General features: G+C 38.6%; 12 protein-coding genes across 21 annotated transcripts; 10 read left to right on the top strand and 2 right to left on the bottom strand.

Annotated features, from left to right (window-relative positions):
* Window positions 1-12,008: 12,008 nt before the first annotated feature.
* Window positions 12,009-32,437, top strand: Scr (Sex combs reduced). Of its 2 annotated transcripts, XM_065481642.1 has the most exons (3): window positions 12,009-12,739; window positions 29,733-29,945; window positions 31,179-32,437. In XM_065481642.1, the coding sequence occupies exons 1-3, from the start codon at window positions 12,085-12,087 to the stop codon at window positions 31,274-31,276; spliced, it is 966 nt and encodes a 321-aa protein (XP_065337714.1). In that variant the 5' UTR covers window positions 12,009-12,084; the 3' UTR covers window positions 31,277-32,437. The 2 variants fall into 2 exon arrangements, with proteins under 2 accessions (XP_065337714.1, XP_065337713.1); XM_065481641.1 differs by having other exon boundaries at window positions 29,733-32,437.
* A 6,750-nt stretch (window positions 32,438-39,187) lies between these two features.
* Window positions 39,188-49,529, top strand: mei-41 (meiotic 41). Its single transcript, XM_065481640.1, has 29 exons — window positions 39,188-39,381; window positions 39,637-39,857; window positions 39,923-40,093; window positions 40,144-40,304; window positions 40,368-40,526; window positions 40,581-40,785; window positions 40,836-40,948; window positions 41,009-41,118; window positions 41,176-41,711; window positions 42,241-44,204; window positions 44,258-45,308; window positions 45,361-45,500; window positions 45,554-45,670; window positions 45,727-45,875; window positions 45,935-46,207; window positions 46,260-46,553; window positions 46,610-46,826; window positions 46,953-47,137; window positions 47,189-47,400; window positions 47,455-47,627; window positions 47,679-47,819; window positions 47,873-48,033; window positions 48,093-48,216; window positions 48,267-48,374; window positions 48,430-48,556; window positions 48,609-48,723; window positions 48,774-48,927; window positions 48,979-49,221; window positions 49,273-49,529. Exons 2-29 carry the CDS (start codon window positions 39,638-39,640, stop codon window positions 49,450-49,452), a joined length of 7,803 nt encoding a protein of 2,600 aa, XP_065337712.1. The 5' UTR covers window positions 39,188-39,381; window position 39,637; the 3' UTR covers window positions 49,453-49,529.
* Window positions 49,530-49,757: 228 nt separating this feature from the next.
* Window positions 49,758-51,740, bottom strand: eIF2Bbeta (eukaryotic translation initiation factor 2B subunit beta). Its single transcript, XM_065478319.1, has 3 exons — window positions 51,585-51,740; window positions 50,798-51,408; window positions 49,758-50,734 (listed from the first exon to the last, which is right to left on the bottom strand). The coding sequence occupies exons 2-3, from the start codon at window positions 51,389-51,391 to the stop codon at window positions 50,240-50,242; spliced, it is 1,089 nt and encodes a 362-aa protein (XP_065334391.1). The 5' UTR covers window positions 51,392-51,408; window positions 51,585-51,740; the 3' UTR covers window positions 49,758-50,239.
* Window positions 51,741-51,790: 50 nt separating this feature from the next.
* On the top strand, window positions 51,791-55,269 carry LOC135935768 (ras-related protein Rab-11A-like). Of its 3 annotated transcripts, XM_065478323.1 has the most exons (6): window positions 51,791-51,948; window positions 52,134-52,178; window positions 52,243-52,364; window positions 52,555-52,903; window positions 53,205-53,362; window positions 54,544-54,717. In XM_065478323.1, the coding sequence occupies exons 2-5, from the start codon at window positions 52,139-52,141 to the stop codon at window positions 53,342-53,344; spliced, it is 651 nt and encodes a 216-aa protein (XP_065334395.1). In that variant the 5' UTR covers window positions 51,791-51,948; window positions 52,134-52,138; the 3' UTR covers window positions 53,345-53,362; window positions 54,544-54,717. The 3 variants fall into 3 exon arrangements, with proteins under 3 accessions (XP_065334395.1, XP_065334393.1, XP_065334394.1); XM_065478321.1 differs by lacking the exon at window positions 53,205-53,362 and having other exon boundaries at window positions 54,544-55,269; XM_065478322.1 differs by lacking the exons at window positions 51,791-51,948; window positions 53,205-53,362 and adding an exon at window positions 51,998-52,081 and having other exon boundaries at window positions 54,544-55,269.
* Window positions 55,270-55,873: 604 nt separating this feature from the next.
* On the top strand, window positions 55,874-62,154 carry LOC135935858 (uncharacterized). Of its 3 annotated transcripts, none has more exons than XM_065478426.1 (8): window positions 55,874-56,014; window positions 56,315-56,851; window positions 56,911-57,010; window positions 57,063-57,161; window positions 57,214-57,328; window positions 58,253-58,840; window positions 58,891-59,293; window positions 60,421-62,154. In XM_065478426.1, the coding sequence occupies exons 2-8, from the start codon at window positions 56,342-56,344 to the stop codon at window positions 61,003-61,005; spliced, it is 2,400 nt and encodes a 799-aa protein (XP_065334498.1). In that variant the 5' UTR covers window positions 55,874-56,014; window positions 56,315-56,341; the 3' UTR covers window positions 61,006-62,154. The 3 variants fall into 3 exon arrangements, with proteins under 3 accessions (XP_065334498.1, XP_065334497.1, XP_065334499.1); XM_065478425.1 differs by having other exon boundaries at window positions 55,962-56,014; window positions 56,302-56,851; XM_065478427.1 differs by having other exon boundaries at window positions 56,014-56,126.
* Window positions 62,155-62,528: 374 nt separating this feature from the next.
* On the top strand, window positions 62,529-64,824 carry LOC135935460 (zinc finger protein 99-like). Its single transcript, XM_065477791.1, has 5 exons — window positions 62,529-62,689; window positions 62,753-63,111; window positions 63,169-63,702; window positions 63,760-64,102; window positions 64,163-64,824. Exons 2-5 carry the CDS (start codon window positions 62,820-62,822, stop codon window positions 64,695-64,697), a joined length of 1,704 nt encoding a protein of 567 aa, XP_065333863.1. The 5' UTR covers window positions 62,529-62,689; window positions 62,753-62,819; the 3' UTR covers window positions 64,698-64,824.
* An 897-nt stretch (window positions 64,825-65,721) lies between these two features.
* LOC135935459 (uncharacterized) lies at window positions 65,722-69,301 on the top strand. The gene is made up of 2 exons (XM_065477790.1): window positions 65,722-65,833; window positions 66,379-69,301. The coding sequence occupies exon 2, from the start codon at window positions 66,396-66,398 to the stop codon at window positions 68,997-68,999; it is 2,604 nt and encodes an 867-aa protein (XP_065333862.1). The 5' UTR covers window positions 65,722-65,833; window positions 66,379-66,395; the 3' UTR covers window positions 69,000-69,301.
* An 882-nt stretch (window positions 69,302-70,183) lies between these two features.
* LOC135937046 (uncharacterized) lies at window positions 70,184-75,206 on the top strand. 2 transcript variants are annotated; one of them, XM_065480114.1, is made up of 11 exons: window positions 70,184-70,335; window positions 70,405-70,526; window positions 70,857-70,980; window positions 71,215-71,391; window positions 71,782-72,392; window positions 72,449-72,562; window positions 72,626-72,753; window positions 72,816-73,017; window positions 73,074-73,453; window positions 73,507-73,654; window positions 73,720-75,206. In XM_065480114.1, the coding sequence occupies exons 3-11, from the start codon at window positions 70,911-70,913 to the stop codon at window positions 74,077-74,079; spliced, it is 2,190 nt and encodes a 729-aa protein (XP_065336186.1). In that variant the 5' UTR covers window positions 70,184-70,335; window positions 70,405-70,526; window positions 70,857-70,910; the 3' UTR covers window positions 74,080-75,206. The 2 variants fall into 2 exon arrangements, with proteins under 2 accessions (XP_065336186.1, XP_065336187.1); XM_065480115.1 differs by lacking the exon at window positions 70,184-70,335 and having other exon boundaries at window positions 70,383-70,526.
* Window positions 75,207-77,743: 2,537 nt separating this feature from the next.
* LOC135937054 (uncharacterized) lies at window positions 77,744-80,064 on the top strand. Of its 2 annotated transcripts, none has more exons than XM_065480136.1 (3): window positions 77,744-78,004; window positions 78,701-79,038; window positions 79,567-80,064. In XM_065480136.1, the coding sequence occupies exons 1-3, from the start codon at window positions 77,994-77,996 to the stop codon at window positions 79,785-79,787; spliced, it is 570 nt and encodes a 189-aa protein (XP_065336208.1). In that variant the 5' UTR covers window positions 77,744-77,993; the 3' UTR covers window positions 79,788-80,064. The 2 variants fall into 2 exon arrangements, with proteins under 2 accessions (XP_065336208.1, XP_065336207.1); XM_065480135.1 differs by having other exon boundaries at window positions 77,763-78,004; window positions 78,701-79,043; window positions 79,569-80,064.
* A 1,900-nt stretch (window positions 80,065-81,964) lies between these two features.
* Window positions 81,965-92,704, top strand: LOC135937045 (uncharacterized). Of its 2 annotated transcripts, none has more exons than XM_065480113.1 (13): window positions 81,965-82,272; window positions 87,016-87,170; window positions 87,447-87,551; window positions 87,611-87,729; window positions 87,792-87,996; window positions 88,056-88,412; window positions 88,468-88,575; window positions 90,019-90,276; window positions 90,336-90,473; window positions 90,537-90,706; window positions 90,765-90,966; window positions 91,021-91,445; window positions 91,505-92,704. In XM_065480113.1, exons 2-13 carry the CDS (start codon window positions 87,033-87,035, stop codon window positions 92,034-92,036), a joined length of 2,757 nt encoding a protein of 918 aa, XP_065336185.1. In that variant the 5' UTR covers window positions 81,965-82,272; window positions 87,016-87,032; the 3' UTR covers window positions 92,037-92,704. The 2 variants fall into 2 exon arrangements, with proteins under 2 accessions (XP_065336185.1, XP_065336183.1); XM_065480111.1 differs by lacking the exon at window positions 81,965-82,272 and adding an exon at window positions 86,029-86,157.
* Window positions 92,705-93,009: 305 nt separating this feature from the next.
* Window positions 93,010-101,008, top strand: LOC135936443 (proton channel OtopLc-like). 2 transcript variants are annotated; one of them, XM_065479251.1, is made up of 11 exons: window positions 93,010-93,187; window positions 96,006-96,148; window positions 97,467-97,665; window positions 97,720-97,828; window positions 97,886-98,003; window positions 98,059-98,154; window positions 98,559-98,734; window positions 98,787-99,009; window positions 99,192-99,335; window positions 99,442-99,929; window positions 100,380-101,008. In XM_065479251.1, the coding sequence occupies exons 2-11, from the start codon at window positions 96,076-96,078 to the stop codon at window positions 100,710-100,712; spliced, it is 1,959 nt and encodes a 652-aa protein (XP_065335323.1). In that variant the 5' UTR covers window positions 93,010-93,187; window positions 96,006-96,075; the 3' UTR covers window positions 100,713-101,008. The 2 variants fall into 2 exon arrangements, with proteins under 2 accessions (XP_065335323.1, XP_065335322.1); XM_065479250.1 differs by having other exon boundaries at window positions 93,011-93,187; window positions 98,053-98,154.
* On the bottom strand, window positions 101,004-103,946 carry LOC135936444 (uncharacterized). Its single transcript, XM_065479253.1, has 9 exons — window positions 103,762-103,946; window positions 102,979-103,067; window positions 102,801-102,918; window positions 102,606-102,742; window positions 102,423-102,555; window positions 102,115-102,360; window positions 101,885-102,060; window positions 101,645-101,819; window positions 101,004-101,594 (listed from the first exon to the last, which is right to left on the bottom strand). Exons 1-9 carry the CDS (start codon window positions 103,906-103,908, stop codon window positions 101,133-101,135), a joined length of 1,683 nt encoding a protein of 560 aa, XP_065335325.1. The 5' UTR covers window positions 103,909-103,946; the 3' UTR covers window positions 101,004-101,132.
* Between the last annotated feature and the right edge of the window lie 32,732 nt (window positions 103,947-136,678).

Raw genomic sequence — 136,678 nt, forward strand, 5'->3', positions numbered from 1 at the left:
TGATACAATGAATGTAATAATAACGAAACAAATCACATACAAAATAATAAGTGCATTTCAGAACCTCTAGAAATCATTAAGCAAAAAAATCACTCGAGGTTTTCTACATCCTTGAGGACCTTTTCAAATGCTTCAATGAAAAGACTATATCATTAACCATTTCTAAGGTCCCTGTGGACTCACTGTATTGACTGTCTGGATGTTTGCCCTTGTATTTTAAGTGATATCTAGATATTTGTTTTTTTTTCGGAGAAATATAAGAAATTTTTAGAAAAACCGTCACAAATGGATGTGCTCGCCACTCAGGGGGTGTTTTTGGTGGATCAAAGGGGGTGAGTATTGGCGTGAAGAGCGGCGCGATGCTTTTATACTCATGCTAAAAAATCTATCAATCTTTTTTCGGTTGCATACGCGCTCGCTTGTTCGTGGTGCGTGCATGCACTGCGCGTCGTCTTCTCTTTTCTCGTTCATCCCCAGCTTTCTTATTGTCCTTTGCACCACACCAACCATCCATCTATCGTGGCGCACTCAACAGGGGATGAAAGAGACCAAGCGCGCATAATGTCATGCAAAGATTAATTAATTCGACGACCTCCGCACGCATGGATTAGAACGGAATATTTTCATTTTGGAAAAATTAAAAACAAATTGTGTAGCATAAAACTATGTTAGTAAAAATCACACTGCTACTTAGTGCAATAATTGAAATGACGGCAAATCGGCAAAATACGATAACGCGAAAAAATAATTATTTTATTTTTATAATGCATACTTTTCAAGAGTGCTGGGCAAAAATGAGAAGTGGAAACAGAAAATCAACAGAACAACGGAAGTCGAGAAGAGCGAGGACTAATATAATAGTAATATATGGTTAAAAAATATTTATTTACCGTATTTTTTTACGTTGTTTTGGAAGTGGATATTGGATTAGCGGTTCCCCCGCCTTTCACTGGGGTAAATATAGTTAAGTCACCCAGGTGGCAGGGTGCGGAGCTTCAGGGCGACCAAACAAAGGTGGTAGGCCGAGGCAGGGCAACAAAATTAAATTAAATTATTTTACACGTAATTTCGAGTGAAATTTAGTTAATCGTAACGTGGGCACAGTTACTATTTAAATTTTACACCGCAGTGTATATCACAAAGATGCTCCCCAGGAAGTACTTGTAGGTAATTGGCAATTTAAGGATTCCAGAAAATGCAAGCTTTAAGATTTTTTATTCCTGCACTCTCTGTAATTGAGTCTTTTGGTCGGTCGAGTGCGTTGATCTTACTTAGGCTCAATTGGGGTGCACGCTGTGGCGATCTCTGCCTCAACAATTCATTAATCTCTTGCAATAGCAACCAGACAAGCTGAGCAAAAAAATCTCTCGCTCGCACGCAGTCGTCCTGTCGCTCCCCAGCGCACATCCATTATTTAATTTTCATTGCATTGTAGACGCGCCGAGCGCCATTATCGGCTGCATTGTTCGCTGTGCAGTGCCTGGGCGACGCCGCGTGCACAATCAAACCTTAATTATGAGATTTGGTTCGATCAGAGCGATCAAGCGAGAAATATTTCCCGTAATCAGCAATCCATGCGAATTAATATTTACATCCCTGCTCGTAATAAGAAAACAAAAAGTGCTTTTGTAGCTGCATTCTATGAGTTTAATTCAGTTTTAAACTGCTTAAAATGCAAATGAAATTCACAGAGTGCATCAGATTTAGGCAGATTAAATCGATCTACGGGGAGGGATTTCAATATTTGAGGTTTGTGTGTCTGTCTGTGATGCTCATCTCTTTTTCTTTATAACTCACTCGCTCGCTCGCTCTTTTCTTTCCTTCTTAAGCTCTCTTCTGGTCCTCCCCGCTGCGAAGTGCACGACATTTGATTGACGCAATGAGAAATGATTGTGCCCTATTCGGCCGTGATGTAAACACAAACCTGCCAATCGATGATACCACATGATATCATACGCCACCGCCGCTCAGGAACCTTACTTTTCCAGCACTGCAGCACACAGCCCTCCAGCTAGCTCAAAGAAGCGCACTTTGCTTAAAGTTCAACTTCAAGGAACAAATCTACAAAAATTTAATCGGCAAATTTATGTAATTTGCAATTATAATTAAAATCTCTCAACTTAATTCCAATAGAGTGATTTAACTTAAGAATTCTACTCCTAAATATTTAAAAGAATTCGTTAAAATAAAAATCCACCCATTGCTGTAGTTCAGTGAGTTAAAGGGAAAATGTAAGATGGCTCTCTTGCGGCCTTCTTATAATCTATATCAACAGAATCTTCATTTTCGCGATGCTCTGAAATAATTTCAAAAGTGTGCTTTCAGAGGAGAAAAAATAGCTTCTTTGCCGACAAAAAGGAACGCTCCTTCCTATGAAGACATTTTTCTGAAATCGGGACAAAGAGTGCAGAGCTGTCAGAACTGCACATATTATTTGAAGAATTAAATAAATGATTGTCTCGCTTAGAATCTCGCATATGCGAACGTCCAGAGTGCATTCACAGCTTGAGCTGGGCCGCGGCTACGAGTGAAAAATGATGTGAATTCCACGCAACAGACCGAAAACCGGCATTATCAGCAACCGAATACCTGGTCATTAAATGTATAACAAGATTGATGAAACATCACAAAAATTGCGTCCCGTCCACATCGCCGCCTTGAATTTTATTCCTATTCGTATAGATGCATAGACACGCGCTGCTTGCCTATATAAAAGTATGAAAGCGGTGTGAAAAACTTGTTTGAATTGAGATTCGTTCTTGCTTTGTGACCCAACCATGTCATGCCAGATTTTTTAGCCTTTCTTAAACAAGAAAAGGCGATTCGCCTGGGAAAATTTGGGTACCTTTAGCTTTAAATGTAGAATGATACATTTTCTTGGAGACGTGAATTCTTCTCAGCGTGGCTTATGATACCAATTAAATAGAAAAATTAGAACATATTATATGAAACTGACATGCCCAATCAGTGGCTGCCCGGTAAATACGACACATTTTCTCTTCAATCAAGAACAATCCATGCTACACACATTTCCCAATATTTTTATGCTCTATCTACTTTATCAACATTCAAGAATGGGGCTTCATTACACAGTGTTCCGAAAAAGCCGGCTTTGTCTAAAACGAGGTGGTTTTATCCGGATTTTATCCGGCTTAATCCGATATTTTTTCTTATTTTGGCTGCAACAAAAAAATATTTTTTAAAATAACTTGTGGATTTTTGATAAGCTGTGAAAAATTCAAAAAAGCCAGAACAAAGCCGGCTAAAATAGGGTGGTTTAAACCACCATGGATTAAACCGGCTGGATAAAACTCGGAACACAGCACTACAAATTTGTAGAAATTTTATTTTGCCTGTATCAAGTTACAAGTATGAACCGATTGTTTGATTGGCCTAGAACCACGTTTTTCTTCTGGGCTGGGGATTTCAAAACAGCTTTAGCTTTGAATTCTCTGTAAACAGATGGAAAGCTGCAGTCAATAGCACAAAAAGCATTCAAAAGGAGAGGTATAGATGAATAGTCACGGGGTTGTCGGTGGGGGTGTAATGTGCTCAGTACTAGGTTGACTGCACGACTGCTCACACGTTTGAGCTGCATCCTGTAACGCAGGCATGGTCCCACCACAACTGCCATACCCTGATAGTGGCTCACAGGGAACAAATTTTACCAACCACCAATGGAGCAATGTGCCACTCGTGGGCACGGAGTCCAGCATCCAGTATCAACCAGCTCAGCCCATCAGCTACCAAGAACCGAAAGGGCAATACCAGGTCAACGCCCAAGTGCAAATGAAAATCTTTCCAACATATAACTTGGAACGAACAGAGTTAGCACCGCCTAACTATTTCTCCGATGATAGCAATTTGGAGCTGAAGGAGTACCTAAGTTTTCTAACCTCACCACAGCACAACACATCCCAGCAAAGGGTGTTCACTTCTACAACGGATAACATTTCTCTTGGGACTGAGTCTACAAGTGACAACAGTGAGGGCAGGCAACAATACCCCTGGATGAAATCATGCGATGGTAAGTCAATATCTTTCTTATCAAAGGCGATACAATTTTTTTATTTATCCCATTATCACCTTTTAATATTTTTCCTAAATGGTAAAAGATCGTAGAAAAAAATCATGGCTAAAAAGGCGAGTTTTTAAGTATGAAATTGAATTGTATAATTGAATAACTAAATCCACGCGCAAAGCTCAAAACTGGGAATCTGCGCTTATTAAACTGATTTCCATTATGCACAACAGCTTTAAACTAATTTCTTACTTTAAAAAAATGTATCAAACTAACAAAAAATGAACTCTTTTTTAAGGGATAGAGGGGGCAGTCAGAATTCATTTCTAGTTTTTTTTAATGCACTTGTTGATTTAGATGTTTCAATGCGTGTTGGCAGGTAGCGAAGCATCAAAGAGGACGCGCCAGACATACACAAGACAGCAGACACTGGAGCTAGAAAAAGAATTCCATTTTAATCGCTACGTCACCAGAAACCGAAGATTTGAAATCGCTCGAATACTACAGCTGACGGAACGACAGATTAAAATATGGTTTCAAAACCGTCGCATGAAGGCCAAAAAGGAAAAAGGCATATACGCCGCTGAACTCAATTATGGTATTCCCTATCCTCAGGTAAATCGAACGCTTCCTTCCCAGTTATGTTCATCTTCAATGATGCCAAGGGCGCCTTCTTTCGACTTTAAAAATGCTACCGATGCTACAAGCTTTCAACCGTCTTGGCCGCAGTAAAATTGCGAATAGATCAAGCGTGATTTTGCTTGTTGCAAGAAAAGGGCAACAGCCAATTCGACAATGAATGACAGTGAATTAGGATAACCCATATTTGTATCAGGAACATATCCTAATTGGCCAAAGTTACGCGATTCCATGCCTTAGCTTGAAAATAAATATTTTTATATCTATACTCAAGACTGCCTTGGATTTCAATCTGTTTCTTGACTCAAAACAAATATATCATATTATTACAAATTATAGCAATTGATTTGCTCACACTCAAATTAAATGCTTCAGCCCATGCATATTTTAAAATTTAACTCTTTCAGGATAAGACTTAATTGGCGCTAGTCAACCAAACGTCCTTGACAAATTATTCTTAGTATTTGTGGAAATTAAGGTATCAAAACATACTCTCGTTACCAATCATACTCATATTTAAATATTTTGTATTATATAATGTGGGCAAGGCTTTCAAAACAAATTGGAAACTTCAGGTAAAGAATGTTCCTGACATAAATACTCCTTTTCTGTAGATATATTGTGTATGACATCCTTTTATCTGTAGAAACTATTGTATATTGTGCCTATTGTTCAAGTTATACACCAAATCTATTTTAGTTTCCTGCTCACAACAATTTCGAACTTTTTCTCAGGGATATTTTCCTGGAAAAAAATGCTGTATAATACACGGTATTGAATTCGACTCTTTGGTTCCAAAACAATGCCATATTGGTTTCCTCTTCTCGGCTCAAATAGACCACTGCTGCTTTTTTCGTAAACGCGAGAAGGGTATAGAACGCACGGCAGGGGGTTATTAACTGCAACGCTGTTTTGTGTGTTATTGAAATTGAGACCTTGTGCTGCGCCAGACGCGACAAAGCTTCGCGGTTTCATTGCAAATTTTATCACCCCCTAAAATATTTATTCTGTCTAACAGATTCTGGGTCGGGGGAAGGACGCACGCATTTATTGAGTTTATTTCCGCGTCTAATTTCATTAACCAATAATAATTATCAAGTTACCACAGTAAAAATTTTTCTTTTGGAAATTTAGATTATTCATCTCACCAGTACAAGAATTACTTATTTAACCGCGCGTATAAAGTGCATTAATTACAGTACAAAGAGCGGATTAAGGAGGAGGAAAATATTTAAAGAAGATGTGGCAATAGTTTTGAAAAGTGGTTTGGTAGCTGCCGCACATAAATCAATGAGCCGCAACTGTAAGAGCTACAGATTTATGGCCAAAATGATCCGTTTACAGCGGACCTGCTTGCTCACAAACTCATTCTCAATGGCACTCCTTTTCATGTGTTTCCCTTTTTAGATTTCTGGTAAACAACTCGAGTTTCGCTTTTTCGGTTTCCTTTCTAAAAACACGGCTTTTGAATCAGCCCGTTGGCTCGCATTATTAAGGTATGGGTAAATGGAAGATAAATCCCTCAAATTGTCGAAATACCTGATATATTTAAATTTAACTCTTGCTTCAGATTAAAAAATCCAGCTCGTTGGCTCGCATTTTAACGCATTCTCAGGGGTGTCAAAGCAATGGGAGATATTAGAGCAGTTCGGGGATCTAATGTCAGATATGGTGAAAGGTGGTTAGTTTAGTGACTCGGAATGCTCAAATATAGCTCAAAAGGCTTGGAGGCATACCAATGCCGACTTGCCACTTGCTGGTTTTCGCACCTTTCCAGTGGCTTTAGGACAAATAAATGTCTGGCGTTTCAATCAAAGACCTCGGTGCGTGGAGATGAAAAGATGGCCACATTGTGCCACATTATGCGGCCACTCGGGCGGTGTTATTGGAACATGGTGATCTCATAGCCCACGGGATGTGCTGAGCAGATGAGGTTCTAAAAAATACCTAAAAATAACAATAGATTGAACTTATTTTTTGATCAACATTTTGTCATTACAAAATCAACTTCGATATTTTTTTTTCAAAACAGTTCCTATTCGTGTATCATATGCTAAGAATCGTAAGCATCTAGGTAATTATAATAATAGCAATATCAAATAAATATTTATTATAGCGTATAGATATATTGTCGGTGCAAAGTTCCTTAGATTGATATATTTTAATTTTTACGACCTAATTTTACACGGATACTAAATATACATTGTGCCTTTGCTTGACAGCATCAAACACTTTTAACGCTATATATGTGTCCTCATGTAAAATAAAACAAAATTGAAATGTTTAATTTATTTTCATCCATTTTTGGTGCGTTTGAAGAGAGCTCAAATTTTTCAATTCCAGGCTGGTCTGAAATTTGTGTAAAATTGATGAATGTAAGTAATCATTAATAATGTGTGTTATTTTATAATAAAATGGGTTTAATATACACAATTAAAAAGGTTGTTTGAATCACATCATGTGCAATAAATCTCAATAGTTTTGAGTCTAATTTGAAATAAAAGGTCTATAAATTAACATTGTTTAAAATTCGATTTATTAGCAGAAATATATTTTGATGTATCTAACGCATCGGTTTCCACGTTCAAGAGCAGACAGCTATGGGCTATGGGAGTAGCACAGTTTTCCCGGCCGCCTTGTGCTAGGCTATTTGTATGAAAAGAAGAAGTATTGCGCATCTCATCAGGCAGCGTGATGAGGCTTAATTGTTTATTGAACTTGGCCCGGCGCGCAGTCAAAATGTTGACGCCGCTCTATCTGCACCTCGGAGACAGGCCGTGGTCCAGCTGGGCCGGAGACGCAAAGCAGAGGACCCGACCCCTCGTTCAAATCACCAAATGCACGTGGAGAGCAAATTTCTTCCTCCCCTCGCGGCGGCCGTCGGCAGTTCTCTTGGAGGCAGAAGCGAGTTTTCTTCGCCCGCTCATCTGCCTGGTGCTTGTCCATATTGGCGATAAGTAGTGAAACATTTGTGTGTTTTCCAATCAGGCGTGATGAGAGCAGCTGTTTATTGTCTCAGCGGAGAAAACGCTTCCCAGGCGCTGGATTTTTTTCCGTTGAGAGAAATCTCTCGCGTCACTCTCCGGGATATGTCAGCGGAGTCAGGTATACGCGCTGCGCTTTAAAATGACGAGATTGCTCCTCCATGTTATTTCCAGGGGTGTTTATGCAAGTCATCGCATCCCCCATCAGTCAATCTGGCGTTGCAGCCGTCAATGTGACGGTCTGGTGTGGTTGGCCGAGCCACGCAGTTATTGGCTGAATGGGTGCAAAGCGCCGAATAAATGCCTCCATTATTGCACTCAACCCCACGAATGAACGAAGCAGCGACAAAATAGAACCGACACTTTTGACGAATAATGCATGATACGTATATTCCTCACATGCGGTTGCCCATGAGTTTCGGGTCTTTGAATATAGCCTCAGGAAGGACTTTAAATAATAACGTCCATTTTGCCATATATAGTTAATTTAAAACTTTTAAAAAAATACTTTTTGATAGATTTTAATTTTTAAGAATATAGGCTCTTAGGATATCAATTTTTCTCCCGTTTGAGAAAGGAAATAATTTTTATTTGCTCTCTATAAGTCCCGCATAAAATTCCATCTAAGCCAAAAGTTCAACCGACAGATGCGTATGATCATCAGTCTTCTCTCTACAGCTTCTCTGGTGGTTTGTATACTTTAAAGACGCAAAATGTATACACACGCACGTATATTATACAAGAGTTCGCACCAGCAGCGGCGTCGGCAGTCAGTCAGCTGTGTGGATCCATAAATTTAGCTGCAGGCCGTACAACCATACCTGCTAACCTATTTATTATATATATATAATATTATTGCTTCGGCCTCACCTTTGGGTATGTCTAATCGTTATTCCGACGCGAGCAGGCGCGCACTCATCTGTTTCTTCGGTTATTGACTGATTATGCCGCCCTTTTCTGCTCAATTTCTGCACACCGCTGGAGGCAGTTTTTTTACGGACAGTTTATGCGCTGAATAGTTCTCTAACAACAGCCAAAAAAAAACTGACATTATAAATTTGAAGATTTAATTGCTATATGTGTGCTTCTTTATTTATTTTTTCTGATTAAACTTGTGTTCATAACTTGAATTGCAGATTTTTGTAACCAAATTCAAAGTTTACTTCATCAAATGGCTTAGTGATCTGAGCCTACATTTGCATTATATTGAAATCCAGCACACGCGCAATCATTTTTCAATTTTCACACGGGTGATCCACACCACACACTCTATAGGAAACCAAATATACATGTGCAAAGCCAAACGCAAACATTTTGTGCTATGAATTTATAATGCCTTCTGTGCATAATGAGGCAGGGCACCCATCCTCTCGCTGCTGATCCCACACACAGTTTTGTGCGCGCAAAATCCATCAAGCGGCCGTCAAACTGTTCCCTTCCCAAATGATGCTGAAGGCGCAAAAACACGCGCGCGCTGCTCTCTGTGATGCCGATGCCAGCCAGCCAGCCTGCAACCCCGAAATAATCATAAATGACTGCAAGCGCCGCTATACAGTCAATCATTAAATATATCGGACAACAATGCACGCGCAGCCTCCAATGAATGATTAATGAAAGTGACCGCGCCAAGGTTAGATGCGTCATCCCTTTTTCATATCATCCCTGCGCGACGTGCTTTCGCGTCGAAACGCGCAGCGAAGTCTTTTCATTTCAATGACCACTGGAACCCCTCTGGCCCCTTTTTTTCACGCCTATCGAAAAATCATTTGAAAACAAGCAAGGATTTCTTTTTTCCTTAAAAAAATATTATTACAAAAATAGATATATAGAATCCTTTGAACACACCGTTTAGCAGCAGGAATCCTCGAAAATTAAATGTTTTGTATATAGAGTTTCTAACCTTGAGGAAATTTTTTACAAGGACAGGAACATACGCTTCAAAATCATGTGATCCAGTATATGATGTGATTCCTTTTGATTTCACATTTAAATAAAAATAGAATATTTGAGTGGGGGAAAAATAAGGTTTGCTAATAGCGTTGTACTGTGTTAAAAAAATCTACTAATCTTAATATGATCTAAAATGTGGTTTTAACTTTTGCATATTAAAAAAAACTGATTGTGAGTGACGGTCATTAAATCAAACTTTTACTTTGGTTTGAAATTTTCAAAATTTTAGTGAATTAATCCATGTTGCGAGCATTATTTTTTTCTGCTAGCGCAATTGATTAAACTAGCAATTTAAGTGTATGGCAAAGGAGAAATTATTTCCCTCAATTTCCTGATTAATGAATTTCCTGCACGGCGTTATGAGCGTTTTCGACGGAAGGTGTCTATTCCCAAGGCTCGTTACACTGTTATTTCTTCAATAAAGTACGTATATACACCCATAACGCGCTGTGTCACAGCTAATCAGAATCACCGTCAATCTATCGCGCAATAGTAAGTTTGCGGGCCGCCGGGCGCGTTCAATTGCTTATGACACTCCGACACCTTTGTGAACGCACGCGTGTCTTTTGTACAGTCCCACCGAAATCTAGAGACGCTCGCCCCAAATCTGCATAATTAGAGAACTAAAATTTCTCGCGATTTCCTATTTTCATTTCAATTTAACAGCAAACAGAGCGAGCGAATTTGGGACTGAATGCGGCTATGTAGGGGAGGCAATATTGCATGATGTGCGTTGTGTGATGGGCCTTGCCTGGCTGACTGTAATTAATTATCCGCGCTGACATAATGATGATGGTGAGAGAGACAAGAGAGCAGTATTCTTATGAATAGCAACGCGATCATTTCGTGTTTTACTCTGGGTGCTGATAACCCTGCGAAGATGTCCTGCTGTCTTGTTTGTTCAACACTCTCAACAATCATTAAAGGATGATGCAATTAAAATGCTACATACTGATAATATTTGCAAAAACAATTCAATAAAAAGCGAGAAAATAAATTTGCTTTATAATTTTCTCTTTGCAGTATTGAATTCATATTTAAGCTAAAATATTGTAGCTAGAAAATTTGGGAAAAAATTAAATTAAAAATTTGCTAGATCATATATAGATCACAAATAAAAATGAGAATACTCACACTCACTGAAATATGTTTATTTTTTAAAAAAATACAAATCACGATTAATAGTTAAATTTTATTCAAGAAAAGAAAGTCTAGGGAATACAAATTATTTTGGGAAAATAATATCTTAAATCTCAAAAGCGTCAAAAAGTTGTACAAATATTTTTTCATATTCTTGAATTGCGAGGTAGGAGATAATTTCCAATCAAATTTTATTGACCATGCAGAGCATCAAGAATTATTTTCAAGAATGAAATTTAAATAATTAAGATTTGAAAATATTTTTTCAAGAAATCTGGAAAAAATTTCAAAGAATATCAAGCGCGGTTTGAGATGGCTAGTTCAATAGTTTGAGTTTTTCCCCTGTATTTCTTTACTTGAAATCCTTGATCAAGTTTTTGTCAATACAAAGGGTGCTCACCCTTGAAGAGGGAAGTGAAAGCTTAACGCGGCTCGTGCAGCAGCAGCGCAGCACACCCGCTTTACTCATGTTTACACACAAACGATGCGCCTCTCTTGTATACGATACTGGTGGCATCTAACTCAGAGATCGCGCACTTTGGCGTTTTATTTATGTCTTCCATGCATGCCGCACATAATAATACACAACATTTTTATGGCCCTGTTTAATATATGACATCCATAATGAGGCTCGTAAAGTAACTCTCGCACTGAATGAACCTTCCTCAATGGCGCGTGCCTCACATAAATTCACACACAGACACTGCTTGCATTATGCTCCCGCTGCACAGTGTTACGGGGCTAATTTCCGATGCTAGTTGGTCCTGTTTAATAACCGTTTAATTGACTTTTATTTAGAGAGGAAGCAATGGGTGTGAACCAGTGATAATTTTCTCGCCATATAAACAAGGCAATGCGTACCATCAAAGCACCGATTAAAGATGCTTTGAATAATTTGGTACTTCTGGCGAGAATTTAAAATTTAAATAGGTAGTGTTTCACGTCAAAATGAAATCCGCAAAAAAATGTGTAGGGTTTCGAACAGATGTATACAAAAAATTGCCACCACAAGAGCGGTGAACACGCTAAGCCTCCAGAATAATATAGCGCGAATTAAAAATAAAAATTCGTGTATGTTTACGGACGCGTCTGATTTCTGCAAACAAGCTCTGAAGACGCCGGGTCGGGTCTTCCGTGGGATTAACCCTTGAACGGCTGCCGCGGCGGCGGCGGCAGCGCCTCCCCTACGCGCCCCTCCCGGCCCCCTCCACCCTGCGGCTGCGACCGCCCGACTGCCGGCCCGGCCCCCAGCCCTCTCTCTCAGTCAAAAACTTAGTCCTCAATCACTCGCTGCATGCTCTCCGTGGTGTGTGCAGCAGCAGCGCGGGGTCCACGTGGATCCGCAGCACCATGAGTTCCTACCAGTTCGTCAACTCGCTGGCCAACTGCTACGTGGGCGGCCAGCAGCAGCGAGGGGCCGGCACCGCGGGCCCCGCGGCCCCCGGCCAGCAGGACCAGACGGCCCTGGCGGCCGTGGCCGCCGTGCACGCGGCCGCCAACCAGGACTACTACGGCGGCGGGTACCCGGGGGCGGCCAACTGCTACTCGCCCCAGGTGTCGCCGCACTACGGTCCGTACGCCCCCGCGGCCGCCTCCACGCCACAGACGCACCCTGCCATGACGCAGGGTGGAAACGCCGCAGACTACAACCCCCAGCTGGCCGCCGCGGCCGCACACCAGCGCCTCACGGCCGCCACCAGTCTGCAAAGCAACACGTCACCGGGGGCACCGACGCCCCCGTCGGCCACCCCTGTCAGCTCGTGCAAATACGCTGACTCGACGGCCTCGTCGCCGCAGGACCTCAGCACCAGCTCGGGCACCACCCCCAATCCGCAGACCAGCAGGAGTCCCACCGACCCGGCGGCGGCCGCCTCCGCAGCGGCCGCTGGCCAGCAGAGCTCGGCCTCGTCCACTGGTTCCAACAACAACTCTGGATCCGGTGGCAAAAGTAGCGGCAACCCGCCCCACATCTACCCTTGGATGAAGCGGGTGCATCTTGGCCAAAGTAAGTACTGCGTTTCTTGTCCACTCAAAGACTCTTACTGAGGGATTTCGTAGTTACTTAACAGAGTTTTTTAATGGTAATTTAAAATCAAAGTTTAATTTTCTTTTTGTTAGTAATTTGGCAAGCTTTCTGAAAAGAGGAAAGTTGAATGCGCGAAATAGAAAATTCTGGGAAATTGGTTTAAATGTTTGACAAGACCGCGAAATTATTTTGTTGCCTTATCTGTGATTTACAAACTACAGCAAAAGTGCCCGATTCCCTATTAGAATATTTTATTATTACCTATTCGCATATAAGAGAATTTTTTTCTAGTTTAAAATCTTTTAAAAGTACAAAACCATCATTATTTTATTTTTAATTATCATTCCTTCATGACGATTAAGAAATTATATTTTGATAGCTACCATAGGTAGCGTATTTTACAACTTTTGATTTTTTCATATTTCTCTGGACACATCAGGAAATGTATTTGAATATAGCTCCAATTTTAACAAAAATATCTCCGAAATCTATAAAATTTCATTGCTATATCAAATAATTACAAATAAAGTACATTTTTTTGTTCTTATGTGTATTTTTCTTGACTTGATCTTCAATCTTTTTATTGAATGTATTTTATTGTATTTGACTATAGAGCACGAATAAGCAAGAATAATCATAAAAAATACAACCTTACATGTTCAATTTATTCATCTGTTCACACCCAAAATGGGTGTGAAGAGGATTTAGCATAATTAATATATAAAGGAAAGTATAAATATCTTTTTTCAATAATTGCAGGTTTCTGTTAAAAAAATAATTCCATTATATTATAATTATTTACGATGAAAAGTACTAAAAAAGTAAAATTACAAACTAATTTTTCATTTAAAATGAGAATTTGTTCTGTTTCTATGAAATTTGGCAAGTACAAAATTTTCTCATGCCCTTTTACCTCAAATTATATTTACAGTGAAATATTAAAACAAAAATCTCGGATATTCCAGTAGCACTCAATAACTTTTAATAAAAGGCACTGAGAAAAAAGATGTTGTTGCTGAAGTGATTACTAAATAAAAATATGCAAATCAGAGCTATTACCCGCTCGTCGAGTGCGTTCACAGATTAATCGGGAGGCCGGTTTAGTGAGCCATAAAACAAATGGGCCATTAAAGAACACTTACAGGCCGCGCGCGCACTAGTTTGTATCAATTACAGCAATTATCGCGCCAATAAAATAAAAACAGGTGTGTGCTTGGCGTGCCGAAAATAAAACAGGCGGCGAGATGCTTTGCTCTCAATAAAGAGGGCCACGGATTTCGTCTGTTCTGTTAGGGGGATGAAAAGAAAAGTGGTTGCGAGATTCGCCCCGCGACCATAAATCAAACTCGGCAGTCTTTTTTACTGCGGAGCTAGACAGAGCTGCTTTGGCGCTCAATGCATTCACCATCGCCCAGTCGCTCAAGCCTCACCACGCCGGGATCGGAGCTGCCTGCCTTTTATCCAGTCTCCCTCGATTGGCCAATTTTTGCCACTTTGCGTCCTTGCGAGATTGAGAAAGGTGAACTGTTTTGTTTGTTTTTTTCTATGAATCAGAGAGTTAGAAGTAAAACCCCCAAATATATTCAGAATTTGTAGCAAAAAAAAATCAAACTGGCACCGGTATATGAATCGTGAACGCTTAATATGTTACACGCATGGAATGGTAGGTTTCTTTACAGGCCTCAATCGAGAATCCAGCGGAAATAACACAAAAGCTGCAAGTGATAAATTTATAAATTGTCAGCCAAAACAGTAAATTTTCCATGAAAATGGCATTTTGCTATCGCCTCACCTCTATACTTGTTAAATAAAATTACTTTTGACATGATTATCGCTGAGGAAATGAAAAACACAACCGTTTTACCATTTATCCTTTACAATCGCGTGCTCTTTCAATGAGCACTTTCTGATGGGGAAAAATAAACAAAATAATTGTTAGTTTACATTGTAACCCTAAAAGATCAGCCCTAATATTACTTGTTTGCAATCTTTTGTTGACAAACTATTTTATTTTTAATGCAATATTATTAACTTAATTAATTTCAAACGCATAACATGCAGAAACTGCATCGGTAAATCTTGAATGTTTTTCTTCAAATTAATGTATTAAAATTGAATTTTTGTTCTTATAATGTTATTTAAGTTTTAATATATGGTTTTGAAGCACTATCCTTTTGATCCTAGCACAATCAAAAATGTCATCCAGACAGCAGAGGTAAAAACTACTGCCTCTTGGTCACGACAAAAATTGTTCGTTTAATTAAGCGACCAATTAAAATCACATCAAGCAGTCGCGCAAAATTGCGTTGCCGCCGGTGTAAGGCAATTAAACCGGGAGAGCAAATAGGAAGCAGTCAATTTTTCCACTTGGCGGGCCAAGAATAATAATATTTGGTTTGCCGCAGAGCAAAAACGGCTGCCTCGCGCGAAGGAGTAGCAGAAAGAGATTGTCCCTAGCTACTCGAAATCCCTTCTTCTCAGCTGCTTTCATTTTTAATTTATTATAAGCGCTCGCCTGATGTAGGTAAACTTTAAAAATAAACGAACGGACGCCCAGCGGGGCTTTAAGAAATTGGGAAGACATGCAAAAGAAAACAGCAGCAGGAAAATACAAATATATAAGACGACAAGAGAGAGAGAGAGAGCGCGCGTATAGCCAGTTTCTCTTCTTTTTTCAGCACCACCACCTCTGCCACCCTTCCTTTCTTTCTCATCCTCTTTGTTTTTCCTCGGCGAAAAACAAAAGTGAAATTCCCGGCATTGTTTCGTGTGCGATGAGAATTTATTTTGTTTATTTGCGACCGTGCCTCAATTTCCGAGACGTGCCGCCAAACACGAAGCGCCTCAATTTTATGCACGAGCATTCCACGCGGCTCGCGGCCGCGGCTCCTTGCTGATTGCCGCGAGATTTATTGGCAGGTGTGATCTACTCAATTTAAAACAAAAGACCCTAAATTACCACGCCAACTTTGTAGCCTAGCCGAAAAGAAACAGGAGCGCTGCATCAAATAAACGCCCAATTGCTCTCGCAGCTTGATTTGTGGCGTCAAAGATTCGAAAGGGAAAACACCTAATCTTTTTAGATTTTCACTCTTGAAAAATTAATTTGATCCTTTTTTGATGACAACATTTAACTCATTTATCAAATTTGAAAGCTCTTCCTATTCAAAAAAAATTGTTGAGTTATATTTCAATCCCGTTAAATTCTCTAGAATTACAAAGAAATTTTAAGATTCGGTCCAAAGTAATCTATTACCTTGCACACCTCATGATGAAGACTCGTGTGCCAATATAAACAAAGTTTAATTAAGTTGTTAAAGCAAATCGTACGTAGTTTATATAGAGACTACAAGATTTGAATGTCAAATGGAAGGCGCAGAGTATAATATTCACACAGGCGGTTACATAATTATGATGATTATCTCTCATCCCATTTCATTAAATGCTTTTCTTCACAGCAGCAGTGTTACGTACGCCTTTAAGTGTGTACCATTGGCTGAACCTCGATGAAAAAAATAACAGGAAGATAATCGGCTTAACAAACGCAGGCAGGCTCTTGTAAAGTTGTGCAGGTTTTCGAATTCCGCGTGCTGCACAGCCTTAAATCATTATCATTATCATAAAGAATCATTTAATTATAATATGACAGCGGCGGTCTCCTGACTCGGCTTCCTGCAGAAGCAATAAATACTTCTCGAAGTGTACCATCCCATAAATTATATCAAAGTGATGGCAACGCCGTTCGCTGCTCGCTTCGCAGGCCGCATAGGCATATACGCACGCAGGTAATTCAGGAGTTCCAGGCAGTGACTTAAACGAATGGTCCGCAATCAGACCCTGCGTGCGCGACTGCCCTTTTGCATCAAGTGCATTTTCACGCGGGCGAGAAAATATGAATATCCATCAACAAAGCAGCTGATTATTGACAATTATTCACGCTTCATTGACCACCTGAATGCAAAGAGCACACGCCTTTGGAAATGAAATCAAATATATTGTGCCCTCGTGTTTGCGCTTGAAACAAGTTCAGTTTAAAATTAGCAGTTGCGTCATTTTTCAATCTTGCTCTGAGTTAACAAATCCAAACTGCCCTGTATAAAGTTGAATAAGTGCTAGCCGACAATTCTCTAGAATTGGCTGGACTTATCTAGTTGAAAATAGATCTTAATTTACATTATTTAAAAAATCTGTGTAGCAAATATAAATTGCAATCTTTTTGTACGTTTTTCAACCCATTTCCTATCAAACATACCTTATTCCATTCCTGGTTGGGATATATTTTAATCAATGATTTTATGTGATCTCTAACAAGCATATTTGTTTTATAAAAAACTTTTATAATTAGCATTTGATTTTCCAAACAGTTTAACGGTTTTAGAATGCCATGAAAGCCTCAACGAAAAAATAAACATGTGCGGCAATACAGTTGGAATGCGGTAAAACACCTGCCGGAGACAACAAAGTAAATAGGATAAGGAAAAGATACTAGGCTCTTTTTATCGATGTTTCATTGAGATTGGCCTTCAAGAATTAAGTAATTAGTTTTGTAGCGTGGATTTGAAAAAATTAGCACAGCATTAGCTTCTTGTCTATTAAAAGCCTTCTAATTTAACAGTTGACTACGTTTGAGCAAACAATCAAATCCGTGAGAATCCTTGGTTTTTATTCAGCACCAGGAAACACTATATATTAATCGAGTTTGTGCAGTTACAACTATTTTTGTTTTTACCAAATACAAATAATTCATGCGCAGGCAGATGATAACCAAAACTTATCTCTAAGGTTTTACTTTAATTGTTTCAAACGCGGCTGAGGTCAAAAACTCTTCAAACTCATTGCCCCATAAATCCTGTACTGCGTGCAATAATTTTTTCAATTTCCCTTTAGTAAGCTGAGCGCTCGTAAATATTTTAAACGCCACGGGGAGGGGGTCTCTCTCTCTCTCTCTCTCTCTCTCTCTCTCTCTCTCTCTCTCTCGTCCTCCTACTTCACTCACTTGATACGCAATTTTATATAACTCTCGTTCTCGCGCGCAGTGTCTTATATAAAACTGGCTCTTCTGCTTATAAGCGCGGGGTGTGTTATATATATTTTTTGTTCGTTTATTTTCAAAATAGACTCTCACTGCTAGAGATGATGAGGCTCATCTTGTAACCTTTGATGCCATAAATAACCACGCGCGCGCGGCAAGATGGAGTGCGTCTAAATCGTGAGTGAGCCACCCCTGAATTACACATGGCCATTGTTTTTACTACACTCAACTCGCAAGACAATGACGACTCAATCAGCGGCCGCCAAAAAAAACGCGCTCTCAGTCAGTTGCTTTTTGTTATTGTCTTCAAAAATGGCAAAGAGAGAATCAGCACACAATGGGAATTGAGAGCAGGTTTATTTTCTGTCTTGCGTATCTCTGCTGTTTCTCTTGTGTGCACTTTGAGCGAACCAATCATTTCTGGTCTCTTCGCGATGATATGCAGTTGTTATTTTCCAGTTCATTCAGGACCAATTTCGTCACACAGGGGAACAATTCGTTTTCAGTAATTATTTATGAGGCAATGAAAAGAAGGAAGTGAATTTGATACCCTCACAGGTGACACAAATTAACGTCTAATTAACTTGATGATAGCCCCTTGCAACTGCTGCGGTGTGAAAAGATAAAAACGATGCGTGGGAATTCAAAATTATTTATATTTCGGCAACTTAATTTTTTTGCTAATGTATACGTTGCTTTTTTACTATAGAAATTAAAATTTTTTTAACTCATTGCTGACATTCTAAAATTTTAAGTAGTGTGTTTTTTAATGATATAATTATTTTTAAATTTGTAAAAGCTCTGACAACTCTTGATAATTTTGTTTTTCAATATTTAATGGCTTATTGTTATGGAGAATAAAATTAAATTTAAATGAATTTCCAAATTGGCCCGGGTAAAATGGGCCAATTTCCTCGTAACCCTTATGCAGCAAATTAATTAAGGGCAGCAGCAATGGCAATTCAATTCAAAGCACGATTCTTTCGCAGTCAGTGGGTATACAAACTTACGCAGCCAGATCGTGGAGTAGACGGATAAATTGTGAATGGAAGCGTGCACTGCACTGCTGACGCGTTTCGTTTAAAATGTGTGTGAATTGTGTGGCCCGTTCAGGCGTATTTGATTAATGTAAAATCAGCGCGACGGCTGCCACCCCATCGCATTTTAAATGAAAAGCAGAGCCACCTCATGCACGCAGCACACTCTCACATACGCCATCAAGTTCTCAACGCACCCTTTCTACCACTGAAAAAGAGCACGAGCAAAAACACACAAATGCCAATCCGCACAGCAACACAAATATCTCTCTCTGCCTTTTATTTTTTTTTTTGCCTTTACGCGCACGTTTCCTTTCTTTCATTTGTGAAAATTCGCTGTTCAGGTCAATAAATTTTGATGAATGCTCTTTTCTCGCTAAAATTAACTCCAGCAGCCGGAAACTCTTTAGGTGGTCAATTTGATACAGATCACGCGCATGCTGGCTGTTTGACCACCTACATAGGCGCTCACGCTTTCCAGGCACACTCATTGCGCACAAGAAACTTTTAATGGAATATTAGTACATTTTACAAAATCGAATCTGCTAGGTAATATACACAAATCGAATGCATACGCTCTTTGAAACCGTGTCTTATACACGCAGACGTTTCTCTCTTCTGGTGCTCCAAAGGGAAGAACAAAAGGAAATTAGCATGACCACAATGGGAATCGAATTCCTGCTATCCATTATGACAAGTCTGAGGAATGCAGCAGCAGCAGCAGCAATAAAAATTATGTCAGCAACTCGTTGACGTCTGCTGTGCAAAAAACGCGCATTCCGTGAGCACAACGCTAGCTCACACGCACACGGAATTTCATAAGCCCCCTTTCCCTATACTGGAATCTGACCGTCGCATTTCGTGAAATCAATCAATTTATCTGTTCACGTTCATATTTAATTTTGTCTAACGATATGTGGTGCCGAGAAACAAATATTCGAAACAAAGAAATTAAAAACTTTAGAAATAAAATGAAATAATAAAATTAGGATTTATAATTGGTGCTTGCGGTCACAATCATTCAAAATTTATTTCTCGAGTATATATTTAATAGTTAAAAAGCGTAAGGCTACCGCAATTGTGCAAATTTAAAATCGCCACGTATAGGTCTCCTGGAAATTCTCAAAGGGTAGACCCTCCAACATGGCATTTTTCTAAATTTGAGAGTAAAAATCGCACTGAACTTGTCATTTCCAACCGCATGGCACGTATCTCAACTTCTTAAGGTGCGGGCGTTCATTGAAGTGCCAAGTTCACACACCGTGCTGTAATTAGCACCGCACCAAGCATTTAACTAAACGTTCAATAAATCCACGGCGCGCGTGCTTTTGGATAGGCTTCAAAGAGAAGTAGAGTGACAATGGTGCTAATGACCGCGCATAATATGGTGGCGGCATGTCTGCGTGAGGATTGGCCCAATCAGGACGAAAACGCACAGTCATGCAAAGGGCCAAAATGGAAAACAACTTCAAAAGCGTCGCTTTGTGAGCAACTTTTACGCTCACCCACCTCATGAAAGAGGCCGCATTCACCTTGTTTGATGCGTTTTGTTAAATCAGTTTGACAATGAGAACAATCTTATAAAAACTACATGAAAGTGATTAAGATATATGTATTTGAAAGATAACAGGACTATTGGCACTAAATGAAGCCGTTTGCTCTGGCTTTTATACCTGAGTTTAAAATAGCAAAAATTTCAAAGCTTCCTAAATTTGTTTTGAATTTCAACGGTATATGGAACTTCGTAAGGTATATAGTTAATCAGGGTTAATAATTTTTTAATTAGATCCTGAATATGTAAATAAATTTCCATTCCTAAACATACTACTGATTAGGATTTGCACTGAATTTAAAAGTTATTTTGACCGTGTCAAATCGAAATTTTTGAAATTAACAAAACCACTAATTTAATTTTTGTATTTGTATTATTACTTTTATACAATTATTATTTTCCAAGTTTGGGCGTAAAATCATTTAATTTCTTTGCTCTAAACCGTTTGAGATGGTTCAAATTCAATAAATAATCTCCATTGGGATGTGTTTAAAAAATATGGGCCACTAGTTTATGAGGCGATGCAGCCATATTGCTCGGCATTGTTACCAGAAATATTTGCCAAGTCATTTGTCAGAAGTACGTATAAGGATGACTGATCGAACAGACTTTTTGACACCAAGATGTGGCCGACAGATAAAAGTGCAATAAAAACGAGAGACTCATCCCGGCATCATCAATTTGTCACCAAACACAAAACAGAAAATTTCACGTGCTGTGTGGCTATGGCCGATGTTGCACCGCGTCCGCAAACATAACGTTCCATCACCTGGTGAGCGCGCTAATTTATTGGGCGTACTTTTGATTCTGGTCACAAAGTGAACGTTTCTCACACAATAAATTTTCAGCAGCAGAATGTGTCATTTCGAGCGCGACTTGTGAATATAGACGAGCCAATTATCCGCGCGTTTTGATGCGATTTGGGTGCCACCCAATGAGAAATTACTCGTCAACCTCACCTGACGTAACCTGACTTGAATCGTAAATGCAGGCCCTCTCTTTTTGCTGCGAATTTTCTGCAAACGGCTTATTTTTGCAGTCGCTAGGCGTCTTGTCGAAGGAATTTCGACTTATTGCAAAAGCAGACAAGACGCTATGCATATTTATTTTGACATCCAAGTGAAACTACGCATGTCGCGACCTGAGAGAAATAAATTACTGACCAATTTAAATAATCAAATTCACACTATGCAGCCTGGAGGAAATCAGATATAAGGAACTTATGGAATAATGAGTTCTCAAATAAAAATAACACGCGCTCTCACCGAAAATGAGTCTATTGATTGGAATGCTTTGTTGAATTCAATTAATAATGAGTTTTCTGTGTGGAATGAAAATGTGCCAGAATGGCGTGTGTTTGGCCGTGATATTCTTTTGTGTGCATCTCACAGTTACGTTGGTGTAGGTTCCTGAGGATCATTAATCAAAGATGTGAATATATTTATCCATGAACCCAACGCTCTCCAACATGCTGCTCTGCGTCAGTTACTTTATGAGTGCCTCAGATGCCTATCTAGTTTAATAAATAACAATAAAAGAGCTTGCCTCTTATTTTACCCAGAGCGTACTCAGCAAACATTTGATCTGTGCCAATTCTTCTTTCCAAATTCATTTATCACTCGATTTCTTTTAAGTTGTCTCACTTTTTGCACTTGTTTACTGCGGTCTATGGGTCCTAAGTAAATAAATATGCGGGGATCGTTAAGTCAAACTGCGTGTAAATAAAAAAAAATGCTGGATTGACAAATGATCTTTCGTTTAAGTTATTATTTAAAACTACACAACCTCAAGAAGAATTGAGGATGCATTTAGAATTAAAATTTATTTCCAAGATTCAAGTCATGAGTCAATTCAGTTATTGATTTTAGCAGCTCAATGTGTCGAAACGGCACAAGAGGCCACACCTCCTCCGCGAAAAGCTCCTCTGCAGCTAATCCTTAATAAATTGATGCTTTGAGAGGATAACGAGTGTTGTTTGTAAGGAGGGTAAGGTTATATTTGACAGCTATGGTGTAGCTGGTGAGCTGCCTTCCTCTGACAGCGTCTTCTTGAATGACTGTAGAATGCCAGCCAGTGAGTGCATGAATACTGGCTGATCCTAACTAACGCTCAATATTCACCACGCACGCACAAGCTGCCATGTATATGTATATTTTTACCGTCAGGTCCACGTCCATGAGTGAAGGATGTGGATACGATGGCGTGGCTAATTGAAAGCACTCTCGTGTCAGAAATGTTCCACAATTCCTAGCTCATGGCGCACCGAGAGCCATGTGCGGCTGCTTAAATTTCGGGAAGCGGGGTATCAAAACCGATTGGGTAATTAAAATCAAAGGGGGTTCAAAGTAAAAATGTGCAAGATATTAATTTCATGCGCATTCTATCAGGTAATTGCCTAAAATATATCAAGGAGCGGTGGATATCTTGACCCTTTTCACTTTTTGTGCAAACGAGACGGATATTTTGGATTCACAACCTCCTTGGGTGTGACGGTTTGCAAATCTATATTGATCTCGGGCTTCTCTTATCTAAAAACAAAAACAATATATATTGAGCAGATTACTAAGTGGTTTTGACTACTCTTGAATTCAACGCAGAAACCCATGTGATGCTCTCAGAATTCACCAAAGGCCACACGCACATTAATGTGTAAAACTCGCATTCAGCAACGAACTGCTTGTGAGTGAAAGATATGCGATCTAAAATTTAAAAATTGGCCGCGATGACGAGACATACATAATGTGTGGTGAATATTTAAGGCTTGGTGTGACGCCATAAAACAATCGCAGCGCAGCATTTCAGAGCCCATCACAACGGGCAGATATCACACGAGCGCGGCAGCAGCACACTCACCAAAAGTTTGGGAGAGAGCGAGCGAGCGCGAGATTGTGTCGCATGTCTTTCAAATTGTTGACAGCTTCCTCTACAGCTATGATCTCTTCTCGCTGTATCTTATTATCAGCACTCGAGAGACAACGCGAGCAGACACATTCATGAAAGCAGCCAGTCCACGGGCCCAACAATTGAATCAAACGACAAGCGAGCGGCGAAGCCAAATTCAATTAATCAGCCTAAAGGGCACACTTGTTTCAAATGCTGCTGCGTCGAGCAAAGAGTGCGGGGATTGACTGATGATTGGCAGACAACACCTTCTTTCATGCCAAAGAATGTAGCACATACATTCAATGAGTGAGGAAAATCGGCATTAAAAATTTACAGTTGACTTAAGTTGCTAAAATTGATTAATGTTGGTTGAAATTTGTTTGACTAAAAGAATATTTAAAAAAAAAACTCAATTTTCTTATATCTTGGGACTCTGCGTTTTAAGTGTTCTTGCACTTTATTTACTACTTTCAATTTGTCAACGACTTGAACAAAACTGCAATCATATATTTTTTGAAATCTTAATAAATGTGGAAATGGAGTATTCATATTTTAAAAATCGCATTATGCGCTATGAAGCCTATTAAACAGTTGTTATTTATCTACAATAAAAAATAGATAAAAACATGTGGGCGTTGAATTTTGTTTTAAAGGTTAAGTACTATGCTATTATAAAGCCAAGAGAAGCCGGAACGGTGGCTGCGTTCATTACGAAAAATGCGCAACAAGATATAATATTATTCTAAAAAACCTTTATTTTTTCATGTTCAAAATTTTTAATATCAAAATTGTTTCAGCACAAAAGCGAACTTTTTAACAGTTTTATAAGCTTAAAGAAGCTTTTACGACAATCTCAAGATACAAACTCAAAATCCGCATAGAGTTGCAGTGAGTGTTGAAGTCGCTACAGATGAAACGATCGTGCACTAAGCTAAATTAAAATGTTGCAACTACTCTAATTCAGCTTTTAGCTGGTTGTGCGACGGTGGCTCGCTGCTTTGAGGGACAGTGACATTTGCATGTCGCCAACGCCGCTTCGCAAGCTCGTTCGTTTTTATTTAATAAAATGTTGTCTGAACGCGGCTCTGGCGTAAACTGCACGCGCGCAGAGAGCAGTTTTATTTCATTCGTGTTGTGGGCAAAAATTTATTAAAAAGAGATTCCAAGTGAGTGCTCTCTGGCTGCTCTTTCGTCGTCGCCCAGTTTCGGAGATGCGTGTCACCACACAAAGTCGGCAGGCAGCCTCTCTAGCCTTCCTGTCTGTCACTCTGCCATATCAAAGGCAGCTCCGCTCTCTGCTGCGGCTGCTTTAAAAATAAAAATTCAAAATACCATTAGAGCAGCGGACCTCTTACACGAAGCTTTTGTATTTAAGCAGCCTTGGCTTTTTTTCTTAGAGTATTATCATTATATATGCTATTAAGCATTTATAAAAGTTTAGGTGACACACGAGTCGCTGGCAGCGCGCGCGAGATTTTGTTTTGTTTTCTACGCTGCGGCGGCTTGGAATAGCATTAGCATTTATTGACCCATTGAAAATCAATGCAGATTTTAACAAGTTAACCTGGCCCGTGTGGGGAGATAAATATTTTTGAACTTGAAATCAAATCGGATATGAAAGTGGGAACGCACTGCCAGATCTTTAAAAGCAGGGCCACGTTTGAATAAACTTACCAGCATGGATTTAAAGCTTGACGATAGCTCTTTATACAACATGCTCATGAGTCAGGAAAAATGTAATCCAGATCAAGATTCGTAGGCTGGATTTTAAATGAATTGATCATTTGAATTAAGTTATAAAAAACCCATTTGGTTCCCCACAAGCAAAATAGGAATTTGCGTGTCAAATTTCCCAAAAATATTCTGTACTGAAAATCGACTTTCATCCATTTATTCACGAGGGAGATAAATTACAGTGCGAGTATTTGAAACAACTTTATCAGTCGAGCGGCGTCATAAAAAAGCACTTAAATCAGAATCATGTATATTAAATAGTTCATAATGGGCACCTCGGACGAATCGGATCTAATGAAATGCATGCGACCGCCCACTAGACTGAGAGCCAGTTTAGAAAGCGATAGGGTGCGATTGTGTCCGAAATTACGGCAGCATTATGAAAAATGGGCGTCCAGCATGCAGCATACAATCACACGTCCAAAGGATTGCTGCCACCGCCGTCGCTCGCTTGCGTGGAGATGGGCGGTCCATTTATTATATTAAAGCGACGCGATAAGACTGCATGACTGACTGGTCTATGTGAGTGACGGGGTGTCAACCGACAAAACAGCCCAACAGCCGGCCTAATGACTTTCCGATGCTGGAGCAGCTAGCAGGCCGCGTCACCAAATGTATGCAACGCCGCCGTGCGTTGCGTGAATTATTCGTACACACACGCTGCCTCTTGTTTTTTGTCCGGCGAGGCCGCAGATCACGCATGAGAAAGACCCTGGGCTACTCGTGCCTGTATTTTTGGTATAATTAACACGAAAATGTCAACTCGCGTGCACGATGAAGCGAAATTAGGCCGCAATTAAAAGACAATATTTTGCTCGTTAAAACACCTGGAAATTTCATATTTCCTCATTTAATATTCATTTACTAGATCAAGATGAAAACTTGAATACATATCCTCATTAATCTCGTTTTCTTCTTGATTGTTTGAATTTTCAAAATCACAATTTTAATAGTAAATTAGCTGCTGCAAAGTAAAAATTTTTAAAAAAAGGAACAAATATATCTTTAAATTAGAATGAGAAATTTTTCATATATAATTTTAGATAATTTGTGCAGAGATAATAATAATCAAATTGATCCAACACTAGTTTTTACTGCAATTTTGGACAATCCCGGGTTTTATTCGCCAAATTGGCTCTGAAAATTACCTACCCTATGACAAGGGCGGCTGAATGATTTTCAAAGGGGGACTCAAACTTAAGAATGTATTCTTTAGTGGCTTTTTAAATCATTAAAAATTATCATTTCAAGTCGAGATTAATTTTCCTATTTCTTATTAATAAAATAATTTTAATACCAGTCTATGCCTAATTCCATATTATATTCCCTTGCGGAATAAAATGAAAAGTTAAGAGTCGTTTTCACATGTTCTAAAAAATTATATTAAATTGATCTCTGAGAGCAACCTTAAATGTTTTTCATTAATTCAGGAGCTAAACAAACTCAAGTGTTGGTTCAAGGTTAACAAATGCCCACGTGTGGAAAACTCGGGCGGCGTACAATAAAAAGTCAGAGGTCAGCAAGCACAAAAACGCTCCTCAGCCAGCACAAAGAAAAATATTATTGTATGCAAATGAAGCGTCGGCGGGCAAACTTGAACAAATTAGCGGGTAATTAATTAGTCAAGAGTGGACAATGTGCGAGAAAAGAATTTATGAAGTGCCGTCGGCTATACGCGGCAGGGCCCGCGGCGGCTGTTGCGTGGATATTCGTCTTGCGGTCGCGGCAGAATGCGCACGCGGCGCTTTCTGATCTCCATTTATTTTCGACGCCCATTAATAACCGGCCTAATCTTTCCTTCATTTTAAATAAACAATGCAAACTCTCTTTACAATACGTATTGGCTGCTTTTCAAAACGTGCTGGTTGCCTCCGTGCTGGTTGCATAAAAGTGATGCCGCTTGTCAAATGGGTGGGGTGAAATTGGATATTCTGACTGAGTGACACACACGCTGAGTGAACGAGCCCCACCTCCGTGATCACAATCCCTGGCATCCATCACGCTCGCCTTTATCACCTATAGTGTTCACCTTTTCCAGTAGACCTGCCCCTAAAAATTGTTTTAATTTAATTTTTTTATTTATATGCCAGCAATATTTGCTGAGGGCATGAAGATGGAGGTCAACACTTCGTGTTAATTTAAGTTCCGTCTTGAACCAGAAAACTGGAATGTTAAAAGTTTTTAGTTAAGTAAACTCGGATGACGCGAGAGTTGAATATAGCTTTTATTCTTCGCTATCAAATTGAGAATACTGACAATGAGCCTACGAATAAGGAAAAATTTATCTCAAATTCCCATAATACGTTGGCATCCTTAAAATTGTATTATCCGAATAGTCTCTGGTTTAGAGCCATGTAAGAAAAAAATCTTAAAAAAATCCAACAGCCTCAATGGGCTTTATAGCCACAGGGAAAGTCGGAGCAGATCACACACACGTTAAGGAATGCTTTTGCGCGTCGCAAAAACGCTATTCATGTCTTACTAGTGACTGAAATAATATCAATTTCAAAGTGGCAATGTGCATGCTGTCTTGAAAAGCGTTGGCGGTCCCCTTGACAGTGCCACTCCGAATTGTCCTCCAGGCATACTCGCCATACAAAAGTGGCATTTCCTGTGAATTTAGCCGCCCTGTCCAACGCGCAGCGCAGAGCTACTTTTCACACAGCATGTTTGCTCTTCCCTTGAAATTTGAAATGCGAAACTGCTAACCTCTCACAACAGCTGATTTACAAAGTTTCCAAGAGCGTGTGTTATCAAATTTCTAAGATAATATTTCAATTTAAAAATATTGCTTGTATAAAGAGCATGAGAAAATCTGAAAAATCTAGTTCTGATGAACCAACCCAATAAAAATGATCTTAATTTTCGCGTGATTTTCGAGATACGCAAAATTGCGTCGTTTCTGAAAGAGAACTATGGTATATTTTGAACAATGCAAAAGAGAAATGATTCTTGGCAGCTTATATATGACCCCGTGACCTCGTGGGTGGAATTTGTTCTCGAGCTGGCGCTCCCGAGAGCTTTGCTGGCAGTGCTGGTGTAAAAAAGGCCGCAGCAGCTGTTGCCCGATGTCTGCGCCATGCTTGAGGAGGTGCTCTGCAGGCCGTCCGCACGCCCACCTGTCCATCACGCGAGACACGCCAGCAGCCACTGGACCACATCATAGCAAACCCTCCGAAAGACAAACACCCGCGCATTTGCCCCAAACTTAGCTCAGCTGAGATGAGAAGTCGGAAACACTCCCGGGCATAACTGCTGCAACATTAGACTTACTTTTTCTCAACTATAAATGAACAGCTGTTGAAATGTGTGCTGTTGGGTGGTCCAGCTCTAACTTTTTTTGCAACATTTTGCAAAATATAACAGGATGCAAATTTAATAGTGTTTTAAATTAATGTTGTATAATCGCGTTTCCAAGAATATATAACTGTGCACGAATGTTAGAATCATTAATAACGAAAATGGTGAAAAATACTCAAAGAGAAAATTTAAAAATTGCACTCAGGGAGTTTGAATAATTATACCTGGAGGTAATTACAAAGTGATTGATTGAGCAAATATAAACTGAAGAACGCGTCTGGCTCACATGTGTTGAATACACTTGGGGTATCAATCAAAAGTCTCAGGAAACTATTGCTTCCATAGACATTCAGCTGCTAATCGAGCCCATCAATCAAAAGACTGGCCATCACTGACGTCATGGACCGTTGGCCGTGGTCAGGTCTACGACCGCTGTCTCATAATTCTTAATTAAGTCGCCAAATAATAACTTGGCTCTCTACAGACACGTGCTCAACGAGCAAAAGCTGCAAAACACACACAGCTGACTTTTGTGATAAGGGTCATATTTTTTACTTGCTATAATACCTATTTCTTTTAATACATTGATATTTTCCAGAGCATTTTGTGAGAGAGGAAAATGTTTTGTTCATTTCAATTGGACTTCAGGTGAGGTATTTTCCCCGATTAGAGCAAAGATTCTCACACTCCTGCTGCCAGGAAAAAAAGTATGAAAAGGGTTTTCTCCTTCCCGCTGACTGCTTTTACAATTATTGTAGGCTGCAGAACTAATGGTTCAACTATTTTTCACTTCTGACACATCACAAACAACAATTCGTCCAAATATTAGAGGCTTTTGCTGATATATTTTGCTTTGTAGCTGCAAAACACAATACGTGAGATAAAGAACCGACAGGGCTCGAGTTTTTCCTAATCGTTATTGTTGACCAATTGTCGTTTCTTACCCTTATACATCTTGTACTCTTGTTATTTTCGTGGGAGTTTTATTTCTTGTTGAAAACTTCCATTCAAAATTGTGTTGTTTTGACTTTCTCTGCACCTTCATCCTGAACAAATTGTTTGTTTAGATTATAGACCACCCCGGCTGTAGAAATGAAACTGAGTCCTATTGTTGCCAAACCAATTTGTCAAATTAAAAAATCGCTTTACAAAAATAAAGCTGCTCTGATATACTTGAAGATCATTTTAACGGTATGTGTCCATTCATCGTTTTTTCTGACTGTACCATATTGTAGTATTATTTCTTTCAGTTCCTGCAGATATAGATACCAAAAAGAAAAACAGATTTTCGTGGGAATAACGTCTCTATTTGGTGCAATACAATAGTTTTAAGGCCTAGTTAAAATAATACTACTGCCACGAGTTTGAACTATATATTTATGCATTTTACTCTTCTTAAATTAGTTATTAACAAAAAAAACATTGTTGTTGCAGGCACTGTAAATGCAAACGGCGAGACGAAACGACAGCGGACATCATACACGCGTTACCAGACGCTGGAGTTGGAAAAAGAGTTCCATTTCAACCGCTACCTGACGCGGCGGCGACGCATCGAAATCGCACACGCACTCTGCTTGACGGAGCGTCAGATCAAGATTTGGTTCCAGAACAGGCGGATGAAATGGAAAAAGGAGCACAAGATGGCCAGTATGAATATCGTTCCGTATCAAATGCCGGCCCACTTCCTGCCCCCTTCCCACCATCACCTGGCGCACTTTGCACACTTCCAGGGCGACACGCGGTGCTGACAGCAGGACTATAGCCAGTACTAGGCCCTGGTGCGTGCGGTGCGCCTGTAAATAGACAGCCTGTACAGTTAGCTGACTAATTAACCAAGCTTAGTTTTTCAATACACACTCCCTCTCATTCACGAGTTTTGAGCTGAACTTCGCCGCTAAGTAATGTAGCAAGAAAAAAAATTGCTGTTTTCATTATGCAAACTGCTCCAACTGCATCGATTAGAATTTGGTTAGCAAATTAGAGAAAATTTTCCCCTCAGCTCTGGGTACAATTTTCGCACTTGGAGCATTTTGTTGATGTCAATCTGAATTTTATTACTGTGCCATTATCGATACTGATTTTTTCAGCTCTACCCCCCTCAAATTGTAAGCTTAACTAAATTAAATGCCCTGATGACAACTTTTTTATAAAATAAATATTTATAGAGCATCAGACTTAATTCAGAAGTTCTTTAAATTATTCATCAATATCATAGTTGAAAAGCGTTTAATATGTGTGCTAAGTGAGCAAAGCAAATTCGGATTCACACAGGGAAAATATTTTCTGAAATTAACACAAATTAACCACCAATGTTAACATTTAGCGAGCATCGTTGTCAAGTAGAGCAATGAAATGCAATACCTGTAGTGGCTGCAAGTGACTCTGTACTGCCCGAGACAGTTTTTGAGCATGAATTAATTTTATAACTTGTAGTTGTTCCTGCCCAAAACGAAATCCGCATGAAATTTTCACTGTACAATAGTGCGCCGAGTAAAAATTGCAGATCATCAAAACAGAAATCACACACGTGTTGTAATAAACCGATTTTCCCTCGCGATATTAAATACATACTTAATATTTCGTAAATTAAAAGCATGATGTGAATACCATATATATTATTTTAACTTGTATACGAAAGCGACATCATGTAAATGTGCGTGCATGACGCATGGTGCATTATGTAAAATCCGCTATATATTAATTAGGCAAACGAAACCAAAAATTGTATGAGGATTTCAGAACAATATGCAAATGCTTTGTGATCTCATCGAATTGACTACTCTTACTTAATATGACGCATAGAAGTATTTTCCTCTCTGATTTTGAGTGTGAGTGTGCTTGGAAATGGCGGAGGTGCAGAGCTTTTGGTGTGTGTTACAGACATGCATCTCGCCTCGCTGCAGGACGAGGCCATGTGCTACCAAATGGGTCCCTCCATGCACCGGGGCCTCTACGCCTGCGGCGGCCCCTACGGCTAGCACGGGGCTTCCGGGGCCCCGATGGCTTACTCGGGGTACCTGCACCACCAGACAAGGGACTTTAACAGTTGGGCCTGAGCAGCCCAGCGACTCTCAATTCCACGTTCTCGGGACTCTCATTCGAATACTTGTGCGGTTGTGATGATTTTAGTGCGTAAAGTTCGATAATTATAGTCCGTTGTTGTTGATTGATTTTTATTTTTCAAGTGATATTTCGTACACACATACACGAGTATATATGAGTTAAAGTTCAAAGGTAGACGTGCGTAAGAACGAGAATGTATTATTTGTAAACGAACAGGCAAGGCACGAGTGTGCGAAACAACATGAAAAAATATGGATGACCTTTGAGCCGCTTTTTTTCTTTGTACATTTTTGTTACAATTTTCGTCGTGCGTTCTGTGTGCATGTATGGAAACGATTTGAATTGTTAATAGATGAAACACAATATTATTATTATCGTGATATGTAGTTGGTAATATTGATTATTGACAAAAAGACGCGCAATGTAATATGTCCCTTGTTATAAAATACCTTCTGGAGCACTCACGCGGGTGCTTCTTTTGAATATTTTGGCGAAATCAGGATTTTGGAGCAGAAATTTTCACAAACTAAAATCTTAAATTAGACTTAATATTTTTGAACTCTAAAGAAAAAATTCTGGTTTCATGAACAGACTTGACACACTATATATACGTAAAACCAAAAGTATTAGATAAGTTTTTTGAAATTTTCTACTAGCTGATGTATGTACAGACTACATAGAGAGGGACATAATTTTAACTATTCCAACTGCAGCAGCTGTATACGGAAATTATTATAATTGATCTGAGGATTTTGTAAAATACAAAACGTCTCAAGATCGAGTGCCATGGTTTTCATTGCGATTAACAAAGGAAAAGCAAATGTAAACGTGACGATGTTGATGTGTGTGTTTGCGTTGTTGTCTAGTGGAATGCATTGGGTAATTTAAAAACTGCATTGAAAGTATAAACCAGTATGCGCAAAAACGGTATATTTAAAAAAGAAACATGTATTAAATTATGATCAAGCAGGATATTCTCAAAAAATATTTACATTGCATATAAGGTCTCTATTAAGTGTAATTCTGTGTTGATGATAAAGATAAAATGGAAAATATATGAAAAAGATAATAATAACTCCCACGTTGTTTTAATTGACAGAACTCTTTCCCGTTTTACAGAGCAAAAATAATATTTAATCACTTATTTACGCAATCGTATTTTTAATTTATTAAAAAAATCACCTTGAGGATTTTATTGTTCCTGAAACCACACAGAATGTCCAGGTTTACAACAGGGTATGAGGGGAAGCGTACTTGTATGGATTGAATAGAAGAAAAAGAGAAATCGGTTTGCTGCTGGGCCTCTGTGTGCGTATTAGCCGACGCCTGACGTTTTCGTTCTCTCTTGCTGCGCTTTTTCAGCGCACAGACATTGATACTCACAAAAGAGAGGCCAAGATTAATGATGTCTAGCATGCTCAAAACAATGCACTTTCTGCATTTAGGGAGAGAAAATTCGCTTATAGTGGTTCGACGATCAATTTTTAACGCATCCCACAACACCAACAAAAATCATCGATAGGAAAATTGAAAAATAAAATATTTAGTTTTATTTATTAACTCGAATTTTGAGATAATTGTGTATATAATTAGCATCTTTAAAATTGTGCCATTCAATATGAAATATTATTTATAGTTATGATAGTAATTTGAAAGTCAGTTAAAAATAAAGCAAAAAATAATTAGGCAAACCTTTAATATAAAAATAAAATTGTTTTACAATACAATCATTTCTGTTTTGTGGGCATTGAATGGCCCCACCGCATGAATATTGTGTATGCTGGGGGCACAGCTAATTGTGGATTCAAGGCACGCTTGACGAACCAGTAAGTATATGTAACACACAGAAGCAGCGCAGCACACATGCACGACTCCTTATGGTATTGTGAAATGTGTCTATTTAGCATGCAGAAAAACTCAAACGCAGATGAAAGAGCACATTATATATAATGCGTGTAATGTGTGTTTAAGTATACACACACTTACGTTTTGTTGTGAGTGGATACTGCATTCTGGACAAAAGGTAACCTGCGTGGTTACCCTTAATTTATTGCCGCTACTGATTGTAAGCTCATGTATACAATCTCAAGCGGTGCTGGACATCGGTCGGCAAGCAAAAACGCTTGAAATCTGGAACAGAGGTATTAAAAAGTGGCCACACTCTCTTATTGGCGGTGCTCGCTTTGTCTCTCGAATTAATTTATCGAACGACAACTGGTTTTAATTTAATTTGACTTTGATGACTTCATTATGGTATGTACGTGATATTCATGAATGTGGAACTACTGCTGGAGAAAACAACGACAGTGAGTCTTTCTTAAAATGGGTGCATACAATACCTGACAATGAGCTAATTGTTCTAATAGTTTTGATAGCATATAAATTATTAATAATATAGTAATTCGGGGACTTAATTTTATCAATATTTGCTCTAATATGTCTGCAACAGATGAAATTCATTTCAATCCAAAATATTACTTATATTTATAAATTTTCTCCTTTCAATAAAATATCTCATTGATGCCATAAATTTTAAAATTTTGTGTAAAAACTGTGAATCTGAATTTAGCATTTCAGACTTCGCTTTTGCAGAGGTCAATGTGAAGAGACTGATTGTAAGCCAAGAGCGTCAATCGCCGATCTTCAAAATCGTCTCCTCTATTATCAAGAAGTCAATGAACTCTCGAATCTAGATAGCTCTGATTTGGGCTTATTTTTATTGGAATGGAAGAAAATAATCTAGATAGGGCAATTTTATTAATAATATTATTAATTTACTTTCGTTCTTAGTATTTTCATTGTGCAACACGCAATACCTTTTAATTTTCCACTCACTAATCGAAGTAACGCCTTTAGCACGATTGCAAGCAAATAAAGCAATAAATCAAAGAGCAATAATACACGCTATAAATTAAGATGTGGAGTCAATTATCTTGAGCGTACGAGCGATTCGACGGTTAAAGGACGTGCAATTAAAATATGCATCTCGCTTCGAAAAATTGCACCAAGTGTTTGCATAATTGTCAGCTATAAATCACTCCGCCATAACTCGCTGTCATCACGACGCTGGAATACTTTTCCTCAGTGCAGCAAGAAGTGGTATTGCAGTGAAAAATCACAAATTGATGGCTGGCTCCTTAGTGGAAATGAAACATCCTCAATCATTGCAATTCTCTTCCGTGTTCTTCGCTCCTTGCGCTTGCCGGGAACGATGACGGCAATAATATTTCAAAAAAAAAAAAAACAATTTACACTCTGAAGGGCAATAAAAGTCAAAATTTCGGGTGTCCAAATAAACACAAACAGGGCTCGTTGACTTTTCATAAGTGCAGCTGTCCAGGCGCAATATTTCACGAGTGCAAAACCCCGAAATGCGCGACACTTACCTGAATTAATTTCCCATTAAGGCCATTAGTTTGTCTGGACTGTGAAATGGTCACCATCAATAATAGTTATAAATGAGCCGAATTCGAGAGTAACGCGACACGTATTTGCATGTCCAGTACATTCTCCTCTGTAGGACATGTCATGTCTACTCTAATTGCAGCAATTGACACCTCATGGTATGTAGGCTGCCGCCGAACCAGCAAAGTGACAGGGAGACGACACTGATTATCATATAAAAATCATATTGTTTACTGCAGCGTTGGCATACTTTGGATTCAGCATTGCGCTGCTTCAATTTCGTATGCAGCGGGAAATGAAAGCCACAGATATTTAGGTGAATCGTGGAACTTAAGGAACAAGCAGTGTAATTGAATGAAAAAATATATACCTAAAGCTTTCTTTCATTATTGATACTCTCGATAATTTTTTTACCAATTAAGTACAGTCAAAGTGCAGATTTTTTGCAAATATCAGAAATTACTTTCAAGGTTAAATAGCGCCTTAACAATTGTTAAAAGTGTTTCCTGTGTCTTTTTATCAAATAAAATTTTAGACTAATACCTGCCCTTACATTAAAATTTTAGTATTGGGTAGAACAGACAGCTTGTTTGTATCATATTAAATATAAGCAAATTTTGCTTATATTTTAAACTACGACTCCTTTCTTTAAATCTCTTATTTTTTTAAAATAGAGGTCTCAGCCAGCCGCACAGCACCGCGCCAGCTGCAAATTTTGGGTCACGTGGTGAGCTACCAGTAAGACTAATCAAAAAGTGAGATGGAAAAAATGGTTTTCGTCCCTTCAGACAGTTAAGCACCATCGTGCTTAACTTTTAAAATTAAGTCAGTCGCGCCAGCCGCTGGCAAAAATGTTTAGCCGCCGGCGCCTAATATTACGAGGCTGAGAACTTTAATTAAGAAGGATTTTTGTTAAGTAAAAGCTTTTTAATTTTTGAATAAAGATAAAAGTTGACGTCCTTTTAACACATCTACACTGTCTCTGAAAAGTGCCGCGCATTGCCAAACCAAAAAGAAAGTTTTTTGTAGCACTCATACAAGCGGCAAATGAATAATTGTGACAGAGAGAGGCCGTTCACGGAGATGGAAGTAAAAACACCTGAAGCTGCGCCAGGAGCAGCGGTGGCACCGAGGGCTGCTGGCAAGTATTTATCACGGCGCGGCGAATGTGACTTACGAACCAGCAGCAACAGCAGCAAATTATGATTTGTGGTCCAAATTCCCACCTGTTGAGTTGGTGGCATTATCAGCACCATTTGAGCGGCGCTTTTTGCTTTTGCACCGAAGAGTGGTCCCCATAAATAAAATATGCCCCTTAACACTATACTTATTGCCGCACAAAGGCAGCCATAAATCAGCGGCCCCGCGACTTATTCTGCACATCGCCGCTTAAAAAGCAATTCAAATTAATTGCAAACCAGCTTTAAATAAATGAAATGCTCGCGTGCTGCCCAGCAATTAATAAGAGACGCAATCAGGTGAGATGCAATTTGTGCGAGCGCGCGCGTGTGTTTTATTTGGATGTTAATTTCCGGTTCAGTCGCATGCAGTGCTGGGCCACAGCCGCCTACTAATGCATGATGCAACCTCTATACGCGTATTATAATGCCAAACCGATACTTGACACAAGAAATAAAGCTCTTTCTCAACAAGCGTTCAATAGTATCCATACCAATGCAGTCATCGCATTAATCGTTTTTCGTAATTTATTAAAATAAACAAACGATTAAAATAAAAAAGCTGCAAATATTTACTAGCGAGGAGTAGAACAGAGTATAGGAAATGCGGGTGTCACGTCTGCTGTTAACTGGTATTAAAGTAAGAAAATATAAGTAAAAAATAACTCATCGAACAGCGTTGCAAGCTCAAACGCATTTTTCAATAATTTTATTTGTTCGCTTGCCAATGAACTTCAAAAACGCGTTGTGCATGAAAATTAATCAATAGCACTTGATTGAAACTATGCCAGTCTGGAGTCAAAATTTTGTCAGGGACTACCATAGTGGCTTGTGGGGTGGGCGCCCGACTGAAGGGGCGCCATATATTATGACCTATGTAATATAGTTAAGGATGGGTGCACCTTGAGTAAACCCGATTCTCCCAATTAGCCTGCCTGGAGTCCGGCGTTGATTGAGAAACTTTCAAATTCTGAGCAAAACTCGCAAAATCCAACGCGAAGGACAATTAACTCGCTTAAAAAATACAATGAAAATTCTTTGCTTTGCTATATTTGCCGTCTAAAATTCTAAAAAACGGCTTGATTGGCATCACAATTTTTTAGCTGTTCTGCTATAGTTTTTTCCGTGAAAATTAAAGAGCACCAACTCTAGAAACAGAAACTAGAAAGAAAAAGCTAATTAATTAGCAGCACGTGGCACAAATTGCAATAATGCGTTTTAGATCAATCAAGAGTATTGGAAATTTGCTAAAAATATAAAGAATAAGCATCCAGCTAATTTTACCGAAATAATAGTACAGATTATTACTTTCACTGACATCTTTAATATTAAATTATTTTTAAAGGAAATTAGACAAATTCAAAATTTGTGATATTTTGCCAACCAATAGAGGTTTTCTCCGCTGGCCACCAATATGGTGCCAGCACAACAAATTTTCTTGGAATGGGAGCCAAAGGGGCGTTCGCATTTCCTTGAGCGGGCCGGAGAGCATTCATATTCTAATGTCTTGTGTTGGGAGGCTGTCAGGAACTCGTCAAGTGTTAGTGGAGTCGGTCGGGCCAATGATGGATTATCCCCGGCCCGCTCGCGCTACCCCTTATCATCTCTCTCCGCAATAACAACATCATAGACAGAAAAGAAGATGAAATAATATAAAAATGCGTGCTCGCCGACGCTCTTATGAGCAAGATGGATTGCGTTTCTATTTTCACTTACATTTCAATAAATTATATCTTCTGCCTGCCCCCTCTCTGCATCTACAACTTTTTCCGCCACTCTCTTACCAAAATGCTGTTTTTGTTTGTTCCTCTAGCGAAAGAGATTTCATCCACCGACTCTTTTCTACACAACTGTATATAGGCAAGAGGAGAAGCTTGTCTGAGCACATTTTGGCCCATTGGGAAAAGGAAATGTTATTGTGAATCAAGTGCACTAAAACCAAAAGTCAAATAAAATCAATAGTTCCAAAATATTACCTTTTTATAGTATGAACAATTATTTATATTGATATTTTTATGATTTTTATAATACAGTATGTTAATGCTGCATTTTTTGCTCTTTTTTATCCCTGTGCGAGGACCGGGAAGGGCGCGCACTGCACTAGCACGAATGCTGAAACCCGGGTCCCAATAACACCGCGAACGGATAACATGGGCGCACCAGGCCGCACAGGGACCCAGCCCACTGAATAATTTTATTATAACGTAGAATATGTCTTCTTCATTGCGGTAAAAACAAAGAAATAACGCTTCCCAAGAGAAGTGTGATTTAGAAAATTACTCAATTATACCATAACCTTGTCGTATTATAATAAGCTGGCCTTCAATTTAGAGAAATTTTATATTTGATTAAATCAGCTATGGAGTTCAAGTTTAGCTGAAGTTTTGAAGAGATTAGAAATGAAACACGTCAATTAGCCATAGGCAACTACGACATTTTAAATAAATTGTTATTGGTCAAATTCTTTAACAAATATTTTCGCTTATTTCGTAATATGTACCTATAGCACATTATTGTTGGCTGCTTCAATTTTTTACCATCCGTACAGAATAAAGAATAACGTACAATAGCACCATCAATTCACATACAGGAAGTTTTAGATATAGAAAATTTTTAAAAAGATTTGTAGTGGATGCGGAGATCCTTTTACATTTTTTGGTTTTGGGTATTGTTTGTAATTTTTGTTAGGCGATATTTTTTAGAAATTCGTTGCAACAGAAAAATAATTTTTTTAATGATATAATCAGATTTTGCCGGAATCGCGAGCAGTTAAGTTGCACTTCTAAAAGAGTATGTGTGATACCTAGCGTTTAAGTTCGAAGGACCCTGATCAATCGGGTAAATTCTTTCTTCTATTTTAAGTTGTTCGTAATTTAATTCAGAATGATTTATCAAACTTAATTATTCTCTTAAAACGGTAATTTATTTACGTTTAAAATTGGTTACCTGTTGTCTAAGAATTTTATTCTAAAATCGATTTTAAATCCTGTTTAAGCAGGTCCTTGTGTTCTGTTAGTCATAAACGACTGATTAAAGAAGAATAATAATAATTATTATTAACAATTATTGTTCAAGACTCCTAGAGATATTTATCACCCCCTTCCTAAAAGATTCAATAACAACAGGGAAAAAGAACTTTAAATCATTTCTTTTGGACGATTTGGCGCTAGGCTACCTTCAAAATAAATCTCCTACCAATCGGAGCGTTGCTCACCAGCGAGTGGCCAATCACAGTTCTTCGCGGCAAGCAACAACAAATACATACACACATGATCGCCAAAATAATGTCAGCGATCCAGCGATCCCCCGGCAGCAGATTAAGAGGATGAAGATCTTGCGCGAAATGATTTGCTCTAATGTCAGATAGTTTGCGTTATGCAATGATCTAGCAACATTTCAAGTGCCTTAGACTCTACCTTCAATAACTGGAATAGCAGGTTTATTAATGTTAATGTCTCCAATTTAATTTGTGAACTAAATGAATTTAACATTTTTATTCAATGTGCATTACTGGAAATTTTTTCGTGTGTTTGTTAATTCCATGCAGAGCTATAACATGACAACGTACACGTTTTATTTTGTATTTAGTTCACAATTTATTTTCATTGTTTTCTTTTCTTTGATGTCCTGTTTCCCCCCGTTATTTAGTATGCTATCTATGTATCTACAATTTTTTTTACAAATAATTTCAGCATGGCCGAGGAAAACCGAAGTTCATCTCCTTCAGATGAGGTGTCTTCTTACTGGAAGGCGATTGTTGAGATGATGCGGATCTTTATCCAGCATCCGAAGCGGATCAAATCCAAATTCAGGGTTTCGTTCAACCAGATCTTTGTGAACCTAGAAGAAAAATCAAACCTCTTTTGCCCAACACCTTCATGCAACACTGAATATGCAGTCCAAGATTACCAAAGTATTTTAATTTATCTAGAATGATTGATTAAAGTGTTTGTGTTAAATTAATTCATGTGATTTTAGATTTCTTGGATACCATGACCAATTGTTTTTTGATCTTACTCACCAAAGACCTGGACTATACAAAAGTGCCTGATATTTCTCATTTTTATGAGAAACTTTTAAAGCTTGTCTACTTCAACTGTGGAGATTTATTCAAAAGTCTAATGGACAACCTCATGTCAACTCTGATGAGTAAGCCTGTTTTTTTGTTCAAACGAAACCTGAAAAAATTATTTTTGCAGTGATCTTGGATGTCTACGTCAATCCAGTTGGCTTCTATCCACAAATCACTGTTGGTGCCTTCTGTGCTAATAGTGCCAGTGAATTTCCTTCAGACTGCAGAACAGCAGTAAGAATTGGCAGCCTAGAAAGCGCAAATCCCATTGTTTCCTTCCTCACAGATGTAATAATAATATACCTATTTTACTTTTATTTTAACTTCGTGAAATTTTATATCCAATTGCAGGTGATCTTTAGCTCTTATCAACTGGCTCTTCAATCCCCTCTCGGAGAACAAACTTGGCGACTTCTTCTCAAAAGACTGGAGGCGTGGAGCATTTTCAAATACAGCGATCTATTTTCAAAAGATCTTTTAGCTTCATTCCCATTCCATGAAAACTTAACTGTGAGTACTAAATTAAATATTCATGCAAAGGTATTATAGTACTGTTGAATTCAGTGTATACCTCTGCTCACCGCATCTTGCTCTGAAATAGTTCAGGCAAGCAAGTCAGGCAAGGATGATGATGATTTAATGAAACTGCAAAATCAAGTTGCTCGAATCTTCTTGAGGCCCAATTTCCCCATTCAAGAGCTTGCTAACTTGCCATTTCCTGGCAAACTGAAAGGCGCTGTTATGAAGAATTGCTGTGTGCAACAAAATAGTAATCTTTTTTTGCTGACAATTCATATGAACTAAAATTCTGTTTCCCAGCTAATCAGAGCAGCCTTGTAAAGTTGGTGTGTACTCTCCTGAGTAACCATGTCATTGGCTTGAGTGATCTAGAAATCAAATGGCTTGCACACAAGTTCAATGCAACTTCCATGGTTAGTACTTTCCAACCCCTTTTTAATTTTTATCGAAGATATTAATTTCATCCTTTACAGGTACCAGGCCTCCTACTTTTGGCATACATGGAGGCTGAGCTTAGGAAAGGGTCATCTAACTTCCAAGCTAACAACTTTGAGCAGTCTCCTGTCAAATCCAGTGCCAAGAAGTATGCCGGAATTATTTTTCTGTTATGATCTTAACTAATTAATTCTCTTATCCTCAGCTTCAAACATGCTGAAGACTTGAGCAAAGTGTGGCAAATTCTGCAAAGCATTTTCTTAAAAATCTTGGATAAAATAGCTCAAATGGAGGATCAAGATCTCACAGACACTTTCAATGGAATTGAAAAGCTGCACATGGTGCTCAATGGCCTTCAAGTATCAATTTGCAGCTTTGATGAGAAGCAGAAAAGAGTAACTGCCTACGCATCATTTTCCTTCTTTCCTTTGCACTTGGGAAAAATTGTTGCCCAAATGGGAGTCTTGCCAAGGCACTGCATTGAAAATACTGCGCTTGATAGCAAAACACCACCCAAAGTGACCTCTCAGAGGATATTGACTGCTTGGAGCCAGATTTTGGACATGCTGAATGTACTTCGCCATTTACCGGAGTCGTCAAAACTAGAACCCGCAGATTTGAGTTCCATTGAAATCCTTTGTGGCTTGCCCTGGCTGAGGAATGAAACAGACCTTAATGTTACTCAAAACAAACTCGAATGGTACCATATCATCGCCGATTCTGTGCAGAAACAATTGAAAGGTATGTTCAGCCCAACTTAATAATTTTAAGAGCTTGTTAACATTGTAATCGGTTATCAAAATTAATATATTAGCTAATATGGCACAAACTTATGAACAAAATAAATAATTCAGCTCTTATCACATTTGTTTGAAATGCAGTTGCCTTTTTTATAAAATTTTGCTGTTTAATAAAGACATTTTTTACTTAACAACTATTTAAGGCAGCAAACCATTACTAGTTAAGTACAAAGTGTCCTGTAAATTTATGTACACATCAATTCTTATTTAAATTTTAACATAAATTAAGTTTTAATACAATCTATATTTGATTTTAAGTAAATCAGATTCATTTGGACACCTGTAAATAGTATATGTAAATTTTGTGATGAAATTTGTGTTGATATGTACCATATATTAAATTGCAAGCTGCAAAATACACGTTAAAAAATAATTATCTCACCTCTTGCTGCTTTATGTATAATGTGTGTGGTAATACACCGAATGGTGTTCAATAAATTTTCTAATATAATCTAAAATTTATTTTTCAGTTGGCAAAGACAATGATTTCAGGCATGAATTGCTGGCACTGTTTGTAAAGGTCTTTAACAACACAAAATTTCGGCCAAGTACCTGGAGAGTGCAGGTGGTTTTAAACAACCTGTCAACTTTGCGTGGAGACCACATGGTGATTATGCTCCAAGCAATTCCGGTCCTGATCTCCACTTGCCAAAGGGACGACATTGAGCCCTTGTATGCAGCCTTCAAGAAAATAAAAAGCGTGCATGATGTTCGAGTATCAAGAGCTGCCGCAGGAATTCTCCCAAGCGTAGTTTGTGCCCTGTCAGGTGGATGTGAGGTGCAAGAAAGCATCATAGAAGGGGAATTCATCTCAACAACCAAGATCTTAGTGAGAATTTGTTGTCCAGAATGTACAAAAAGCATTATCTCATCCAGGCCACGAGGGTGGAACTTTCTCAATGGTAAATTCACTGAAGATTGGAAACAGATGATTGAACACAAAGATGATGACGTTCGGAGAGCACTCTGTTCAGGATTCCCTCAAATAGTGCAGCATTTAGGAAAGACATTCAGCTTGCAAGACATAGAAACCTGGCTACAGCTCCTCACAGATGATGATTCTCTTATTGCCACTGACTTTGCCTTGAATTTGCCAACATTGCTGAATTTGAAGAACAACTCTGTGACCAAAGAGGAAATTGCCACCATGATCATTACTTCACTGCATTCTTTGATTGAAACTACCTGGAAGAAAAAGAAAGACTGGAACACAGTTCTCTGCGCTGTTGATCCGCTTTTGAGAATTGAGTTGGATTCGTTGGTCAAGCCGATTATGATGATAGTCGTGAAGCTGGTTGCTTTGAGGAAAGAAGATGTTTGTGGACTAAATCAAGCTGTGTTACTAGAGTATGTCAGCATCAATCTGGTCAACCCAATGGTTCTATTCTTCCAGTCTCAGGATGATATCTGGTCGGTTGTCATAGACACATTGGCAGAACAGGATCCAAGTGAAAGAAGTGCTGTATACTGCTTCCAACGAATCAGCAACATTTTCAACATCAGACCAGATGTCTTAAAGAAGCACCTTTTCCATTTCCTGCAAATTCTGATCCCCAGGTGCTTTGTTGACTCAAATTTCCTGTACATCTTAACTGAAACTGCTGTGTACCTGAATGTCTCTCAACAAACAATGCTCAAAAAGTGGCACACCATGCTGTACCCCATGCTTCTGGTCAAACATCCTGACTGCCTGGACTTTTATCTCAAACTGGCTGACTGCAACGATAACATTGACCGATATCTCACCTTGATAGTGATTCAGGTTATCATCAACTGCTCTTCTAGTTCAAAACAAATCGTTGACAAGCTGTCTAACATTTTAAAAGACAGTGAAGATAATCCTGGACTGAGTCCTGAAGAAGTTTCACAGCACCTTCAGAACCACATGCTAGGAATCCTGGATACAATACAGAGCAATGTGTTGAACAAATACGCAAGTGCTGACCTGAAATTGCGGTCTTTGTTGGGCTTTACAAACATGATCAGCTTCATGAGCAAAGAAGCGGTGACCCAATTTTACAGCAAGATACTGGATGTCATTTGCACCTTCAAAGCCCTTGAAGAGCAGAGTTTGGTGAAGGCTTATTGCTCGCTCATCCTGACCTTCTTACACCGATTGGAGAATGACAAAATTGGACCAGTGATGTTCACAGTGTTGACAAATGTGACTTTCCTAAACTTGCAGCAGTTCAGATCTGAAGCCAAGGCGATTGTTGGCTTCTTTGTCATCACCAACAAGGAACAGATAAGACAGAACGCACCAGACCTTTTCAACTTCACTGAACTTCTGGAAGAGCTCAATTTCAACAGAATTTTAAAAAGCTGCCAAGAAGCTTTTGAAGCTATGGACTATGAGGACATTCTGGAAGGAAAACTGCTAGCAATTTCAAATAATTATGTGGAAAGTCGGATTCTGGCCCTGAAAGTTTTGAAGGTAATTTTTCTCAATAGTAAAATGTCGTTTTATAAATTATTGCAAAATTACAGAATTTTTTGGTGGAAACTCAGCCTAAAGTGCAGGAATTCCTCTTCAGCCACAGACGAGAAAGCACAAACTTGAACTCCGTTATCGGCAAACTGATCGCTGGAGCCTCATCATCAAACTCTGGTCTTAGAGTTCCCAGCATTGAATGCCTGAGCGAATTGGGAGCCATTGATCCAAGCCACTGGATTGTGGCATTTGGTTTCAAAGACTCTGCCAATTTTTTCATTGACTCCTCGTGTGCCAGTTTTGTCTGCAAAGCTCTTGAAACTTTGTTGGATGGATTCCAGTCAAGCACGAAGAAAGCAGACATGGATGTTATTGGCTATGTGTGCCAAGAGTTCATGAAAGCCAATGACTTTCAAGATGAACCAGCAAAGGCTCCTGTGCAGATATGGAACCGATTTTCGGATCAAACCAAGTCGATGTTAATGCCATTCTTCACATCCACTTACATCTGCAAAAAGGCAATTGAAGCAAGCGAACTTCCTCATCCTCTTGCCAACTCTCATTATGCTGGAACTTTTGAAGATTGGATTTTCCACTGGGTCGTGCGATTGATATCCTTCATCAAGAACAAGTGCATCCGTGACACCTTTGACGCCCTCAAGTTGGTTTTTCGAATCGACCTGAAAAACATTCATTTCTTTCTGCCTCACATATTCACTCATGCTGTGTGGGCCGCTAGTGCTGAAGAAATTGATATGATCGTTGAGGAAATGCTTGCTGCAGCACACATGCATGAACCAGTAGGCAATCTGAAAGAAGAGGAATCGTTTGAGATCATATTTAGAGCACTTGAGCAAAATTTTGATATGCAGAGTTTTGTGGAACTGGAATCAGTTGCTTCAAACCTGACTCAAAATGAGATGAGCTTGAAGTGTTCAAAATTGATATTCTTTCTGATCGATTACATCATCCACTGGAATTTGGAATTTGAGCAAGCTCCACAAGGTTCAAGCTCTGGAAAGTCACGATCATCACGCGCTTCCAATTGCAGCGAAGCTTCGTTCTTGTCAAATTCAACTCTTGCCTACAAGTACAGAATAAACAAAAGTATCATAAGATTTAAATTGCAACAGCTCTTGTTAATCATAAATATTTTCAGAGTTCATCGCTCGGTTCAACATGAAAGTGTCAGCAGAGCAAAATCATGCTTGCAATGAAAATTTCCGAGCCTTGCGTCACTTGGACATGCACTGCTTGAACAGGAGAGAAAACGTGGAAGATTGCTTGAGTCTCTTTTTGGTTTGAACTTCTATGAAATAAGAAAGGGGAGAAATAAATTCTTAATCTTTCAGAGAGTCCATTCTCAGCTACAAAACTCTGACTTTGTGAATGGAGTTTCCTCCCTCAGGACGGGGGCCACAGCCAAGTCTGAACAACTTCTCCTGAATGAAATGAGCGGACAGTTTCAGGTGAGTTTAATCAGAATATTTTTCAATGTCAATCATTGCCTGCAATCCTGCCTTAGGAGTCAATTATTTGGTACGAAAAGATGCTGCACAGTCGGCAAGGGGACCCTCATGATATCGTGTGCTACATGATCAAGGCTTATCTCCAGCTTGAGCAGTACCAATCTGTCCTTGGGATCTATCAAAAACATCACTCTGAAACCAACTGGTATTTTTTTATAATTTTTGTTGTTGTAATCAATATTAATTTTTCCTTGTTAAAATTAGTTCCAAATTCAATGGAAGCCTCACTGCAAATAAGCTAGAGGCACACTGGCGAACTGGAGAGTGGGAAAAACTTCATCTAACACTTGAAGATGCTGGGGAGTGTGACTTAACCTGGGCCTTCTACTTTGCTAAAATACTTGACAGCATTTTCCATTGTGCCTTTGGTGAGGCCAAAAGGAACATTGTTGTCATGAGAGATGCGTTAGGCAGCTGGCTGAATCAGTGTGGAGCAAATAGCAGTCCATATGCTGCCAATTATCCTGCATTTTTATTGTAATGATCTACATTGAATACATGGAAATTCTTAATTGAGCTTTAATAACAGGATGCATCTGCTGACTGACGTTGAAATAGTTGTGAAGCTACTTCATCCAAACGAACAGCTGGGAAGTTTGAGCAGTATGAACCAAGTGACCAAGATTAAAGCTGCATTGGAAATTATGGAACTAAGGCAAAAAAGGATCAGTTTCTCGTGGAAAGGACTCCAGCTGGTTTTGTCTGTGAGACGAACACTGCTGTCTTTACTACAACACACTTTTGCTGGCTTTGCTGAAACTGATTCTTTTATCAAAAAGCAATTAGGTCAACTCTGGATTGAGAGTGCAAGAGTGTCCATGAAGTCTGTTTTCACAATTATAACTCTAGCATATGATACTCAACCAACATAAATTGCAGCCACAGACAGTTCCCTCAAGCACTAGGCTACTTAATCAGCAGTGAGCAGTGTGGACTGAAGGAAACGTTTGTGCTACAAGCTCAGCTAGAATGGGAAAGAGGAGCAAAGGAGTTGGCCCTGATTTATTTGCAAAGGGGAATCAACAAGCATTTTCCTGATAGGAAAAACTTGAGGCCAGGCATGGAGAGCGACGAACAGCAAGCTATTTGTGGGAAGGTTAGCATTAAAAAATCAACCATTGTACATCCAATATAATGGCATTGTTAAATTTTAGCGTAATTTTCAGTACAAAAACAGACTATGCCTAGGCTCGCCAGTTATTAAATTTATCTTCTATTCTAGGCCATGCTGCTCATTGCTGAATACAGCTACAAGATGAAAATTGTTGATGCTCGTCAATCATTAGTCCTGTACAGAGCTGCAGTTAACTGCTATTCTCAAAGCGAAGAAGCATGGATCCACTATGCGCGGATGTGGGATGTAATCAAGACAAGCAAAGACTTGATTTCAGGAGAGGAAAAAAGCTTGTAAGTAATTATCACTATAATATCTTTTGTATTTTAAAAAGTTGATTGTAGAAATGCCCTGAAGGAAATTATTCGGTGCTACAGCAGTGCGTTGACATATGGTGTCAAACATGTGTACGAATCGCTGCCGAGAGTGATCACCATCTGGGCAAACACTGGTACCAAACTTCATGAGCTCATTTCAAATGGCAAAAATGACAAACAAACTGCCGCCAGAAAAGCACTATTGCTGAACGCATTCAATGTCTTCCAAGATCACTTGAGTGAGTTTCTGGTGTTGTTTCTCAAAACTGTTTTACCAACTTAATTCATTGCAGGAACTCTGAAAAAGAAACTGCCTCCGTATGCTTTTTACGTGTGCTTCAATAGCCTCAGCTCTAGACTGTGCAACCCATACAAACCAGTATACACCTTCATTCAAGAAATATTTGTGGGTCTTCTTCAAGCTCACCCATACCAGATGCTCTGGAAGCTGATTCCAATGATAAAGGTTAATTAATATCTAAAAAAATGAAAAGTTTTGGAATTCAAATTTGTTTAGGTGTCGCATACTGTCAGGGTTAACAGAATCCAGGAGACTTTGCTCAAGTTTGGTGAAAAGAACAACGAAATGAACAAACTGATGGACAACTACGTCAATTTGAACAGCTTTCTATACGACTTGGGGCATCTTCAAATCAAAGTATATACTTGTAAAATACACTATTGTGTAGATGTTGACTTTTTTCCCTCTAGAGTGCCAGTTCCAGAGCTAGGATGTCTACCATTGCACCAAAACTGGTCGAGTTCTTCAGAGCTCCAAAAGGTATCAAGATTTTAATGCCCACAGATGAATTGATGAGTGTTGTGCTTCCTGACGAGTCTGCAGATTTCAAAAACTACAATGCGTTCCCAAGGCAAGGAATATTGCTTATATTTTGGCTCTTGATGAAAAATTGTATAAAATTTTCTATAGAGAACCTGTGTTCATAACTGGTGTCTTGGAGCCTGTAACGATCATTACATCCTTGCAAAAACCAAAGAAGTTCACATTTTCTGGCTCTGATGGTTTGGAATACTCCTGGCTCCTGAAGAACAAAGTAAGGTGTTTGGTTGTTAGTTGAAGAAAAACTGATCGTAATGTCCTCAGGATGATTTAAGGATTGATTCCACTGTGATGCACTTTATGCAGGCTTTGAATGCATTATTAGATCAATGCACAGAATGCAAAGAGAGAAGACTAAGCTGCAGGACCTATGTGAGTAATTTAACAAAATGTTACTTCTATCAGTTTTCAAAATATATTTTTTCAGAGTGTTGTCCCATTAGGAGAAGACTGTGGACTCATTGAATTTGTGCCCAATTTGACCACAATGCGCCAAGTGATCATGACTCTCTACCAAGGCAAAGGAGAAAAATGTGATGCAAAAGAAGAATTGAGTAAACCCGTTAAATAATATTATTATTATTCCTTTTAACCATTCTGTTATAGAGAAAAATGATACCATTGAGACAAAGCGGAGGATTTTTGAAAATGCGCTCATCCCAGCTAATCCTCCTGTCTTGAGTGACTGGTTCCATTGGAAATTCCCAGACCATTCTGCATGGTAAACTTTATCTGATTTAAAGTACACCAAGATTTTCAATTGTTGTATAGGAACGAAGCCAGGAAAAGATTTATTTATTCCTCAGCTGTGATGTCAGTGGTTGGGTACATTCTTGGTCTGGGAGATAGGCATGGTGGAAACATCACATTGGACATCGCCACTGGAGAATCGATCCATGTAGATTACAACTGCATTTTCAACAAGGTAGTCTATCCTGTGCTTGTGGTTATATGCCAACAATCTTATTTAATTTAGGGAGAGACGTTACCTTGGCCAGAAAAGGTGCCCTTCCGGTTGACCCACAACATGATCAAAGCTATGGGAATATCTGGCATGGAAGGGCCGTTTCGGAAAGCTGTTGAGCTCACTCTAAGTGTCATGAGGAACAACGTTTTAACACTTCTCGGCGTTTTGAGGCCTATCGTGTATGACGCAACCACTATTGACAGGATGAGTGACGCTGAAAACAGTGTCAAGCAAGAATTCATGAACAAATCAGTAAGAAATAAAATAATGGGTCTATTCACCTTATTCACTTATTCTCATTAGGTTATTGCCTCATTGAAACGAGTGCACATGAGACTCGCCGGCATGCTGAATGATAAAGTTGCTGATGCGTCAGCTGAAATGAGCCTGTCTCCTGAAGGACACGCTAAAGCAATCATTGCTCAGGCAACAGATGTGAATAATTTGTGTCAGATGTATCCTGGATGGGGTGCTTTCCTTTAAGTTTAATGCCTTATGTTGATAATAGTTTAATAAATCAAGCTGATGCTTTGGTTATATTAACCGCATTTAATAATAAACTGTCTCTTTAGCACTTCTTCCATTTAACTATAGCGCAAATTATAGGGCATTAATGTGTAATATTCCTAGTTATTTAATTGATCTCTTTAGGTTTTTTAATTTTCTATGCCTGACCATAAAAAATAAACGAAGGATTTTTTGGCGTTTAACTATAGTTTAAAATCATGTGATAGTGCACAATTTATTATTGAATAATAATAATTATTCTGAAGTTGAAATAACAGAAGTTATTCAGAAATCAACACATTTATTTCATGAAACCAAATTATGACAAAACCAGTCCTCAATCATATAATATCCCTCTAGTCTACATCTATAACCAGAGGATTAACTAGGTAAGTGTCAATTCAGAATAATTAAAGATGCATTTAAGTGTGAGTTATTACTAAGCAACATAGTGAATGTCATCATCACAAAGTAGAACTAAACTTTGTTGATAGCAATTTAAAAAATCAAGCGGTTTCTCCAAATTTTAACAAAATTGCCTAGTGTATTTCTTGCAGGGTTCAATAAGTAATTGAATTAGTGAAATAAATTTCAGATTTGCAATAAAATGCGAGTTCAAATTTAATTTAGTAAAATGTGTATAACATCCATATCAAAAGCTTGCAGGATTTATTAGATCTCACTGTCAGTTTGAACATTTCCCCGCATTTGAATATAGCTTAGTCATTTAACCTGTTCAAACTCATTGTCAGCAAACAACACATCAGACTACAGCCATTTTTAAGTCTTTGGCACTCTCTTCAACAGCACCATACAATTCATTAATAGCTGTGAACATGTGCGAAACTCCATAGGTCCCAATATTAGAGACCACTTGGCTGACATAATCAGGCGGGACGAAATCATACATTGGATTTAGCACTTTAACATTTGATGCAATTATACCGTCTTTGAACTTGGCCACGCCTTGAGGGTTGGCGAGCAAATTGAAAGTCTCGTTGTCAGATCGGTGACTTTCGCTTAGCATGCTGCTGAACTTGTAAGTTGGCGCGACGACAATCACAGGCACTTTGTGCTCGTGGGCCACAAGCCCAACCATGTGAGCTCCTGGCAAGGCTCTTAGGCCACCACTCCGGAGAACCAAGTTGGTTCCCAAGATGACTTTGGTCACTCTTGACATGAACGAGTAAATATTTGTGTCTGATATAAGCGTGGTTTGTATTTTGCTCTTTGCCAAAAGCTCTGCCATCTTGACCCCCTAGAGGAATGAAACAATAATAATTATTATATTTCGAGCATGATGTGATTGTTAAATTTTTACCTCGCACTGAGGGGCACCTTCAGCAACAACAACCTGGAAGTCTGAAAAATGTTCTGAGGCTTTTTTTGCTTGCAAGAATGCTGCAACAATAGACGACCTCCCGATCGTCATTATGACTTCTCCTGGTTGAATCTGCTCGGCTGCCTGCTCAGTTATGTTGTCAACAGATAGATCCAGTTCTGTTTTATACTCCGCAATGTGGTCCAAAATGGCATCCTTCAAGCCTGGGCATTGGGCTGAGAATTTCTTCTCCTGAATTTCCTCACAATTCATGCAGCTCTCCACGAATCTCTGCACCGCTTGAGTCGACTGGTTGACCGCATAATAATATTCGGCCCTGATTATGTGCATGAGCTGGAGGAGCACATTGGCGACGGTTGCGTGCAAGGGCAGGGCTGTTGTTAGCTTCTTTCCTTCGTCGTTTACAATCTTTAAAAGATCAGAAGCCACGGTCCATCCATCACTGGACGCTATGAGGTCGACAAAATTGGCGGTGGCTTTCGCAACTTCCAGAGAGCCCTGAATGTTGCCGTGTTTGATGTTAAACGCCAATTTGTTGCGAATCTCAGTGAATTGACTCATCCTGGATTTCATACGCCCAAAAAATTCCACTGAAAACAAATTATAGTCTTAAATTAAATTGTGTAATTTTTTACTCAACCTACATGTATTATTACAACATAATCTAAAACCTTCCCAGTCCCAACCAGTCCCCAGCTGGATGTGCTAATATCTATGATAAATAAAAAAAATTCATAATTTGTATCCATGATAAACTTGTGCTTACAATGACAATGGTGTTGAATTAAATCAGCTATTCCACTACATATCCAGTCTCTTGTCACAGGAAAGGATACATTTTGTTGAAAAAATCGCTGTATTCGTGCTCGTGCTCAATCAGTGTTCAATTCAATTCAACCAATTGCACTAGCATCTCTAAACACCATGCATGTATGTTGCGCAGCGCGACTGTCATTTGTCTGTTTCCTTCAGCACACGCCCACTTCAGCCAGTCAGCTACTCCAGTTCAGTGTTTCAGCTGGGGGTGTTGATCTGTGCACCGGTGACGTTTGCCGTCAAAGTTTCGCAACAAATTTGCACTTTTTGCGATCCCTTCCAGCTCCTTTCGTTAATGCAGTTAATATCCAATTGTAAGTAAAATCAATAATCTTCTTGGTTTCGGTAGTTTAACTCGCTCAGCTTGTGTAAATCATACGCCTTAAGTGACAATAATATTTTTAGAGTAAAGTCAGCTATCAATGTTATTTCTCTGTGATGAGTCATGTACCTTTAATATAATGCAATATTTTTCCATATTTGACGTATTTCTGTGCAGGAAAAATGAGTAGCAGAGACGACGAATACGACTACTTGTTCAAAGGTATAATCTGAGGCCTAGAAAGCCAATTTTGAAGAAGTGTTCCTATTAAGGAAATCTTTTGCAGTGGTGCTCATCGGAGACTCAGGCGTGGGAAAAAGCAACTTGCTATCAAGATTCACAAGGAACGAATTCAATGTTTCGTCGAAATCCACAATTGGTGTTGAATTTGCCACCAAGAGCATTCAGGTGACTATCAGTTTAAAACACTAAAGACTTAATGCAAATGTTGCGCACACCCAAGGTCAACGGCCACTTCAAAAAATGTAAAAGGCAATCATTTAAATATGCAATTTCTTTTACATATTTTCCTCTTTGCTTGCACATGATAATACAAGATCATGTTCTACTTTATTGTTAATTGCGCATTTATAATCAGGTCGATGGGAAGACAATAAAAGCCCAAATTTGGGACACAGCTGGCCAAGAAAGATACCGAGCCATCACTTCTGCCTACTACAGAGGGGCAGTCGGTGCCCTCCTGGTGTATGATATTGCCAAACACCTCACTTACGAAAATGTGGAGCGATGGCTGAGAGAACTGAGAGACCACGCAGACCAGAACATTGTCATCATGTTGGTGGGCAACAAATCAGACTTGAGACATCTGAGAGCTGTGCCCACTGATGAGGCCAAAGTGTTTGCTGAGAAGAATGGCCTTTCCATCATCGAAACTTCAGCTTTGGATTCCACCAATGTTGAGACTGCTTTCCAAAACATTCTCACCGGTAAGACCTGTGTGCATTTTGGCGCAAATCTCTCTTATTTTATCTTTATCCTACCAGACTAACTGTTTATTTGGTTCAGAAGTCTGTAACTCTTCTAAATCAATAACTTTTTTAGTTATCTTACTCCTTGTCCTCGTGAATACATAATCTTAGATCACCTATCTTCAATTTTTCTTCTTTTGTCACTATTATAAGCTAATAATTATAATGTGGTATTCACGCACGCTTAATTACCAATCGGATAATATCTATGCTACTATATCTGGGTCATTGTTAATCTCTCTTTCTTCTTTGGGAGTAGAAATCTTCAGGATTGTGTCCCAGAAGCAAATCAGGGAGCAGCCAGATGGAGATACAATCCGTCCGCACAATGTTGAAACAATTGACGTTAAGCCCACAGTCAATAATGAAGGCAGTCGCAGGCAATGCTGCCAAACATAAGTCACTGCGTTAGCTCAGGTGCAAACTCTGCTCTGATCAGCTCAATTGTTAATGTGGCAATTTTTAATTTTGCATGGCTTATTGTATCATCATTTGTTCATGTTTTTTTCTAAAATAAAACTACCGTACCACTTGCCCCGTTTTTTGTGTGTTTCAAAGTCAATTTTGTACTCTCATGGCTGAAAATGAAAATCGCTTTCATTGCTCCAGAAACGTTTTTTTTTTATCAAGGTCCGTGGTATCATCTAAACTGAAGTGATCTTCCAGACAACTAAAAATTTAAATTTTTAATGAAATGCCTTCAGCGTTAAGCCAAGTTATAAAATGCCCTGTAGTGTCTTAGGTTTCAGCAGCTCCCTTATATTGGGTCATCAAATCAACAAAACAAAATCGTCAAAATTAAACAAGTAATTTTGAGAGAGGACGCCTTAATTGTATTTTCCACAGTGAATTCTTCTTTAAATTTCCCTTCATAAAAGCTCAATTATCAGTTTGAAGCAACTTGTGAAAAGTAATGCTAGGTTCTCTCAAACTGCTATCCTAAAAACAATATTAATGTTGTATTGTTGATACTTTCATAGGCCTATTATCATTAAAGAGGTTGTTGATATTCAATTTGGGTTGGATTTTATGAATTCTTAACTGCGGCCATCATTAAGAAAGTAAAAACTAGGAAATAAAATTCTCATGGTCTTCAAAATTTGTGTGATTTTGCACGTCTAGATATGAAGAGCAAATTTTAAATAAAATTACAATAAAGCAAATATTATAAGTAAAGTTAACATTTAATTCGATTTTTTTTTTGCTGAAATGCTATTGAAACAATTGAATTCAATGAAGTAGCAATATTTTGAGGCACTCACTAGCAGATATGGTATTAAACACACAAAACTATTTTTTTGAAATTTTTGAAATTAAACGAAAGCATGGAATGCAAATGCATGAAATAAAAAAATCTGGAGTTGCAGAAATTAACTTAGAAAATATTATGTTTGTTCGTCTGCACACGCGTATCCAAATCCAAATAACAGTCAGTAATAATATTATATAATAATTATATTATACAGCCTGTAGTTTGCATGGACGCTAAAAACATATTGGCGATGAATTGTTCTTTCTATTTTTTGTTAATGTGACGGTTTTATCCGTGTGTTATTGTATTTTAAAATGCCTAAATGCTAATGCATTCAATTTTCCAGAGATCTACCGGATTGTGTCCATGAGACAAGTTGATTCTGGCATGGACCGGAGAGGACGCAATCCACACGACATGAGACCAATCCATGTTGAGGCCACAACACAAGAGGAATCTGGTTTCAAAATGTCATCCTGCTGTTCATCGCAATAAATCACACATTCAAACTTTCCTTTCATAGCGATTTTTGCAAGTCAGCATTATCTTCAAAGATACTTATAATATTATAATTACTATTTTACTCATATTTTGCATCCCATCTTGTATTATTATAGATTGGCATCATTGTACACTTTTTACATTGTTCTGGGCCTCTAATTGCGAACTTTTCTGATTTTCATATAGGCGTTGGCTTATCACATCTATAGAAAATTATTTTCATGTATTTTTTTATAGTTTACCGTCTAGTTTTAGATGCTGCATACATGCTGTAATTTTGCATTAATGGAAGCTTTTATAAATTGTAATTATGTTAAACTGTAAGATGATGCTAGAGACGTGGATCGCAAGAAAAAAACAAAGGTTATTTTAAACGTTCACAGGCGCTAAATTCAAAGCACACGAAAATTGTATTTTCGCACAATTGTTGAGATGGTTTAATTGGTTTTGGAACAGCTCTGCGCATGCATGTACACACTCTGGGTGATAGCTGCTGAATAATATTTGCATTCAATTCTATTTCAAAATATGTTTATATTGCGTAATTGTAATAAAACTAATTGAATCTATATATTATTTATTTTGATTTCAGAAAAATGAAAAAATCTTCTACATTTAATTGTGTTAATTGTTATCGTTTGTGCTATAAATGTACATCGTTTTTTGGAAATAGAACAAGCCTCATAAATTTTCAACAGTCATTTGGTTGAGGAAAATTAAGAGAACTTCGAACATGAGGAGTTTCTGCTTTCGCAATATTGATGTAACTAAAAAGTGAGAAAAAGCATTAATTATTTAATAATTTTAATATTTTGTAGACCAGATTATAGGATACTTAAAGGCATAAAACATATTTAAGTATTTTTAAGTAGTATCCATGGGCAACAAACAAAATTGTTTATTATTATTTAAGCTGGAAAAATGCAATTAAGGGTAATTATCCTCTTATAAATCAATTTTGAAGAGAAACATCATCATTAACAAAAGCAGTATGTACAACATACCTAAATAATTTAAATTATAAATGTATGCTTTCCGCCAAAACATTTGAACGGTTCATTTTGTCAACTTAACAGGTTTCAATCGTCTTTCACATTATCATTTTTTAATCATTTAAAATGCTAAAGTTATTTATTTAGGTATATTGATATTTTTCTTGTAATGATTCACGTTTAATATCATTCAGAGTAAATTTCAAGAGTAATAATTGTTGTCGCAAATTTCATAAAACATGTTGGCTTCACTGCGTTGCGAGATGTGTATGAAGGAAGTGAGAAGATGTATTATTTAGAAGGGAGTAGGGATGCAACAAAGAGGTGTGTTGTGTGTAAACAATGTGTCTTTATTTTGCAAAAATTGTGTAGGTTTCTAACACAAGAAAATAATCGGTGGCATAAAAGCACGTTCAATAACGCATATATCTACAATGTGAGTTAAATTTTTAACCACAACTCTTGGAAAGTTTAAAAATCATTCATTTAAATTCGTGCACATTTCCACCTCGTTTTTCATAGAGACACAGGCTGCAGGAATTTTGATCAGTTATTGCACCTAACAATTTAGATATAATATCACATTTTTATTTCACTCGTGGATATCATAGTTTTTATTTGCAGGCTTTAAAGCTGCAACCCTCAAGTGAGATGAGTTCTTTGCAAGGACTTCTTCTTTCACCGCCATTCTTGGCTGTACCGAGTTGCGGCAAGAAATCGAAGAAAAAGAAAAATGGGACTTTAAATGGATATCCTGGGACTTCAAAGATCGCCGGCAAGAATCCGGACATTCAGTTTAGCTGTAAAAGCAAGCCAGAGTTCTACCAATTCACAGCAGTGGCCGAGTCAGACAACCCCCCAGAATTATTCTTGGATGAGATTTCTGCCGACGACCCGCAGTTCATGGAGCTGTTAGGAATCATGCTTGAGGGAAAAAGTTTAAGAGAAGACCAAGAAATCGCTTTTGAAGCATTTGTGTCATCACTATCCCAATATCCTCCTGAACAGCACAAGTGCAAAAGCAAACAGCTTGTCCACATGATTGTGAAAAAACTTATAGAAATTGATTACGAAGGTGATCGTGATTTAGCTAGCTCCCTAGTCTCTACGAATTCTGCAGGCTGTCAGATGTTGTCAACTGAAGGGCTTTTGAAAGACAAGGTAAGCTTTCCTTTTTACATATTCATATAATATGAAAGATGAATAAAATATATTTTTAGTATGAATGTGATACAAAATCAAAAAGTGGTGCTGAAACTGGTGGATCAGCAAGCTGTAGCAACGGTGTCAGTAAAAGAAGCTGCTACCAGTCATCAAAAAGTAAGAACTTAAAAATATAGTTTCTTTTTTCTAATAACTTGGCAAATGGCAGGTGGAACTGACGGCTCTGATGTGATACCAAAACATTGCAATTGCACAAAGCAGTCAAATCCAGAAATGAAGAGGGTCCGTAGGAAAAGGGACCACAATAGTAATGATACAGTTTTCTTCAAGGATTACCCACTCACTGAATTCTATTCCAGAAAATCCTGTTGCCAAAGGTCACTTTGACGATATCATTCAAATTCTCAAAGATGACCAGTTGCGAAGCGTGGTATGGTTCCAAAACCTTCTTGGGGTTGTAGAGCAGCTGAAAGAGTAAGGATGATCTCCACCTTATCCTCAATACCTCGTGTTTGATTTATTACTAAAAGACAGTTCAATACTGTTAGCTTCAAATTAAATCGTTTTATTTGTTCATGTGATGGCAATATGCGTAGTTAAAATTAATTTTATACAACATGGTCTGATTTTTTATATCGTCCTGGTCTTGGTAAAATTGCGCAACTTTCAACAAACACCCAAATTTTCATTGTCGAATTGATTGTTGCCCTTTTCTTGCAACAAGGAAATTCGTGTTTGGTTGTTGAAAGTTGCACAATTTTACCGGGACCAGTATGATATATAAAATTGTTAAAATATTGATTCATTACCCTAATGTTTACATATATTTATTTTATTTATTTTTTAAACCTCTGCTCAGCGCATCCTGTGAACTATAAGCTCACTGGGTGCGAATAATGCTGCTGTGCTGATAACATGGGGCCCAAGTGGCCGCCGAGGAGCTTGGGCCCAATGTGGTCATTTCGCCTCCCCGCACAGAGGTCTTTTCTTGAAACGCCAGTCATTTGTCCCTAAAGCTGCCGGAATGGTGCGGAAACCAGCAATTGGCGATTCAGCGCCGGTGCACCTCCCAGTCCATTGAGCTATTTAAGCATATCTAGTCACTTAACTAACCACCTTTTGCCATTTCTGACATAGGGCAGCCACTTTTAGACACTAGAATTGCTCAAATATCTCCCCATTGCTTTACACTCCTGAGAATGCCTGAACATTGCTGATCATTCCTATTTTAATTATATTTTTCTTTCACTCTTCCTTTGAATGCCTCAAATTAATTAAACTAGATCATGACTTTGTCTATGTAACCCTTCACCCTTGAGTTAGGATGATGCAAATTCAATTCAATTTTTGAGTTATAAAGCCCATCGGACTGTAAATTTATTTTGAAATTATTTTCAGTGCCTTCTTGAACTGCAGCACTGATCATAAGGCGTTGCCACAATTAGCTGCTCCCAATGGTCGGATCAAACAACCCTCATATAAAATAAGGTATGGTCCTAAGAGAAGGAGAAGGAAACCATCAAAGCTGAGAACGCATCGTCGCTGCGGGAAACTCCGGGATGCTGACTGCAACTTTCTGGAGGAATATTACAAGTACTTTACCTTCACCCAACACGTCCCATCTGGCGTGGATGAAAACTATGAAGAATTGTTGCACCTGCTACTTATGTGCACTGAAAATGACGAAGAAGTTGCGTCTCAGCTGGGGAAACATGGCTCTGCCATCCACAACCTCATCATGTGCAGACTTCTGGGAGAACTTTCTGGAGATTTTGAGCCAGCTGGCGATTCTTTGTTTAATTTTGTGGAAAAAATCACCACACCAGAAACAGCTAGAAGGCTGAACATTTTCATGTGCCAGTATCAGGTGGTGACGCTTGTGCATCTCAGCATATATCTCATCACTACTGTGTACCAGATCGACAGGCAAAACAATCTAAAGGTCACTGACCCTGACTGTACCCATAACAAATACCTTTTCTTCAGGTAACTCATTTCATTGACTCATCAACAAATTTTAAAACTTTGCATTGCAGTGAATTCGTGAGGAAAATCATTTACTGGTATCACAACACACTGATGGACCAGCGTAAGAAGTTGCATCTTCCTATCTACAGCACTTACAGCCGCCAAAGGAAAAAGCTGCTGAGGGAACAAGCCAAAATTTCTGCTGCCAGAAATCACCAAAACATGCGAAACAACGCTGTCACTCTTGGACATTTTAAGCATTTGGTGGAGACGTATAAACTTGCTGACCAGGTGCGTGCCAGCATTGCTGCTGACCGCAAGCTGAAGACGGCGGCTGCTGCTGTCAAGGGTCACACGTGCCGCAATGTTCACCCTGATGGAAGTGTATGCAGTCACAGCAAAGCAACTAAGGATTTTCCTGTCCTCTCTGACTCAGACAGCTGCAGTGAGTCAGATGACGAATTCGAATCGGTAAGCATCCTGATAGAAGGGCATTTGAATAAGGGCTCTAGTAACTAGGAACTTAATTATCATTCTTAATTTGGGGATTTGTTAAACATGGATTGAGAGATACATTCATACAAAATTTAGATCCTCACAAGGATTTAGGAGTTTGTTCATTGCATTTCGAGGGGTTTCACGTAGAGGGTTCTCAGGAAGGGTGTTTTTTTCTTGTACCGGCAAAACAAATTTAACTTTAGATTTTTCTGTTCCTGAAACCTTTTTTAGTTTTTGATCTGTTCTTCTAGTATCTAAATTTTCGGAATTTCCCAGATTTAATCTTTTTATCTCGTTTGCATGTTCTTGGAAAAAAATTTGCTATTTTATACAGTTACTCCGCATCTAGGACTTACATGAAATTCAAATTGAATTATTAATCAAGCTGTTCCCTTGCAAAAACATTTTTTGAGTTTATTTATGCGTATGACATTGAACATATATTTTCACATTTCAATATTTAAATTCCACGTGAGATTAAGGTGCGAAGACTGGACAAGATAGAAATTATTACTAAAACTTATTTTTTTCTGGATGTACAAAATGATAGGCATAAGAGTTTGATGCCGGTGGTCCAAAAAAGTGGGTGCAGGTGGCCTTGATTTCAAAATTATAACACTGGCATGGTATAATCTGAAAAAAAAAAATCATCTGCAACTTTGGTCCGAGCTGCGATAAAAACGTGAAACTCCTAATTCAGACCTCGACTCAGAAAATTGCTTAATTGCTCCACCATCTCCTGTGGAATTTCTGTCAATTTTGAAGAAATTGCAACACAATAATAATTCCTATCCTGTCCTGTTCCAGTAAAATTTCCTACTCTTGTTGGAATTTCAGGAACAATATGGAATTAGTTTCCATTCCCTATCCTGGAATGCTCTCTAGTTTCTTGTTTGAGTGATACTACAACTTTCCGGGTATAATTTAGTTTTGAGGTATGGCTTCTGGTTGTTTTTGAATATTTTCAGCCAGTCAAGCTCTATAATTCTCTGATAAACATGAACAGTCCTGTGATCACACAGGGTGCAACGCAAACTCATAGAAGGCATTATTTCTAAAGAAATATGTTGAAAATGATAATATGTCATCCATTTACGCAGGTCATGCGCAGGATTGAAACCCCACCGCCTCAGCAGGCAAGAGGCCCAAGCACTCCACCTCCAGCTCAGCCTAAACCAGTAAGCAAGAAGCCACCTAAGAAAAATAGGAAGCAAGAGAGGAAGAACAAGCGGGCTGCTGAGAAACTGGAGAAGGCTCGCCAAAAAGCCACTGTCGTTAAGGATATTCCTCAACCAAAAGGGAAACCATTGTTGCCTCGCAAGAAGAGAATTGCTACTCAACTTTGCGATTCGCTAATGAAAACCTCAGCGTGCACTTCAACCACTGAGGATGATTTCCTAGAACAGCTTGATGAGCTCCCTATAGAGGATAATGTATTCAGGCTTGTTTGGCAGGATGGTAAGGTATATTTTGACTATAGAGTGGAAAGCTTCACCGGGGAACAGCTGGAGCTTAGTCCAGAGTTTCTCAAGCAGTACAAGATTCCAGAGAATGTGATGTTAGACTCGGCCACCTCTGTTCTTGATTGTGATTCTTGTGCTGTCATGGAGAAGGCAGCTATTCTTGAAAATCCATGCCTGGCGGATTTCAGAGAGTTCATCAGGTCTCTTGGAGTGGAAATTTAAAGAAGCCATGTCGATGACTTGTTGAGCAGGATGGTTACCAATTAAGGAACTAGTGTGGCAAAAGCTAACTTCTACCTGTGGTGAATATTTAATGTTGCGTTAGTACAGCTATGATAAGCAATTTGGAAATTTATGCCAAGGTGTTTCTTTAGTCTGAATTAATAGTTATAAATAATAGGGACCACAAATTTAAAGCCATCTCTATTTTGCCGCGAGTTGATCTATGTTGTGAAAGCTAAACCAAAATTATTTGGTTTCTATATGCTTACTATTTATTATGAAAATGTAGAATCGCGTTTTGTTAGGTCCCAAAATCTACAAATACTGGTAACAGCAGCCTAGTTAAGTTCAAAATAACAATTCTCAACATAATTTTAATTATCTCACAATTGTTAATGATCTCAGCTCTTTAATTTGCATTCAGCAACCTTGGCCAAAATTTTCTTCTAGCACATATTTTTCGCAAAATGTCTCTGTGCACATGAATTTATCAAAAATTAAAATGTTGAGTTTTGGCTCATTTTCCAAAATAAATTTCTCTTTTTATTACCATTGCAAATTTCTTAAATCACACTCAGGTTTAACACCTGACCGATTTTGTGGAGCTGGTATCTGAAGGTGTATATATAAAATTCTTGCAACGGTCATGTGCGTGAAAAATGAATAACGAGGAGCTCAAATTTGTAGTGTTCACCTAAAATATTTCAACTATAATTGCTGTCATAACAGAAGCGACATGTGCCAACATTTCCGAAATTAGCCCATTTAGATTATTAATAATTATTACGCCTGATATTATAGCAACAAAAAAATTGTAACACTGCCAACAAGCTGTTTTGCAGTGCACAAATATCATCAGACTTTTTGTTATTATAATTTATACTTGTTTTTTATGTTGATTTCTGAAAATTTCGATCCACCTAAAAAATTTTATTCAAAGTTAGTCAGCTCCTGGATATTATGTATTTTATTTGGTTTTCTAATTGCTTAAGGTGAGAAATTACATTAATTACTCCAATTTGAGTAGGCATTAAAAAGAATGATGTTCTTATAGCAAGTGAGATACAGTTTAACATTTTGTGTGTTTCTTTAACTTGTGGTATGTGGCATGAACATGAAGTGTGATTAAAAATAACCTTTAATTTAAAATATTTCGTCTTTCATTTCAATCTGAATTACTTTTTCTTGGTATTTATATATATTGTATGATAAAAAATACGATAACAAGGTATAATTTACGCGTAGGAAATTTGAATATACTTGTAGCTGCCAATTCAAATTTTTGTCTCTGGTGATTCATATTAGCTCTGGGGGTTGGGGTTAGGAATATCTAAAATTCGAAAAATTACCTAGGTAAAATTTTTACCGCAATGATGGAATGTTATTCGAACAACTAAATCTATACCCTTCCTTGATTCTGAACTTAATAAGACATAACTCAGTATAATTAGTGCGCGCGGGTTCTTGTTCTTAAAAATAGTTATGTATTCCAGTAGTAGATGGTACCACCACTGCAGTTTGAAAACTAAAGGATAAGCAAATACCAGCTGCTCCAGATAAACTAAAGTTGCAGACCGGGATAGCCAAAACATGCTTTATCCACATCCACTTGATATTTTGTTTGCTTCCTAAAATCTTCTGATTTGTGAAATTTAAAAAATACTATCGTCTTCAAGGCCTCACTGTTAGTATACACTTACAACTATTATAATAGAATATGTTAATATATATATTAATTTTTTTGCAGCTCAAATAATATCTGATAATGAACTCATACTCGTAGCAGCAAAGGAACGAAGGAAATTGAGTGAGTCATGGAGATCGCTAACCACCAAGGAAATCCAAAAGTGAAGCTCGAACATGATGAAAATGAATTTGAAGAGCAAGAAATGTCAAGATTTAATGGTTCACTTTGGTGTCAAGAAGGTTTACTTATTCCCCAATTATTGCACAATGAAAGAAACCAAATCTACGTGGAAGAGGAGCCTTCGCTCGCGTCAACCAGTGTGGATCCTTTTGAGGACGAGAACACCTCTATTATAGAAAAGCAGGCAAAAATTTGCCATTCACCCGCTGAAGAAGGCATTGCAAATGACATTTTGCCAGGTAATTTAAATTATTTTTTTGCAAAATGTTTCCAATTTCTTATAATTTTGCTCGCAGTTTCCCTGCAAGATAAAAACTGTGATGATTCTCAGCCTAGACCTTCTGCTCCAAAGAAAACAAAAAAATCGAGCCTTAAGAGTCGGGAAAAATTCCTAGAAATCCAAAGAGAGGTTGCTGAAAAAATGGATCGTTCAATGCAAGTGTGTCTTTACTGCAATAGCTTGTTCCGATCGACAATGCTATACGTTCATATTGTGCGCCACCACAAATCCATTTACATCAAGTGCAACCTGAAAAAATGCGCCGGGTATTTTTTTGCAACAAGCCAGAATTTGGAAGAGCATGTAAAGGGGAACCACATTGAAGATGGAAACATCTATAAAGTGAAATACCTTCCACGTGGCGATCCTCTCTTAAAAGACCCTTACAGTGTGGCAAACAATTGCAGCCGGGTGGCCAAAAATCAGGTTATTAAAGAAAAAAATAATGAGACGTCAACAGCAAAAGCAAGCTTTCCAGATGAATCTATGGTCAGAGAGTATCAAAATATTACCGTAGAGGAAGATGACTGTGGCGAGGATGAATCCAAAAGTAATCTATATAATGCAAAAAGGTCATTATGAAAAATTGTATTAAATTTGATTCCAGTAATGTTGCAAACGCCAGCAATACCCGTCCAAGAATTGTCTCTGCCAGCAACGGATTCGATGGTGACCTGCAACTTCTGCCTAAATAAATTCAGCCAATTTGGAATAGCCCTTCACATCAGATATCACCATAAAGGAGTAGCATTTCCCTGCAATCCCTGCAAAGCGTTTTTTAAGAGCCAGTTAGACTTGAAATCGCATTGTAAGATAAAGCATGGGCCAAATGCTCCTTTGAAGGCATCCAAGTGTGTCTACTGCTACAAAAATTTCAACAGCAGGAACACCATGTACCGACATGTGCGGAAGATTCATTTGGATGTGATGATCAAGTGTTCCATTAAAGGGTAAGAAAAAATTAATACTTTGATTTGATTTTGCCTTGATCGTATCTTTGTGCCTAACAGATGCGGGGAGCTGTTCAGGTTAAAGCCAGAGATGGACACTCATTACAAAATTCTGCACGCTTCTGACTTGCTGAAAAAAACATTGCAGTGCGAGCATTGTCCTTACAGAGCGAGCACTAAGAAGCTTATCAAGAAACACGTGATTCTCAATCACTTGCCCAAGAACTTTGCTTGTAGTCAGTGCCCCAAGAAATTTGCCACTAAATCGAAGGTAACGTTTCACAAAAGCACCTCACATGTGTCTAGGAGAGAGTGTGGGCATTGCAGGGAATGGTATTCTTACTATGGCTACAGTATGCATTTGGTAGAGGCGCCTTGCAAGTTTTGCAGGTCTAGCTTGCCATGTTCAAAAGCCCTGAGGAAACATGAAGTTTCTTGTAAAAATACTTTGAAAATGAGCTGTGGAAAATGCAGCATTGTTTTCAAAAACATGTTTGATTTGAGAGAACACAAGTTTAGCTGTTCTTTTGACGTTGAGAGATATTCAAATTGCATGAAAATCAAAGTAAAATCTATCGAAAGCTTGAAAAAATGATACGCACATAGTCCTCTACTTGTTTAATATTGTCGCTTATCTAAAAAATCGCAAAAGAATAAAAATAGCTTACATTAGCATTCACCACACTTACGCTGCAAACTTTAATAAAAGGAAATCTGATAAATTTTAAGTATATTATTTTCAAGCACCACCTTTACCTGACCTGGATTGGGTCTCCACCCCCATCTAAAATAATTACGATGAACAAAAGTTCACCATCACTCTCATTGTCAGGGGCCAAATATTTCCCGTTTTACCAACTTCCGTGCAAATAATAAAAGCTTACCACTATTTTTTATATGTCATTCTATAATAAATTAGGTACGTTTTGGCAATTTTAAATTTGAATAAAAATTGTCTCCTTTAATATGTGGGATTTTTTAAAATATAACGTAACTCAAAATTTCTTTGACCTACAAAAAAGGTCATAATGGTAAATTTGTTGGGCATAATCAGTATAAAATTTTGAACACTAATTTCTCAATTTATTTCAACACACACAATAGTTACAGTCTCTTGACCTTTAAGCTCTTATAAAATAGGTATTTCTTGGGATACAAAAAATTTCATCAAAATCTAATAAGTTTGGCATGATAAGAATTCCTAAAAGGACATCGGTCTAAACTAAACATAGAATTAATAGATCGTTTGATGAGGAAAACGTCTTGTATTATTCTTGTAACAAATAGATCACGTGACTCTTTTCCTCTAGATTTCCATGAATTGAAATGGTGCGTATGATACACTTTGACCTGCACTCTGCTCTTGGCAAGAAAGGTGACTTTACTTTGACCTTTACAAAGCAATTAAAAATCGACTTCAAAATTTAAATGACAAACCCTTTTTAACGATAAATGTGAATTCAAATGCGCATAATTTATGCAAACCGCTAAACCTCAAAGTTGGTGCTTCTCCCTTTAACTTTTTCACAATTTATTTCCTCCTCAAGCCTTACATTATTGTTACAAAGCGCAAGTCATGGTAGAAGATTAAAACTTGATACATAACCCACACCATGAGAGACGCAGTTCAAGACACGCCCCATGTATATAAGGAAGAGAGCACTGCAAATTTCAATTAATGCGCTACAGAGCGCACATCTCAACAGAAGGAGCCTCTTTGCATTCAGAAGGGTGAGTTATATACATTTCAATAGTATTATTTGGTACAAAAACATTAGATTTTTGGCCCGAAAAAAGAAGGTCATTCTCCTATTAATTATGAAATTCTTGTTTTTTAATTCAAGAAAATGAATTTTTTCGGTGGTTAGTTTTATAACAGATTTTCATGTGCGGCACAGCTACAGATAGTAAAAAATGAGCTTATTTTTTTAAATATATGACCTTTTTGGCCGTCTTTGCAATCTGTTTCAGTTTTTCGATAGAATAAAAATTGAAGCAAGTAAAATTAAATGTAGAGATGTCCATTGAAGAAACACAAAAATTCCTATATCAATGAACGCAAATATTGGCTGATTAGCTTATACTTCATTAATTTTTATTAGATCGTGCATTAAGGAATTTTTAACTACAAAAAATATTAATTGAATATTGCTTGGGAAGGCTGTCAATAAATACTAAAATGGGAGAAATATACAAGTATCACAAATATATCTATTTTTTTGTAATTATGTGATCCCATTTGTAATTATTTCCTGATTTTCGTGATACCGTTTCAGAGCACGCTTAGGGCACAATGAGGAGTCTGCTTTGCTTTGTTGTGTTTTGCGCCGCAACTGCACTGTCGCAAGGCGAAAAAACAAAAACCGAGGAAGTTGAAGAGCTTCTCAACGCAAGCGACCAACTGGATTTTGGTGGTGCTTCGGACCTAGTGCTTTTTTTGGGATCGACGGGTGTTGGAAAAAGCACCTTATCAAAATTCATTACGCACAATCCCAGTCTGCAGTCCGTTAAAATTGGGAGCAGCTACGTTTTTACAGACAACGGCACCATCAGTACCATCACAAGCAAGTCGATGACTCTTCTGCCGAATATATACAAGGACCCTGAAACTAAACAGTTGATCGTTGACTGTCCCGGCTTCAGCGACACCAGGGAAGAGAAATACGAAATTGCCGCTTCGTTTTTCGTCAAAAAAGTGCTGGAGTACGGGAAAAAGCTCAAAATTATCCTTGTTGAAAATCACTTTAGTTTAACTGAAGGCGCCGACCGGTTTGGGTTCAAGCGATTATTGAAACACGTTTCTGAGCTTATTCCGAATGTTGAGCGCCTTAGGGGCTCTCTCGCTCTCATCGCAACAAAGGTGATAAACCAAGGTATTCCTGATGACGAGGAAAAAACCGATATATTAAGCTTCATGAGCAATTTTGCCAACGATTTGAGAAACGACTTGACTGTCCAAAAGCAAAACGAAACACTCTTCAAAACCACTGAGGGGATTTTGAAGGCATTAGAGACCTTGTATGGCGATGGCTCTGGCAATAACGTGGCTCTTTTTAGAAAACCTAACCGGGCAGGAGATCCGTGGCAGTCATCAATTCTTTTGAAATGCTACCAAGACATCAGGGCGCTGATTTTCCACACAACGCCATGGATTGACAATCAAAATCAGGTATACCGGTATACCCTTACAACAGACAGCGTTGTTTTCATTAGAGATCACCTCGTGCCCAATAACAACAGAAATGCAATGACTGAGATAAACAAAATCCTTTATATTTTTCAAGCAGGAATTGAGACAAAGATCAGCCCGCCCGGTCATACAGTTTCGCAAAAGATAGAAATCCTTGGTGGCTTCAAGAAACAATTTGGAAACGTTCTTGACACTCGCCTAGTAAATGTAAAAGATGTAACTTTACTCGGGGACAATTTGTCAAAAATATCACCAATTCCAGGCATTGACCCCAAAATTTTAGAGCGCCTCGTTTTCAAGGCTAAATTTTTCAGTGATGTTGGTGGCGTAGATATTAAGCAATTTATCAGTGAAGTGAGGCAAGAGGTTGCTAAAACTGACAAGAGGCTGGGTGACATACTGCATTTTTACCAATTTCTACAAACCCTCGAAATCAAACTTGAAAACTACCTTCCACAATTTGTGCGCCATTCCTCTTTCAGACAGATTACAAAAGCCGACTTCAAAACCTTTATTTTCGATGCGTCAAAATTCAACATCGAATTTGATAACAAAAACAAAATTTTGGGAATCACCTTGGCAGACTATATGATCACAGACCTGAACAAGGTTCTCGCAACCAGCCTTAACTACCAGGTCAACTACCATCACAACCAGCAAACGGGGGAGCTGCTCGTAGAGGCGCGCAACCTACTCATCAGCGAAATAAACGGCAAGCTGCCCGCCTACGCCGGCCTTAACTCCATCACTCTTGTAGCGGCTAAAAAAATTTTCGTGGACCAAAAATTGACCGTGGTTAACTCGCACCTGAACGTCATCGCGCCCTCAATTGAGATACTGGACAACCCCAAGGAAATCCTGATGCAAGGTTCCAACGCGGGGCCATACCCTGGTAAAGCAGCCGACTCGCAAACTCTCACCGTGCCAGGTAACGAGGGCCACGCAGGCTACCCCGGCAACAACGCGGGCAACATTCTGCTCTTAGCAAACGACGTCATTAGACCAGACCTGCTGACCCTTCGAAGTGCCGGCGGCAGCGGAGGGCGCGGCCAAAACGCAGGCAACGGAAGGGACGGGGTAGCAAGCACCTACCCTTCCATCGGGGCGGTCATCATGGGCAGCGCTGGCGAGGTCGACCAGCACGTGCGCAACCACGGTTTCGAGGTGCACCGTGCAGGCGACTACATGGTGGCAAGCAGCAAGAAAGAAAACGTACTGCCATCCAATGGCGGAAACGGAGGGGCCGGCGGTCCAGGGGGCCGGCCAGGACACATTGTGGTCAAGGTGAAGAATCACGCCAGTGGAAACCTCGTGAAAACAGCGCAGGTCGTTGGGCCCCAGGGCGAGGGCGGGGACGGCGGGGTCGGAGGCACGGGGATGGCACAGTGCGCGAGGAAGCACTACAGTTGCGTCAGTCACGAAATCAGAGGCAAGTGTGGAAAGTGGTATAGGAGGAAATCGTGCACCAAGGGATGGGAGTACAGGTGCTTTCCTCAAAATTTGGATATGTGCGATAAGTACCCCAACGGCAGCGCTGGAAACAAAGGCACGAGCGTGGAAGGAACACAGCCTAACTACCCTTTGAAGCCTATCGCATATGGTCAAATTTGGCACTACCTGAACGAACGCATAGGACCGTTTCAACAAATTGGGAATGAGTATAACGAACTATACCAATATGCCCAAAATGCGGTAGACAAAAGTTGATTTAAAACATTTTTATTGTTTAAGTAAATCAAAGAGACATTAAGTATAAAACATGACTCGATATTTATTAATTTATGCAATTATTACATTATTAGTCTTTTAAACAACTATGTGAGATAATTATTCTCTGCTCTCATGACGTTTCAAATTAAAGTTAGACGAAATTCGAGCGTAGAAAACAGTCAGGGATACATGGATTGTAAAACTAAAAGCTCAGGGTAGGCGCCGCTAGCATGTATGTACCTCACAAACTAGAGCATTTTTTAAAAATAAAAATGAAGGAAAATTATCTGAAGTTTAAATGATCGTTTCATTTTGATTCACACTCCTCGCAATTTTCTATTCTCCCTTTTCTCTTTTCAATATGAATAAAATATGTGTATAGTCATTATAATCCCCACAAGTCACAGTAAATTATTGAATAAAAAGCTGTTTCGTATCTACGCCTTATCTTCCCGGCATTTATAGTAAGGCTTTGCCAAAACTGAAAGTGTAGTGTTTCTCAATTTAAATAAGATTATTCAAACCAAAAGTTTGCGCCATCATCATCCTTAATTGCAACCGAAGAAAGGGCAAAATTGCAAAATAAAAATAAATCGGACTTTTCGCTGCGAGTACTTTTATCCAACTTTCATTTCATTCGTCAATGTAACGTGTTGTTTAATTATATTTAAGCCAAATATCCCGTGAGATATCCAATTATATAATTATGATAATTATGATTATTATAATTATGACACAAAACCTATATTAATAAAGAATTCGTTATACCAAAATGTTGTTTTAATAACACAAATTATGCGGTAAAATGCATGAAAAGGATAATGTGAAGATGAGAGAGGGGATGAACGTTGCAAATTTTAATAAAATATTAATTAAATCATTTACCCTTTGAATTACAGGCTTTACTTTTCCCCGCTAAATTCCCGCTACTTACCCTTCGTGTCTTGCTCTCACTCCCAAGATTGGAGACTCCCGAGAATTTCCGTAATTTTTCTCACATTCACCAATCCAGCCATTCTCACCTTATCCTCATTCCCACAATCTCTCTCTCTCTCTCTCTCTCTCTCTCTCTCTCTCTCTCTCTCTCTCTCTCTCTCCCCCCCTTACTTTTCGAATGCCAATCATGCCATTAACATCGCCGCTAGTCTACCTTAACTTCAGTCTCGTACATGAACGCGCACTAGCTTTAAATTTTTAAAACACGCTACACATAGCAAGATATTTTTATATAGACCAGCGCGGATAGTAAGATTTCAAAATTTGTGGTGAATCTATAAATGAATCTACATGTATGTACGGTATGTATGTACATACCCCTCCTGGACTAAGAGCGGTGAGAAATCAATGACGTTCGACAGTTTAACTGTGTATTAAGATTATAATAAAACTCTAATTATTGCAGCTTGCATGCATAATGCATTGAACCTGCAGACCATGAGCAACAAATTAGGCGCTCATCTGGCACTGGCACCAACCGATGCTCGCAGCTGCTCGCTGATTATGAGTCGCAGACACACTGAAATGGTGAGCTATAAGCAGAGGAATCGTTGAAAATTGAATACACATAATATTCTGCTATGTATGGTAAAGTTACAGTTTCTGCCAAGTTACACATCTCGCCAGTTCTTTCGAGAATCCCATGTTAAAGTAGGGGTGGCGAAAGTGTAACTCGGCGGCGAAAACTGACTTCCATATTATACATAATATAATAGTTAAGTGCTTGATCATTATTATTTTTCTTGCTCTGTACGGGAGTCAGGACAAATTTTTATGTATTTGATTATGTTTATCATAATAATTACCATGCATTTTCACAATGACATTTTATATTACTTGTATGATTTTCATTTTTAGGAAAATTAATCTACACGTCAATATATACACACACATAATACGGTTTGTGTGAAAATGAGAGCAGATAACATGGAAGGAGAAGGTACAAAAACCGAGAATCCCATCCTTACCGATCAGCTGTCAAGTTAGTAAAATGCTTTCTGAATTATAATTGGGTTATGGGGGACTCACACTTTCCGCTCACTCACACTTCTCGCTCTGATGGGAAGATTCAATGTTAATCCCTATCCTAGCGAGAAGTGTGAGTTGGGCGAAAATGGTGAGTCTGCCATATTAATGTACCAATTTTCTGCTTGCGGATGTAACTTAGCCAAATTACGAGTCTGGGTGTAATTGAAATATTAAAACGCTTTTTCAGGCAATACGAAAAACAGTGAGACTGATGATGACTCTTCAGATGAAGCGACGAGCCATTCGAGTTCCCAAGACTCATGGGGTTTTAGACCAATTTTACACTCATCGGCAATTGAGGATGAGGTTGCCGAGTATAAGCCCTCAATTGTTCTCATTAACCCACCGCCAAGCTGGGCTAAAAGTAAGTGAACAAAAAAATTTAAGCTATATTAACGACCCCCCATTTTTTATAAATTTTTATGCATTTAATATCAAGAAACAAAAAGTTAAAAAAGTGAAAGTAACGATTTATTTGTCCTGTGATAGGCATATTGGAGAGGATTCCATTGTTATAACTAAGTTAAGCTCATTAAAAAATTTAATTTCCAATTCATATAATGATCACTTTATTTGTGTTCATTTATTAATTTGATGTTTGCTCACATTGTAGCACTTGGGAAATGATACATATTATTAAAGATTACACGCCTACAACGCACACAATACAATTTAATGCATAATTAGTTAACCTTTCGAATGATATATTATTGGTAAGCAATTTTAATCAGGCAACGGTTGTGTATGCTTTTAGAATTCTCAACCAGCATTTTAGCGCGAGTTGGGGATGACAGGTCATTACAACCTGCAGTCAAGTGCGCTGGTGAATTCATTCCTCTACAGCTGAGCAAAGAGGAACAGCAAGAAGCGAGCGTGGAATTGACTATTATGAGACTGCTCACAAGCATTAGGGATAAGGTGGAGAATAGTGGAGATGAAGAAAAAAACTCATCTGAGGATAATGATTCCAGTAGCCCTATCGGCTCAATTGTGGACGAATCAAGCCAAAACATTAGCCAGGACCTAGGAAGTTCTGAACTTGCATTAAAAACTGAAAATGCTGATAAGCTAGATGAAGGGAAACCCTCACAGAGCAAGAGAAGCACGCAGGTCTCTGGAAATTGTGATGAAGCAGGCATTAAAGAGTTCAGCATCCACGAAAGACTGAAAATGGTTTCCACTGATCTAGAAGTGGTTGATCTAGAGGAAGGAGAAATCTCTGATGGCATTGCAACTGAATTGTCCCAATCCAAACATTTTGACGATTTGAGAAGTAAAATTAACAGCAAGAAACATGAAGTCAATATTCTCAAGAGGAAACCCCCGTCTGCTGCAGAAAATGACTACAGCGACGTCAAACTGACTGTGTGTAATTTAATGCTTCTGCACACATTACTTACTAAAATATTTTCTGGTTGCAGAAATATCGTAAGCTCTTTGTTGACCAAGTGGAAATAGTCTCAGTCGCAGACAAACTCAATCAAATGCGCAGGAATGGCATTGGAACTGACTGCGAAGTCAATGTCGGAGACAGGGTAATTTTTAGAACATATAATGCATATTATGTTTTTTGCGCCACTGACACTTTATCGGTTTAGACTTACCACTGTCACTCGCTGATTTTGATGAGGAATAGCACTTACTTAAGAGATTTGTTCAGGGAGAAAAGCACCTACTCGGTAGAAATTGAGGACGTGACTCCTGAGGTGTTCCAAATAATCTTGGAGTATGCAACCTATTTACTTCTCAAATTATGATATATTAATTCACTAATTAATAATACCCTAGCTACCTGTACCTGAGTAATGTTAATTTCAAGTCCTATGGAGAAGCACGACAAGTACTTGCTGCGTCATTAGCGCTCCAGATTCCCGAACTGGTGAAAATTTGCACCAAGTTCTGCACTCAGCAGCTGCTTGGAGACCAGTCAACCTTCTGGCCTGCCTTGGATAGCCTCTTGAAAGACCAACCAGAGCCATACCAACTCAATGTAAGTCACGTTAAATTCCCTAGACTGTTTTTAATGTTCAATTTTATTGTTTTCAGCTGTCACAAATTAGTACCCTCAACACCCTTCTCATAAGTAAAGAGTTCCTCAACATAGACATCAATACTCTGAACTTCATTGTGGAGCAAAAGTTCTTCATCCGTTGCTATGAAAACATTTTGATCACGTCTGTGGAGGAGTGGGCCAAACATCATCTGCAAAACTCGAAAATTGAAGTTAACCTTGACAACCTGAGGTCAATTCTGGGCAGGGTTTTCTTCAAACTCCGCTATTTCTCTCTTTCACAAAAAGACCTTTGTGCATTGTTCAAGAAAACTCAACTTCTGACAGAGAGTGAAAAGCTTTATTTATTAGAATGGAGCGTTACAAGAACTGGGAACCCTCAAAGTGAATCCTTATGCACCATCAAGTATTCCAGGTACTGCAGATATACTTTGATGGCAAAATAAAATTAAATACTTCAATACTTAGGGGGACATGCAGCTCGAGTGTTCTTCGTCTTCCAAAATTTTCTGGTGCTTCTTACCTTTCAGTTTATGATGCAAACAAAGTAAACTGCTCCTTCTTCTTCACCCCAACCACTGACATGCTCCTGTTGACTTTTGACTACTTCTCTCAGGTACCTCTGTGTAAATTAAGTTAATATAGTATGTCACTTTTAAACTGCATATTTTTCCCCCGCAGATTCCACCTGTTAAGCCGCGATCAAATGTGTACAATGAAGAGTTCACTGCTCAAATTCTTAGGATCGACGATGAAAACCGTTTGGAGGTCCTGCGTGAAGTACACTCTGTAAACAAAGTGGAGTATGACTCGATCATCCGAGTGAAGATGCCTGTGCCAGTGCTGCTGCGCAAAGGCAGGCGCTCATCTTACGGCATCAAACTAATCCTGAGTTCTGCAGGTAAATACAAGGTGCTAAAGAATAACTTCTGGGGTGGTATGAATCCTTTTGAAAAAAATCACCTCAAACCCTTAAAGAGCGATTGGTCCTGGGGAAATGACGGCATCTTTTCTGCCCTAAGCTACAAAATCTTGGTCTGATTGGAGACTATTACGTTAGCTTAGTGGGGTTATACTGTGCTCATAGACTTTAAAACAAGTCACCGTAACTTAAAAAATGGTCTAGTTGATCACGAGTAAACATAAATATGTGGTTTTCGAGAATGAATAAGCAATCAAAAGCACACCACATAGCATAATTTACATGGGTCAAATTAAAAAAGAAACCTTTATGGCACGCCTTTCCTCTTACTTGAAGAGATGATCTATAGGTTACACCAACTGCTGTATCAAAAACCGTAGTAAATAATAATTAATGGTGTTAATAAAGAATAGTGTAAAATCAACTGCTTAAGAGCCGCAAAAGCCTTTTCCAACTTTCTGTGCTTTAGAATCAATGAGACTTACAGAAGCAAATATTTGATTTCATACATATTTCTGAATTAGGGAATAATATATACTTCTCAAACAGTATTTGAATTAGCGCATATCTGCTGTGCTTTTTGACAGCCAGATCTTATCAAAATTTGATTGGCCTCTATGCCAAAAGGCATTGGTGCCATCTATTTTAGATTTGTAAGTAAATTAATGCATAGTTTTTATTTTTAAAATCCATGAAAAGGTTTCACAATAAGAACTAGCCCAAGACTCAGATTAATAGTGGACGTATAAGTAAGTTTCGCTTATTTATGCTTTATTATGGAAATGTCTATAACTAAAACATTACTACTTTTATTCAATGTTATAAGCAAAAATCAGTTAAGTTTTGCTATACTTCAGTCAGAAATTAAGATGGTAATTGTTGTTTTTGTGTGACTTGTACAACTAAAATACCTTTTAAAAATATCTGGCAATGCGGAGCTTAAATTTTCACAAAGAAGACAACTATAATTATATGTGTGCAAGATTTAATTCATACGATTTTGACATGAGATGTGAACTATCCTTTAATTGCTAAATATTGTGCTATGCTATTATGTTTACAAAGATGACTGTCGTCTTCCTTTAGTGCCCTGATTTTGCTGTTGGTTTAACCTGAATTGTATTTCTCTCTGGCTCAATAAATATTGCGCCAAGACTTGATTTTCACATTGACCAAAAATATGGTCAAATTTTAAGTTTATGCAATTTTGTCTTAAAAACCACAGACTAAAATAAATATATTACTAAAAACAAAGATACCGAGTCTTTCAAGTCTTTACCCTAAACAGACAAAATAAAAAGTACGTAATAATATATGGACCTTAAGGTATTTTTTTTTATTGTTGAGGTGTTTATTCAAACTTTTCCGTTTGATCCTGCGGTGGGAGAGTGGCGCCGACTCGCCACTTCTTTCTATCTTTCCAGTGGCTTTACAGGAACAAATTTAATGTCAAATTTTAATCTGAAATCTCAGTTTGGCGGGAGGCGAAAAGATGGTCACATTGGGCCCAAGCTCCTCTGATGCCACTTGGCCGCCGGGTGGAGTTATTGGGCGAGCTTGTAGTCCACGGGATGTGCTGAGTAGAGGTTCTACAATAAATAAATAAAAAAACAAAACAGACTGCACCCTCTATAGTGCTTCGGTGACATGCTTTAACACTAAAACTAATTTTTCTTTTATTTTTCAATATCATCGCACTCTTCTGACGTAACGCTGTCTTACTCGCTTACGAAAACCAATAAATCGTCTAGCTCGCATTTGCTTATGGGAGCTGGCACGCCGAATGTTCGGGGCAGTAAGAGTTCTTTCATGAATGCCGGCCTTTAACACAGGGTGATATCATCAAGAATTCACAGATTCATGCAGTCACCGCCTCTCCCACGAGTTGCTGGTCGTTAGAAATCGGGGCACATTTATATACAGTGTGAAGTAACGTCGCCAGACTTTGAAAATTTCCGGCCAAAAAACTCTTTTAACAATTTTTGATCCAACGAGGGTATTTGTCTTTCTTAAGTCTCACGTAACAGAACTTTAAGTTCCGCTGACCATAATTTTTATAAGGTCCAGTGTGAGGAAATTAATTATGTTTATGTTTTTTGTGTGTGAATTTGGATGATGTATTACGTGTGAAGAAAGAACTGCTTGTAAAATACGCAATAATATGCAAGGCGCGAGCAGCACGAACCAACACGATCTCTGCGAAAGGCACCCGCCGCGAGATCTGTAGGCTCAGCGTCTTTTAGTGAGGAGGTGACGGGGCGGAATAAAGACGCTTTTAGTAGTCGAAAAACATGCGTCTATTGCGAGCAGTTCTTTCTTCACTTATTACACTATCTAAAAGCACGCACGAAAAACACAATTTCCTTACATCCAGTAAGATGACACGGTTTCATCATTTTTTTACGAAAAAGGGATTGAAAAAATCTAATCTGTCAACTGTCCACAAGCGCGAATATTATTCTCTGGTGCACGTGCACATGTGGCTGGACGAGCTCATCAGCAGAGCCTCGAGCGCTAGCAATATGCGCATATATTTGTTACAATACGACAGAAAAATGCAAAAAATAACAACACAGAGAAGTGAGCAAACAATTTATCTATGAATTCGTGCTGGCGTAAAGGAAATATAATGTTAAAAAAAGAACGCGAGTAAATTTGTGCCAGTGGCCTAACAATTAGCCATCAAGCATCACGAGGGTGATGATAAAGAGCGCAAAAAGCCGGCACAGATAACTATATTGAAAGTTTTAAATGAAATTTGGAACTTACTAAATCAAGCCATCCAAATTAAGGCGACGAAAAGGAAACCCTATTGATAAAATACTTTGTCAGAGCTTTTAGTATGCCAAAACTTTTTGATGCCCACGACGGAAGCGGGAAAAATATTTATCTTGAGTCCATTCTCTGTCATTTCATCAATTCTTAAAGGTAATGTTTAAAATTTTAAATGCGTTTTTATTTGGGTCAAACCAAAAGAAATATTTTTTCATATTCTGTGCTCTCTTTAGCCGCGTAAAAGGCTCGCATAGATCAGGAATTCTCAGGAGTAACAAGGCAATAGGATGTATTTGAGCATTACGGGGAACTTCTGGCTGCCCAATATCAGAGATGGCAAAAGGTGGTTAAGTGGCTCGATATTATGCTCAAATAGCTCAACAGGCTGAGTGAGAGGCGCACTGACACCGACTCGCACCTTTCCAGCTTTAGGGTCAAATGTCTGGCGTTTCAATAAAATACTTCGGTGGTCACATTGGGCCCAAGCTCCTTTGCGGCCACTCTGGCCATACGTTATCCGCTCGGCGATGTTATTGGGACCCAGTGAGCTCATAGCCCACGGGATGTGCTTACAGAGGTAAAAAAATAACACAATAAATTTGCTTAAATTTATTTATTTTATCCAATTCAAATCAAAATATTTTTCATTCTTTTTTAATCTAAAATATTTATGTGATTTTGGAATTGATTGATGTATATTTAAATTAAATTGAGAGAGTACGAGAAAAAAATACGTCAATTTTTTGTACCGATGTGGCTTTCTAGAGCAATATATTGCTCCTATAATTGTATTTCTCAATTCAAATAATAGTTTTTATCCATCTTATTTTAAGTCAAACAAACATTTCAAGTTGGATTAATTTATACTGGCAATAAAAAGATTGTATCAAAATATCGCTGGCCTATCAATAAATATTTACTTTTCGGATAATAGAAAGGGTTTTTTGTCTGCGGTCTATGTGTTATAAGCATTTATGACCTAGACTGAATTTATTTGTTGATGCACTTATTGTCAAAATAAAGATTAAAAAACAATAAAATTGTTTCTTGCCTACGTCAGTAAATTTTTATTGGCACTCAATGCTATTGTATCTAAGTGATCACAGGAGATTCCAAGAGATATGCTTTTGTGTTGATAACTTGATATGATATAAATGATGCAGTAAAATAATTAACTAAAGACGTCACTTTCTGGTATATAATGCGGACGATTTTTCATCGAAAACAGTATCTGGTGTGGCCCTAATACAGCTTCATCATGAAAAACTTGTAAGTATTGTGAATTTTTCCAAGTCCTTTCAGATTCAAAATTCAGTAAAGAAAAATATTTTCCTTGCGAATATCTACAAGATTAAGCCGAATACATAGTAAACTCAATCGAGTTTTCAATTAATACATTTTATAAATTTTACATTAAATTTTAAATAAGATTAAAGCAATTCATTGCAGTAAATAAGGGAAGGCTAATTTTTCAAATTCATGAAACTAAAAAATCAATCTTGAGTTGAGGTATAAAAAATAAAACTAACACACTTGGTGATTTCTAATTTTCTACAAAACACGAGGCATTTGATGTTTTAAAAGTTATAAATGATAAAACCAGCATTTCACAAAAAAATATAGCTTAAACCAAACTATAGGTTATACACATTAAAACTAAAATTTTGGAAAATTATCAAATTTGTATAACGTTCACAATATTTATATTATGAAGGAAAAATAATCAAAATAAAATCACCAAACGCAATCCAAGCGGTGGGTCTAACAATAATTAAATAGTTCTAATTAATTTAATTTGCCCAAGAACTTTGATTGCGTTCATTCTGGTAACTTAAAGAAGCGCTAAAATAAATGCACTATTTTTTCCGTTCTTTATGTATATTTTGGTTCAAATGTATTTATTTTAGCAGTGAGAAAGGCCCATCATACTAAACGTTATTTAACATATTAAAAATAAAATTGCAGCACTCTCACCATCGCGATTTGCCTTGCGGCTGTCGTGTGCAGCTCACACGCATTCCGCCTCCCTTTCAAGCCGCCCCCATTCCTGCAAAACCAAATTGATGAACTGAGGGATAAGCTTCAGGAAGAGTTGGATAGAATCAGGGAACAGCTCGAAAACCTCGCTAATCTTGGTTCTGGGAGAACCACGTCGGCTCCAGTGGAAGAGTTAACTACTGTTGATGGCGGCGTTACGGATGCAACTGCTATTGAGACTACCGCTCCACCATCAGAAGAAACATCTTCAATACCGACAGAGGAGCAACCCGAGACAACTTCTGCTGCAACTACTACTACTACTACTAAGGTATTTAGCTTTCCTTTAATTCATCTCGATATTTTTGGGGTCATATTATGGTTAAGTTTCGTTGCTGCACCTTTCACATTTCGCAATCGCCATAAACTACTTCGTCTACTCGTCTTTCGCGAGTAAATTAATTTAATAATAAATATTTGAAAATAAATGATTAAAAAACTTAATTATTTCAATAAAGATTTCCCGAGACTTTTAAGTTTTAAAATATATCCCATATTTTCTCATATTCATGGTGGACATTATGTTTTTCTGCAATTAATTGTTTCTTTAATTTCATAAAGAAATTTTCCTATAGATCAGATAGAAATTTTAACTATGTAGCTGCACTTATTTCGTAGCTTAAATCATATTCATCCCTTTTTTACGTGTTTTCTTTTCTGGTTTTCGTAAATTAGTAAAACATGACATCATTTTAAATATTTGCGCATCGTGTGCATCGCATATTTACCATCACCATAAAAAATCTCGTAATTATTTGTATCAATGCGATTTTTTAATATGCTGGTTCTAATATAGGCGGCCGACAGCAGTGAAGAGAGTGATGAAAGTGACAAGTCGAAGGAGTCAAACGAGAGCAAATCCAAAGACTCGGATGAGAGCAAATCCAAGGATTCTAATGAGAGCAAATCCAAGGATTCTAATGAGAGCAAATCCAAGGGAAAGAACTCGAAAGAAAAGGGCTCTAAGGAAAAGGGGTCCAAGGAAAAGGGGTCCAAGGAAAAGGGGGGGAAATAGTTCCTAACCGATGAAACAACAATATACATGCTTGATGATGTAGCCCATATAATATATAACCCGTTTGCTTTATACATGCACCCGTGTGAAAATAAAGGAGCGAGAGCATACCTATTAAAAATTAGCATTATTTCTAACTTCAATTTACATTTTTCCCATAACATTAAGGAGTATAATATGTATTCTTTGGAACAAGGTTGTAATTTTCCAGCTGAAATAAGCAAACACGTACAACTACAGTTGTTATAATAAAAGTTAACACGTTTAATGGAAATAATCTAGTGTCACTGGCCGTCGACCTTTCACAAGCAACCCGCTTATACACGAGCTATACAAAAAGCACACTAAAATTTGTTATTCCCATAATTCGACGTAACGTCCACCATCCACCAAGCGTTTCTCCATGCATGAGCGTTCGGGAGAGAATTTTTCTCCCATGTCCATGAAGTTTTCAATTAAGGAACCTCTCGTCTCTTTTCTCACTCTCCCAAACAACTTGCAACACCGCTCACGTCTCAGTTTTTGCTTTTGATATTTTTTATTCTCGCTCTTAGATAGCGCGGTCACCCATGCTTCCTGGCTCAACATAATTATGACAACATAATATCTCGCTCTAATTGGGCGATACTTTGTAATAATTAGCATAATTATTAATTGATTAATAATTATGAGGCTGCATGTTAACGGGCTGCGATAATCTTCTCATAGATTTAAATTTAATTATATATATTATATGCTATTTATCATCCTCATAATAACCTTCATTTTTTAAAAGTAGTGATTATTTAAGAAAATCAACGATTTTCCTAAATGTGTGTGTTCAGGAGTCCAAATTGCTAAACTTCAACCCCCTAGAAAAAAACAAAAAAATGTAGCGTCTTTCAGTTAGGGGTGGAGGGTAAACGCCCCTAAACCTTTCAGCTGGTTAGGGAAGGTCGAGACGAGTCCAACGGTGGGTAGTTTTTGCAATTCTGATGGTTAGAACCCGAGATTTGAGATTTACAAAAATATCAAAATTTGAAATATTTATATTTTATTTTCGCGCGCCGCTATTACTTGAAAAGTTTGAAACCAAAACAAAATTTAAGCACACCACTAGAAAGCTCGTTTATTTTTCTAGGTAATCATATGCATAACATCTGGGTTACATATCAAATTCCGACGTAAATTACGAAAGTAAAATCGCCGGATGATATTGTCGTCGTGCCGGACGCCCGACACGAATCCTTAAATTCAAAATATCTCGCGATCTATCAGAGTCTCCATCGATTTCTCTTGACCATTCGATTCTACAAATTCAGGGCTACATTTTTTACGTTTTCATGAAAAAAATCCGAGGGGGCGTATTTTGCGATATTTTTAACCAAACATTTGGCATGTGAATTTGTGACCTTGACCTTTGACCTACAAATTTTTGACCAATGGCAAATTTGTTTTACTGAAAAAGTTACGTGTGGAGGTGAAAAAACTACATCGAAATTCCAATCTGGACCAAAGATACCTTGATATTTCGGATTTACTATCTGAAATTTTCCGTTTTCGAAAATCACGATTTCCCAACAAAAGCCCCCGAATTTTTTGCTCAAAATTTCAGGTTACACACTATGAAACACCCCTAACAACATATGTAAAATTCAGGATGGAGAAATAAAGTCGGTAAAATTGACAATTACCCTTAAAAGACTCCTGAACACACACAAATATCATTCGAATTTATATTTTCCAGTGGATGGCACCATAAACATTGCATTTTCGTAATTATCAGAACGAATCAGAATTCATGAGGCATAATATAATATTATTTCGAGTAATTTTTTAAAAATATCGCTAAAACAACACTACTTCAACTTTCTTATTTCTTATTAAGCGCATAGTTCTCTTTTTAGAGTAAGAGTACAGAGTACTACTAAACTTTCCCTCTCAACTTATTTGGCTGGATCCAGGATCCACTGAACGATCGTAATAAGAATAAAATTTTCAAGAGGTCTAATATTAGTACCAAAAAATTCCACCACTCTGTGGGAGCTAGAGTTGAAGGAGAAGCAGGCAACAGGCGAGCTCTGGAGTTGAGGCATGAACAGGCCTAAAATAACAACAACGCCGCGAGCTTTTGAACTGAACTACTATCGGCTTTCCCCCCAGAAAGAATAGAGTAAGGAGGATTGAGCCACATGCACTTGGCGGGCGGCCTTGGCGTGTCGCGTCCATTCGCGTCTGTGTTATTGTCTCGACGTTGTGGCTACTTTTCAATTTTCGGCGGATTTTTGTGTGAAAGGTGAACGACGCATGAGGGATTCTTGATCAAACGAACTGTGAGTGTGAGTGCACAAGAAAAATCGTCAAAATCGGTCAACATCTGACCTAATAACACAGAAGAGAACAAAACATACGGACGCTATGAACTTTCACACGGGCACATAGGCTAGTAGCAGTCTGGTAGCAGTGGAGATAAACGAAGGTGTATCCCGATTTTTCATCAAAACACGTAAGTTTGGTCTTTATTTCTTTAGATTACCATGAAAAAGATATTATTTCGTCGTGGTAGCGGTAACATTGCGCAACTTTTAACAACCAAACGCGAATTTCTTTGTTGCAAGAAAAGGGCAACAATCCATTTGACAATGAAAATTTGGGTGTTTGTTGAACGTTGCGCAATTTTACCAGGACCAGGACGATGTCATTAGTGGAATTCTACGCTTACACAATTACATCGTCGCTCTCTTAAAAGTTAGAAACCAGTATTGGGTTTTCATTTTGTTTCTAAGGAGATGATTCTAGAAAAATGTTGACTTGGAACCTGGGACCTTTTTTACACTTCTTGCGATTTAAAAAATTGATTTTTGCGATTTTCAATTCGATATCAATTATCAATTAACTTTGTAGAGCTATGTATTTGTATGGATATTAAAAATATATTTTACTGTGTATTAGTTGCCACCAGGCGCTCTATTTTAGGTTGAGATATAAAAGAGATAAATCAAAAGCTCAGGATCAGAATTAGATAACTACATACTTGGACTTGGACACTCAATGTTAGAGATAAACGACTAGAATTAGACATTTTTGAACATTTGAATCAGTAACAAACTACCTTGTGGGTACGTGGAAGCGTGACAGAAATGGGTATTCTTCACTGTAGTAATTCGTCTTTTATTCATGTCTCGTGGTTTAGTAATCAAGATCAAAATCAAGATCGGGACTGTGAAATTACATAGATAATCAAAATCTCAAATACAATAAACAATTATAACAATTAAAATATCACTTTCGAAATACAAATAATTATTACAGCTTACCCCGTAGTGCGGGTCTTATTAATTCGAGATCAAAGTTTCTAGAACATCCTCGCACGAAAACTCATCCTAGCCGGAGAGAGAATATTGTGTTGCGACTGCTGTCGTGCGAGGCTTAAGGTGCAGTGGGGGATAAGGTGCAGTAAGGGTGCACTGATTGTTGCACACCTTTGTACTGCCACCTGGCGATACAGGTTAAATGCAAAGTAGTAGGACAGTAGTGGCGAGAAGGCGCCACAACCTCTGCTTTCAATAGGGAAGTGGGCCCTCGTCAAAAGTTGTTTTAGGAAGAACTGAATGGCTCTACACTGTGGTGAATCAATTATGGAATAGGTAAGCTAGTATAGAAAATTCCGAAAATTCTGAGGAAAAAATAAACAAAACGTTCTCATACTATACTGCTTTTACTGACATGAAAGTGTATGTATATTTCTTTGAAATTAATTGTCTTTTCATGACAAGCTAATTTTTGCTCCTGGTATCTTCAATATTAGCTAAACGTCGAGAAATAATTTTCTGTTCAGAGTAGAGCTGTTCGGTGTGTCTTAAATTTAAATATTTATTTGTTGAGAGTGACAGAATTCAAAATACAAATTTAAAATAGAAATATATTATTCTAATTTTAAGCTCTTTTCTCAATGCACATTATCCTTGCTAACAACTTTGTCTTAAAAATGTAAGTAGATAAAGGGGAGGTTAACATTTTCCATGATTTTATCACTCCAGGGAGATCGAGAGCCATGTGATGCAATTGCATGGGACGTGAATTTTCGTCACGACTATCAGGGGAAATTCAACTCACAATCAGAAGATCGAACCAATAAAATTTAGCTTGCTATTATCGACTAAAAATATTTATTGATAAAACAACATAATAATACATAATTATGCAGAAGAAATCAAGGAAACGGCTAGCAAAAATAAATAGCGGTGCCTTGGCTCTTGGCTTTGCGCCAGAATTTTAGGAGTACTTCTGGTATCACACAATGTCTTGCAAGACACACAATGGATCTACTTGTTACATGCATGTCACGTATGACATTGTGTGATACCAGAAGCACTCCTAAATGAAAAGCAAAATTTAACTTGCATAATAATAAATAAATAAAATATTGCTCAATTTTAAAGGCGATACAATGCTCTTGAAAAATAGCGTCCCCGTTTTTTCGCACGATCGAACAAATTTGACATGCTTTTATGAATGCGATGAAGCAGAAGAGAACGGCTTAAAATCAGGTGCATTGCATATAATTTAAATATGTATATATTCAAATACCACACGCTGATATAAACATGAATTCCAAATCATGCTGGACAAAAAGGCCAAAGTGACAATTTTTTGAGACGTGTAAGGTGTAAGCGTAAGCGGACAATCAAGTGCTGAGGTAGACTTTTAAATTTATTTCTTGTGTTAGCTTTTCCAGCTAACGAATTTTGTTTAGTCATTTGATACTCGATCTTTTTTGAAATAAGCAAAACATATCACGTTTCAAAAATAAATTCAATTCGGTGCGCGTGCGAGGAGTAATTAGTCCCATGAATTTTTCCTCTGTATAATTTCTATCCCCTTTTTGGGGGAAAAAACTCTGCAATGGGCTACGACTTTGTGCGATATTCTGGCAAAAAAAGCACAAGAAGTGAAAAAATGACCACTGCTGTCCACTAGATAGCAAAAAAAATGGTTGGTTGGTTGAAAATGATGACATTCCCTGTGACCAGCCTAAAAGTTGACCAGGTGAAATATAAGAAAAAAACCATTAAAAATAAACCATTAATTTTCAATAATTTGGTTTGCAGAAATAAGCCTGCGAATGATAGCCCGCGTATAGAAAAATTTAGTCTAGGAATATTCCAGGAATATACCTCTTTTTTCGAGGATATATCTGCAGGCCGCAGGAACAATCAAGGGATGATATCGGTGACGCTTTTTGTTATTCTTTTTTAATCCTAGGAACATCCCGAAAAGATAATCCTATAATGTCCCAGGAATATTTTTCTGATCAGGAATGTTTTTCTGATCTGAAATCCCCCTTTAAGGGGGATTTCCTAAGGGGGATTTCCGCTTCTTGGAATATTCCTGAAACATTCCTTGTTCTTTCTTAGGAATCTCCTCGAAATAATCCAGGATCACGTAAAAGTGTGAAAAAATTAGCACTTAGATATTTTTAAATATACCCAATATTGTTATTATTGTGTTAACATTTGATTGGGTTTAACACTAATAAACAACAGTCATACTCATGAGTTGATTTTTATTTTCATATAAATTATTACAGTTCAAAAATATTCTGCCAAGTCAATTACAATTAGTATGTAAGCAGTATTGAATATCTGAGGGCTCTTTTCAATGTATAAACAAGGCTCAGTTTATACCTCGTGTTTAATAACAGTCGTAGAGAGGGTGCGTCATGATTTCCGGTAACTCCAGATATATAAGCGGAACAAGCAACTGCTGGACGCAGTCGTATAAAATATTCCTCGAGTGCAGTTTAATGGAAAAGAACAAGACCATTAAATTTCAAAATTTGATTCAAATCAAGTAAATTTGAAGTTGGAACTCCTCGATTTTCATAATTACACGACATCTCAAATTATTGGAAACCGAAGATATTATGTAAGGTACCTTTGCTCAAACACACGGTTTGGATGGAATGTGTTTATTTTCTGACAGTGGTAGTAGTTGCAAAACTCTACAATTGAAGTTGTGTTGGTAGATACCAACGAAGGCAGAATCACACAAAGATGTTTCGATTTCTCAATTGAGATTAAATTAAGCTTTGTCGGTGAATAGCGAGCTGTTTATTTTTCCATGTTTTTACAGAGCAGGAAATTTCAGTAGGAATTCGGAAAAATAAAATTGCTCGCTACACACAAACTGAAATAGTTATGGATTAAAAAAATTAAGTCATAATGTAAATTGGGTTATGATTTTGAATAAGGCTGCAGTTGTGATTGAATTCATTTTGAAATTTTTATAGGAAGCTGTATCTTTCAGGAAAGTGATAGTGAAACTACAAAATAAAGATGATGGAATCGAAGCTTGTGAGTTTTGTGCTGAAAGCTATTTCACTTCGAGGGTGAGTGGCAATATTTAGATGCGGTGAGATACAGGCTGCCGAAGCGCTCTCTCTTATCGTGCTGCAGTTACTCCTGCTTTTGCAAATTTTTTCTTGCTCGCAACGTACTGCAGAAAAGGTCAAATCGCCTGAATTGTCAGCATTTCAGTGCGTAAAATGTTAGGATTTCCTTTTCCTATCCCATAATATTAATTTTTTTTTTGTCAAAATATTACTTGAATAAATGTTGCTAGCTGGTTTTATGTTATCGACCACTCTTTGATTAAATTGAAACGTGCTGACCCAACGCATTTGTTAAGTTCCTTTTATTTCCGGGCGTTCCAAGTTATCAAGATATTCGACCCACGAGCTCACAAGCGTTGAAAAACCATAACTGAAAATATGAACCGCTTTACAAGAATAAACTAGGAAAATTATAGTACACAATCGTCGCATCTCAAAATCTCATGATGGTACACAAATTGCTAAAAAAATTGAGCTAATTTTTCTTTTATAATTTTTAAGCAAATAAAATAGTAGAGATTAATAACTAAAATTATTCAAACATCGTGTCATAGCTATAAAAATATCCATCAATCGCAAGCTATTTTTTTCTTGCAATGCGGCGTTTAGTTAAAATAATAAATTTGATATTAGTAAGATACACTTGGGAACGGCTTAAAAATAAATGTATTTACGTCGTATTTTGGTCAGAGCACTTAGTGCAAAAATTAGGATTCCAATGCTATAATTTTCGATAAATTAAATAAAGAGTTAAAATATCAATAATCCAACCTATATAGAGAAGGTTATTATATGTTTTCCTTCGTTTGATGTTAGTAGAATTTTTGTAAATAATGCATTCTTTAATGTTTGCAGGGTAGACTCGAGGAAAAATGCAGAAAATGAACATAAAAACTGATCCTGAGGGGCCTTGTTATGAATTGGTTGACCACGTTAAAATAGAGATGACGAAACCTCAAGACGCAATGAACAACCCATGGACACATCTTACTGAGGCTTCGCATGTTGAGGTATTTCAAATTTCAAATCTTCTATCATAAGCAGATTCAATAATTTTTATAATCTGCCTTCTATTTAATTTTTCGAGATTCCTGTTTTGACACTGGGCTTTAAAACTACACCCGTATACTTTATAGCTATTTTTGAAAAAAATTAATAATAAGATGAACATTGCGGAATTGAAAATTGTATAAGAAGTTACACCACCCAACTGCGCTGCTTAGAAATATTGATTTGAATTGTTAATTATTAATTCTCGGTGCTATAGTGCAATTCCAATTTTTCAGAACTGGAGGACCCACTTGACTGAATTGAAACTTGAAGAACAATTGAAACGGATGCAAGAAAAGGGCGTATTAGTAGACTGCGCTGTAAATTGTAGAAGTAGCCATGTAATGCAGAAATTCAACACGGTTTTAATATTGTGAATATATCTTGATTCTTATTTCAGAGCATTAGATGCCACAAATTGTTTCTGGTTCGGATAAGCCCTGTTTTAGAACAGAAACTAGCCAACTCAGATATTTTATTTCTGGATTGCGACACTGACACATGTGAAGCTTTGATAAGGTGCTCATAATTATTTTAAATTTTGTCCTTATATTTGGCTTATATTTATCGACTTTATGCAGATTTGCCTACACAAACGTTGTTGTGTGTCAAAGTACAGAGTTAATTTTAAACCTCCACCGGCTTGCGAAGAAGATCGCATGCGATCGTCTGGCGAACATCTGTATTTTGAAATACAGAGGTAGCTTGAAGATTGATACTGCAATTCAAGATTTTGATATGCTGGACGTTGAAGAGGATATTGATTTGACACAACAATGTTTAGAGGTAAAATGTTTGCTGATTATTTTAAAGCAAAATATTGATTCAGTAAATTTATTTTTCAGTTCATAGCCACTCACACAGATGTTGTGTTAAACCAAACTCCATTCATGTATATGGCCAACGAACAAACAGCAGGATACCTCTCAAAAATGAAAATCCGGATGTTCTTGTCTGAAGAAAATATGAACATTTCTTCAGAACTGATATTAGTGAATGCATTAGAACTTTGGGCTGAAAAGCAAGTAAAGTTGCAGGGGAAGCAGTGCTCTCACAACACCATAAAAGATACGGTGGCATTGCTTCTACCTAAAATCCGAATTCTGACCTTAAATCAAAAAGAATTGAGAGAATGGTTCAGTAATACCAACATGTTGACTGATGACGAGAAAATGTTAGTTTGTGCATACAAGGAAAAGAGGGTTAGTTTTCGTTTGTTATAGCTATTCTTGCTTAATAACTAGCATCTTTTATTAGCTGGACACGAACAGTCTTCCACCGTTTGTAAATAGGAATGAGTTGAAGAGAAATGCCATAAACACAGCAGTGAAACACACGCTAGTGCTTCCTCAAGAAAGCTTCAAGGTAAAATCTTTGCACACATTTGTTGCTGGCGACTCAGCATCCTTGTGCGTCCGTCCAGACAAAGACATATTTGTGCATGGCGTCAAAGTTTATTCAAAAGTTTACTTGTCAGAAAAATTCGAGTTAATTGACCCTCCCTGCACTAACCACAAATCATACTCGGAAGATATTGAAGTATCACTTATTGCTATTGAGAAAGGTGTAAATGCTCATTTAATGGCTCAAAGGAAGTTGAGAGAACACGTTCATTTCAATGGGGTATTAGAAATATACTACCACAAACCTATACGCATCAGAGCAAACCAGAGAATCATGCTGCTTGTCAACTTCAACATTAGTCGCGTTACTCTTAAAAGGAAACCGAGCATGGATTTTGCATGTTATAGTGGTGTTCAATTCAAATTTGATAACAGTAGGTGTATTTTCGATGTTGGGCATTCATATGTATTCAATGGTTTAATTTTTTCAGTAGAGGGTTAGATACTATATTTATGAAAGAATTGAACACTGCGACAAGTAAGCGTAGCACAACCTAGGACTTTTGTAACTAACGTTACCATTTTAACTATGAATCATTAGCTTTATAAGTACGTATCTATCGCGAGAGCAAGAATGGTAATCTTAGCAACTGGCTGATCCAGCTCTGCGGCTGGTGGATGACAGCCAGGAATGTGACGCAACTCATAATTTGAGACGCAGTGTAACTGGCTGAGATCTTTGCTTTAACTGGCAACAAAATGTGTAGAACTAACCTGGGAGTAGAAATGCTTTGTTATCCCATTTGTGCATGTCTCATTATTAGTCTTTTCTATTGTGAAATTTATTCATAGGAAATTTAAGCTGCCGGCCATCACTACTTTTTTCATCTTTTTCAAACTGAATCATTTTTGTTATTTATATTCTCATTGATCTCGACCATTAAATATAATAATTATATAAAAGCGATGGTGTATATATTCAGTCAATAATATTTCAAAAAAAATTTAGTTGATTAATATTCTCTTAAAAAACATATTTGAACAATGTGATCAAAGAGCTATTGTAGATGCGATTCTGAAACGAAAATCAAAATTAAGTTTGTGAAATGAATACTATTTTTATCTAAAGAATAGAATGTACAGCATGTGTATAGATATTTCTATTGTCATGCATGTGAGTCAAATATGATAACCATATCAAAGGGTGTTTATCTACTAAAATTACTCGAGCCTTAAGGGGTTCGCAACTATTTCTAAATAAAACTATTGTACAGTATTATTTAATCTGGTGTTGTTTTTTGTATTTATTGCTTTGTGTCATCTTTTTTATCCCTAGATACTTTAATTTTTAGTCGCTCTAAATCCTGAGCAGTTTGAATGGCTCTCATTGCACTGCACATTTGTTGTCAGTTTTAAAGGTTATTATTTGATAAGCTCATGGATTTCTAAAAATATTTTCTTTTAGAGTCCAAATGATGGAGAAGTTCCTCAAACTCCCCTTACTCCTGTCATAACTGCTGTACCAAGTACATCCAAGCAAGTCGTTCCATGTGATTCCGGAACAAGAAAAAGGGGAATGCATCACAGAAACCCTTCTGCAGAGGGTCCGAATAAAAGGAGAAGTTTCGAGAAGGTGAATGGAACGTCACCCTGCAGTACGCACTCAAAATCAGAGTACAAAGAATCAACTCACTCAGTCTGGAACTACAGCTCTGATCAGAAAGTAAAGTTAAATATTTTCTATGAAACATATTTATTAAATAATATTTACGATATTCATAGAGCACCAGCAATTCTGGGACGACAGGAGAACCAGGCCAAACAGATATTAGCTTAATAACTTTAGAGTCGCCGGAAAAACTCGTCCCCTTTGACTGCGCCCTGTTAGTTAGAGATGCAGAAAATAAAAATTATTTTAAGGTAAGCATAATATAATTATCATTCAACAATTTAAAATTGCGTGGTCGATTATTCCTGCTGTAGACGTACAAACTGCACCGCATCTTTGTTGGACGTTTCGGTGGCTTTCTGTATGACCTGATAAATGGACAGACATCGGATAACTTCATACTAGATGTTAGTAACCGCCCTCCTTTGCCTCTGTACAAACTTGAAAGTGACGTCTCTTTGGACATCTTTGATATCATAATTAAGTATGAACAGACAGTGGTAAATTCATATAACCTTTTGAATAATTTTCCTTCGTTTCAGGTATTTATACAATGATAACTACAGTTGTAGCCCAAAGGAGCTTCCTCGAGTGTATTCCCTTGCCAAATACTGGAAAATGACGCCGATATTGAAGAGGTGTGCCAAACAACTTCATTATTCTCTAACTGCTCATACTGTTTGGTATACATTGCAAGTCGCTCAGGAACTGAAAAATAGGCATCTAGAAGAAAAATGCTTTGAGGTATGTTGATGAGAGCTATAATCTTATATTTTTTTATAAGATGATCTTTTTTAGGAGATTAAACGTCAACCTTTGAAATGCTTTGATATCACTGCTGATGAACTGAAAACTATTAGCCCCTATGTAGTGAGAAAGATCTCTGAATTGTCCACCATCGATGTGAGATCAGAGGCTGATATCATAGTATTTGTGGAGAACTGGGCCAGAGCCAAGCTGACTGCGCCGGGAAATGAACCCAACAAAAACCAAATTCAAAGCTTCCTTTCCAATATCATTCCAAACTTGCGCTTTTTGGCCATCTCTCTTGAAGACTTCAATGAGTTCGTCAGCAAGACGGAACTATTGAAAGAGGATGACCGAAACGCCGTGTTCGCGCATTTATCAGGCAACCCCAGAGGAAAACACAACAAGGAACTGTCACCCTTCATCAACCAGAGCAATTCCAGTAGATTCAAAACGTACCATACTGGACCAACCTTGTAAGAATGAGTTAGCATAAATTAACTCGAGCTTGGCTAATCTGTCTTTTAATTTACAGGTATCGGTCGTACAGCATCTTGAAAAATGGGTTTAAACCTGTGCAGCTGATTGTAAATGATAGTTCACCAGGATTTGCTGCAATACAGTTTACTACAGACCAGCCTGTTAATTTGCATGGTTTCACGATACAAAGTCAGTCATCCCTTGAGAACGCGAGTCACAATGATTACCTGGAGAACATGCATGTCACTCTGTGGAGCTTAGATCTGGTTAAAAAGAAGCATACACTTATCAAATTGCTATTAAAAGAGTTCAAGCCGCAAGTTTGTTACAACAGGAACATCAAACTTATGTTTGACCATCCTGTTCCATTGAAAACTTCTCCCATCCGATGGTATGTTCTTATGCTGAAATTGAAAAGTAAAGGATGCTACAGCTTTAAAGATATCTCGCAAGTTGAGACTAGGCCAGTCATACGTAAATTCATGGACGTGCAATTTAAATGTCTCAAGTTTGAGTATGACTGTGGTTATGCTGGCATCTTTGAATCTCTGCTAGTGTCAAAGATTGATGCGCCTATCCCAACTTGATTGTAATATATGCTTCCTCTTAAAACTTTGTCGAGTTTGAATTTTGATTTAATTTACCTTATTAGATTAGTCAAGTCAGAGCAAATGTACTCAATTATACAAAGATGTAAATTTGTACAGCTATTTATAAAATATGTCAAACCTGAATTATATAAAACATTTTAATGAAAAAAAGCTTTCCTGTTTTAATAACCATGTGCATTGATTTTTCAATGGAAAATAGCTTGGATGCTCATGCCGATGTCCTAGTGAGCACTTAAAAAGATGGAGTATATATGTTGTGTCAACCTAGAAGATACATTTTACCAAAAAGTACTTAATTAGTAACGTATTTTTTTCAAAATCAAAAAGAAAATCGGCTTTTTCAACAATTTTCGTCAAGGCTGATTGCAAATTGTGATCATTTAAAGAGGCAAAATAGTAGAATTATGCCCAGAAGCATAATAATTATATCTGCAGAGACGAATAAGAATCTTAATGAATACTCTATTACTAAAAATGTTCAGCAAGTTGCCATTCAACTAAAATTTTGTTAAATAAAATGGATGCTGCAGTGCAGTGCTGAAATGAGCTTGATGATGAAATTAGTTCAGAAATGAAAACCTTGCTTTTTTGTCTAACCAGGACCATGACATGTTGGTCTGTGTCTGTGCCCTTAATTAGTAGTGCAGATGATAAGTTAGTGATTAAGGGTGGCAACTTTCATTTGAAATTCTTTAAAGCAAATAAAATGTAGTTTAAACAATTCGGAAAATTCTTGCATGGGCATTTTTACTTTTGGGTCAATTACTATTTCTGCAACATTACTTCTAAAATACGAAGAAATTGATGGAAAAATTAAAGCTACTAATTACGTAAAATTATTTCCTATCTGCGTTTGTTACTTTATATTTAATTGCGTTTTTCTCTCTTAAACTATTTTTTCTATATCACTCGATATTGTGTGTGCTCTTAAACGCTGGCTGTAAGAGGGGATATGCGTGTTTTTGCAATAAACTTGAAGCGCTTGAAAGCATGCCAAGGAAGAGGTGCCAAGCAGTGTGCTGTGGTGAGCGGCGCTGCACGATACAAGACCAGGACAAGCAGCAAGCGCAGCCCCGAGATTTGTGGCTGACTTTGGCTAACCATGATAGACTGATAAACGTAAAAAGGTAAAGATTTATAAAATCTAATTTATTTCGCAAAATTTTACCATGATAAAACAATGACAGCTAGATGGGTTGTACAGGAAAATTTTGACAATATCACTGAAGAGAGCACAATATAAGTTTTTCTCTTTATTCTCGATTTCATAAATTTTAAATTTCAAGCTCATTAATTAATGCATATAAATAATTTCTGTTCATGTTTATAAGTTCTTCATGAAAATTAGTTTTTAAACTTTAATATTTATATGTTGCCTTGTAATTGATGAGCTATATAGTATAATATTTAAATTTAATTTTATTTATTTTACACAGTAAGCTGTAAAAGTGTTAGTTTTGACTACAACAATAAGAATAGAGAAAATTTGCTCTAGCACGCTTTTTCCTGGAACAAAGGGTTCTAGAGCTATGAAAAGGCCCTGAAGCTGAAAAGCTATCTAAACTCACGCAATCCAGCACTCAGAAATTGTGCTTCAGAGATGCCAGATAGAACCAACTGTGCACAATTATCTTATTGTTACAATTCATCCAAAATCCAAACAAAAAGGGCGATCGTGACGAAAAAGTATTACAATGCTACACAAAGGATCTTATATACAGCGTTTATTTCCGCGTCTTACATTATTACTAACTGCTTGACAGGGCTCCAAAATAATTGAGTCTTTTAAATACTTAACAAAATATGAGCGCGGACCTAACGCAGTGAATGTCACTAGAGCAGTAATCACGTACTAAATTTTCAGGATATAATCTGGTTGGAGTAAATATTTTATAAATAAATCAGGAGGCAGAAAAATGCTTCTCTATAATAAAATATATTTTTGATCGCGCATATTTTGTCATGATCAAGTAGTTTGCTCTAAACGAGGATGCTATCGCATGTGTCCTACATAAATTCATCACGCTTGAAAAGGCGGTGCGGGAGTCACGCTTCACTGGATACTCATCTTCATTCATATATCATATCGCAATGATTTTCGCTCTCGTCTGTGCTTTTTAGGGGAAATTACCGCTAATTTTTCGAAATGCACAATTAATAATCTTTGAAACGCTCAATTGAGCGGTAAAAAATTTACAGTTTATATCAGTTCATCTAAATATAAACCGAATTGCAAATATCTAGTTTGCTCTGTATTTTTTCACACAATAGTTGAAATTTTTAATTTATAATAATCATTCTCTGCTTAAGAGTAGAATTGTATCAAATCCGCGAAATATTCCGCTCTGTGTCTCGCTTTCACGCAACCGTGCACTTACGGCTTTCGTGAAAGGCGCCTCCTCAAATGGGACTACTCTTCTTGCCGTCACCTAAATAAAAGATTTAAAGACCTGCGGTTTATTGTGCAATCGTAATTGCTAAGTTTAAGCGCAATTATTTGAATAAGTCGAGTCTTATGATCTCAATAATTATTTACGCCAAAAAGAGATTTCACTTACTTACAGTTCAGTAATTGCAATTGTTCATTTCTAAAACACAGCTCCCAAATAAGTATTGAATTTATTTTGCTTTGCTCTCTAATAATTCAGAATTCAATTTGATTATTTCGTTTCATAAGTATTTAATATGGAAATAATTCACACCTTGAGTGGTATTTGAACTGTTATTTAATAAAGTTTATTTATTACTAAATTTTTGTTGCTTCAACGCATAGTTTATGAATAGGAAATTTCAATCTTGAAAAACCCATTCTTCTCCGGACTTGACAGAACTTGCATCAAAGTACTTCCTCAATAAAAAGCAATATTGTAATTGACCTGAGTCTTTAACTTCTTTTTTCCGGTTTTTTATTTCTAGTTATATTTTGAATTGATGACCTTTTCAGCGTGCCAACATGCCAAGGGCAGAATAGTTTACGTTTTGAAATATTATTCGAAGACATGCAATTTCTTTGATGTTCAGGCGAGAAAGCGGCAGGATATGACAAATCTCTCGACTAAGGCCTCACCATGCTCGAAATGGGGGTAAATTCACCACTTATTTTATATCCAGAGCTGTATAAACTTCTAGCGATGTCGATTTAGGTATAGGAAAGTGAAGAAAAAAGGGCATTTAGCTCAATTTGTTGCATCTTGCGATGTCTTGGCTAATAACCAATTTGGAAAGGAGGCGCACGTTTTTTCTCTTGGACCTACAATCGAGTGTTTGCAAAATTGTCTAGAACTGATTAGGAAAATTAGGGAAAACAATTGCGGCTGGTAGCCTTGATATATCACGAGAAACCGATTGCTGATTGTGAGATGGCTTGCATAATTATTCTGCTGGCCGGCCGATCAAGCATGTGGCTGGATAATTAAGTTGGGAAACTGCTATTTTCGCACATCGCTAGCTTTTAAAGGCGGCACCAAAGTCAGCAGTATCGGGGGAAAGGTGCACCGGCCGCGACACCGACAATAATTGCACTCCTGATCGTGGTCGACAAAGCACTCGTTCTGAAAGCGCCGAGCAAAAACTGGCTAACTGAGAGGTATTCATTTTCTTTGAAAACTCAACCACACCTTTGATTTCCCAGCGTTTGTGTAATAGCGCAATTTTATGGGAGATAATCGTAGAAACGGCATTTCGCCGTGTTGTAGTCCAGCTGTGCATATCAATGCACCTTTTGAGCCAACTGACAGCCTTTTACTCATTGTTATAGTTTCATTAAAACTTTTGAAGTGTTATATCGGCGTAAAAATGTTAAGGTTTTGACAAAATAAGCATAGCCAAACATTGAATCATGTGCGCAGATATAATTCAATTTAGTTTTGTAGCATGCATAAAAGTTGCAAATCTAGGAGGAATTGGATGAATGAGTTAAAAGAGATTGTTTTCCTTCTCTTGCAGACTGTAATGAAGAGCATTCAAGAGCGTGTCACTGAACTGATGTAAGAGCGGCCACAGGGATCGTCACAGCATGCGAGGCTCTCATCTCAACTCCCGCACAGAAAAGTACCTCGATGACATATCTCCTCCGCAGCCGCATTTCAGTGAGTTTAAGAAATTTTGTCAAAGAAAAGTTTTCATAGGTTTACCGCATAAAGCTAAAAATAGCATTGAGGAAGTTATTCAACGCAGATAGGAGACAACTTTGTTTTATTTCAAAATATGATTATTTTCTCACGTACTAGCGACATAATCTCATCAGCATGTGTAGTCAACACGAGAATACAAACAAGCAATCAAGGTTTCCGAGAAGCTTTCGCAAAATAAAGCTGGCAAAAAGGTGCTTTTTCGGGCGAATGCACTTAGCTTGCGATTCACGCGACACGCACGCGGAGAGAAGTGAAAGTCTTCTGGAAAGCATCCATATACACAGCGAGCGGCGGCATTGACCTTCACATTGTTGCTCACACTACAATGCAGCATTGTTGGCCACCGCTGCAGATAAATGCAAAGGATGCGTTTGTGCGAAAATGATGGCCTCTGAAGCGCACGTGAGGCACGAATTAAAATTCCAGCTTGCAGCATTTTGATATCCAGTGTGATACAGAAGTGCTGGTTTCTCGCGACACGCTCGGCTGGCGGCGCGATTTAATCGAGTGTTATAATAATGTGGCAAATCTCATTGTATAAATATTTAACACGGCTGCCCGTGTATCCAAGTGTGATGGCACAAGAAATATTGCATTTCCTTCTTGACTGCTTGTTTAACGCCTGGTGTTTAGATAAAAATTTGCCCTTAAGGGAATAAGTGTGTGGTTCGCACGCCTCGCAGCCTACTTGAAGTGAAGAATGCGCATCATATTCTCTTTCAGCATCCACTGCAATTACAGCTTCCGTTTCCACGTACGTCCGAATCGAATATTTTTAAAATTGCTAAAAATTCAGTGTTGCGTATAGATACAAGGGCATTGTTTAATTTAAAATTATAATGTGTCTGACGTCACCTTTGATAGGTTCTAAAGCTAAGAGTTTTTCTTGCAATAGCAATAAATTTAATATAAAAAGAAGTATAAAAGTGCTTGAATTGAAGATTATTAAGAAAAGGTCCAAATCACAAGCTCCAACAGACCACGGTTTTCAATTTAAATATGTTACTTTTATGTATGATTTATTTTGACTTCTCCTTCTTTGCACTTAGTCTCTTGTGATCTCATATACAAAATTAAATAATTTAATAATATGCCATGATGTGGCATTGTTTTTATTGAGAAATTTCAGTTGTGGTTTGTCTTATGAGTGCACACGCATCACTGGACCTATCGAAAATACCATTTACTCGGGATATTTTAAGTCGCAATGGTGATATAATTATGTTATCCCCGTGGCATATTCCTATTTTGACATTACTTTTAAAAATTGCAGGCACGACCGGAGTTTTGGTTCAAATGCAAGCAGGAGGTTGTGGCAGCAGGGAATACCTTTTTGGCCGTCAACACGTCACCAGCATTGCTCATAACCCTTTGCAAACCTCTCGTTCAGTTTCTTCCTTGAGTTTTGAAAGCTGCAGTAGTAGAGATGAACCATCGTCCACAAGTAATGAGGAAAAGACTAGAATATTCAGGCAAGCAGAAGAAATGGTTGAGCCTCTGAAATAATAATGACATTTTATTAACAGAGGATACTTGGCTATGATCTTGAGCTGCGTTTATGCAGTTTTTATTGTAACTCTGGGACTTGTCATCTACATTAGCGATGTTGTCTTGGTTAACACGTCAATGGCAGAGGTAAATTTTAGCAAATAATATTTTAAATTTAGAAAAATCCCTTAAATATTTCCACAGATGTATGGAATCTATCTCGTTGCATTTGGTCTCGCGTGGTTCATCTACCTGTATAACGATATTCGACGCTACTTGAAAAACGCGAGGAAAGATTTCGCTTTGCAGCAAAGGAGGAATGGTAAGATTCCGGTCAGTTTCTTTCATCTATTTATCCGCCAATTGAATAGAAACAGGGGTGCAGTGGAGTAGAAAAAGCGTCTCTGTACCACACTATTGCTTCAATCAAGGTCGCCACTCAGGAAGTTTCTATCTCAAGATTGGTGCTGCCGGTATGTATGCATGTAGCGGAAGAAAATTTGTTATTCCGCTACTTCTTTCCGATTTTTGTGTGCTGTGAATAGGATCGAACCTTGAACGCTTGGCTTGAACATTGAAGCAGAATTTATATTACGTCTAAGCGTTAACTTACCATGAAAATTTGCATTAATTAAATGAAACTACTAAAATTGAATTAATTGTTTTAAATATCTAACAATTACCTGTCTTTAAATTAAATATTTACATCTTTTAACTGTTGAATTTTATTGAATAATAATCAAAAAATTTCTCTTCATAGATAATTCAGTCTATTTCTTATGAAATAACAAGCTGCTTGACCCATTTTCCCTTTGAGCCTCCTTCCTAATTTTAATTTTTGGCAAAGTGTAAATCCAAAGTTTAACTTATTTTGCAGGTTTCTGCTTTGGCCACTTGATCCACAGCTTACTTCTATTCGGCTACCAGGTGTCTTACCTCACGTCGTCTGAGCCGCATGTGAACAAATGCGCCAGCATTCCAACACTTGTTCTGGATATTCTATATCCTACCTATTCATTTGTACAACTGTTTTTCATTTTCAAATACTCCAACGTAATAAAATAGAGAGGAATAGGATCAAAAATTTTAATATTAAAACTCACAGGTGATCATTAACCACTGCACAGAGCTGGCAAGATTTGCCCTGATGCACTGCATAGCCTCCAGCCTCTGTTTTTGGGTCTGGACCATTTTGAGGGAGACGGTCGACTCGCTGAGCCACCTTCACCACAACCGCGCCTCAGCGATCCAAAATCTCATGCCGGTGCTGCACGAGGAGCGATCTGAGGCGCTTCATTATCCTATTACGCCATTGCCCATTACGTCGAGTAAGTCCCACGCATATTAATAAGTCAATTTGTTGATTTCCCTTTCAATTTTGTGCTGTGTGTGCAATTCTTTTTTGCCTCACCACAGCTAATTAGCTGAAACAGCAGCCGGCTTAGTAGCGCCTGACACGCTCAGCTAATCAACTAGCACTCGCTTTGTGACAGTCTCGCCTTTGTTACAGAAGGTGCACAGGATCTCGTTAAGTTTTTAAACGATACGTCTTTTCTGCATGACCACTGCAGAGGAGCAAGAACACTTTCAGACAACTTTGAGAATTTTTCCCCCTATCTCTACCCTTTCACCATTGAATATTCCATACTCGTTGGTGAGTAAACATTTATTTGTCACATCACATAAGTATTAATTCAACAAAAACTCCTTACTTCTGAGTAAATTATTCTACAGTATAAGCACACATGTATATTTTTCAGTCGGTGTTCTCTTCATCATGTGGCAAAATATTGGTCGGTGTTGCGGTCACAGCATGACCGGAAGGCCTTGTTGGCCAACCTGCCGACAACTGCCCTCGGGCTACGACGCCGACTTCACCAGCAACGTGGTGTTGCACGCGGATTGCCACTCGGCCAACAAAGGTCTCTTTGCTGGGCTCATTGTGCTCGTGGGCTCAGCTGTCTCCATCATTCTCTTCTTTGTGGCCATGGCGGACCGGGCCTTCGTCGCCACTGGCCTCTTCGTTAACGCAGTGACAGAGCTGAGCCTGCTGGTGATGATGACAGTGGCCGTGGCCGTCGCGTATCGACAAATGACCCGCCTAGACGTCAACAAGCACGCCGTCTCTCTGCTCGACGATCTCCTCCTTTTCATCTGCATCCCTGCCTTTTTCCTCTATGCAATATTCAGTATCATGCCTGCGGTTCATAGCAAGAGTTACATATCAATCGCAACAACAGTTCTGCAGGCAAGTTTAATCTCGTCTTGTTTCGAAATCCGGTATAAAGCAGGGGCTAAAGATTAAAGTAAATATATGATCAGGTTTTAATTGCCATGATTTGAATTTTTCATTAAGCTGAGAGGAGAATATTAAATATTTTGTAAAAATTATATAATTCGTGGGATAAGTGAACAAGTGCATGCATCGTGCATTGAATACAAATATTGCAGGCTGCGGGGATCAAAATTTTCAAAAAATTTCTTAAGTGAACGGAGCTGTTTAATCCAAATTTTACACAAGTTTTGATTTAGTCACTATGAAACTTTTGACACAAAATTAAATCATATCTTTGGGCATTAATATCAACTGTAAAGATCGTATTTTCCCCATGTTATCAAAATCTATTGCGTAGTCATGCTGGTATTTCAATTTTAATCGAATGTAAAGGTTAATCTTTCAATTTTATGGCTATTATAGGTTATTCAAGTGTTGCTGCAAACTCCTTTCATCATCGACGGCTTGCGTCGGTGCAGCAACTCCCGCGCACTGCGATACCAAAAGCCGGGTCGCGAATTGGTGACCTTTCTCGTCGTGTGCAACGTAGCGATGTGGATCATTGAAACCTTCGAGATCAAATCGCAAGACGCGCGTGACGACCGCTTCCATTTTTACGGCAGCGTACTGTGGACAATGCTGAGCCACATGACATTGCCCCTCACAATGTTTTACAGATTTCATTCTTCTGTTTGTCTGGTTGACATTTGGAAGTCTGCCTACGAGCCTGCAGAAGCAGAAACCCAAAGATTTTGATTTCGCTTATTTGCTAGTTTCCCTTTATTTATTTTATTTGAGCCACTCAAATAAGAAAAAGTAGATTTAACGGAGAAGTATCGTGAGCTAGACAACTTTCATAGTTCCTTTTAATTTAGACATTTTCCCAAAAAATAAAACAACGTTAATTTTTTTAATTTGCAAGAATGAAAATTGCACAAAAAGTTGTTATGTAGATATTATAACAAATAGTTAAATTTATTTATTGATATTGACGCGCGATTTCGGAAATGGGATTAGCGTGGTAAGGTGTATATAATAAATTTTAAATTGATCGTGACAGCATTTTATTGTGCTTGACACCCATGAAAAATTACAATAAGTTACTGAAAAAGGACTAGCAGCAGTTTATGTGGCACAGGTTTCGACAATAATGACAGGTAAATTGACATTTATCACTTAAACAGTCTCCTCAGCTTCAACGCTCCTCACCTTCTGGTATCTGCGCTCGGGGTTGACCTTTGGGTCGACAGGGTACGCAACCTGAGCACGTTCTCTCTCCGCTTTACGAGTTTTCTTCCGACAACGAACTAATATGAAAACTATTTCCCCAATTATTATCGCTCCAACAACAAAAATGATCATTTGCGCGGTCGACCCAACGCTGCTCACTTCTTCCTCCACTTCCCCGCTTGTGGAGTTGATATTGATTCTGTCGTGCACTACTTGTGGATCAAGCAATGAAGTTGCAGTTCCAATCACCTCAGTCACGGTAACTTCCGTAACTTCAGTTGTTTTGAGTGACGATGATTTTTCTTCACTATTAGCTGTGACAAAAATTGGTTCTTTTTCTGTAAAAGCTGCCGTTGTTGTTTTCCCTCTAGAGGTGCATATGTTTCCATTTGGAGGCCAAGTTTCAATCTAAAATTAAATTAATTAAAAATCGATATTGAAATTTTTGAAAAACTGACTGAAGCGGAATGTGCTTGCGATTGTAGCAATTGAACTCCTGTTTTGACCGCCTTGCAAGAGATTGCGTGCCTCCCGATTTCATTGGTCGGCCTCATGCACGCAGTATAATGACCAGGCGCGTCCATTTCCAGGGAAACTGCTTCAAAAATCCGGTTTCCCGTTTCAGCAGCATAACTAAAAAAATTAAATCGCAATGTTTTAAAAAATAATCGGGAACAAACTCAAGTTGGAATTATTACGATATATCAAAACGGTCGAGATTTTCCACTGGAGGCTCGATTTGAGCTTTTACGTGCACAACTCCCGACTCCCTCGTCACATAACAGTTAAGCTTATGGTAATCTTCACTCAGCAAAAATACAACCACGGATACAGTGTTGTTTTCAGCTCCAACCTTCAGCTGCCATATACCAGCCTGCTCCAAAAATTGACGTTTTAAAATTGTTTTAGAATTTTAGAGATTATTTACAAGTGGATTAGTTTGCTGGTACACCCAGCAGCCAGTTTCCAAATCGAGTTCTGCGTCAAGAGTCCGGACACTGTCTCCCTCATCAAGCTGGACATTCATTAAGTCGTACTCCAATTTTATGGACGAGTTGCTTTTGGTGGTGGGGCACATAAAAACTTGAAGAACGCTCTGAGGATTTTCCGCTGTTTCATCAAGCTCAAATTCAACCGGACAAGAGGCATCCTTTTCGCATTCCTTAGTTGTGATCTAATAACGGGGAGAGTCTGATTAAATAAAGGAAAGTATTTTTTATATTACGAAGAAATTACAATGGAGTAATTCTTGGCAACGGGAAGTGACGCGAATGTCATTAAAAGCCTCGAGAAAGTTGGGTTTGGCACGAAGTCACTGCCACCGTGCGTTGCGTTCGACAGCTCATCCAAGTCAGCATCAGATTTTTCCCTGTTTTGAGGATATATTGAAAATTTAAAACAATCAATTTGAAAAATTACGTCAAAGCGATGGAGAAAATTCTGAACTTCGGTTGAACGCTCTGTATCGTGAATTGCGCTGTGTCATGTGGCATATCGTCGGCTCGTTCTTCCATCAATAAAACGACCAAGTCTTTGGCATTTGCATCCTGTAGCATCTATTAAATTTTTAATAGAATTAGTCAAAATGTCATTAGCTCAAATTTTGACCATTACTTTGGCTGCCTCGCCTATGCCGCAAAAGAGGCACGCGCTTTTGGAAAACTCCTCGTCGGGCAACATGGACTTCAGACTGGACCCAGACATGTTTTTCATCCAAAACCCCTCTTTTAATCTAAAGTGCAAGGTTATTAAAGAATAGCTTATGAAAATTGCAATTAGCTTGAGCACGCACTTAAGTTGAGAGATGCCAATTGATGAGCTCGATGGAGAGAGATATTTCGTCCAAACTGAGATTGCCTGCCTCATTTTTGTATGTAGGTCCTTGAACAGAAATTTCATGCTAAATATTTTGGGATTTTACTTCCTGCTAGAGTCACACAACAATGATATTAAAACTGGAAGTCCCCGCAAGATACGTAAATCGCTAACCACTACAGAAAGGAAGTAAAATGACAGGGATAGCGTCGTAAGTATTTTTGCTCCACTAAACTGTGTGTATATAAATGACATTACCATTACAATTATGCACACGTGACATCAGTGACAAAGAATTTGTATGGTAAAAGTAAATAGCTCGCTCAAAGTTTACTAGACAAACTTCTCGGAATGTGAGTCTCATGTCGTGGAAAGTGTTAATCATTCTTGGTTAATAAAACTGCCTTTAAGTTCACTACTCATGCCAGTAGAATTTTACCTAATTTAAGCCATTTATTCTCAATCCAAGGAATTGTGCATCTCTTTTTATCCTAATCATCACAATTTCCCAGATATACTTAAAATAACAATAGAACATTATCTGGTTAAATTGCAATTTTTCAATTCGATGATTGATTGGACCCCAATTCCTTCAACAGATAGCTCACTACTCACGAAACTATAGAAATAACTTGCGCTGTTTGCTTTGTCTCAGAGGTATGACTCACCGCAAGTTTTTTGTCTGTTGCAAACTTCATTGAGAATGAATGAAATTTATATACCAGAAATTTTGCTGTTAGATAAAAGGGAATTAACTCACGTCCATCATCATTGACGCGGAGGTGTCCACGGCGAAGACAATCCGATCTGCCAGGACATTGTCCCAATTCTCTTTTGAGTGACCCGCTACGGAGTTAAGAAAAATCGCGGCAAACGCGAGAGCTGCGAGCCGAGCCGCAGATGCCATAGCTCAGTCGTAGCACAACTGCGAACGAGGAAGGAAAATGAGTCAAACTTATTACTCGCGCTGAAGGCAAACACGCGAAAGAGAGAAGGTGTGCTAGATAAGATAACGTAACGCGTCGCGATGATCAAATACGCACAGAGAGCACACTCTCAGCAGTCGCCTAGCAGTATTTATGTCACTATGCGTATTTGCTTACTTGTCAATTTTGCTTTCTCAATTTACTTTATAGTTGTAAGCAGCTATATAACCTTTGTTTCCCTGTAAAGACTTTATTGTAGTCACAAAGATAGGACAAGAAGTGTCACACTGAAGAGCAGCTCAAAAGTGACTCTAAACGTGTGCAGATAAAAGGCTCGAATACTTCATATCAGCCGAATTTATATCAAAGATATTATAATTTGAACTATATAATATACATTGATTTTTTCACAGTATGACTGCTAAAAAGTATTGTGCTATGGAGTTTTTTTTATCTATTCCCAGAAAAAAGCTTTTCCTATATATAGTTATACTGATTATTCTCATCATAATCACCATTTTAGGAAAACTTTTGATTTGGTTTTCTATATGACTATTTTTATAACTTTGGCTGAGCTTGTTCCTTGTTATTTCAAATTCAGAATCAAGTCACTCAACACTTTCGAGTGGATTACGCGGCGAGCATGCAGTTGCACAGCGTTGAATAAAATTTCATATTAGAAAAGGACCACTGTTGCTGTTGCCTTTATGACTTAAGGTGTAGCAACAAAATAAACGCGAAGATTCTTGTCAGAATAAAATTAGCAGTAAGTGTGATTAGATGAAAATCATATTTTTTAATTAATCATATAGGAGGCTAAAAATTTTCATGTCCAAATATTGAACAAAACCAGGAACAATTCCTCTGGTAAAAATATTCAATTAAAAGAACGTCCTTTCGACAAGCGTAATTTGATTTTGATTGAATGAGGAGGATGATTCAAGGTGGAAGTCGATCCTCGGATTTTAAGTGCCTGTTTAATGCTTTTCTCCCCACATCACGTGATTTTGTAAAAAGTGGCATATGCGTAGCATCCTCCCAAACCGGGTGCATAACATGAGGTTTAGCATAAATGCGTTCCAGACTGGTTCATCCGGAGGGCTGCTGCGTGCAACACGAGTTTATACGCAGGACGGAATGCACAGAAGGGAATAGCAGCCGGCGCGGCGGCAGCCTTTCCATCAAGCGCGGTGGTTGTTTATTTTCCGCAGAGTAACGAGACAGGCGGGCAGGTAAATGGGCCAATTTTTCATCATCATGGCGCCTCGCGCGTCATCATTTTTGAGAGAGGAACTGGCGCGAGAGCGGCCGGATTTCCCTTCCATCTCCGCACAATCGAAAGCACGAGATGCCGCTGCGATAAAAGCCGGTCGAGCACCGTGCATACTCACACCGCTTCAAATATACAAAAAGCCAGCGGCGTCCTCTCTGACTATCGCGTCCGATCGAAGCACGCGACACTCGCCACTGCTCCACTCCAGGTGAGTACCCTATCTGTATACGCACATTTAATTTGAAGCAATTAGTGCTGTGTGCGAATGGACGCGTGGGCGAGACCGCGATTGGCGCGTGCGATTAAAAGTGCGGCAGAGTCACCACGACTCTATTGCGTCGAGAAATCGGTACGGTTACGGAAAAAAGCGGAAATAGGATGTCCTCCTCCTGCTCTCGTGGAATCTTGATTTTGTCACACAATCAAGAGTCATTATGAGGTTTTGCTGATGTTGAATAACCAGCAAGAAAGGAAATGTGCGTGGATGTTAAAACTGTATATATATGACTTGTAGGAAGAATAAATAATTGTACATTTAATTTCAAATGAGCTTTATTATGATTCAGCAGGGTGGATGCACTTGGTATTGATGAAACCTTAGGTGCATAATTTAAAGCATCATATTTGAGAATCTGCAATAATTTGCCATAACTCAGACAAATTGCTCTTTTGCTTAGAAGGAAAAAAGTTATATTCGTACAGAAAATAAAAGTTTCCCTCGTTGAAAAGCAATCAATTTTACTAAAACGCAAAGCCAATAGAAAAATTCTGGAAAAATCGCACAGGTATGCTGATTACAACTCAATTGGAATTTCCCACTCATTTTCTGTGAAAAATGAAATTTTAATTACATTTTTAACTAAATTCAAACAAGATATAATTTAGAGCAGTGCATAATGACTCAACACAGTTAGATAGATATTTTCAGCGGTTTATTCCTTCTAGTGGTGCTGTGAACAACTAAATACAAGTTAAAATGCAGGAAATAGCCGATTCTTGATTCTTCAGAGGAGCTATTCGCTGCTGCAGGCCAAATCAAGTGGGTGCCGGTAATTGGAAATTTAAAAACAATAAAAATTCTATTAGGGAGTAACAAAAGTGTTTGCTCTGACAAAAGGACGGGCTGTGCGCTTAAAAAGTGGTGAAATAGGGGGAGAAAACAGTAGAATCCGCGAGGGAATCTGGCTGGTGCTTCAGGGGCGTGCGAGGGCGGCGGCCGGGTCAGTAATCAGGTTTCTCAAGCTCATCTCCAATAATAGCTCTTCGTTCTCTGCTCTCATTCGCATTTCGCCTTAAAGACCGCATTCTATATGTAAGCTCCCAGGTGCTTTCCCAGCACGGCCTTTGTTGCGACAAAGCAGTTTTCCACTCTCGAAACAGAAATCCGCTTAAAAAGACAAGGCTACTGTGAACATTTTTAGGAAAAAATCAGAATCCTTCTCTTCTTGCTCTTTTGAAATTGCAAATTTTGCTCAGCAACAACCTTACCAAAATTTCAACTTTCCGAATGCGTACAAACTGCCGATTCCGATCCGGCAATTTTGAAGCCCTTCGAGGAATTTAATTTTCCGCGGGCAGGACAGCAGGTGCAGTAGGAGTTGAACCCTTTCATTGCCATGCATAATATGAAGTAGTGATCGTCGTAAAAGTAAAAAGAACGCCCACCGTGATTTACAGTATTGATCCCCGCAGAATAGGCAAGGGCCATAAAAATGTCGTCTGAGCGGGCTAAAAGTGTCTTGTAAAGTGTATTTTGCGGCGTGTAATGGGGCTGCCTTTAGGGCAACAGACCCGCCTGGTGATTGGATTGGGTGGTAAAACATTGTGTGCACTGCGTGATTGCCGCAAAAAGTGATTTGTTGCTCACTTCCGCAAAATCGATGCTGCATGGATGCTCGCTCCCCCTCTGGTTCGCCGCCGCCGCGCTCGCTTCAAAGATCAGGGGGCGCAAATTGCTGCTGAGAGAGGACGCTTTTTCACTAATTTTCGCCGAGTGCCAGCAATCGACTTAAGTCAGGACCACTTCTGCTCGTGGCCTCATAAAAAGCCTAAAAGGGCTATCGGTCTTTTTCGTGGAAAAGCAAGCTATACAACTTGCAATTAGAAATTTCTTCATGAGAACAAATTTTCGCTCGAGGTTTGTTGCATTTTTTAGTGGTGATTGAAGTGTTGCCTAGTAAAATAAAGTTGTGCTCAGAGAAAATCTTAAACAATTGGTTCCAGTTAAATTGGGCTGCGACTAGTTGGAAGTTTACATTATGAATCGCATTAAGAATATGATTTTTTTGGTGGTTTCAATATTATTTGTAAGAGGGTTCATCTTTTCATCAGAAAATTAATTTAAACAAACTGTGTTAACAAGAAATGCAAAAAAATCAAGGACAAACTTGACTTTTGAAACTTCGACAATATAATTGGTTTTGCTGGGAAATAATTTTCAGCGCAAAGAGCACGCGTGTGTCAAAGGAGCGGGAGAACATTTTTAGCAACGGATTTGCGACCCATTCTGCCATTCTCGCCAACAGGGCTTCACTTTCCCAAAAAGCCCTGAATAGACATTCTGGAGATAATCCTGATCTGCTTGGGAGTCAGGCAGAAAGTTCAGCACCTCTGTGATTTGATTGACGGGCCGAGCAGATCAGCAGAGATGAGATCCTCGTCTCTTGAAATAAATTGTTCCATAATGCAGTAGGAAATTGCCGCGCTCCGCTTCTTCATCTTCTCCGCTCCTCGCGCGCGGTTACGTGTACGCGCCGGGCGGGTACAGCCCACTGGAATATTTGCCTGCCGCGAGTGGATGAAGAAAAAATGCACGCCTCGAGGCATCTCCTCCACTTTTGTTTTCCTTGCTTGGTGGTTTGCCTTGGAAATTCAATATTTTCCGCAGTGTTAACCCCTCAACAAGCAGCAAACAACTTATACTTTATTTTTTATTTACCCCGCCGAGCGGCGTAGTCAATATTTGTCGTCACCGTTTTTGCAATCACATTTCTCCTGCTTTGAAATTCACCTGCTGCGACTCTCTCTCTCTCTCTCTCTCTCTCTCTCTCTCTCTCTCTCTCTCTCTCTCTCTCTTCTCTCGGATGCAAATTGAATTCTTCGCTGGCGCCATATAATTACGCAACCCCGTGCGCCGTTCTCCATATACACTTTTGTACATTGAAAGCGGACACCCTTGTGGGCCTGGAGTGTCCTCCCCGGTGAGCACTCTTTGCCCTTGAGTGGCGCTCCCTCATCTTTTTCCAATTTCCAAGCTAAATTTAATATAATCTGAAACGCAGACGGAGGACGGATTTCGAGTTTATCCACTGATGACTGGCATTGATTCACATTTGAGGCACATTTAATGCATTGCCAATTTTTAAAAAAATGGCTACTGTCGCTATTGTTTCACTTGCTTGAACTTAATGAGTGTTTTACAAAATTTAGGGAATTGTTGTAAAACATCACGAACAATACCATGTTACTTTGGAACTCTGGAAATCCGTCCCAGGATAAATGCACCAATCAAAAACAAACGACCACAATTGAATGTGAAAATGCTGTGGAGCTAATTATTTTCGAGTGCTCGCACCGAACATAATTAACCAGGATAATGGACCTAAGCGGCCCACGTGAGCGAACAACGCATTATGAAAATCTGACGGCTCCCTGTGCGCGCAGAATAATATTATACGAATGTAAATTCACGTATGTGCAGGCCTAAAAGCCATCGAGATACTCTTGAGATATCATGAAATATAAACAGAGGGCTTGGCAGGTCGCAATCCCTCCAGGCCACACGATGCCTTCGCTCATAGATACGTGTACGTAAATTCATACACTCAGGCAAAACTACAACTTCATGTCCTTACATCAATATGCTCGTCGAGTGATGAGTGTAGGAGAGCATTTCGAGGGATGCTCCTCTTTCCAAATAACTCGCAAAAGCAGCAGGTATGCGAACGGTGGAGCGAGACATTCAGAAGTATCCGCGTATCGCTACATCATCGCGCCACTGCTAGGGCTACTTCCGAGAGCAAAATGCTCTCCGGTCCCGCTACGGTTTAATTGAAATAAATTTTGGAGCAATAAAAGTCGTGTCAATATGGGCGCATGGCTTCAAGATAAATTATTCATTTTGTTTTAATCTCCAAGCCCTTTATCATATTGATCTCATGCAACATTAAAAAATGACCACATTTGGGAGGAAATATATATTTGTAGGATTAGAGATCAGCTTACTGAAACTTATGATTAGAATAGTTCGCAAACTGTTCTATTAATCTAGCCTAAACCAAATAACAATTATTATTGATCAAATCGTGACTCATATATAGCTGGACTAAAACATCTTGTTTTATCATCAGCAGTATGAGGATAAGCGAAGCCACATGATCGAAGGGTAAACTTGCATATAATTTAACAAATTGACAAATTTGGATTTTTTTTCAGTTAACAATTGTTATTATACTATATTAATAATATTCTTTAATAATGCGTTGACATAAATTGTAATGAAATGTGACAAAGAACTATGCGACAAAAATACTAAGTAAGAAAATTGCATGAAAATTTATATATGTATAAATTGAAAAGTAAAAAACGTGATAGTTAAATATCATACAATTTTCACATTTTGGTGTGCTCTATAATTATTTTACCTGTGTAAATGTTAATTTTAATTTTTAGTAAAGCAACTGTCTCTCTAGAACATGAGAAGTTGGGTGAAAATGATAAAAACGTCAATTTAGCTGTAAAAGCCAAGTTCCGAGAAGGGCTCTCTCTCTCTCTCTCTCTCTCTCATGTCCACTCTTTCCGGTGTCCTCGCCGACGTGCACCAATACCGACCCTTCCACGTAGCATACGCAGAAACGCAGCCATGAATTCTCCACGCCTCGTGGATTGTAAAATTGTATAAAAATATGAGAGCTGTGCGCGGTACGGGGCATGGTGGACGGCAAATAATAATAAATTCACATCCTCAAACTTTCGCTACCTTCCGCTCGGCAGCAGAGAGATGGAAAAAATCACTGGGGACGTTTGAAAATGCCGAGCCGAGCACATAAAAGTTTAATTACGCTCGATGTAATAATTTATGGACCACCGCCGGCAAGACACACACTCACTAGGGTCAGAGTCCGCTTGTGTGTGTGTGCATATATGCTGATTCGATTTGCATTCGCGCGCGTGCATTTGTGTCGGCTTTGTTACAGTATCAGCTTCCAACAGACGGCAGACGGAAACAAAAGTTGGCCAAACATGTCACATTGAGGGGGTGAATGAATAACTGGTTGGTTTGCGGGTGACTGGCAAAGTTTAAAAGAGATGTACGCGCAAAAGCAGGGATTTGCCGTGACATTCTGCGCCGGATTTAGACTCGCAGTCAGAGCTTGCTTTGCGGACGCTGACCACCTTCGCTGCCTGCGAGAGGATTTAGGACCACGATATTATAAAGCTAATGAGTAATCTCACATCTCGCACTGGATGGCTCCGCTTTGAACCGCGTCAGAATTGTGCTGCACATATTATACCACAACTAATTAAATTGAGCTACTAGACGATTGAAAGAAAATCTTCTAATTGGCATAATTCAGGGCGATATTAATTTCAAAAAATCTTGAAGTGCAGACATTTTATTATTAATTCTTGATACATATATTTCAGTGGGAGGCATTTCAATTTCTGATGAGTTTGTTATTCAGAAATTAAAATGGCCACTGAACCAAAAATTATTAAAACTGTCAAAACGTTGCTAGATTTCTAAAATAATCGTGTCTCGCTTAAATCTATCCAACGACGTATGCCTGATTATACGAGGAAACGTCATGTAACAAAATAACATAAGGATTCCCATTGAGAGACAAAGCTCGCTATTTGAACAGCACACAAACTTTGCTGCTGAAATTTTCTCGGAAATGCTTTTCACGTATTTCTAAGTATTCTCTCAACTTTAAAAGTTTAGTTTATGTTTTGCAGTAAAGGTTTTCTTTAAGGTTTTCAAGTATGATTCCTGTTTAAAACCGAAACTAAATTTTTAATTTGATTTTTCTATAGACTTGTATAGGCTTGTTTATAAATATCATGACTTTAGCAAAGCCTTCGTCATCAAGCATCATTAAAATAAAAAAAAGTCTGATCGAAACAAAATCATGAAACACAAGGCAGCTTCTTGGAATCCCTGCTCCGGCATCACGGCTAGTCTTTCTTTTTAATAATATTCAAAATTCACCTGATGGCGCCGGCATTAGAGGCGCAGAGATTGCCGGAGCTCTGCTGGAATAATTAAGTGAAATGCGACACAAATTGCTAGAGGGGTGGCAGGCGGGGCTTAAAGAAGATGAAGCGGCGCACTAATTACAATGCCGACTGTGGTGCAATATCAATTTCTGCCCATGCAAAATGCTGCTCTCTCTCTCTCTCTCTCTCTCTCTCTCTCTCTCTCTCTCTCTCTTTCGCTGATATTATTTCCTCGATTTTTGTCGGTCGGTCTGTCTGTTGGTTCGTCGACCTGACAACAGTAAAATTCGTGAAAATAATAATCACGCAGCAACGCGATGGAGCAACGATCTATGTATCTGGCACGCGCGGTGATGTGCACCGCCGATAGCCAAGTGGAGCGCGACTGGCCGGCGGATGGCACTTCCTGTCGTGTGCGTGGCTGAATTTCCAACTGCGGAAAATTTCTAGTAAAGTTTCATGCTGGAATGACAATGCACGGGGGCCCAGTCAAGGATGCGAACATATCAGTATTTGTGGGAAACTGACTGTTTTCCCAAGGCTTATCAACGCAATCAAAAATATTTGTTACTGAATACAATATATTATAAATTCGGCTTCAAAATATAATGAAAGCACATCAAACTTGAGTGTGAAGACCAAATTTTCAATTTTTTGTTTTATTAGAAAATATGTTATTCAAATGTTGTTAAAGGTTCCTTAGAAAGTATGAAAATTGTGACAGTAATTCCTTATTGCAGTATCAAAACGTAATTAATAACAGATTTAGTATAACAAAATTTGATTCAAGTAACACAGTAACGCAGTAAGTAAATACAGTAACGCCTGCAGCTCGCCTGCATACCTTGCAGGCCTCTCAATAATAAAAAAGTAAAAACCCTTTTCGTGTTGACGAAGCACATTTAATTTGCTCCTAATGCTCTCCAGCGCAGCAATCAAGTGGAAAGGTAGGCAACAAGCAGACGACACGTACAAGACACGTTGCATACCTCTTGGATGGAAGGAGCTCGTAGGCCCAACATCTGCAGAGTGCGTAGAGAATGATGCAAACGTGAGATTCAACTACTTACTTACAGCACGAACGCTCAGCAATTTAAAACACTCAACATGAATTAAAGTATCATGAGCCACCCCAAAATTTGGATCAACACACATGGAAGACGCTATCAAGCCTTACAAGTTTTCTCTCGCATACATCGACTGACAATTACCTGGAAATATTAATCACCCTCTTTTCACCAAAATTTCGCGGAAATTTTGGATAGCAACATCCGATTCATAGAATCCAGTTGGCAACCCAAATATGATGGGAAATAATTATTTTGTTGTATTTCCCAGTACATGTTGGCAATCTTTTGAAGCGAAATTCCCCTCTCATGCTGGAAGCGAAAAGTAGCCGATTGAAATCAATTAAGGGAGAGGCGAGCGGGAGAGCAATGCAGCGACGACGGGAGATGCATCCTCGGCTCTGCTCTCGGGTGCACATGGCGCACACACGGGCAGGGATGGACCGCGCATTAATCGATAAGGGTGCTGGGGTGGGGGGCCGCCATCAAGTACCATCCTACCTGCGGCACCTGCTGCAGTCCACGGCGGCCACTCGCGCTGAGCACATCAACGCAGCCTTCGCTCCGCTGGCCGCACCGGCTCTTGCTGCTTTCGTGAGTACTGGTTGGGGCCTCTGGGGCCCTTACTTTGCTATTGAATTAGCTTCCAATATTTTTTTTTCAAGTTAGAACGATATTTTTTTAAGATTCCTTGATTTCTGTCAGTTCATTTATCTCGTTTACATTGAAACACGTGGGTTGATTATTGTAGGAATTTTTAATCGATTGTACATTTAGCACCTGTACATATATCATAAATATTTTAATTTGTTGAAAAATCGAACTAATATCGGATTTGGATACCTGTTAATGCTTATGATATATAATTTCCAATAGTACCTTTTAATTTATGAACTAGTTGTTATCAAACGCAGCAAATACCAAGATTTTTAATTTAAAAATTCAAAATCTTTTTTAATTTAGTTTTGAATTTAATTTTTACAACACAAAGAGTTTGTCATTAATCTCAATATCTTGTTCCGTCCATGTTATAATTTTGTTAACTCAAAAAAATTTTTTTTAACTAATAAGTATTTGCAAATCTCAGTGGCCCAAAATGTTTTAGCGGAATCCAGCTCTCAACAAATCCATTTTTCGCACTCTCTCCGTGAGTAAGCCTCGGCTTTCGCGCGTTCTGCCAGCGCGCAAATTAAAAAGCGTCCGCACAGATTTATTTCGGTGAAAACTTGCTTCTACCTCACTCTCGGCTACTTTTCAACATTGATATTCCGCAAGAATTTTATTATGAAAAGCGCTGTGAGAGTGAGGAGACGGGCTCCAGCCGAGGGAGAGGCTTGGGGTTTGCAATGCGATTACACGGGGATTATTAATGGGCCACTCTAGCAAGGTAATTACACCTTGCAGGGGGTAGTAATTACTTTGCAAGTAAATACTCTCGGCTGCAGAAGGCCCGCTTTTAATTTGTCACCCTGACGTCTTCCTCTCAGCGGTGCACGCAACACTTAAAAATGATGGTTCGCGGCGCGCGTCTTTCAACCCCCCAAATCTCAGCTTGTAAAATTTCACAGCTTTTGGAAAATTAATTTAACAATTTTATCCTGCCGAGAGTTGAATTTCGCGTTGTAATTAAGTGTTTCAGTCATTCTTGACATTGATAGCAATGAAAAGGAAAAACTCGTTGAGCGAATCTTCTCTTCCAAGCCGCCGGTTCTGTAAAGAAGCTACAATATCAAAAGCCAATTTGTTTGCGTACATAAAATTCCCATAAAGTCTGAGAAAAATGTATTTCACCGGGAGCAATATTAATCTCACTCAGCGCAAAGTAATAGGGTTTTAAAGCGTGATTCCAGTAGGCCGCGCATAACGTTAGCGTTCCGTCGTCCAGGCGGGTGAATGATATGCAAATGAGGCCAGAGATGTGATCAGCATGCGACTCGTGTCTGGGCCTAATGATGCCATAGTCAGGTGCAACGACAGCCTCCAACAATGCAGCCGCGGCTAATCCAATATAAGCGGCAGCAAAGCTCGCAGCCTGACAACGTGATTTAATCAAGCCATCATTTCACTACTCTGCTGGCTGGATTAAAAATCGCGAAATTTTCGGAAACGTCTTTTGATCAAAAGTGATCGCACGTCCATTGTCTGCTTGACGTTTCTTTGTCTTTTCAAGCTATTCATTTTATTTTAAATAGGTTTATTGCAGACACTTCTTTTCATAATGATTAAAAATGACAATTTTGGTTGAGTTCTTAATATCTAACATTATGTAATTGTAAATTACTAATTTTCATTTCGTGACAGTTAAAAACTCATTATTTGAATCAACTCACGATTAAAAAGCCAATGCTTGGATTTGAAAATAATTAGACAAGACTGGTCTGGATTTAGATATTTTTGCAGAAGCAAATGAAGAATCTAAATATCTTCAGCATAAGCTTTTCAATATTGTTGATAAAAAAGTCAATTCGGAATCCGATAATATAGATATCATTTCCCTTACAACTGAATTTTTGAAATAGATGAATTCCCCATTAGCGAGCTTTAGTTGGAGTCCATTCCAAGCATCTATAGAAATCTAAATTTAAAAAAATCTAATCTTTCATGTCACTCAACAAAGCAACTAATTATAATACTATTCGAAGAGAAAATCCGACATTTGTTTTTAAGCTTGAATAGGTGCTGCCGCAGATGCTGACTCGCGTAACGGGTTCAATCCCATTCAATTTCTAATCATTGCAATTGCCATTGAAGCGCAATCTGTGCTCGTCGACGTAAAACTCAACGATATTACCCCCGGGGCTTTTATTTGCTACCGTTAGATCCAATAGTAGCCAATCGAGCATTAATCCGCTTTATACATTGGCCACAATCGATGAAATGGGCCGCGACGCATACATACCAACATCAGCAACGCCGAAGGAAAACTTTTGCACCCCCTATCACAGGCAGCAGGGTGCTGTTTATTTATTTCTCTCCTCGACGAACAAGTTGGGGAAGCGAGCAGGTGTTCTGAGGTAATTAACGACTTGCGCTGGAATTATTTGCGCGGTAAAAAATGGTTTCGTCAGGGCGTCTCTCGCTCTCTTTCTCTGCAAAATGAGAAAGTAAGTTGTAAGCTCATTTCGCAGCGGGAGAGATAGAAGAAGTTGTCGGAACTCTTCCGTCTTTGATCGCGACTCCATTTCAAAGCCGCAGATTTTTGTTAACAAACTTGTGCAGCCAATTTTCGTTTCACAAAACTCGGCTCGTTGATTGGCAGATCCAAATGATCAGAGGATATAATTTTATAATGCTGAACCCTTTGATAAAAATCGTTTTCTGCCTGGCGCGAGAAGGTAAGCTTGAAAAGGGCATTTCCTCGGGTGCAGCCAACACAAATATTGACCGAAATCATAATGAAAGTGCGAACGTAGATATTGCGACGCGACTAGACTAGATTTCGCCAGCCTTTATGACTTTGCTCCAAACTTATTTACAATGGCCTGGCCGCAGACGCTTTGACAAGATTCACTACCCAGACTTAATAGGACCTTCTTTCAACCCGAGAATGGGGGCTCTTTCCTACCTAAAGTGTTGCTCCCCTTTAACGTTTCCTAAGCCTTTGCCATCCAAGGCATGCAATTTTCTGCAAAATTGGAGGCGAGCGTCAACAAGGAACAACCGCACAGAGACAGACTTTGCAACAACGATTACGTGTATCATTGTTACTGCTTTCATTATTCAAGCTCATTGCCGGTACGTCGCTTAATTCGTTTCTGCCGTCCATTACTAGAGTTAATCAATTGTTTATTCTTTTGAAGAACTTTAAAATAGTAATTAGATTATTTTTGTTTTTTGTTAACATACTATTTATTTTCATGTAATAATAATTATGTATGAGCGCGCACTTGTATATTCTTGCAGTTATCACATAGAGTACATAACATTCAAAGTGTAAATTTTAATTTGATGTTACTTCTCAAGAACACGTCTAGTGAATTGATCAAACTTTTTTTAATATCATCTTCATTCAACATGTTCTTGGGATTGATCTCGCCTCTCAACTACGGCAAAGGTTTTTCTAATTCTTCAAAACAATGCGTTATTTCAATGGATGTAAATTCAGTAGCTATTCGAATTTCTCTTTCCAGTAGAAATCTCGCAATTTTAAATCAATAATAAAAAAATCGAGAATTCTATTGAAACAGAGGAAATCGACTATTTGCTGTAATGACTGGTATTGTAAATTTTGTATGCTCGTCCCCTAGCTATTATCCGTCCTAGAATTCAAACCACCAGCGGATTCCTCAACCAGAAGTGCCTGCTTATCAAGCCTCTTACAGTTCGGGTTTCAAGACGACAGAACCGTGATTTTATGACAGGTTCGTTGTCGACGAAACCTGCACCTGATGAGGCAGTGCCAGCTCGCTAATTAATTAGCCCGATAATCAGGCAGCTCTCTGTCTCTCTCACTCACTCATAGTCTGATAATATCGAGCGCTCGCGTGGAGCATCGGATTCGGCGTGATGGAGAGGTGGCAAATTGAAAGTGACGGCCCCCTGGGCACTATTGCGTGTCATGTTCCGCACCTGCAAATGAGCCCACATTGTACTCGCTGTTGTTGTTTTGCCGATAGCACTCGGATTTGAACTTGCGCAAAATGGCCCTCTGGCGTTGCTATTCGCCGTGGAATGTAGCGATTACCGTGCAGAATGTTTACCGATACATTCATATACTAGTCAGCCCGGTGTTGAAATTTCATCCCTGGATCTGGTGCGACACGTGCGTTGCGAAATGTGCAGGCGCAGCTGAATTTGTTTTCATTTGCGAGTGCTCCTCGCAATTTTTTATCCTGCAAAGTAGCGAGAATGCCACTGTTATTTTCACTGAAGCAAGAGAAGGAGTTTATTGTAAATTCTCCCTTTCGCAATACGATCCTCAGGGCGGACGTAAGGATTCGCAATGTCAATGCTCCAACTCCGAGCTGCATCAAATTCCAACGAATTTAATAAGCCCGAGGCATTCACGTTATTTCATGGAAAGCTAATACCGTAATTCATTCCTCCGATGTAAATTTCCTTACTGAGAAGATGTCTGTACCTGGCGAAGCCGATATTATGCTAAACTCTTGCTCGTCGAAATATTTGAAATGTTCGTGAAATGGTGACTTGTAAATTTATCTTTATTTAAAATTTGTATGATGAAGGTTGTAAAAATTGTTAGAATTGTTGTAGCATTTAATATCTCATTGTAATCCAACGTGTTGTTATTTTGAAAGACAAAAACATCAGACCTAGCTAGTTTTCTTGAATTTATCTCAAATTAATTTTTCTCTTTTATATGTAAGAACAAATCATTATCAATCGTAAAGAAATTAACGACTTAATTATAATCCTACAAGTAAAAACGTGATTTGAGCCAAACTTTCCCATCATTTTATTTTTTTTCTATTGTCAGGAGAAGTGGTCGCGTGGTATTTCTCCGGAATTCTAATTAGAGTAGCGTGTCACAATAGTGCGACGTCGAGTCTCTGTACACAAGCAGAATAACTCGGGGATGTGGAGTGCATTCGCTGTGAGAGGGTGCATTCGGTCAGGACAGCGCCACGAACACAATGGCTGTGATAATGCGCTGGTTAAGTGGCTTGTTAGGCGCCGAGTCGACGACAATTCTCGGCGTCGTGTCGCCCTGCGAAAAAAGGTGTTTTTGTGCACCAGCAATGGGAGCAGAACTATTTACGTCAGATGTATTCGCAGGCAGGAAGGGCGGGCCAAGGGGCTGAGAAATGAGAAAAAGAAGAGCCCTCGAGAAGGGCGAATGTTGTTAAATGTCAACCAAATCGAATATTCTCGCTCGCTGCCGCCGCCTGCAGTGGAAATTTTCTTCAAAACATCATCACGGGGACAAGTTTTGCAGCAGAAGCAGAAGCAGTGGCGGCGACGACGCCAACGACGAGCGGATGAAAATGTAATCCAACAGAGGCGCGCCGATGAGAAAAGTTGAGAGCAAAAATCGAATTCGAGCGGGCCGCGAACGTAAATACGCATCATGTGACGTAAGGGATGCTTGCTTGTTTGCTCGGCGCGATCAAGTAAATAAAAAGAAAGCGATGGAATAGTTTTTGCACCGTTTGCTCTAGGTGAATTTGCGGAGAACACATTTGATTATTAGTTTTGAAAAAGGGTAAAAACGACAATATTTTTTCTGGACTGTTATTTATTTAGGAAAACTCGGTCTGAACACCGCTAATTTCATTAGGTTGATATATGATTTGGAACTTGCAACATCGTGTGAGAGTTAGAGAAAAGGAATAAATTCATAGCATATTAAAATTTACAAAATTTTATTTGTTATTACGAATTGCAAATAAAACAGGTTAATGATAACTGATGAGTTGATTTACTATGTACCTAATTGTTTGCAGCAAATTTGAACAAATTTAAATTAAAACAGCGATGGGAACCTGAACAGTTTTCCACCCTCGCGGTGCTTTGTGATTGTTGATGCGCAGCTGTGTATTAATAATAATGCTGGCCAGTGTACTCGAGTAATTAAATCACGTGCGTGGAATTAATTTAGCTTGTCAAACAATGTAACCCAATTACAACAGCGCCATCCTGTCCACGAGGGGGCGTCTTCCGCCTCTGCAACCTTGTTACCTTCGTCTCGGCGCTCTGGATTTTATCTAATTGAGACGTTCATTACTCGACTCTTGCACAACAAACTCAGCTGAAAGAGTTTTTAAATAAACTTGCTAATTGAATGCGATTAAGAGGCCGAAAATATCAAACGCGCAGGATTAGCTCCACGAAAACATAATGAGCCCGGTCTTTTTCAACAGGAAAAGACGTGTAGGAGCACTATATTGATTTAGAAAAAGCTACAAACTTTCGGGATGGCGCTTCTTAGTCCCTTCCGACTCTATTTCTAATCATTCAAGTCAACAAAAACAGAACACCAATGAGCCACGCCAGGTGAGTCGGTTTTAATTAATTTCTGGTTCGCGTTCGTATGTAGCAGACCAACATTGTGGCCGGAGAGGAACTCTCCAGAGGGGTTGATCAGAGCATCGGGCGTGCCTTTGACTGCATGACATTCCGACCTGTGCTCACCATTGAAAGCAACTCTCTCTCTCGCACTTTTAGATAGCCGTGGGGTGGTGTTGTTGTAGCAGGTTAAAAGAGCCGTGATTTCCGCCTGTTTTGTTTCAGGGGTGGCTTTTTGCTGCGACGGGGTGGAAGCGGGTCCGCCTGTCCACCTCACCCCTTCCGCCACTTCAACTTCTTCTTCTGCTTCTTTGCCACCCCCCGGCGGCCGCGATCGATAAGGTGAGTGCCGGCTGCACACCCACTGCATCCCCTCTTGGCGGCCGGCGACTCTGTGTGAGGGTGGCGCCGGGGTGCTTGCGGCGCCGGGGCCACCGCTGCTCCTCTGGACGCCCCTCGGGTGGACAAGGTTTACTTAGAATGAGATGGGGCTGATTTTTTTACTCTCCGCGATCCAATTTGGAAGCGGCATGCGTAAGGGATCATTTGAGTGTATTGAGCCAGAAATAATTGTTTACGAATAAGCGTAAAAGAGGATTTTATGGGTGAGAATATAATCTGAGAAAAGCTGTTGGCGTAAGATTTGACGTTTGACTTGTAGAAGGGAGAACCAATCAAATCAATGTCCATTCGATACACATATAGTTTTCTGTAAGACGTTTTGTGAATGATTCACAAGCACTCAAAGAGATTTGCGATCTAATAAGTCAGAAACAAGCAGATGCAAAGAAGAAAAATTAATGAAAAATTATTTGTTTATGTAGTTTTATGCCTGTAGCTCGTTTAAGTAATAAATCAAAATTAATTATTCGAATATAATGTGAAATATGATCGACTTCAACAAAATATTTCTTCTCGAACCTTTATGAAAAATATTATAATTTATGACGCCCCTAATTGATGCTATATTCCAGCTAAAAGCAACGTCACATCGCATAAATAGGAGCGAAATGCAACAAATAATAACTAAATCTCGTTACATATATGAGAGATATTGTAGAAAAAAACTTAGAAAATGTAGAATTTTTGACTGCTGAATCTTTCTTCAATCTTTTAGCCTCTTATTTTGGATTTTATGGAAGCAACATCATTAGTTGTGAAAACCGATCTACTTCGTCTTCCTTGCCGGGGAGATTATCTGATGCGAAACTAAAGCCATCCAAGCCACCAGTCGCGAGAGAGAGAGAGAGAGAGAGAGAGAGAGAGAGAGAGAGAGAGAGAGAGAGAGAGAGAGAGAGAGAGAGAGAGAGAGAGAGAGAGAGAGAGAGAGAGAGAGAGAGAGACGTGGAGCCGTTTAATTAAAACGAATGGCAACAACACAAGCGGTAGTAAACTCATCAGGGTGTATTTTTTACGATCAGCAATAAAGCATCACGAGTCATTAAAACTGCTGCTTTTTATAAGTTGTAAAATAAATAGAATGAGCTCGTTGTAGCTGCTGTTGGTGCAACTGCAAAGTTGATGCTTTTATATCGTTTCGCAGGCGAAAACTTTTCCTGTTGGCATCTCTTTAATAAGCCACTTGTTATGTGTGGACCCGCGCGGCAGATAAAGCGGAGCGGGTAGCGAGTGGAGCTGAGCCGAGCAGAGCGAGCGAGCGAGCGACACATCTGTGCCCGCACACGAAATCCCCTTTCTTCTTTTTATTCCGGCGGCATCCTTCGAGTGGCTGGGATAAATGTCTTCTTCACGAGGGGCGTAAGAGGATTCGAGATTTCTTCACGTTCAAGCATGAAAATGTTTTGGCTTTATGTGAAAACAAAATAAAAGGAAATACGCGGCGGCTACCTTCTCTTTCGTCGGCTCACCCTCTTTTCTTCTGCTGCCTGCAAATATTTTATGCGGTGCCTGGTGCTTCTTTTAACAGCGCCAGCCCAATTTTATACCCCGCATGGAAGAGCTTGCTTTTCTCTAGATGAACGCCACTAATCCCGCTGCTTTGCGCAGAATTTGAAGTGTTCAACCAGCACTCCTGTGTGCGAAAAATGCTTGTATTTTATGTTTCGCGGTAGCAAAACTGCTTACACAACAATGGCGGCTTATAAGTTTTTCTGAACGAGCATCCCTTTTATATTTAATGGAGAAAATAGGTACCCTGGTTGTAAAAAGATTGAATCAACCTCTCTGGAAACCAATATCTAATAATTTGGTACAACACCTATAAATAATGTCAATTCTATTTGAAAATTAAAATCATAATAAAAGTAATGGTAAAAAACCATTTTACACTGTTAGTCCAAGCACCTGCACGCAGAGAGCGAGAATTTAAGTTCCAAGCGAAACTCACGGTTTTGGCTTATGTTAGACAAAAATCATCAAAATTCAAAACGCAGTTGACAGCCTGCGGAAAAATCACAATTTTTTTTTTATCTTTGTGACACCTCTTTGGAAAATTTAGAGAAAATTCTGTTTTCTCATTATTAAATGATTTTACAATGGCTACTTCCTTGAGCAGTTAACAAGGAATGGAGTCGAAAAATTATAAAAATTAAATAATATTGCATATCATCGATCTGCTAGAATTGCACTTTAAAAGTGCATTTGATTCCTTTTTGCAAACACGAAAGTTAATTGATCAACGTCAGAGGACACTTAGGGGTCATTTTTAATTAATAAGCCCAGTGCATATTTTTAAACCTGAGAAGGTAGCCTCAATGGATGTTAGAAGTTTACCTGATGATCACCTATCACCAGGTTAAAAAAACCTGAAAATTTCAGAACTCCTTCCGTATTTGTCCACTTGTAAATTTGTCTCGACTTTTTTTGCTTTTTTATCCCTGTCCGAGGACCGGGAAGGGTGCGCACTGCATTGGCACGAATGCTGAAACCCGAGTCCCAATAACACCGCGAACGGTGTTACTTACTTTCTTTCTTACTCTTAAAGACGCATATTAAGTGTAGCTTAACTTCATTTTCTTAGTTTAGGGCAAATTTTTAACAATATTATGCTTCCTAAAGGTTATGGCTAGACCAGAAAAGTCCATAAAATGTACGCAAACGAAGTAACTTCCAACTCTTTGCAAACGAACATCATACAAAATTTTGAAATATTAAAAAAAATCATGTTTATAAATTTGAGAAGTTTGAAGATCGAAATTCTCTTCTAGGTCAAACTTTAGTCGAGGGTAGTTTAATATAATATATGAAATGCACAACAACGCCACAGAATCGGGAAAACAGGGATTTATGTAAAAGCATGTTACCTTGAACGTGGCTGAGAAAAAGTTGTACAAAAATTGTGCTTTTTGTGCGGCGCATATCCACGCAAAACGGTCCACTCAAGTTCAACAATGGATGATGGATGTTTGCCTAATGCTGCGGCATTGAGTCTGGTCGAGGGCCGGCGTCTCACTCACAATCACTCGGCCAAGAGCGAACGCGGCTCGACGGACGTGATGCCGCCGCAGGTATATGCATACGCGCAGTTTGTTAGTGACCGAGCCTCTGGGGGCTCTCGCCATCTTAAAATCAATACACTCTGAATATATCTCGAGCCCCGACGCGTTGACAGCGCGGTGCGTTTCATTTTTTTAACAGCAGGTAATCCTTTCATAATCCGACCAACACACAAATATATTAAGTTATATGGGCGAGCGGCAGGTGGTTTATTTTCATTCGCTCCACCCAGCAGCCTTTTTGAGCTCGCGCGTCGCATCGTCAAAATTGAATTTCGCCGTGTGGCGTTTGGGAATCGTTTTTAAATTGGTTCCCAACGCCGGCCGCTTTCCCCCGATTATGCGAATAAATGATTTTATCAGCTACACATAGATTCCCGTGGTGATTTCGCAGGATATCCAATGGAACGGATGGAGAGGGCCCGTATATAAATATTAATTCAGCGGGGAGTGAAGCGTGCGCTCACAATTTAATTCAATGTGGCAGTTATCTCTCGCGCGTTGCGTCAAAGGCAGAAAAATACACAGGAGGAACTTGTTGATACAAGTGTTTTTATGAATGTATCCATTGGTTTAACTTGTTTTATCACCGCTACGCTTTTAAAAACACTTAAGGTGACATTTACGGGTGAAATCGAAGTTTAATTGAATATCAACAAAGAATGATACCATTTTTTTTAAACCAATAAAATATTAATACAAAAAATAAGCGATCCTCTCGTATTCTTTTTTTACTTATTCATTCAGTTCAATTAAAATTTTTTAAATGAAAATCGAAAAAAACACATAGGGAAACATTTGGCATTATTTGTAGCAAGCTACTGAAACTCATGATCAAAATAATATCCTTCCCTTTCTAACTACTCGCCACACTGCAGTCAATTTTAAATGTGCATTTAGTTTAATCTACCTTCATTGCCACTCTAAATATACAGCTAAATTATTCAACATTTCATTCACCATAGTTGAAATTGAGGTTTACAACTATGGATTAAAATGAAATCATTTTGAGAAAATTTAAATTAACAAGTAGTCAATATGTTTTAAAAAATTCTTAATGTGCAAATAAACTTATTCCATAGCCATAAACAACAAGCTTTTAGTCGATCATGAAAATTGATTTCGAGTCTTGTCAAATGAAGTCTTTCCTAAATAGCCTAAATATTTTGACGAATCGATTTACTAACCAGAGGTATATTTTTGATTCGGGGAATCGGGATGTGCTAGACTGCCCTCTCCTTTAGAATGAAGTCAAATTCGAGTGATTAAGTCTTGACGTGCTCGAGAGGGTAGCGGCAAAGTCAAAGGGATGGCTCAGCTCACGCTAGAGCGGGCGCCCTTTTTAAACATTCCGCGGCCGCCCATCTCATTCAAAGGGCCACTTTGACCCTGGCAGTGGCAGCTCCGTTTCACGCTCTGCCGCTCCAATGCGCGCGCTCATTTTTTGACTCTTATTCTCTTTACACCCTTTTATTTCGCCACCGCCGCAGCACCTACTTAATAAAAATGAGTCGTGAATGCAAATTCTGTTGGGGGAGAGAAAGAGCAGAGGAAACAGGCAGCGACCGGTGCTGGGTGGCGCCAGCGAATTTATTTTTTAATCCGCCTTTTTTCACGCGCCAAACAAGGCAAAAGCCGACCCTTTTGTTTTCATGCTGATGAAAAACGTGCAAAAGCACCCCTTTGCCACAAGTTGAAATTTACTGATCTAAAAACAGTGAACCGGTTTGACGGACGAAAATAAATGCGGCTCATGTCACGCTGGCATGAGTTTGCAAACTATTTCTATCCCTTGCGTCCTTTCCAAATAAAAAAAGAATTTATTTAAAGGTTGGAAATTTGATCCAATTTTTCCTTATCTATTTCAGGTCGCTAAGGTTTTGCATGCGTTTACTTATTTTATGTTTGAAGCCTGAAATATTGATAAAGTAACATTTCCGAATTTCACCAAAAATAAAGCTAACTGGACCGGTGGACCGTCAGCACTTTGGATCTGTACTGGAATAGACTGAAAGTTTGGAATCTAATATTCATTAATATTATAATATCATACACGACTTCTCACTTCTCAGTAAGACCAATAAAAAATTCACCAGAAAAAGTTAGCCCAAAAGGGAACGCGTATGAAATTTTCAAAGAACTTCTCGATTCACAAGACGAACTGGCGTCTGGAAAGACGTTGATTAGACTTTTAGTCGTTCAGTCGCGTCGAGCGGGCTGCATAATCACTCTCTTTCTTTCTTGGCGGAGCGGAGCACGCAAGATTGATCGCTCCTGCAAACGCAAGCAGACAATTTCAGCAGTGCAGGCTCTCTCTCTCTCTCTCTCTCTCTCTCTCTCTCTCTCTACTCTTGGTGGCTGTTGGCCCAGCAGATTGTGATTATCGATGCTGGCGGTTTATTGGCGGTAATTACAGGCGGCCCCATTGATGGCCAGTGCAGCGTGTGCATTGCTGTGTGTGCGGCTACTTATTCAATTAAATCAGCCAAAGTGGCAATTACTAACCGGCGCAATCAGCCATACGCAGAATTATTAATCGTTCCAGGTGAGCGGTCGTCAATGCAGCACCGCACTATAAATACCGCTCGGTGGTTTCGACGTTGGATTGAAATCAAAGCTTTTTACACATGGGTTTGTTGCGCGCGCGTGTGTTTGTTTCCAGGTCAACTCAAGTCTCGACTTTTGACCAAGTTCTGCAATGTTTACTAAACAGCACTCAAATTAATTGCAAAATGTTTGCTTATATCATCAGTTATTGAAAGACTGCGACGCGTCAAAATTTCCCTCCCTGTGTTGTGAGAGTGTGATAAACTTACACAGTTATGCAGTTCCTGCCTGTCACTTTTTCGCCATTGTTCGTGTAACTTTTTAATTTAATCCAACTTATGTTATTTAATATTCATGAATAATAAACAGATATAAAAAATAATTTTGCATTTTATAATTTTTTAACCATAGCAAATCCTCTGGTTTTCAAAATCAAGTGAAGATTGCAATTAAAAATTGGCTTCCCTCTGTCGTCTGAAAACTTTTTAATTTTGTATTGCTCTCTTTTGATCTTTTGAATTGAATTATGAGTTAAATAATGTATTTCACTACTTCTTGCGTCTTAAATAGCTGTAAATTAGCTGCTGACCAAGAACTAGCTGACGATAAGCAAGCATAACTTGAAAAAAATAGATTTTACAGAGTTAACACCCGTTCATATTGGAGTGAAATGTGTTTGTTCACAAAAATTACAAGTGATAAATGTGAAATGGCCAGACTGCATGGAAAAGCTTAATATCAAAATTATTAGAGTGCTTTCACGTGACGCTTTAAACTCTGGAAAAACATATGAAAGCACCGTTAATAATTGTTTCACAGGAAGTTGTTTTAAAATAAAGCGAATAAAGCAACTAACTTTGTCATTTTCTGTAGAACAATATTATTTAAAACGACATAATATTTTCAAAAATTTTGATAATATTGACATAATTTCCGTTAGTCCTGAACGATTTATTTTATCCGAATACTTCATTATACTGAGAAAATTACTTTCAAGTGCCCCAAAGAACCATCAATAAAATTAAAAGAATTGTGCGAGAATGTTAAAAAATATTAGTTTATTAGACCATAATTTAGAATCACTGTACATTTTACATAGTTTGATGCGGTGTAACATGTTATAGTTAAATTGAGTAATGGATATTGGCTCACACGTAAAATAAACGAGTGATATACAATTACTCGTTACAGCGGAGTTATCTTTGCTTCTAAGTTTTTCACCAGCTGCTTCATATCTCGGTACTTGTTCCAGAAACAAGTGGGCTTGTATATGGCCAAGAGAATTTCAGTGTCAGCAAAAATCTCTAGCATCTTTTGTTGCGTCCATCTCCAGTTAACACGTTCGTGGTTGGCGAAGAAACGCTCCATAGCAATTCTCTTGATATTATTTTCCACGCAGAATTTCTTTAGGCTTTCCATGGCCGTGACCATGTTAGCCAAGGTTTTTTCAGGATCCTTTCCTAGGTACCATTTTGACTTCTCCTTGGCTACGACGCTGATTAAATAAACACCGTCCTTCTCCTGAACGTGTATGGCTCCTATTGCTCTTTCTTCGTCGCTCGTTGCGCTAAAAGTTCCATATTCTTTGAAGAGTTTAATGCCTACCTTGCCACTAGATTTCAATGTACTAGCGCTAACAAAGTGGACCTTCCAGGGTTCGAACGTTTTCGTGAAATCCGAGAATATCAATAATATGCGACACTGGCCCATTTCTTTGACAAAATTATTTCCTCTCCGTTGGAAGTAATCGCGCAAGAATGGGGTGTCTTTGGTAACCTCCCAAGGAGATTTCACCTGAGGAGTTGATTGGTTCTTCTCTTCGTCTTTCAGATCCACATTTTTCAATTTGCCCTGATCTAATGGTAAGGAGGACTCGCTTACGGTTTCGACCATGCCTCCACTTTGGGCAGAGTAGTCCTTGGGTGTAATTTCCTCTGACGCGGATTTGAGTTCCGTTTTTTCTACAGGACAGTCGTTTGGTGGACTTTCCTTTCCGCTAGATTTGTTTTCCTCGGTACACTTACTGTCTTCTGTCTTGGAAATGGTCTCGCCAGCAACCTGTTTAGTGCCATCTTGAGGACTTCCATTCGGCGTAATTTGGTCTGGAATAGGCATTCTGTCTTCCATGATCAGTCGAGTGTTTTCAGCAGAATCAATTGTTTCCTTGCTTCTATGTGCTTTGGCCTATACATTGGAATGACGAGTTGGCAAACGACTGACCGTTAATTGTAGTTTGTGTTGAGGCTATATATGAATAAAACCGTCACAATGTTTTCAAGCTCCTTGTGTTATTTCTTACCTTAACGATCTTATTTTTAATTCAGAGGACTGACATGTTGAAACAGGATTGGTAACATTTAATTTAGTTATAGCGAAAAATCCGGCGTTTTGGTTTTGGATATGTTGATAAAAATCATAAAAATAATGTTGGCTGAGGAATATATTTTTTTAAATTGAAAAACATGCACCTCCTGAAATTTGGAAAAATTCTCCATTGTATAATAATAATAATTGAACAGAGTAATGTCGTTTGCAGCATATAAATTCATAACAAACCAATTTTTAAAGCAAACAAACATTAATTTCGGTTTACTGCGTTATTAACCACAGCTTTCATGTTATTTGAAATCTTAATTTTGTTAAATGTTTGTGTACGACTGATTGTGAGTGACACGAATGTTTGCAGCAGCATTATATTTGCAGTAAAGATAAAACTATGGGAGCACCCAGTGAACAGCAGGGGCATGTGCCGTGGTTATCCCATTCAAAAACAAGTAGTTCTCTCCTTTGAAAGTGGTGAAGCTGGCTCCCTTGAGTGAGGCAAGGTATGCTAATTGGACTTTGCCTACGTAAGAGGAAGACGCCGTTTTAAGCATAGATGAAACAGCTCAAGAGGTGTTTTTCCAGCGCCACCTCAATGGCTGCTGTTCTGCACTCACTCAGGGTGTATGTGTGAATCGAGCGGCGCTCACTTTACTCGGCGCACGTCAAAGCATTCACAACGTTCTCTACGCCGCCGAGCACCCAGAGCGGGAGCAGTGTAATAATATTTAGACATGCTAACTCCTCGATTATACGCTGCGTCCTATTATTCGCGTGGAATACACGGCTAATGCAGGCAAACTTCGCGGAGTAATTTATGTTGGATTCAGAGTTGAAAAGTCGCTACTTGACACCGAATGAGATTTCGAGAGCCTCTCGTGATGAGATTAGAGAGCGCGACGGGACTGGTTTTGCTTCATCTATAATAATTTAATTACACCAGGAGTATTGAATTTTAAATCTAACCATTTAACTGGAGCAGTAAAGTTTCAATTTTCTATTCAACTGTTTCTTACCAAATTTTGCAGTAAATTCGCTTAATTACTTCTTTAATATTCAAACTAATTTGATGGCGGATGAATATTAATTAAAAATAACAAGTTTTTTTGGGGGGATTTTTGTTGCCAGAAAATTATTTCTATTTCTTAAATGCAGCGCTTTCAATTTAATGCATATCTTTTTTGCCCACATTTTTGGTGCGTGCTGAAAATATCGTTACTAAACGATGACAATTTTGTCAAATATAGGAAATGAAAAGCTGGAAAAGCATGTCAGACTCTGAGGTCTCTGAACTGTCGTTTCGTGTGGCGAGGCCAGACGTGCACATATAGTAGAGCGGTGGATTCCCTCTCATCTGTCACAACCAATAATCAATAGCACAGTGTTGGCACTCGTCTAATGAAAAATATCTAGATGAAAAAGAGAGCGAGTGGCAACGAGGAAAAAAGGCTTCTCGTGCGCCCTCTAAGTCGGAGAGAGCGCTCCCCGAGGCTCCACTTATTCTCTCAGCGCGCCGACTTTATTTTGCAGCAAACAGGTGCCTGTGTGTCCCTGCTCCGCCGCTCAATAAATGCCAATGCCGGGCTATAAAGCAATCTAAACTTTTGCCATCAGCGGCTCCCAGAAAAGAAGAGGAGAGAGGCAGTGCCGCCGAGAAATAAGGAAAGCGAGCAGCGGCTCACGCAGACAGGGTAGTTTCCGAGCGTATTCAAATATACCTACACGTGCTCATACACCGGTGGATTAATGATCTGGCAGTTGATTTATTTATAGTAGGTCGCCAAACTCCTCCACCATTTCGATTTGCAATTTCTGCTCGGCGGCTGTTGCTCGTTTCATCATCAGCCTGCTGTGTAGCAGTTTGCTAGTTTGCTCTGAGGGTTTGCTCTGGTCGAGATTTATATTCGCGCTGGTTAGACCATCACGGGCCGGTGAGTGCTGGATATTTGTCAAAGAAAATTGTCTCGCTGTTCGTTGATATGAGCCAACTCGACATTTGCACCTCGTCATGCCACTCTCGCATGCAAATTTGCGACGACAACCTCTCTTGCCAAGATTCATGCTCGCTGGCGAAAATGCGCGCCATTTTTATATACGCAAAGTGGGATGTATCCCCCAAAGCACTTTTGAAGCTGGTAATGTGTTTTTCTAAAGGCTCCTCGCTTGGTGGCCATCGGTGCTTTTTTATGAGACCACTCTTTGGTGTTTTTAAATTATTATCACGGATTTATTATTGATTAATTTTTTAAACGACATTGAAAAGGAAATTCATGAAAAACAAAATGTGCGTGGTTTTAATTTAACTGGACATAAAATCAAAATTAAAAATTGAATCAAATGATGAGAGCGATCCCAATTTATTAAAGTTAGACAAATAATTCAATGTCCCATTTGATTACAGGATGAGTGATGAAAATTAAAGAAAATATTTATCTCGTACTGTAGCTGTTTCAGTTCATTGGGCATCGTTACCAGTACTCAACCTGCAAAAATTCAAACCACCGGTCGTTGAAACCAACGATTGCTGAGTACAATCAAAAAGATGTTGTAACGAAACTCTGCGAAAAAAACTCACAAGCACCAAATTCCACCCATTATATGAAGCTATTTGAAAAAGTGATTGATCCCAGTAATTCCAACGATTCATCAAAAAAAGAATCTCAATTGTTTGCTGGTCGGGAACAAATTATTTGCTACAGAATAATGCACTCGGATTTACACGAGCCAACGGTGGCAAATGTAGCAGCAGACTCGAAATCCCGTTTGCGCGCTTTGATCGCTCGAGTGTGAGCATTCGGCGCCTCCGTAAGCGCTTTCCATGCAAAACTCGGCCTTTTTACAATGACGGCAGCAAGGCAGCGCGCGCGCGAAAGTGTTGTTTGCGGATCGACTGGGCGGCAGTTGGGGGGCAGAATTTGAAACAACAAAGCACCTGCTGGCCATGCGGAAATAATACCTGGAGCAGAGGACTGCATGAGTGCCTTTGTAGTGAGCGAGGCTCTCTTTGCTGGTCGCAGCCAGGACGTGTGGGCGACAAATATGCAGCCAGGTCAGTCACCTCAGGTGCACTCGACTGCTCGTAAAGGACGTTCTGCTTAAATGCTTATTATGACACAGTCGCACATTTTTCATGATCCTACCCTTATCGCTAACATTCAGCGGATGTTGAGTGCAGTGTTTTTAAATAACTTCTACTTGCATGAAGTGTGCTTTGAAACATTATTAGTTTTTTGTCAAGCCTTTGTCTCATTCGTTTCGCTGCTGCAAATTATCTTGTTACTCACTGCCGGTCTTTGTCAATCAAAGGTTTGGCATCTTTTAAAAATCACTAAACAGAATGAATAAAATGCATAATAGAGTTTAAAAGAGATAAATTATAAAACGAGAAATATAAATTAATTGCGATCAATTCACCAAAAGCCATCCCAGAAAATCAGTTTAACAAAATATATAATTATCATTAGCGTGTATATGAAGAGACAGATTTTAAAAAGATTATTTTACCTTTAAAGAAAAGTCCACATTCGTACTCTTTTAAAATGTATTGCAATTAAGTAATTTCCAATCAGGTGAACGAAATTTTTTTATTAGATCATAAAAGCAAGTTATGGAGCCTTGAAGAAGTAAAATCCTTATGAAAAACATGGGGATTGTTTCAAAATCAAATTTAGCAACCAGTTCTTGCCCAATCACTATGATTTTTAATTTACACTGCAAGTCAGGGGTGAGAAAATGTCACTGCGCTGCAGTGAGAAAATCTCATAACTATACCTGGGGGTGTCAAAAGGTGAGTTTTTCGCACCGCGCAGCAGTGACATGCGGTGGGTTGAGATTTTCTCACTGCAGCGCAATTACATTTTCTCACCCCTGATTTGCAGTATGCTACTCCTTTCATCAAGAATCAAGACAATTCAACTATGGGTATATAACTACAAGTTCTGGGTGTTATAAAATTATAACAATTTTGCATTAGGTACTTGTTTGCTTCTACGTTCAAGGAATTTAATTAATTTCAACTTTGCATTGAAATACAATAATTGGTGCTCTAGATTATATATTTTTTACTTTCATAGCTTGTTAACATGCTTTATTTTTATTAAAGTATTATTATTAGTTTTAATTGTAAAAAAATGTTTTGTATATTTATCTGTTGTGTTCTGAATGTGGGGAGGTGTGGAGCATAGTTGCTTTGCTGATCCGCAATAAAAAAAATCACTTTGAATCTAATTGTAGTGGTTCCCGCACATTTAGCTTTAAATTGCCACCTATGTGCAGCACTAAATAATCAACTAATATTAATATAAAATCAAATTAAAAATTTCAGTATACATTAAAACATGAAAATTGTATCAATTTGTTTAAATTTTATTTAAGGTAGCTTTTAAAAATAAATAATACAAATCTTACAAGAGACTAAAAAATTATTACTTTTTGGAATTTCAAAAATTTCTCATCAATCGATTCCTCTCATCAAAAGTCTGATATGTAACCAAATCGTAGTCAAAATGGTTTTAAATATTCATTTTTGTTTCGTAGCATTTTTATTTAAGCTCCGTAAATTGTTCAAATCAACTGATCGAAAAATTTAGACCACTACCTGATTCAAATCACGACAGGCTGCACGAATCCAATGGGTTTGATACCTATATAAGTAATAAAGTGGACTTTCCTTTTTATATTTTGGATGCGTTACATAGGATTTCAAGCCTGATAATTTGATAAAAAATATCTGAAAAGTGATGATTTTCGTATTTGTCTCAATAGTTTTGAAATTCAAATATTAGTGAGATAATAAAATCGATTTCGCACATACCACGATTTAACCTAACAATAAGTCTTGCTTCTACTATAAATTTGTACATAAAAGCTTCAAACAAAACGTTGTTCAACAATATGTATATTATAATAACACACGAGTTATTTGATTTCAGTTACAAACAATCCTTTACTGTCCCTTCGTCGGAAAAGATTTTTATGAGTTTGGATTAAAATGCCATTTTCAATATCTCAATCCTAAACTCGATTGAAGTTTACAACTGCTAAATGTTGCGCGCGGAGTCTGTGTTTTAATATCACCGAGAGCCAACATTTGTGATTGATATGGCGCGTAATACGGAGAACTAGCTTAATAACTGTAAAGGTAAATGCAATTATGTGTGATGTACAGCAGGCAGCGTGCCATCGGAATCACAAATTTGTGTGCGAACGTGGCGGCAGAGAAACAGCAGAGAGGCGAGGCGACGAGAGCAGCCAGGCAGCGAGCCAGCAAGCGAGCGAGATTGAGGGGTAAGGCTGGGCAGGAAATGAGCTTCCGTCAGGCAATTTCAAATAAAATTGAATGCACGCAGCGGTGCTCTTTCCGAATGAGTCCGCCACCGCCGCACCTGTGTATCAAAATCATCTCACCGAAATATGGGACAATATTTTGCGCTTCGTATCTTCCTTTCCTGAAACTATATTATTGTGAAAGAGGAAAAGAGCGAGTTATGATGCTTCGCAGGCAGACCGAGCAAAATATTGAATTTCGCTCTCCGCGTTTGGTGTATATGCTTTCAGACGGGACGCCGTTTTCTCGGGAAAGATTGGAGCAATGCAAATAAATGAGTTACAAGAGAGAAGTCAGTTACAGAAGAAAAATAGATTCATTGTTTCGTGCATGAAACTCGTAAATTATGTGGAATTTTAAAACACTTTGAAAAATCCGCAATCTTCTAACTCGGAATTGTCATCAACAAGAGGTTTTTATTACCAAAACGGCTTTTATATATAGAAATCAATCACAAAACCCAATTTCCTTTTAGCAAGCAGAGAGAAAACCCGATTCTTCCGACAGAAAAATATCAAATTTCTCAAGCCACATTCAAATGACGTAGGGAAGAAAAATTCGCCTGCTGAAAACAAGAAGCGATAAATCAGGGGCGCATGCTGAACCATACATCACCTGTCCAACACACACCTTTCCGTCTAACGAGCCGGCCGCCTGCCCGTGATTTGCATTAATGGCCTCAGCACCCGCCCTTTGTTTGTAGGTGCTGGGCCACTTTCCTTTTCCTTTTTATCTTACTGAGATCGCTTTCGCCGATGATATTTTCGAGTGCCGCACGCGGGAAAAAGAGTAAACCTAGCTGCCAATGCTCGCTTGAGCGCGTTTTCGCGTGGGCCTTCCTGCTCAAACACCGATAAACAGATTGCTTGGCACCACTTAATTTGGCCCTCTAGAAGGCATTACTGTTGATTTATGGCTTCATCTAGGATAAAGGGTGGCAAGTGACCTGAATTTTTATCTGCTCCACACATCAAGGAGAAAAGAATTTAACGCAAGGATTTTTCTTTCCAGAAATGGACATTAATGATTTTAAGCCAGCATATTATAAAATTTGTTTGTTTGTTTTTTAAACTTTGTGAGCAAACATGAAGCTTTTGTATTTTAAAATAGCTTTTATTCTGCTTTTCTATTTGTGCCAATGGACATGTAGCCTATGGTTTAATCCTTGTAAACAAAATTAATACACCGGATATTAATAACAGACGATAATAGTTCCTCATTTCTTCATATGAAACTAATTGAGCTCAAACTATTAGATGGTGCCTGCGCATTAGTGGTTTTTTGTTAAGAATGAAAAATAAAGATAAGGAGTGGCATCAAATAAAATATTTGCTTAAAGTTAGATTATGAAATTTTTTATTTAACTTTTACATCTTCAGTCCAACATCAATTTGTTGAACATCGTCAAAACCTCTTTTAACAAAAACGAAAAACCACAACTACTGCTTAGGGGCGTTTAAATGCGACCCATACGTTCCCTGCGTTACAATCATTTCATGTAATTTTGCCACAGTTCTTCAAATTCTTTCACACTCCAACAATAACTATCAACCAATGTGCATGTTTCATTAGCAGTTGACGAGGATGGCTCAAATCTCTCAGGTACGCGGCGGGATGTTGTAGTCGAAGACGGAGCGCGACGCTAAAACATATATATTTGTATGTTTGTATGGGAGTAAAAAATTAAATTGAGTATCCCACAACCACAATTATTGCTTTTGCTATATCATTCAAATGTTATATCTATGTTTATTACACATGGAATTATAAAGCAGTAATAAAAAGAAAAAGCAAATGAAACGGAAAATTTTGAGTAAAATAAACTCACTTTTCTGGTCTGAACAATGCTGTATTTGGCTCCATTGATGTCAAGTAGGTCAGTGGCTATATTTCCTTCTTCAGAACTAGCAGAACTGATCGTGCTGGGGTCACAGGCAACGTGAGCAGCACATGGGGGCTTGGATCTCTTCGATTCTTTGTGTGAGGCTGGATTGGATGGTGGAGCGCAACACTAAAACAGATTTATAGGTTATAAATTATAATTTTAAGCAAAAAATGTAAACAAAGTCCCCAACGGGATAAATTCAAATTTTGTTAAAAAGCAAATTTCAGTAGCTGTTTATTTTTTCAGGTTCGCTTTTACTTGATTTGTTTTTTACCTTAGATAATTTATGTTTCGCACTTCACAATGTTAGCAAAACCAGTGAAAAAAACGCAAAAATTCTTAAAAAACCTTGAATCATATCAACTAACCTTTCTGGTTGGAATATGTTTTTCTTTGGCTTCATTAAATTTTGTGTTGTTGCCACGTCCAGGTTTCTTTTGGGCAGAATTTCTGGGGATGGAGGCAACGTGGGCACCACAGGGGGGCTCAAAATTGTCTACAATTTTCGTGCATTCTTCTTGCTCATTCAACCTTGCATGCGAACCGGTCTGTAAATTTCCTGGTCCGTCACGAAGTCTTCCTGCGTAACGGATTCCACTCTTTGAAAACCCTTTGGCACTCAACTCATCATTTTTCTGAGTCATCCACCCTCCACTGGTTTTGATGATGTCTCTTTGGACATTGTGGACTTGGGTTTGAAGGTAAGCACTTGGATCAGAAGAAGCCATTTCCTTGTTTAAAGTGCTACTTTCATGACTTGCGGCCATTTGGCTGTTGTTCGGGATAATAGTGGTTTGCGAGGGGCCTGAAGGCAGGAAAGGACTTTCGGGCGTAAGTGCAACCCCTTTGCTGGGGCTTGGGCCGGATATAGCGAAGTCAGCACTTTTGATATCAGTTTTCGAGCATTTTTCTTGCTTATCACGATGATTGCTGATAACGATCGTTCTTGGTCCGGCAGTTTTCTTGGTTTCGGCTTTTGGAATATTGAGATCTGTGGTTAGGCTACTGGTCCATGGGCTAGTATAAATCATCGGTTTTGTAATGGTGCTGCTGGGGTAATGTGATGGCATCGGAGATTCGTTTTGTCTGATATCGAAACTATTGTTTGGAGCGACCATGGTTAGTGAGGTGCCAGAAGGCAGGCACGGGCTCTCGGGGGTAAGTGCAACCCCTTTACTGGGTCTTGGGAAAATCAAGCCTCCTGGTCTAGGAGCTCTACTTACTTTCCTGATTTCAACATTTTGATCTTTGTCTTCTTCTAAGTTGATGATGAGATTGCTGCTGCTTGGGCCGGAGGCAACGTGAACAGCACAAGGGGGCCGACTTTTGGCATCAGTTTTAGTGCATTTTTCTTGCTTAATGAAACTTGCACCTGAGCTGGTCTGCAAAATTCTCTGATGATTGCTGCTATCGGTTGATCTTGGTCCGGCAGTTTTTTTGGTGTTGGCTTTTGGAACATTGGATACTGAGATTTGAATGTCGGTCCATGGCTTCGTAAAAATCATCGGTTTTGTAATGGTGCTGCTGGGGATCTTTGATGACATGGGAGATTCGTTTCGCCTGTTATCGACACTGATGTTTGGAGCAACCATTGCTAGTGAGGTGCCAGAAGGCAGGCGTGGACTGTCGGAGGTAAGTGCAACTTCTCTGCCTAATCCTTGGCAAATTGGGACTACTGGTCTTGCAGGGCT

This window comes from Cloeon dipterum, chromosome 2 (assembly GCF_949628265.1).
Source record: "Cloeon dipterum chromosome 2, ieCloDipt1.1, whole genome shotgun sequence".
Classification (NCBI taxonomy): Eukaryota; Metazoa; Arthropoda; class Insecta; order Ephemeroptera; family Baetidae; genus Cloeon; species Cloeon dipterum.

Bases quoted from the DNA above. Each gene is read 5' to 3' on its own strand.
- Scr (XM_065481641.1), top strand. From the start codon at position 12,085: ATGAGTTCCTACCAGTTCGTCAACTCGCTGGCCAACTGCTACGTGGGC. The intron at 12,740-29,732 runs GTAAGTACTGCG...TTGTTGTTGCAG, and splicing joins GCGGGTGCATCTTGGCCAAA to GCACTGTAAATGCAAACGGC.
- mei-41 (XM_065481640.1), top strand. From the start codon at position 39,638: ATGGCCGAGGAAAACCGAAGTTCATCTCCTTCAGATGAGGTGTCTTCT. The intron at 40,094-40,143 runs GTAAGCCTGTTT...TTATTTTTGCAG, and splicing joins CCTCATGTCAACTCTGATGA to TGATCTTGGATGTCTACGTC. The intron at 48,217-48,266 runs GTAAGGTGTTTG...TAATGTCCTCAG, and splicing joins CCTGGCTCCTGAAGAACAAA to GATGATTTAAGGATTGATTC.
- eIF2Bbeta (XM_065478319.1), bottom strand. From the start codon at position 51,391: ATGAAATCCAGGATGAGTCAATTCACTGAGATTCGCAACAAATTGGCG. The intron at 50,735-50,797 runs GTAAAAATTTAA...TCATTCCTCTAG, and splicing joins AAGGTGCCCCTCAGTGCGAG to GGGGTCAAGATGGCAGAGCT.
- LOC135935768 (XM_065478321.1), top strand. From the start codon at position 52,139: ATGAGTAGCAGAGACGACGAATACGACTACTTGTTCAAAG. The intron at 52,179-52,242 runs GTATAATCTGAG...AATCTTTTGCAG, and splicing joins ATACGACTACTTGTTCAAAG to TGGTGCTCATCGGAGACTCA. The intron at 52,904-54,543 runs GTAAGACCTGTG...TCAATTTTCCAG, and splicing joins TTTCCAAAACATTCTCACCG to AGATCTACCGGATTGTGTCC.
- LOC135935858 (XM_065478425.1), top strand. From the start codon at position 55,977: ATGTATTATTTAGAAGGGAGTAGGGATGCAACAAAGAG. The intron at 57,011-57,062 runs GTAAGAACTTAA...GGCAAATGGCAG, and splicing joins CTGCTACCAGTCATCAAAAA to GTGGAACTGACGGCTCTGAT. The intron at 59,294-60,420 runs GTAAGCATCCTG...CCATTTACGCAG, and splicing joins CAGATGACGAATTCGAATCG to GTCATGCGCAGGATTGAAAC.
- LOC135935460 (XM_065477791.1), top strand. From the start codon at position 62,820: ATGGAGATCGCTAACCACCAAGGAAATCCAAAAGTGAAGCTCGAACAT. The intron at 63,112-63,168 runs GTAATTTAAATT...TTTTGCTCGCAG, and splicing joins TGCAAATGACATTTTGCCAG to TTTCCCTGCAAGATAAAAAC. The intron at 63,703-63,759 runs GTAATCTATATA...ATTTGATTCCAG, and splicing joins TGGCGAGGATGAATCCAAAA to TAATGTTGCAAACGCCAGCA.
- LOC135935459 (XM_065477790.1), top strand. From the start codon at position 66,396: ATGAGGAGTCTGCTTTGCTTTGTTGTGTTTTGCGCCGCAACTGCACTG.
- LOC135937046 (XM_065480114.1), top strand. From the start codon at position 70,911: ATGAGAGCAGATAACATGGAAGGAGAAGGTACAAAAACCGAGAATCCC. The intron at 70,981-71,214 runs GTTAGTAAAATG...ACGCTTTTTCAG, and splicing joins CCTTACCGATCAGCTGTCAA to GCAATACGAAAAACAGTGAG. The intron at 72,754-72,815 runs GTATGCAACCTA...ATAATACCCTAG, and splicing joins GTGTTCCAAATAATCTTGGA to CTACCTGTACCTGAGTAATG.
- LOC135937054 (XM_065480135.1), top strand. The intron at 79,044-79,568 runs GTATTTAGCTTT...GTTCTAATATAG, and splicing joins CTACTACTACTACTACTAAG to GCGGCCGACAGCAGTGAAGA.
- LOC135937045 (XM_065480113.1), top strand. From the start codon at position 87,033: ATGCAGAAAATGAACATAAAAACTGATCCTGAGGGGCCTTGTTATGAA. The intron at 87,997-88,055 runs GTAAAATGTTTG...TTTATTTTTCAG, and splicing joins TGACACAACAATGTTTAGAG to TTCATAGCCACTCACACAGA. The intron at 88,413-88,467 runs GTTAGTTTTCGT...ATCTTTTATTAG, and splicing joins GTGCATACAAGGAAAAGAGG to CTGGACACGAACAGTCTTCC.
- LOC135936443 (XM_065479250.1), top strand. From the start codon at position 96,076: ATGCGAGGCTCTCATCTCAACTCCCGCACAGAAAAGTACCTCGATGAC. The intron at 97,666-97,719 runs GCAAGCAGAAGA...TTTTATTAACAG, and splicing joins GAAAAGACTAGAATATTCAG to AGGATACTTGGCTATGATCT. The intron at 98,155-98,558 runs GTATGTATGCAT...CTTATTTTGCAG, and splicing joins TCTCAAGATTGGTGCTGCCG to GTTTCTGCTTTGGCCACTTG.
- LOC135936444 (XM_065479253.1), bottom strand. From the start codon at position 103,908: ATGGCATCTGCGGCTCGGCTCGCAGCTCTCGCGTTTGCCGCGATTTTT. The intron at 102,919-102,978 runs GTGCGTGCTCAA...CTTGCACTTTAG, and splicing joins ATTGGCATCTCTCAACTTAA to ATTAAAAGAGGGGTTTTGGA. The intron at 102,556-102,605 runs GTAATTTTTCAA...TCCTCAAAACAG, and splicing joins ATTTTCTCCATCGCTTTGAC to GGAAAAATCTGATGCTGACT.